Consider the following 141,773-nt stretch of genomic DNA (forward strand, 5'->3'; position numbering starts at 1 on the left):
CTGCTCTATCCACTCCTCTATCCCCTATCTTCTCTAACCACTCCCCTTCCAATCTTCTCTATCCCTTCCCCTTACTATCTTCTCTAACCACCCCTTCCTATCCCCTATCTTCTCTAACCACTCCCCTTCCAATCTTCTCTATCCCTTCCCCTTACTATCTTCTCTAACCCCCCCTTCCTATCCCCTATCTTCTCTAACCCCTCCCCTTCCTATCTTCACTGTCCCCTCCCCTTCCTATCTTCTCTGTCCCCTCCCCTTCCTATCTTCTCTGTCCCCTCCCCTTCCTATCTTCTCTAACCCCTCCCCTTCCTATCTTCTCTGTCCCCTCCACTTCCTATGTTCTCTATCCCCTCCCCTCCCTATGTTCTCTGTCCCCTGCCTATCTTCTCTAATCCCTCCCCTTCCTATCTTCTCTGTCCCCTCCCCTTCCTATTTTCTCTGTCCCCTTCCTATCTTCTCTATCCCCTCCCCTTCCTATCTTCTCTAGTCCCTCCCCTTCCTATCTTCTCTATCCCCTCCCCTTCCTATCTTCTCTATCCCCTCACCTTCCTTTCTCTTTTTCTCCTCCCTCCTTCTCGTCTTTCTCCTCCCTCCTTCTCTCTCAGAAGGGGGGCTTCGATGAGATCAACCGTCATTTCATCTCCTTCCATGGCTATAAGCCCCCAAGCTACAGCGAGGAGGAGGTCTGGGACCTTGTCAGCATGGACAACAACCAGTCTCTCCAGGCTCCCCTGGGGAGCCTAGCAGTCCGGAAGGAGGATTATGATATGGCCATCCACAGCCAACTACTGGTCCAGACCACCTCCAGCCACGCCCCTTATACCCCAGTCCCCGCCTCTTACACCCCAGTCCCCGCCCCTTACTGCCAGGCTCCAGTGGAAGCCTTCCCGACCCTGTGGGAATGGCCAACAGCAAACCCCGACCAGCCGGAGCTTCTGGTCTTCCCGGGCACTGACTACAGCATGATGGTGGATCCCACCCCTGTCCCGCCTCCGGACCAGCAGGCCCCGCCCCCATCATCCACCCAGGACTTCTACACGTGCGTGAACGTGCTGGGTGACAACGGACAAGTGCATCTGGTGCCCTGCCTGGCCAACCACCTGAAACGCAGCCCCTACGTACAGCTGGAGGAGGAGCTAGAGGAAGGAGGGCTGGAGAAGAGCAGCCAGTTAGATGACTACCTGGCTAAGAAGATGGAGGCAGTAGCCAACGGGAGTGCTCCGGGAGAGACAGTGGTAGAGACAGAGGTGGAGACAGAGAGTGTGGAACATAGTGAAGTGGCTGTGCCTTTACTGCCTGGAACCACTGGCACACAGGGCAACAGGGTGTGACCAGTTAGCACACACACACACACACACACACACACACACACACACACACACACCACACACACACACACACAGCAACAGGAATTACTCCAGGCTAAAATGAGGATGTTAACTCATGGATGGACCTTTGAATATACCTACTTAATATACCAACATAATATGTTTTTGTGAGTGCACCGGCCTGGGACATGAGTCCTCTGTGTCTATCCCCCCCCCCCCCCCCCCGCCCCTTGCCTGCCAAATGACAGTGACACTGCTGGACAGACACTGCTGCCACCTCTGTTCACTGCTGATATGGCAGTGACAACGTTCTGACTACATTCTCTCTGCGGGGAATCAGAGATGCAGCATTTGACTGTGAGGTTTTCTTTCAGAGCAGAGCCGAGATCGGGATACAAGATAGATTCCTTTTGACGCAGAAAATCTGACAAGATGAAAAAAACATAAACTTGCAAAGTGTCTTGAACAATAACAATAGATTCTCCGTAGAACTACAACTGTTGTTGTGTGGACTGAGTCACTGAAAGGTTAATATACTCACCTGTTCTTCGGTCCAGTCTTGTTAGAAAACAATGCCTGCGAACTCTCTTGTTGTTGGATGTAGAATTAATGACCAATCACTCTGTGAAAGACACTTCGATTTTTTAACAGTCATGTTTTAGGGCTCTGTGAACTGATTTAACTGGATTTAGGTGAAAAGTTTGACGAATGCAAGAATACCAGTTGTACCTCACAGACCAATCATAGCCGTTCTGAGGCCCTGGCAGAAGTTAGCATGCATTTAGAGAACAGTGGAGCACACCAAAGATCTGAACAGCCAGACCAAGAGAGCAGTACACTTCTTCAAATATAAATGCATTTTTAGAAATAAATTATTGTAATTATTAGAATGAATGAATTACAGAGGAAATAGTTTAATATATCAAATGCACTATTGACGAGAAATATAACGAGGCAATGTTCTAATAATAATAATGATAACAGTAAAGTACACTTATAAAGTGAACTGTCTGGGTTCAGTCCATGAACTAAATCACAGATTTAACTGTATGCTTCATACTCAGGAAGTCAACCAAGCATAGCACAGTAGTAGCACAGTAGGAAGTCAACCCAGTAAAGGTGCAATCTACTTTCACAAACACGCATACTTGTTTCAAGTATTGTTTTCCTTTTCTTGAATTTTTGGTCAGAAATGAAACTACAGATTGCACTGTATTCAAAACAAGTGATGGTCATTTTTGGTAACATTTATAATTTCCATTCTGTAAAACAGCCTTCGCTATGCAGTGCTACATGTGCTCTGACTATTAACTACATGCTGGATTTGAAAGCACTTATTTTACTAGAACATAACACATGCAGCTCTCTCAGGGGAGAACAGAGAGGAGGCTAAAGCAAAGAGCACTGTGATCATTTTATTGATTTTTACATAGAAAATGAGGCGACCAGACGAGTAGGGAGAAAACACATCTTCTGAAGGTGACCGATATTACAACAAGGACAAACAATGGTTAAAGCGTCTAATGATGTGTATAGGAACAAGACATTTTCACCACACCCACATACTTGAGTAGATGCGTTTTTCACAGTGATTTCTTCATAAAATCTTCTTTGACAAGATTTCCTGGTGAATAGGAGGGCATGTATGCTATTTAGAAAATGGAGGCTTTTTTAATGAGAAAAGTAAGACGCTCCCAGTTGCTAGGAAGATAACCTTGAAGGTGTGTGGATGGCAGTGTAATATCTACAGAGGATTTTTACACTAAATATATGCATTGTTTTTTGAAAGAAACATGGAGAAACAAATAATATGCATCGCCTGTGAAATAAACCTAAAGTCTCAGGGCATTTGAAATGTCGGGGTGCAGTTTAATGACATCGGAAGCAGTTCATTAGCCATTTAACAAAAAAGTTGGGAATTTTCTTGGTTAACAGCCATCACACTGGATAACAATGATAACACACACAGTAAGATATGATGCAACGAGTAGCTTAAATACTTTGTACTAAAACACTGTGTTCCTATTACACTGGCCCTATGGATGGACCTTGGTTAGTCTGTTACACTGGCCCTATGGATGGACCTTGGTTAGTCTGTTACACTGGCCCTATGGATGGACCTTGGTTAGTCTGTTACACTGGCCCTATGGATGGACCTTGGTTAGTCTGTTACACTGGCCCTATGGATGGACCTTGGTTAGTCTGTTACACTGGCCCTATGGATGGACCTTGGTTAGTCTGTTACACTGGCCCTATGGATGGACCTTGGTTAGTCTGTTACACTGGCCCTATGGATGGACCTTGGTTAGTCTGTTACACTGGCCCTATGGATGGACCTTGGTTAGTCTGTTACACTGGCCCTATGGATGGACCTTGGTTAGTCTGTTACACTGGCCCTATGGATGGACCTTGGTTAGTCTGTTACACTGGCCCTATGGATGGACCTTGGTTAGTCTGTTACACTGGCCCTATGGATGGACCTTGGTTAGTCTGTTACACTGGCCCTATGGATGGACCTTGGTCAGTCTGTTTTACGTGTTGGTACATTTTTAAGGTTTAAATGACTGATGTTCTTAATGTCTCTCTCTCTGTTTTTTCTCTCCCCCCCTCTCTATGAAGTCAGGTGGTTTCTCTGCCATCAGTAGTCCTGTGCAGTGCTTTTCTGTGTTGTCATACTGTTCTGTTCACTGTTGTACTCTGCTGTGCCGCTTCAATTTTGTGCCTTGACTTGACTGTGTAGAATTCTCCTTTCCTTATTAGTGCTCACACTGGTAGACTGAAATTATATATTTTTCTAACGAGATAGACACACACACGATAACGCAGACAACAGCGGTATTTGTAAAGGCCATATAGGACACGTAGAAACAGTCAGGTCAAATTGTTTCTGTTCTGTACATTGGATACGGTGTGGTGGGTGAGTTATGTTGTTTGTTTTGGAAGTTATGTCCCCTGCTGCAAGATATTTCCCATGCAGTGAATAAAGCCTACTGCTGATCTGTCTCTACTTCAGCCTCGTCCATTCTCCTGAACACTCTCACACACGGACACACCACTACCTCTGATCGACTCTGGCAGGAATTCCCTAGCAGCGAGTGTTGCACTTCAGTGAGTGCACTGAAAGCTAAAATAACCATCATCTATCACAGCTGGGATTCAAATATTTAAAGGGCAGATGCGATTCCACGTCATTATCCAATGAAAATGTCAGTGAAATGCCAACCTGTCGACAGAAAACTGTGTGTCTGTGTGTCTCTCTCTGTATTTGTATGTGTGTGTGTGTGTGTGTGTGTGTCTTTGTGTGTGTGTGTCTTTGTGTGTGTGTGTGTCTTTGTGTGTGTGTGTGTCTTTGTGTGTGTGTGTACTGTACCAGTCAAAAGTTTGGACACACCTACTCATTCAAGGGTTTTTCTTTATTTTTACTAATTTCTACATTGTAGAATAGTAGACATCAAAACTATGAAATAACACATATGGAATTATGTAGTAAGCAAAGTGTTAAACAAATCCAAATATATTTGAGATTCTACAAAGTAGCCACCCTTTGCCTTGATGACAGCTTTACACACTCTTGGCATTCTCTCAACCAGCTTCATGTGGTAGTCACCTGGAATGCATTTGGGCTCCGTGAGGTTGTGGCCCATCTGCGGTGGGCCTGGGATCCCTACTTGGGTATCGTCACAGATGGATCAAAGGATCCAGGCAGTGGGAGAGCAGGGTTTGGGATACCTGTTCCCCGGTTTGTTTCGGATATACTAGGGGAGGTGGCTGTCTGATGGAGTTTCAGTCTTTTCTGCTGAAATGCTAGCACTAGTGTGGACATTGGTATTGGTGGAAGAAGTGGGGCCTAAAAGGGTAATTTTGTGTTCAGACTCTGCTGCCAGCCTGGTTGCACTGAAAGAAGGGAAGTTAAAGGCACACCCAGACCTGATAATAGAGCTGTTGATGGTTCTTCATAGAGTGAGGCAGAAAGGATGTAAAGTACAGAACCAAAGTTTGGACTCACCTACACACCTCATTCCAGGGTTTTTCTCTATTTGTACTATTTTCTACGTTAGAATAATAGTGAAGACATCAAAACTATGAAATAACACATATGGAATCATGTAGTAACCGAAAAAGTGATAAACAACTCAAAATATATTTTCGATTCTTCAAAGTAGCCACCTGTAATGTGGGTCGTATAAAGGGGACCAAGGCGCAGCGTGTAGAGTGCTCATATTTACTTTTAATGAATATACTTAAACAAAACAACCGACAACAGTTCCATCAGGTGACATACACTAAACAGAAAACAACTACCCACAAAACCCAGGAAGAAAAACCCCTACTTAAATATGATCTCTAATCAGAGGCAACGATGATCACCCCCTCCTCCAATTAGAGATCAACCCAAACAATCCCAACATAGAAATAGAAAAACTAGAACTTAAACATAGAAATAGAAAACATAGAACAACCCAAAACACCCCCTGTCACGCCCTGAACTACTCTACTATAGAAAATGACATCTTACTAGGATCAGGACGTGACACTACCCTTTGCCTTGATGACAGCTTTGCACACTCTTGGCATTCTCTCAACCAGCTTCATGAGTTAGTCACCTGGAATGCATTTCAATTAACAGGTTTGCCTTGTTAAAAGTTAATTTGTGGAATTTCTTTCCTTCTTAAAGCATTTGAGCCAATCAGTTCTGTTGGGACAAGGTAGGGGTGGTATACAGAAGACATCCCTATTTGGTAAAAGACCAAGTCCATATTATGGCAAGATCAGCTCAAATAAGCCAAAAAAAACAACAGTCATCATTACTATAAGACATGAAGGTCAGTCAATACGGAAAATGTCAAGAACTTTTAAAGTTTCTTCAAATGCAGTCGCAAAATACATCAAGCGCTATGATGAAATTGGCTCTCATGAGGACTGCCACAGGAATGGAAGACCTGCTGCAGAGGATAAATTCATTAGAGTTATCAGCCTCAGAAAATGCAGCCCAAGTAAATGCTTCACAGAGTTCAAGTAACAGACACATCTCAACATCAACTGTTCAGAGGAGACTGTGTGAATCAGGCCTTCATGGTCAAATTGCTGCAAAGAAACCACTACTAAAGGGCACCAATAAGGCGAAGAGACTTGCTTGGGCCAAGAAACACGAACAATGGACATTAGACTGGTGGAAATCTGTCCTTTGGTCTGATGAGTCCAAATTTGCGATTTTTGGTTCCAACCGCTGTGTTTTTGTGAGACACAGAGTAGAGGAAGGGATGATCTCTACATGTGTGGTTCCCACCGTGAAGCATGGAGAAGGAGGTGTGGGGGTGCTTTGCTAGTGACACTGTCTGTGATTTATTTAGAATTCAAGGCACACTTAACCAGCATGGCTACCACTGCATTCTGCAGTGATACGCCATCACATCTGGTTTGCGCTTAGTGAGACTATAATTTGTTTTTCAACAGGACAATGACCCAAACACACCTCCAGGCTGTGTAAAAGCTATTTGGCCAAGACGGAGAGTGGAGTGCTGCATCAGATGACCTGGCCTCCACAATCACCCGACCACAACCCAATTGAGATGGTTTGAGATGAGTTGGACTGCAGAGTGAGGGAAAAGCAGCCAACAAGTGCTCAGCATATGTGGGAACTCCTTCAAGAATGTTGGAAAAGCATTCCAGGTGAAGCTGGTTGAGAGAATGCCAAGAATATGCAACGCTGTCATCAAGGCAAAGGGTGGCTACTTTGAAGAATCTCAAATATAGAATATATTTTGATTTGTTTAACACTTTTTTGGATACTACATGATTCCATATGTGTTATTTCATAGTTTTGATGTCTTCACTATTATTCTACAATGTAGAAAATAGTAAAAATAAAGAAAAACCCTTGAATGAGTAGGTGTGTCCAAACCTTTGACTGGTACTGTATGTGTGTGTCTTGGTGTGTGTTAGTGTCTCTGTGTGTGTATCTCTGTGTGTGTGTGTGTGTGTGTGTGTGTGTGTGTGTGTGTGTGTGTGTGTGTGTGTGTGTGTGTGTGTGTGTGTGTGTGTGTGTGTGTGTGTGTGCTCTGTGTGTGTGTCTCTGTGTGTGGCTGTGCGTGTCTCTGTGTGTGTGTTTCTGTGTGTGTGTCTCTCTCTCTGTGTGTGTGTGTGTGTGTGTGTGTGTGTGTGTGTGTGTGTGTGTGTGTGTGTGTGTGTGTGTGTGTGTGTGTGTCTCTGTGTGTGTGTCTCTGTGTGTGGCTGTGCGTGTCTCTGTGTGTGTGTTTCTGTGTGTGTGTCTCTCTCTCTCTGTGTGTGTGTGTGTGTATGTGTGTGTGTGTGTGTGAGTGTGTGTGTGTGTGTGTGTGTGTGTGTGTGTGTGTGTGTGTGTGTGTGTGTGTGTGTGTGTGTGTGTGTCTCTGTGTGTGTGGCTGTGCGTGTCTCTGTGTGTGTTTCTGTGTTTCTGTGTGTGTCTGTGTGTTTCTCTGTGTTTGTGTGTATGTCTCTGTGTGTGTGTCTCTGTGTGTGTCTTTGTGAGTGTCTATGTGTGTGTCTATGTGTGTGTCTATGTGTGTGTCTATGTGTGTCTCTGTGTGTGTGTCTCTGTGTGTGTGTCTCTGTGTGTGTCTCTGTGTGTCCTTAGGTAGGTGTGAGAGCCTGACCCAGTGACTAGTCTGCATTCTCTCTCTATATATATATATTTAGAGCCAGACACATTGTCAGCTGGAGATAACACAGACTGCAGACCCCCTAGACAGAATGACAATCACACACACACACATATATACACACACACACACACACACACACACACACACACACACACACACACACACACACACACACACACACACATATACACAGACAAATAAGAACAGGTTTATAAGACTAATCAGACGTGCATCCATTGTTCATCTAAATAAACAGATATTTGTGTGTCTGTGTGTGTGTAACCAATTGCTGCACCTTTGTATCTGGACTTGGCTGGACCCCAGGCTCACAGGGTTAATAATGTTCCTCTGAGAGAAGCTGTGGTGATGTCACAGGGGTGTAAGGTGTCAGGGGGAGTGCCCACAGAGGGGTAAGGGTGGGGGAGGGGGCGGCAGATAGGGTTGGGGACTCTTTTATAAGTTTGGTTTAGGTCCCTCGCTCGGCCCCCTACAATCCCACAGTCCCAACGTCCCGACAGTGAAAGGCGGACCACAGCTAAAACCAGCTCAGGTAAGAGACAACGTCTGGGGTTAGGGGTCGAGGTTTGGTACACCTTTGTGGGGGGAGGGGTGGTTACGGTACAGAACTGTGGTGTCTTCACCCTCTTTTCACTGCTCTGTCACACCGCTGGGCCTGAAGGCTCTGTGCAGCTGTCCTTGTTGCTAAAAATAAATACTCAGGCTGACATACACACACACACACACACACACACACACACACACACATACACACATTCATGCTTTCAGTATAATCTCAGATGATTGCAGTTTTTCAGTTGTGACAGTGAGTGACTACCTGTTGACTATCAGAAGGGTTAAGCGTGATGAAGCATACCTCATCATATTTACTGGGTTTATGTGATGAACAGTTGATACAGCCCTTTTCATCTTTCTAGTCTGTCATGATCCACAAATGGAGGCTGTGCGTCTTAGATGTTTATGTGGCTGTGAGGAAATAGCAATATGTTAGAATGATGCACTTCTTATGAGTTAAGGTTAGCACTTAATGTTATGGTAATGTCAGAGACATTCAGATTTCCTGGAATATCTTTCCAGGATCAAGAACTGTATTTTTTTTGAAAGCGTAATGTCTGCTTTCATAACACACATAATTGTGTTTGGGAATCCAGTGAAAACACAGTAAATATCAACCATATTCTGTGTGTATTTGTGTAGTTTGTGTTTTGTCCATTAGTACATTCCTTGAATTCTAATCTGAGCTTGTTTCACCAATGAATTTCCTCTGTGAATCAGAGGAATTTCTGTTTCCCACATTCTTGAAGACAAGAAAGGAAGGATTGCGTTGCCATGGCGTCACCGAGCGAGGGCGATCAGACGGTGCCTGATGGAGAGAGTGAAGAGGAGGCGACTAAGGTCAAATCTATTCAGTCCCAGTATCTCCGCTGTCCCTCCCCCAGCAGGTAAGCGTACGTGGAGACCCACTGTTCTTGTAGTTCTGTAATGGGAAATGACCCACCCAGGGCTCTAATAGTGTGTGAAATAAATGTATTGTTCAACTTCAATTCAGCTTCCAAGCACAATTTGGTAAATTTGTAGAGAGTATAGGCATGTCAATTTTATAGCATATAGAGCGTCATTCATCAGAAGTGCTCACAAGAACTGATTACTACTGTCACACACTATGATGCACACTAGACCTGGGTCAAATACATACAGTTGAAGTCAGAGGTTTACATACACCTTAACCAAAAACATTTAAACTCAGTTTTTCACAATTCCTGACATTTAATCCTAGTAAAAATTCCCTGTCGTAGGTCAGTTAGGATCACCACTTTATTTTAAGAATGTGGAATGTCAGAATAATAGTAAAGAGAATGATTTATTTCAGCTTTTATTTCTTTTATCACATTCCCAGTGGGTCAGTGATAAGAGAATTATCTAATAAAGGTAAATGAATCAATAAACCATTATAAATTATTAGTTATGTAGCATGGTTAATGAATAATCAATGTAATGATTAGTCCGATTAGTCCCAGAAAGTCTAGTAGAGGCTGAAGAAGGAGAGAAATGTGTGTGTATGTAGTGGGCCCAAGAGAGCAGAGGACATATGGTACAGGGAGTAAAAACTTCAAGGGGTTCCTAACCTTGAGGGAAAGGAACAGGCTGAGCTGGATAGTGATAAACAGTGTGGGAAGTCAAAGGGGGGATGTAGTTCACCAACAGTTTGTGTGTAAATGCATGTGTGTGAGTAAAGAGAGAAACTATATAATGACTGTTTTGTTATCTTGACCTCAGAACTTCTCGTGCGATGCCTGCGGCGGCTTGCCTAATTATTTAACCCATTGTCTTACAAACCTTGGGAATTAGTCAAGGTTTATTGATTGTTGATTATTATCATTAAGATATAAAATTCCTATATCAGTCAGAAGTGTACATACACTCAGTTAGTATTTGGTAGCATTGCCTTTAACTTGGGTCAAATGTTCGGGTAGCCTTCCACAAGCTTCCCACAATATGTTTGGTGAATTTTGGCCCATTCCTCCTGATAGAGCTTGTGTAATGGAGTCAGGTTTGTAGGCCTCCTTGCTCGCACACGCTTTTTCAGTTCTGCCTGCAAATATTCTATAGGATTGAGGTCAGGGCTTTGTGATGGCTACTCCAATACCTTGACTTTGTTGTCCTTAAGCCATTTTGCCAACTCTTTGGAAGTATGCTTGGGGTCATTGTCCATTTGGAAGACCCATTTGCGACCAAGCTTTAACTTCCTGACTGATGTCTTGAGATGCTGCTTCAATATATCCACATAATTTTCCTACCTCACGACGCCATCTATTTTGTGAAGTGCGCCAGTCCCCCCTGCAGCAAAGCACCCCCACAACATGATGCTGCCACCCCGTGCTTCACGGTTGGGATGATGTTCTTTGGCTTGCAAGCCTCCCCCTTTTTCCTCCTAAAATAACCGATGGTCATTATGGCCAAACAATTCTATTTTTGTTTCATCAGACCAGAGGATTTCTCTCCAAAAAGTACGATATTTGTCCCCATGTGCAGTTGCAAACCGTAATCTGGCTTTTTTTATGGCAGTTTTGGAGCAGTGGCTTCTACCTCGTTGAGCGGCCTTTCAGGTTATGTCGATATAGGCATCAATTTACTGTGGATATAGATATTTTTGTACCTGTTTCCTCCAGCATCTTCACAAGGTCCTTTGCTGTTGTTCTAGGATTGATTTGCACTTTTCGCACCAAAGTATGTTCATCTCTAGGAGACAGAACGCGTCTCCTTCCTGAGCGGTATGATGGCTGCGTGGTCCCATGGTGTTTATACTTGCGTACTATTGTTTGTACAGATGAATGTAGTGTACCTTCAGGTGTTTGGAAATTGCTCTCAAGGGTGAACCAGACTTGTGGAGGTCTAGAATTGTTTTTCTGGGGTCTTGGGTGATTTCTTTTGATTTTCCCATGATGTCAAGCAAAGAGGCACTGAGTTTGAAGGTAGACCTTGAAATACATCCACAGGTACACCTCCAATTGACTCAAATGATGTCAGTTAGCCTATCAGAAGCTTCTAAAGCCATGACATCATTTTCTGGTATTTTTCAAGCTGTTTAAAGGCACAGTCAACTTGGTGTATGTAAACTTCTGACCCACTGGAATTGTGATACAGTGAAATATAAGCTAAATAATCTGTCTGTAAACAATTGTTGGAAAAATTACTTGTGTCATACCAGTCCTAACCGACTTGTTTGTTAACAAGAAATTTGTGGAGTGGTTGAAAAACGAGGTTTAATGGCTCCAACCTAAGTGTATGCAAACTTCCCACTTCAACTATATGTCAAATACGTTCACATACCTGAGGTGAGATATAATAAGTTAAGGTTTCCTACTTCAAAGGAACCAATGGAATAGTCCCAAAAGTGCCAACTCCACCCACCCTGCATGTCACTGGTCAGGCTAAATCAATCACACCTCCAGTATTTGACATTACATATATTTGCACCCCCCCCCCCCCCCCCCCCCCCCCCCGGTCTGCTCAGTACTCCATAGTAATTATATTTATATGGTTATGACTATGTCTCTATACTTTTGCAGTTTCTCCGTGATCTCTGAGTCCAGATTCTCCATGATATCAGGGTCAGATGCCGAGAGCATCTATATGGAGCCCATTCACCTGTCCTCAGCTATAGCTGCCAAACAAATCATCAACGAGGGTGAGACAGATTCTTTCCACCAACCACACATAACTCACATGCTGTTTTTGTGGCTTCGTGAGTGGATCTGAACATTCTGATTTAAAATATCTAAATGAAAGCTTTCATATTGGTAGAACACAATTTTATAAATGCTGTTTACCTAGAGAAGCATGGCTGTCGACAAAGCGAACGCTTGGGACTGTAAAGTTCTATCTGGAAAAAGGTGATACTGAGATAATTGGCTTTAAAGTTCTGAACCCTCATTGGTTTGAATGGTGTCAACTACTTGTATCTTGTATTCTTTTGAACTTAATATGAATTGAGGTATTTAGAGTACTGTATAGGTAGAGAACACTGAACAGAACAAGGCCGTTTCAATAACGACATCTTGACTAAAATACAGATAGAACCTTATAGTCCCAAGCTCTCGAAAGGTTAAAGAAAGTTGAAGGGTGGAACCACAAAGAAAGCCGGGGAAAAACAGCCACCACTAGTCATGTTTGCAGGTTCACCTTATACAGAGAGCACCTTGGGACAGCAGGTAGCCTAGTGATAGCCTAGTGGTTAGAACGTTGGGCCAGTAACCGAAAGGTTGCTGGATCGAATCACAGAGCTGACAAGATAAAAATAACCCACTGGTCCCTGGTAGGCTGTCATTGTAAATAAGAATTTGCTCTTAACTGACTTGCCTAGTTAAAAAAAATACTGTACTGGTGCCAAGCACATTGGGAGTGTTTGGCTCCAGTACATATTGTATTTGTCCCATAGAGATAAAGTGGTTTAGCTCTGTGGTTTGTCCCCATTCAATTCAATAGAACTTTATTGTCCCCGAACGCCAATTTTGGTTGCATTGCATTACACAATGTCTGGGACAAAGCTACTTCTCTTCAGCCTGACAAAGATACTTATATAATTGTATTTTGCTTAAAAAGCAGTTCAATAATCAATCCAAGACACTCCATAGAGACCTTGAATACATACAGCGTGCACTGCAATGCTCTATTATCCTGGACCTATATAATAGGCGGTGTCAGAGGAAAGCCCATAAAATTGTCAGAGACTCCAGACACCCAAGTCATAGATTGTTTTCTCTGCTACCACACGGCAAGCGGTACCGGAGCGCCAAGTCTTAATAGCTTCTACCCCCAAGCCATAAGACTGCTGAACAATTAATCAAATGGCCACCGGACTATTTACATTGACCCCCCCCCCCCCCCCACCCTCCATTTGTTTTGTACACTGCTGCTACTGTCTGTTTATTATCTATGCATAGTCACTTCACCCCTACCTACATGTACAAATTACGTCAACTAACCTGTACCCCTGCACATTAACTCGGTACCCCCTGTATATAGCCTCATTATTGTTATTTTATTGTGTTACTTTAAAAAACATTTTTACTTTAGTTTATTTGGTAAATATTTCCTTAACTCTTCTTGAACTGCACTGTTGGATCAGTGGGTCCCACACGGACGTTTGAGCTAACGTAGGCTAATGCGATTAGCATGAGGTGGTAAGTAACAAGAAAATTTCTCAGGACGTAGACATATCTGATATTGGCAGAAAGCTTAGATTCTTGTTAATCTAACTGCACTGTCCAATTTACAGTAGCTATTACAGTGAAATAATACCATGCTATTGTTTGAGTAGAGTGCACAGTTTTGAACTTGAAAAGTTATTAATAAACAAATTAGGCACATTTGGGCAGTTTTCATACAACATTTTGAACAGAAATGCAATGGTTCATTGGATCAGTCTAAAACTTGCACATACACTGCTGTCATCTAGTGGCCAAAATCTAAATTGCACCTGCACTGGAATAATACATTATGGCCTTTCTCTTGCATTACCAGATCTAATGTGTTATATTCTCCTACGTTCCTTTCACATTTCCACAAACTTCAAAGTGTTTCCTTTCAAATGGTATCAAGAATATGCCTATCCTTGCTTCAGGGCCTCAGCTACAGGCAGTTAGATTTGGGTATGTCATTTTATGCAAAAATTTAAAAAAAGGGGTGGATCCTTATGAGGTTTTAATTAAGGGCTTGTAAGTAAGCATTTCATGGTAAGGTCTACACATTGTATTCGGCGCATGTGACAAATAAAGTTTGATTTGATTATACTGTAGCGTTAGAGTAATCACCTCTATCTCTTACCTGAGAATACAATGTGTTCATTATGGCAATATCCAGCTAGAGACATCCAAGCCATTATCGGTAGCTAGACTGTCTGATTGGGGTAATGCATTTGCCCACACACCACAATTATGCTCCTAGTTAACTTTGAATAGGTTAATTTTCTTTCTAACTGTGTGTCCCTGCAGCAGCTATCTATCCTTAATGCTGTCTGCAAATGTGACATACTCCTGGTATGGTTTGTGAAGACTGACACAGAGGGTGGGGATTTTTGCAGCACAAAGTTATTTCCTTCAATCTAGCCACTGTCTGTAGCCTACTTACACGTTTAGATGCAATGAATTATGTAATATTGTGGATTAGGCAGTAGGGTGTGTGGTGTGTGTGTGTGTGTGTGTGTGTGTGTGTGTGTGTGTGTGTGTGTGTGTGTGTGTGTGTGTGTGGTGTGTGTGTGTGTGTGTGTGTGTGTGTATCTGAATAGTCTGCTCTTTCCTTTCCTCAGAGTTCCCACAACGGGGTATCAGGGCAGAGAGTACCCCAGACAGCATGTTGGAGACAGCGGAACAGCTGATGGTGGAGGACCTGTACAACCGGGTGAAGGACATGATCGATGACCGCAGCCCCTACAACACCCCCTGTGTGATGGACATCCAGCGGGCCATGGTACAGGACCGCCTGGAGGCCCCCAACAACCCCGTGGACGAGGTGTGGAACAACATATTCATCGCTGAGAAGTGAGTCATTCACTGTGCCGTGGAAGTTACTGTATGCATTACATATCCCCACACACCCATCACACACACACACACACACACACACACACACACACACACACACACACACACACACACACACACACACACACACACACACACACACACACACACACACACACACACACACACACACACACATGCTCTGCCCTTCAAAATACAGTATTATATGCATAGCTCATGGAACATCATGCCAGCTAGATTTACCCCCACCTCACTTTCACCATACACTACCTCACTGAGTGTCAATAGAATAACAGGTAGATAGCTGTTCACCTCCTATGGTATAATTAAGCAACAAGGCCCGAGTGGGTGTGGTATATGGTCAATATACCATGGCTAGGGGCTGTTCTTACGCACGACACAACGCAGAGTGCCTGGATACAGCCCTTAGCCGTGGTATATTGGCTATATACCACAAATCCCCGAGGTGCCTTATTGCTATTATAAACTGGTTACCAACGTAATTAGAGCTGTAAAAAGACATGTTTTGTCGTACCCGTGTTGTACGGTCTGATATACCACGGCTGTCAACCAGTCAGCATTCATCCATCGAACCACCCAGTTTATAATACTTTGTAAAAGAGGCCTGTGTATTGCAGTCTGTTTCGGGTCAGTGTTCTTGTCATGGATACTCCATGTCCTTACCAGCCATTTCATAACCGTGACTATATGACCACAACAACAACAGCGTTGCTTGTTCCTTCCTCTGTTTTGCAGATCCGTGGCTGTCAATAAAGCTCGTCTGAAGCGCATGGGCATCACCCACATCCTGAACGCTGCCCACGGTACCGGGGTCTACACCGGGGAGGCATTCTATGCTGGCATGAACATCGGCTACATGGGTATCGAGGTAGATGACTTTGCAGAGTCTGACATCTCCCCTCACTTCAGAACCTGCGCTGAGTTCCTGGATGAGGCCCTGTTGACACACAAGGGTGAGTCAGTGTTCTTTTGTGTGTTCTTATTGGTGGATCAAGGCCCAATTCTTAATGGACCTGCCTTAGACCCTACGCCCTATGCATTTGTAGATCTACCAGGATTTGATTGATGAAAGTAATATGGTGAAACTTCCACCTAGCTTATCAGACAGCGAGGGAGAGCTATTACCAGGATATTTAATGGATACGATATAAACGTCTTCTTGTATGATCTCATGTTTTTCTCCCATTTCCATTGACGTTGAGTCTGGGCTGACCTGGACATAGTAGAACCAATCTCTGGATTGTTTTGCTTGGTTTAACTGGACCCAGTGATGATGAGGCTTGGAATTCCATCTCTAGACCAATCCAGAGACTGCTTGGAGTTCCATCTAGATTCTAGACTAATCTATAGACTACTCCTAATTACTCATCATAACCAGGGGTGGCTGTCAGTCTTATTTTAGGGAGGTCACTCAGAGCCAATGGACAGGGATAGCCTAGCTATATCTGGACTCTGTTTAGGCGGGTGAATCGTCTTCTAAAGCTTTTTACCCCCCTCCGCCTCAACTCTAATTAAACCCCAAATAGATTAGATCCACTGACCTCTTCTGAGTTAATTAAACACATAGCTGTTAAGAATCAGGTTAAATGTCAAGCAGTAGTGACTAGTATTCATGTCATTGGTTTGGGTCTGCGGGGCCTCGCGCTCCTTTCCGCTACAGGGAGGGAGTAGGCATCGTATCACATTTCAAACCTGGCACCTTGGGGGTTATCATATCATGGGTTATGATGTCAGAGTTTATAACTGGGGGAGTACAGTGCTTAGGAGTGACACAGTCACAACTGGAAGGGCATACAGCCCTCTGCTGGTTATAGAATGTCATTGCAGAGCAGACATCATGCTGACTCTACCTGCACATAAACTGTATTAGCCTCCAACAGCTACAGCTGTTATCATCAAACTGGTACCTAATGCTTTCAGATTCATGAAATCAGTATTGTCATTTGCTCATCGCTTATGTTGCAAATGTATCTTTAATTAACTACATATAAACCCTGAAAAATAGTTATTTCTTATATCAAGTGTAACCAATGGGAAGTGTGTTTTTGTCTTCTTCTCCTGCAGGTAAGGTCCTGGTGTCTTCTATGATGGGCGAGAGTCGCTCCGCGGTGCTGGTGGCCGCCTACCTCATGATTTTCCAACACATGACCATCATGGAGGCACTGACCACTCTGAGGAAGAAGCGACCCATCAACCCCAATGAGGGCTTCCTAAAGCAGCTGCGTCAGCTCAACGAGACGCTACTAGAGGAGCGTGATGACGATGATGACGACACCCTCAGCCAGTGCTCCGTCATCGACGCCCACACTCGCGCCCACCTGTTTGACGACGAAGAGAGCATGATGGGCGTGAAGGCCCACTCCATCATGATGGAGGAGGAGGAGGACAGCCAAAGCATGATGAGTAGCGTGGCCTCGTCTGCCGCAGCCGCCGCCCTCAGGGATGGGGTTTTTGGAGGGCAGCGGATGGGCCTGGAACGGGCAGAGACGACAGAGGGCCTGGCCCTGCCTGGAAAAGACCCTGGCGACGGTGGAGAGGATGCAGAGAATGGGGATGAAGATGGCATGAGCATGATCCGCGAGTGGCAGAGGAGGAACGAGAAGTACCAGAGCGAGGAGTGGTGGGAGCAACAGCTGATGAGCGAGGCTGGGGACGAGGAGTCTCTCCTGGGGGGCATGCGGGGTCCTGGAGCACCAGAAGACCTGGAGAGCGTGACCAGCGAGGACGTCCTGGCCATGAAAGAGCGCCTGAAGCGGCGCCCGCGGCGCTCCCCCTCAGAGACAGTGTCCACGGCCAGTTGCAGCAGCTACTCTGACCTGTGGAAGCAGCGTCTGAAGGAGATCGAGGAGCAGGCGGCGGCGCGCTACCGCAAGAAGGACGACGACAACAAGAGTGAGAGCACGGCGATGGAGGGGACAGAAAATAAGAAGCAGACAATCGAGGACGACGTGGAGAGTGTGCTCTCGGACAGCAGCTCCATGTACAACTTCTGCAAGAGGAACAAGGAGAACCTAACTCCCCTGGAGCGCTGGAGGGTGAAGAGGATCCAGTTTGGCTGGAATAAGAACGATGAAGGGAGGGATGGGGAGAAAAAAGCCGGGGGTGTATGGGGCAGTGGGGAGCAGGGAGAGGGCGATGCTGAGGCCCGCACTCCGGCACTGGAGGACGTCAACCTCACAGCCTACCAGACCTGGAAGATGAAACAGGCAAAGCGGCTTGGAGAGGACAACAAGGCAACAAAAGATGACATTGTGGAGATGAGCCGCGGCGATGACTCGGCCACAGCCAAGAGGAGACAGAGGCGGGAGGAGCTCCTGGAGCGCTCGCGGAAGACGCTGGAGGAGAGTCAGTCCATGTGCGGCTGGGAGACGGAGAGCTCCATGAGCGGAAGCACCCTGCCGCTCTCTGCCTTCTTCGCCCAGCCTGGTGGCTCACAAGCCGGAAGTGTTGCCAATGATGACAACATGTCCATGCTGAGTGGCAGGTCTTCTGTATCCCAAGCCCGCAGCACCAGATCTCAGGCCCCCATAGGCTCAGGAATTCCGCAGGGCATTCCCCAAGTCCCCATGATCCCTGTGCCCACAATGCAGGGACCTGGTGGGGAGCCCATGGTCGACCTGTCCAGCATTCAGAACTGGATCGCCAATGTGGTGTCCGAGACCCTCATCCAGAAGGAGCGTGAAATGAGCCTCCCCCCGTCCCAGGCTGGATCTGTGCTAAGTTTCGGTGGGGCATCGAGTGTGGTAGGGCCAGCAAGACATAGCTTGGACGATGACAAGGCTTCTATGCTGAGTGGAGCGTCCTATTCGAGCTCGCTGGCTCATCACGGTGTCAGTGCTGGCAGGGCCGAGTCTGTGCTCTCCGGTAGAAGTGCTGCTTCTTCTACCAGTAATCTCTCCAGCGTCTCCGGTCTGGGCTCCCGCAGGAGCAAAATCACCACAACCAGCGTGCCCCTCTACAGCCTTTTTGCGGACCAGGTCAATCTACAGAAGCTGGACTCCATGGACAAGCAGATGCAGTCGGAGATGAGGAACAAGATGGCCTGCTACGGGTTGAAGAAGATTGCCGAAGATAACAAGCGCAGCACACTCTACAAGAAGAAGAAGCCCAAGGACGAGGGCGTAGAGGAGGAAGAGAAGGAGGATGACTATTTAACGGGAAAGATAAAGACGTCTCTCCCACCTGTACCAGAGAAAAAGAAAGCACCTACGCGAAGCTATGGCCTTTCGGGCTGCCTAAATCTCTCCACCGCTCTGGAGAAAGAAAAGAACACCAGTGTTGATGAATGGCTAACCAACGTCATGCCTCCTTCGAGGAAACCAGCATCCTATAGTGCAGAAGACGAGACTGATCCAGGGCCATCTGCCTCCGTGTATAACTTCGGAGGCCGGAGGGACTCGTCTGAGGAGGAAGTAGAAGAGGAGGAGTATGAAGTCGCATCCAGATATCGCTCCAGATTCCAGGCAGACACAGAGTCACATGTACTTGGCAAATTCTCTTCCAACGGCGTGGATTCCAGCAGCTACAGGGCTAGAAGATCCTACGCAACCACTGAGGAAGAGGAGGAAGAAGAGGAAAGTTATACATCGAAGAGGAAGTTTACTCAACACTCACAATATGAGAGTGGAGGGGAGATGGAGGGGAGGATAGAAAGGAAGGAAGAAAAGGAGGAGGAAGAAGATGTCGACAGATTCCTCAGCCAGCTTAGGCAGAGGTCTCGGGCTCGGGCTGAGGCAGAAATGCAGGACGATGACATCGTAGCAGCTTGGAGGGCACAACAAGAATCAAAGTCAAATGGTTACAGAAGCAGTGAATCTTAACCAATCAAAGACAGTGTCACACCTACAGTATGAAAGAAACTCAATCCAATGTTAATATGTTTCTTCAGCTAATAAATTAAAATTGCACACTTACTACACATGCTTCCGCTAGTCAATGGGGATTTCTTAGAACATCGCTTGTGGTCTTTTTAGTCTCAAAAGTGGGGTGACCTTTATAATTCTACAGGTAGTTGTTATAGATTATTCTGACATGTAAATACTAATCTAAATCAAATATCTAAGCTTTATTATAATGGAAAAGGGAAAATGTGCACTTTGCTTTCTAAAATCAAATGAGTTTATTTCTCATAGTCAATTTTATAATCAAATGGACGCAAAATATTCATATTCACAATATTTAAATATTGCCTCAACCTAACTGCATTGCTTGTGCAGTGCAAGTAGAGTAACACACGTTTGCTGTTTGTTTTGTAGGTTAGTTGTTGCATTTTACAATCTAAACTAGATTACTGTTCAAGACATAAAATATTTATGCTGTACAATTTTTGGAGCACAAACGCAACCCATATCAAAGCATTTATAATTGCAATAAATGTTAAAGCAATTATCTGGTTGTTTTTATTTTTTAATCTCATTCCTCATGCCTAAGGACACTGACCTGGATTCTAGTTGATCACATCTTTATGGGAAACATGAGACAGAGTAGAAGAATAGAAGACAGAATAGAAGGAATTAGGATGAGCATAAACCAAATCGCATAGCACTTTACATTGTAAGGGGGAACTCAACATATTCATCACTACTGAACTGGGTGCTTTTTAATCACAATATTTTACCCCATACATACTATCTGCTTGTTATATTATGGGTAGAATACTACAGCAAGACACACTTTGACAAGGCAGTCAATATCCTATTGAGCATCTGTCTAGCCCTACAAGTATGGGCATGTACTGTATGCACTCGCACAGTTCAAGCCAGAAGACATACACGCGCGCAAATAACATAGTCAATGCTACTGTTCCACTTTGCGAAAGAAAAACATGTCATTACTACTCTCTGCCATGGTTTATTTGTAGTGGTGTTAATGTCTCTATTGATGTCAGGTGAGTGTTAGGCTAGTGACTAGATGAACATGCTAGACGGGCAAAGTAAAAAAGTATATGCAGAACTGAGCTACAACAGACGATACCTGTTCTAGAATTATGTTAGGGTTGGTCGGGTATAAGTGTTTAAAATCGTGTTTGAGGTTTCTGAAGCGCTGTAGGCCTACTTCCGTCGGTTCTAGCATGGTCAGATAGTGACGGGTGGGAGGGCTTCTATAGTTGACTGAATGCATTTGTTTTAAATATTCAATATGGCTGACGGAGGAGTAATGAGCCAATATGAAAGTTCAGGACCAGGTAATCATTACTACATTTTACATATTCATTTGCAGATTATATTTTATTAGGCCTGACTTCGTGACAAATAAACGAAAAGGCCAGCACCATATGGTTGGTCCAGTTTACAATCTTACCCGGCGCGTGTAGGAGGAAAAAAAAACTAGCCAGGATTGTTGTCGTTCGAGGAAAAGACATTCCCTCCTTTGTGTGGTGCGCGTTCCATATTCATACCCAAAAGTCACAGCAATTTAACATATTTTATCTGTAATCGGCAACGCTGTTGAGTTGTTTACTCTAGATATTTCACTTTTTTATTTGTAATGGAACATAGCCACAGAAAAAAGGCAATAGTTAACGAGCTAGCTTTGCTTGCATGGACACTAGCTAGCAAATAGCTAGTGTTACTTCGTGCTAACTAGCAGCTCGCTACATTTTGCATATTCATTTCTCAGAGGTATGCTTAGAATTAATTTTAAAGAATCTAGCGAGGACTTGATACAACAATTGCATTAACTCAGTAAATCTATTATTTGCAATGCAGTTGGGAGGAGGGGTTTACCGCTAGGAGGAGATCACTTATTTTCATTACTAGCCGGCTACAGTAACTTGATTGTAGCAATGAACATTCAACGTTTTGGGTGCTGTATCAATGAGATCGCACCAACGAAAAACTATGAAAATCCATGGAAACGTTGACATCCTTATAGTGTAGTTCTCCTAACTTCTCTTCGACATTTGAACTAAAACTTTTTGATAAAATGTTAAACAGCTTGGAGTGGAGTTTGCCACCACGTTTGTAACTCTGGTTACAGGCAAGTAAGTACCTGTACCAAGTTCCAGGCCGAGGTCACAGACTAGCTATCAGGTTGAATACTTTTTGGGCAAAGAGGGCTACTGTTCCCAACTGGTTTGTTCTGTTTGCTAGTGAAAGCAGACTGAAATTGAAATGGCCAAGTTTGTCATCGTTTGTGTCTTCCCCGCTAGGCCTACAGGCATGCCAGTGGAATAACTTTTAGAGTTGTACTAGCTCAGCCTGTGTTTTGTGAAAAGTAAATGTGACACAGTTGAGTAAGAGACCCCTCCCTAGCCACCCCACGGTGTACTAGAGGTTGATGTAAGAACAAGGTCTTCTGTGGATCTCATGTAGACTACTCATCATATAGGCTACCCATCAGTTAGTCTCTTCCAAAACAATCACATTTTTGACTTAGCCTATTCCTTCCCCATTTTTCCTTTTACTACCGTCTAGTCCTGTAGTTGTCTACCTGAAGTTAAACGACTTCTGATAGAATGTTACGGAGTGTCGTAAAGCCCTGAGTGTCAGGGCCTCCAATGGTCAGGAGGAATCTGATGCAGTGTTTTTCAGCTCAAATTTGACAGAATATGATCAATGTTTTGCATATTTTGGATGTCTGTTATTTGAATATGCTGAATTTTCATTTTCTCTGCCCCCTCTCTCCTGTGCGCTCTCTCTCCCTTATCTACTTTGCATTATGCATTTGGGCTTTCAATAACATGAAAGCATAATTCATTGCTAATCTGAAATTCTATTAATTGAATGATTTGCATAATGCATTGTGTGCCAATTAGGTTTATGTAACTCAAGGCTCTTATCCACAACTGTCTGCTGAAGCTCCAACATTTTCAATGTAGGCCTCCAGCCATCAGTCTCATATACAAATTCAATGTCATATATGTTTTGTTTTGGAGATTTGCCATTGAAGAGAAGGCCATGATAAGGGTTTGAGTAGTCATACACTCACTCACGCCTTCATGTCTTGGATTTGGAAACAAAGTTTACTATCAGTTTGCTATCAAATGGCAAAGTGGGGTCTACAGCTTGGAAGTAATTTATCCCCCTCGCCCTCACATTATAAGAGTTGCGAGGGAGAGAGTGCGCACAAAAGTGAACTTATTTGGCACATGCCACGTACTCCTTAAAAGCTATCCAATTAATATGTAAATTAGCTGATAAATATTTATAGAGATTTTTTGAATTATGCAGAAAGCTTTCGGAGCTCTGTGTGAAATGAATTGCTCGCCGCAACTTCAAAGCGGGCGCCTTGGCTTAATGAGAAACGGGGGGCTGAATTTGCATACGGCTCTAATCAGCTGAATACTGATTACGCTGCTTCGTTATGGGCGCTACGCTGCCAGCTGCACTCTTTGTTTCTGTTCCATTCCACAGGGATGGAGAGAGAAAATGAGGAGAAAAAGACAGGAGGACTGTTTGCCACACTCTTGTTGATTTGTTACAGTGAGAGAGGCGGTGTGCCGAGCAGCTAGTTGTTACAGTGAGAGAGGTGGTGTGCCGAGCAGCTAGTTGTTACAGTGAGAGAGGCGGTGTGCCGAGCAGCTAGTTGTTACAGTGAGAGGCGGTGTGCCGAGCAGCTAGTTGTTACAGTGAGAGAGGCGGTGTGCCGAGCAGCTAGTTGTTACAGTGAGAGAGGCGGTGTGCCGAGCAGCTAGTTGTTACAGTGAGAGGCGGTGTGCCGAGCAGCTAGTTGTTACAGTGAGAGAGGCGGTGTGCCGAGCAGCTAGTTGTTACAGTGAGAGGCGGTGTGCCGAGCAGCTAGTTGTTACAGTGAGAGAGGCGGTGTGCCGAGCAGCTAGTTGTTACAGTGAGAGAGGCGGTGTGCCGAGCAGCTAGTTGTTACAGTGAGAGGCGGTGTGCCGAGCAGCTAGTTGTTACAGTGAGAGAGGCGGTGTGCCGAGCAGCTAGTTGTTACAGTGAGAGAGGCGGTGTGCCGAGCAGCTAGTTGTTACAGTGAGAGAGGCGGTGTGCCGAGCAGCTAGTTGTTACAGTGAGAGAGGCGGTGTGCCGAGCAGCTAGTTGTTACAGTGAGAGAGGCGGTGTGCCGAGCAGCTAGTTGTTACAGTGAGAGAGGCGGTGTGCCGAGCAGCTAGTTGTTACAGTGAGAGAGGCGGTGTGCCGAGCAGCTAGTTGTTACAGTGAGAGGCGGTGTGCCGAGCAGCTAGTTGTTACAGTGAGAGGCGGTGTGCCGAGCAGCTAGTTGTTACAGTGAGAGAGGTGGTGTGCCGAGCAGCTAGTTGTTACAGTGAGAGAGGCGGTGTGCCGAGCAGCTAGTTGTTACAGTGAGAGAGGCGGTGTTGTTACAGTCAGCGAGAGAGAACACTAGACGGATCTCCTCCTGCTGTGTTGGGTTCTGTTTAACACATCTGGCTGTGCCAGTCTTCTGGGTTCTGATTGCTCCTGGTCAGTGGGCCCAACTGAACGGGGTCAGTGCCAGCTGGCCTGGATGGCACGCTGGTGATGCCACAGACTGGACTCTGCAATAGCTGGTGAGCAGAGCAGTGTGAGAGATCTGTTCCAATATCCACACTAACATACCACTTGAATGAAGCAATGTTTTGGGTATGTTAGTAGTATGGGTATTGGACCGTGTGTCATGACAATGGAGTATTCCAGAACACCTGTGGTTTGTGGAATTCTACACTTGTTGATCCTTTGAATTTGCCATTTTCTTTTGTTTTCTGAAGGCATAAATTGAATTGTCATGTGCTGTTTCCGAGCCGTTTGGTAAGCTAAGCTTCTATTTTTTCCTCTGTTTCAGACTCGATAATCAACCTGTCAGTATCCAGTAAAAGCAACATGGAGAACGGGGACATAGTCAAAGGTGAGTTCCTACAGCCTTTTTTTGATTACAGCTAGTGCCTTTAGTATGTCATGGAATGTGTTTCTTGGAATGAGCTTGGCCGTCTTTATATATTATGGCCTGTTTCATTTCCATCACAGAAAATGTAGTCCTGAACTGACTTGCGGTTCGATGGTGTTGTCCTCGGTGCTGTACTGTGGTAACAGAGTAGTAACAACTTTGTCTGTATATTTGGTCCAATGCGAAGATGTATGTTGGAGGATTTTGACTGTGTTGTGCTGACTGACCTCCCGTCTCTCTAGGCGTGCTGACCAATGGCCGGGACTCTCAGAAGCAGACTGTCATGTCCCTCACCAATGCACAGTCACAGGCTCTGCTGCAACAGGTAACACACACACTCCCACGCATTACTCATCTTCTTCTTTTCCCTTCTTTTTGACAAAAGCCAGAAATGCTCATTTGCATACTTTAGTCTCTAATACTCTACAAGCCAATATAGTCAGTTAGCTCCATAGCCAACATGATGCTAACACCAAGGCAAGACGGATATGATCCCGTCCCCATGGCTACTCAAGGGGTCCATTCATTGCGTCCAGCGTTGCCATGGTGACGCCTTTAGCCCGCTACTTTAGCCCGCCAGCTTGGAACTAGCCGTTAAAATGGAAGTACAGCAGCCTGCTGCCTGGCATGCCTCCTCTCGCTGAAACAAAAAACCAGCGCGCTGTCTGCTGCATGCTAATTAGCCCACTCCAACTGTCGCTTAGGAACAGGTGGGGGTGGATATGCAAATGTAGGCAATTTACATGTGCCTCATAACCAATCTTTGATTATAATACTCCCACCTCTCTCTCTCTCTCTCTCTCTCGCTCTCTCGCTCGCTCTCTCGCTCTCTCGCTCTCGCTCTCTCTCTGTGTGTGTGTGTGTGCGCAGTCATATCCCCATAGGTTGCACTGGCTTTTTACAATTTAAAAGTAGTAGGGTTTAAGCCACAGATTAAATCTCTGATACACACCCCCTTTTATCTCTCTTACTCACACACTCTCTCCCTCAATCTCTTCTCTCTGTGTGTGTGTTTGTTTGTGTAGTTGACCTTGTCTCCAGCGCAGCAGCAGCTGTTTCTCCAGCAGGCTCAGGCCCAGCTCCTTGCAGCAGCCGTTCAGCAGCACTCCGCCAGCCAGGCCCAGAACAGCAGCACCACAGGGGCCGCCATCTCTGCCTCCGCAGCCACCCCCATCACCACCCAACTCCCACTGTCCCAGCCTATACACATCACCCCTGTAAGAGATCTACTATAGTGTTATATACTCACTCACACACAGTGACTCATACTTGTCTAACACTGGCTCCTCTCTCTCTCTCCCTCTCAGCTTCAGCAGCAGGGCCTGCAGCAGTTTGTGTTGGTCCAGCCAGGTCATTCCATGGCCACCCAGCTACAGCCTCAGTTCTTCATCTCCCAGACTCCACAGGGACAGCCCAGTATGTTTCAGTATCATAGTAAGCTATACACCAGCACTGAAGTAGTTTCATGTTTCAGGACCTTTCACTAAACCGTCTCTCATTTGACAGATCTCCTACAAGCCCAAAATCTTCTCACTCAACTACCTCAGAGCCAAGCCAACCTCCTACAGACTCCAACTATCACAATCGCCTCACAGGTTAGGGGAAACACACACTTTTTCACAATAGCCGAATTGTTAGTGGCTGTGGGTTGTTTCAGGACAGGAACACAGACCATGCACATCTCTTATCTTCCTCCCTCTATCTTTCTCTCCTATCGTGCGCAGGCGGCCGCTCCCACGCGGACCATAACTGCCACCCCCGGCCAGCTCCTCATCCACAGCCAGACCCCGCCCCCTAAGGGTCTGGGCACGCCCACTCTGGAGGACGCCAGTGATCTGGAAGAGCTGGAGATTTTCTCCAAGGCCTTCAAACAGAGGAGGATCAGACTGGGCTTCACACAGGTATGGCCCAGGGACTCAGGACTGGCTTCCGCTGTAATACGCTCATAATAGATAGGGTTTTATTTTTTGTGTTTGTGATAAATTATTTATTTTTTCCCCTCATTATTTTACCATAGAAACAGGATATGAAAGAGTTCCATGGATTGCATTTATATTGTACTTGAGCTTTTTTTCCTAAATACTCAGTGCTTCAAACTACATTTTTAAGGAAGGGAACTCACCCTATATACTACCAACCTGGTTGATGTCAGTCTTACTTTGCCTGCGTCCTCTCCCCCTCTCTTCTCCCTCCAGGGTGACGTGGGGCTGGCCATGGGGAAGCTGTATGGTAATGACTTCAGCCAGACCACCATCTCCCGCTTTGAAGCACTCAACCTGAGCTTCAAGAACATGTGCAAGCTGAAACCGCTGCTGGAGAAGTGGCTCAACGACGCAGGTAGGTCCTCATAAGGAAGGTGTGTGTGTGTGTTTTATATATCTATTTTTTAATGCTGTCATTATGTACATTTTTATATTTGGATAGTGTATCTGAGAATTTTTCTCCCTCTGTGATTTCTGACCCACTCTCCTTGTCCCCCTGGCTGCAGAGAATGTGAGCTCAGAGTCCAGCCCCAGCCTCAGTCCCCTGGGCTCTGGTCACGGGTCACCCAGCCTGGCATCTGACCTCAATAACCGGCGCCGCAAGAAGAGGACCAGCATCGACACCAATATCCGCGTGGCCCTGGAGAAGAGCTTCCTCCAGGTGAGACCTGGTTCTAACAAAGAAGATTGTACCTGTTCAGGCGAGATTTAGATGCCTTTTAGAAGAGCTCGACCCAAATAAGGGATGTTTGACTGTACGCCGTGCATTTAGAAGTAGTCGGGGTGTCTACAGAACACTGCCAGCTCTAGCTGTCTACTTCCCCTCACTGAGTCTGGTGCTCTTTGTCCCCTTGCAGCAAAACCAGAAGCCGTCGTCAGACGAGATCTCCCTGATAGCAGACCAGCTGAACATGGAGAAGGAGGTGATCCGGGTGTGGTTCTGTAACCGCCGGCAGAAGGAGAAGAGGATCAATCCTCCCAGCAGCTCGGCTTTCCAGAAGTCCATCTTCTCGTCCCCTACTACTGCCAGCCTGGTGAACACTGTACCCCAGACCACTGTGACCGTCACCCCCTCTCTGCCTGTCACCAGCTTCAGCCTCACAGGTACGTGTATATTTTTCTAGTCTGGGGTGTACTCGTCTGATCTTTGCCATTGATAGTTTCTGTGATGGCAAAGCCCAAAGAGGGATTCACCGTCTAGTGGAAAGTGTGTCCTCTGTGCATCTCTATGGGTCCATATACATGCAGGCTATAACCACAACTGATAGCAGATGTTTGGTTTACATTATATATGGCTAATTAAGCAGCCCATATAGATAGATAGATAGATAGAGATATAGCGCAGCACTTGTAGACTGACACAGGAAGGCAACGCCACGGATGAAAGGAGAAATTAGTGATCAAAGCTGAGGTAGTAAGTAGAGCGAGCGGCCTGCCTTCCTCTCTCCCACAGTCAAACTGAGCTTTTGAGATATTTTTCATGAAAGTAACGCAAAGTAATACAAACCATTACTTTTTCAAGTAACTAATCCCAACACTGATGGGTAGTAGCAGTTCCGCATTAGTTTATCCAGACTAAGATCATGGGAATTGCCAGGGACCTCACGATACCATATCACCATACTTAGGTGCCGATTCTTCTATATGTATTGCGATTTGATACTATGATTTTTATTGCGATTTCGATGTTCCAAACATATTGCTCACCATATGTCTGCTGCAGAGGGATGAGGGAGAGCCATGAGAGAACTGGTTTTGATCAGTCAGTGAAATAAAAGTGCTGAAAACAAATTGGCTTCCTATTTTAAAAGATGGAGAACAAGCATTTCGCTACATCTGCTAGACACGTGTATGCGACAAACAACATTTGATTTGAAACTATGAAGGAAAAATAGTGCTGGTACAGAAAACTAGCGCAAAAAATATATTGTCAAAACGATACGATATGCCGTCAAAAATAATATCCAAACTAACTTTTGATCGTTTTTTTCCCTCATCGTTGAAGGTGATGCAGACTTGTCTTTTGTCCTGTAGTTATTTATTTGATGTTGATAGTATATTATTTATATGGTGTAATGTTGACCATCCTGTGTTCTAGACAGGACCCTGGCGTCAGCCACCGGCAACACAGCATCCGTCATCTCCAGCACCCCTACAGTCCCCTCTATGTCCCTCACACCCTCCTCCTCTGTGACAACCATGTCACAGCCAGCCGTTACCATGACGCAGGCGGGGCAGATGCTCTACAGCAACGGCGGGGGTCTGGCTGCAATGGCGGCTGCAGCGGCGGGAATCAGCCCGAGTCTCATGCCCTCATCGCAGTTCAACACAGGGTGAGGCTCACACAGACACAAAGTGCTGTGTCCACTCAGTATCTAAGTGAAAAATATGTATTGTGTCCATTATCACATAAGTGACTGATTACTCCTCCAGGGGGGCCTTACTGAACCTAACCACTGCAGGTTTTGGAGGAGCGCTAGCCACCATCCAAGGTGTGTTGAGTGGCAAGTACACCCCGCTACTATGCACCTTTATATACATACTTAAATATACATTTAATGTGTTCCCCTCTGGCTTGTTTAAAAGTCACTAGAGCTCTGAAATAGGGTTGTTTTGATTACAAGAAGGGATGTGGAACCTTTGCTTTCTCTTGTCTTATCAGGGAGAAATGATCCCCAGTCACTATACTAGTCTAACCTTCCCTCCTCCTCCTTCCTCGCAGCTCTGGCCTCCAGCGGGTCCTTCCCCATCACCACCCTAGACGGGAATGGGAACCTACTATTTGCCAACACCAGCATGTCTGGCTCTGCCCCCAGCATCGTGAACACGCCCCTCTTCCTGAACCCCCAGAGCCTGTCCTTATTGGGTAGTAACCCTGTCAGCTTCATCCCTGCCAGTGCCCTCAGCCTGCAACTCACTGCTGGCACCAACACCATCACCACGGCAACCACACCAGTCAACACCATCGTCAGAGCCTCTAAGGCCCAATGAATGAACTCGCGGGGCGGGTCGCTCCCCATTTCTTCCTCTTCATTGATCGTTATTTAATCTTTGTTCTTTTTGCTACCACCAAAAAGTTGTTGTTGGAAAAATATTCTTAAGATGTTTTCCTCCCTGTCTCTGCCACAAGGGGTCCTAACGGTCCTTTCAAAGATTGATTGAGATTTGGCAATAGAATCTCTTTTTCCTCAGAACTGCTTCTAAAACCAAAAATGTGCATTTGATTTTATTTTGCTGAGTATTGAATGAAACTGACACGGTTTAACTTTCTAGAGAGACTTCATGATGATCTGTGTGTTAGGTTCTCTAATTTTAAGTTTTACTTGAGGGCGTGTTGTACAGGCCTTGATCGTTGACGTCAGATTTACAACTAAAGATTAGATTTCTCTCTGCTTGATTTTCATGTTACCTAAAATGTTCTTTGCGGTTAGTTGTGTGCTCTCTGATATTTGCCGTTTGTACATTTTTGGACATTTTTCAAAACTTTTATTAAAAGTTTTGTTGCTTTAACATGTTTTTCAACATAGTTCCAACTCTTTAAAAATAATCACTAGACTGTGAGAGAGCCTGGATGTAGACTTGCTATGGAAGAGCTTTACTGCAGTCTCTGGGAAGAGTTAAAAACAGCGGACTTCAAGAGAACTTGGAATGTCCTTTATCCAACCCAAAAATATTAGTGTACTAGACTTAGCTCTATATTATCATCACACTAGTGTAATGTAGCATAGGGATTTATCTAATGGACCTCTCCAGAGTGGGAGAGATTAATGCAATATTTTGAAGGGGACTTTCCAAAGACTAACAAAGATGTTTCTCTCTGATATTCTCCTCCCTTATGCCGAGGTCTATAGAAGACAGAGGCAGGATACCAAAAAGATCGTCTGGAGAAGGTAGGGTAAGGTGTCAGTAGTATAGTGGGGTTGCATGGCCCATACTGAGTCTCTGCCTTGGATTACATGAGTTCAAGAAGGTATTTACAAGAGTAATGATCTTGAAGTAATACTCAGGATAGCCATTTCCCAGTGAGTCACTGCATGTTCAAGTTAAAGGAGATTGTCCAGGTCTGGCCTTCTCTGAGAAAGAATAAGCTCGTAAGACCAAATATGCTGCCACTAGAGCCCCGGGTACTGCAATCAGTACTGACTCAACATAATATATTGAAATACCTCAGCAGCAAAAAACCAATATATATAGTCAAGCAAAACTGAAACCATACATTTTAAGAATGTAGAAATGTTTACCTGTTTTTTTGTTGGAGCTTTGCTGTACATTTGAAATGGTGACTACAGCAGAGAATCATATCTTGATACACATGAGCTGACTCCACATGCACTGTAACTGCAGTCTCCAGTACTACTGCTATTATTATGTAATATATTCACGGAAATTGTAGTTTATTCTTGTCTGATCCTACATACCAAAGCATTAGCGTTTTCATTTTGTAGCTGGTTTGATGGGGAGATCTCTTCTTGGTGGTGTTTGTTTGTTCTGGGGGTTTCCTGCAAAGCCTTATGGGAAATGTAGTTGTATCTCTGCTTACTTGAGTCTTTTTGTTGTGGGTTTGCTCTGCTATATTGAGAAGTTTTTGAAATATGTATCCGAGGGCCATTTTTACTTTACGTCTAGCGCTCGATATTCACATGGAAGTAATATATATATATACACATTAAATATTCCTGTTTTCTATCTGAACTAGTAGGTTCCTGTAATTGAATGTAGTGCATTATCTTTAACATCCTCTGTAGGATAGAAATGTTTGTGTGACTCTGGACCAAAGTAAACCACAGGGTGTGGACTGATCCGTTTCTGGCCTTTTTGTCATTTTTGTTGACCTGGCAACAAATACACATACCAAACTGTTGAGGATATAAACACGAAGTCCAAATGCTTGTTTCCATTATGGTCCTCTTGTAACTAAGGAAATGTACTCAAGCTGTACTGCGTTTTGTTTTTTACTTTTTTGTGTGTGCTGTTTTATCAAAAAAATGTAAAGCCAGAAGTTTTCACAATTTGTACTTTTCATGCCTTTGTTTACATCACAAGGGAGAAAATGTTTTATTTTGTGGCCTTAATGGATGGGATATATGGTATCTCCAGACTACTACTTGTATGTTAATGCAGGTTAAAAAACCTGTTTGTAAAGCTTTACTGACATCCTTAACTGATGGTTCCAGTCTTGGGGAGGGACAGGCTGTCTAGTGCTGGGTTCATCTGGGACTGTTGGGCCTATTCAACACCAGGAGGCTGCATCTCAAAAGAAACCAAAGACATAACGCTCTACCACACACACACACACTTAGATCAGTGGTGCTGCTGTCCTTTGTAGTCGCTTTATCTGAATGTCATCACATCTCTTACACATTGTCTTAGTTTAATTTGTACACCAAGTAATGCAGGGGTCGGCAACATACGGTCAGAGGAAAAAAACACTCCAGGAAACTTTTGAACGTCTAAAACTGGAAAGTATTTAAATTATAATGGACCTTTTACGTTTTAAAATAACTGCCCTTTTTCTGGCCCACAAATTACTTTTGCCGAACAATTCGGTCCCCAAAAAAGTGCGGCCCTCCGCTGAATTTTGAAATCCCGATGTGGCCCTTGAGTCGAAATGAGACCCCTTAACATTTCTTTGTTTTGTTTCTACGTCAAGTAGAGGGCAGATCTTTTCCTCCAGCTGTATTCCAAAGCAAAAATCCTGTTAAATGGTTCATCTACACAAATACCAAAGAATACTCTGGCCGGGATTGAATCCGATCGCAGGGTTATAGGCGTTGCGGCTTTTAAAGGCAATTTCTGATTGAGCTGAACATATGCAGCATTTATCGTGAATGGGAACGCTGCCTTTAAAATAGGTAATACCTTTATAGCCTAGGACCGGATTGAATCCCGGCCTCTGACGGTCTTTCCCACTCTCTTCACGCTTCTCTTTCTACTCACGTCCCTAAAGCGTATTTATACTGTAGTAGACCGATACAAAACCAAGCACTGGCTTCCAAAGCGCAATGTATATTATGGTACATTTCAGGGAAGATATCATCAAGCAGAAAATGTGTTTTGAAAAGAGCTTGTTTTTTTTCTCATTCAGTATGGATGTCAATGCAGAATGATCTTACTGTTGGTAGATGGTCAAATGTAAGGTATTTTTGGATTCAGTGCCTCGATTCACTGCCTGTGTATCGTGATTTAATACTTTTTTTTACAAAAAAAATGAAAACGTGTAGGCCTGCATATCTTTTTCTAACACCCACACAGAGTTGGGTAGGTTACTTCTAAATGTAATCCGTTACGAGTTATCTGAAATTGTAAATAGTTAACTTTTAGATTACTCAGTAACGTAATCAGATTACTTTCCCCTTGAGGCATTAGAAGACAAAAATGATCCGTCAAACACATTTGTTGTGTCATAGTGGTCTCTGACTTGTGATCAGACTCGCTCAGGGGAAATAAACGTAAATGTTTTTCAATGCTGAATTTAATGTAATTGATAAAACAGAAAGGTGTCAATGTAACATTTTTGTAAACCAAGAAGTAATCTAGTTTTTCAAAAGTATCTAATCTGATTACAATATGTTTGATAACGTAACGGATTACAGTTTTTTGTAATCGTTCTGTACACCACTCCAAATCTGGTCCCTACTTCCTCCTGTCTCGTTTAGTGAGGTAGCAGTTGTCACACTAACACTAGGTGGTGACACCCATGGTTGTGGCAATGCAAGGTGTGATGTCACTACTTGGCAGACTACATAGATGATGAACACACCCACTCAACAGTATACTAGCTTACTACTGCTATATCAACTACTATCACGCCACACTGTTGTCACAGGAACAAGAACAACGTAGGGAGACTGTAGTCGTTTAACTATGTCCCATCTTGTCGACCTGTTTGTCTGCTGTATTGGGGGGGATGACGTTTTTTTTACTTACAAATGTATATGAAAAATCTCTTACTGTAACTTTGTTATAAACATCATTAAAAGTAGTAACATTGTTGCCATTGTGTCTCTCCTTTGCAGAAGAAGACTCAGTGGTAAAGGACAAACCTGATAATCAGATCTTTGTAATGAGATGGCTTTATTATAGTGCTGAGGCACATTATTTATTATAAACATGAGGGGAAAGGGAACACAATTACACTGTACACTGTATGCAAAATAACAACCTACATATTTATTCTTTAATTACATTACTCCAGGTATAAACTAGAGAAGCAGTAGCCAATGAGGAAGGGTCAGTAGGGTTGGTAGAATTAGTTTCAAGGTCAAAGGTTACAGACTGGGGGTGTATGGGGAGAAGAGACTGGAGCTAAAGTAATAAAATAGTGATAAAATATGATCAAGGTCATATATTAAGACAGTTATGAAATTGTCACTGGCGCAAAAGTCTCCAGATTTTCCAACAAAAGCCTGAAAGATAAAAAGGGAGTAACAACTGCAAACATACTTTTTACACAACAAGGACTGTTCTAGATATCAGTGATTATTAGATGTTGGTGGGTAAATAACTAACTCTTCACCAATTTAAAATGATTTGAGAAGAGGGATATGGAACTGTTGCATACAACAACACTAGCAGTATACTCGCTGCAGATAGAAAGGTAAACAGGAGTGACCGCTGGACGAGGCGTGATCCTCCATGATGTTTCTGTTAGCGAGGCGGAGGGAGAGGCTGCATCTGGAGAGAGTCATAGGTATCCTTGGTGGCGGCACTCAAACCCTGATAGAGAGATGGGGGGGGACACAGTCAACTAGGATTGATCCCAAATCTCTCACTAAACCCTTGCCTCATCCACTTTGCTCCAAACCTCTCACTGCACACTTCCCTCTCATCTACTTCCCTACCACTGTCCCCTCAGAGAGAAACTAACAGTGAAACAAGGGCTGTTATGTTTGTGTATTCGGGCCTTGTTAATTGGTTGGTTTCAGCGGTGGGGCGTGGTCAATAGGGAACGTGCAAGTGTTTTGTTGGACTGTGTGAGCCATGTGTATCCTGTGCATCCGACAAATAAACTTCAACTACACACCTGGTACACCTGGTCGTTCTTGTTCCTGCGGCGCTGCTTGTCCTTCACAGCGATCTCCCTGTACGTGTCGTCGGTTGGTTTTTTAAGGGACTGCAGAGGGAAACACTGAGTTATGAGAAACATATCCATATCTTTTATAATATTTCAACTAACATGAAATGATACTGTATGTTGGGTAATGCACTTACCGTGTAAGTGTCGTCATTATTCCTGCGATTCTGTGAATAATATAAGAAGGTACACAGAATCAGGCTGTTGATGCATGATTGGGGTAATACGAATCTCATTCTTCTACACGAGATATAGATCCACACACACTTACATCGCGTGCCGTTGCAGCACTCTCTGGATCCCTGTTTATTCGCCCATAACCACCTCCGTCCGTAGGTTTCAGATCCTAGAAAACACAGGGACAGTGTTCCAGGATCATCAACACACCCCCACCCCCCTCCACACACACACACACACACACACACACACACGACTACTCACAGTGTAGATATCATCATCCTCCAATATCTTGCCCTTGAAGAACTACAAGACAGAGAGATCAGCCAAATATGTTGAGACAATAACTGGTCCTAATAAAACTGGTACCTGTATATCCAATCAGAGGTTTATCTACGTCTACCCATATAGTGGTGTGTAAACTTGAACTCACTTTCTCTCTGAGCAACAGTCCAGTGATGATGAGACCGTAGAGCAGTAGGAAGCCGTCCAGAATGTAGCAGAGTTTAGGGTCGTACAGTGGGGTCATCGCCTCTGCAGGGGAGAGGTTGACATTAATGAGAACACACACACACACACCAAACACCCCCGGTAAACCCACCCCTCACTGGTAGAAAGAATATGTCAGGAAGGTGAATGGAAGTAGGTGTGTGTGCGCGAGTGAGTATGTGTCTATGTGCACTCACTTTCACACACACACACACACACACACACACACACACACACACACACACACACACACACACACACACACACACACACACACACACACACACACACACACACACACACACACACACACTCTCTCTCTCTCATGTACTGAACAGAAACAGTTTCTTAACTTTTTCACTTCTCTCTCTCTGTGCGTCTCAGGAAGACAGTCATATGACAGTCAGGCTCCGTGGGGTTGCTGTGACTCTAAGCCTTTTTGTGGTGGGGGTGAGTAGAGCTGTATCTAGCTCAGTGGTTTCCTCAGCTGCAACACGTTCTGAGTCTGAGGTGGTATAACTGCCTATGTGAGCCCCAGGTGTGTGTTTCTGTTACTTATATGGCATCAGCAAAGACCTATTTCCAACTTACTTTGTACCAGGACTGACTAAAGCTTAGAGACCAAATCAGCCACATTCAAACGATAGGTATCGGTCCATGGACTGCAAAATACACCCTCCCCCCTCCTTATCTGTCATTTCCACTTAGACATATCTGATCTAGAAACAGTTTGGCCTCCCTTCAAGAGAGAGACTGACGATAAGGATGCAGTCAGGATTACAGAAGCCGATGAAACCCTGTGGTCAGGCCTTAGGACGGCTGAGACACTGAAACCCTGTGGTCAGGCCTTAGGACGGCTGAGACACTGAAACCCTGTGGTCAGGCCTTAGGACGGCTGAGACACTGAAACCCTGTGGTCAGGCCTTAGGACGGCTGAGACACTGAAACCCTGTGGTCAGGCCTTAGGACGGCTGAGACACTGAAACCCTGTGGTCAGGCCTTAGGACGGCTGAGACACTGAAACCCTGTGGTCAGGCCTTAGGACTGCTGAGACACTGAAACCCTGTGGTCAGGCCTTAGGACGGCTGAGACACTGAAACCCTGTGGTCAGGCCTTAGGACGGCTGAGACACTGAAACCCTGTGGTCAGGCCTTAGGACGGCTGAGACACTGAAACCCTGTGGTCAGGCCTTAGGACGGCTGAGACACTGAAACCCTGTGGTCAGGCCTTAGGACGGCTGAGACACTGAAACCCTGTGGTCAGGCCTTAGGACGGCTGAGACACTGAAACACTGTGGTCAGGCCTTAGGACGGCTGAGACACTGAAACACTGTGGTCAGGCCTTAGGACGGCTGAGACACTGAAACACTGTGGTCAGGCCTTAGGACGGCTGAGACACTGAAACACTGTGGTCAGGCCTTAGGACGGCTGAGACACTGAAACAATGTGGTCAGGCCTTAGGACGGCTGAGACACTGAAACAATGTGGTCAGGCCTTAGGACGGCTGAGACACTGTGGTCAGGCCTTAGGACGGCTGAGACACTGAAACACTGTGGTCAGGCCTTAGGACGGCTGAGACACTGAAACACTGTGGTCAGGCCTTAGGACGGCTGAGACACTGAAACAATGTGGTCAGGCCTTAGGACGGCTGAGACACTGAAACAATGTGGTCAGGCCTTAGGACGGCTGAGACACTGTGGTCAGGCCTTAGGATGGCTGAGACACTGAAACAATGTGGTCAGGCCTTAGGATGGCTGAGACACTGTGGTCAGGCCTTAGGATGGCTGAGACACTGTGGTCAGGCCTTAGGATGGCTGAGACACTGTGGTCAGGCCTTAGGATGGCTGAGACACTGAAACACTGTGGTCAGTAAGCTCTTAAGAAGTATATACCAAACATTAGGAACACCTGGCCTTGAACTGAGTTTACCTGTATGTGGTGCTGCTCCATCTGTTCTCTCCCTTTCAGAGGGACAATAGGAGGAGACCTTCAGCATGGTGAATACAGAGGCAAGTGTGTGTGTGTGTGTGTGTGTGCTTCCATATACAGAAAAGTTCACAATTCTCCTTTTTTCCTGATCTGTGTGTCTGGATGATCATGTGACCTCCAGGTAACTGTCTACATGCACAGAGCCCTTGCTGTTTCATAATAACACATGTATTTGCAGATGTGGAGATGCATGTTTTCTACTGCAATCTGCTGTCCGCTTGCACCTGCAGTGAATGAGAGAGGAGGCTGTGCAGTAGTCTACATGTGTCAGTCAGTGAATGAGAGAGGAGGCTGTGCAGTAGTCTACATGTGTCAGTCAGTGAATGAGAGAGGAGGCTGTGCAGTAGTCTACATGTGTCAGTCAGTGAATGAGAGAGGAGGCTGTGCAGTAGCCTAGATGTGCCAGTCAGCGAATGAGAGAGGAGGCTGTGCAGTAGTCTATATGTACCAGTCAGTGAATGAGAGAGGAGGCTGTGCAGTAGTCTATATGTGCCAGTCAGTGAAGGAGAGAGGGAGGATATGCAGTAGTCTATATGTGCCAGTCAGTGAAGGAGAGAGGGAGGATATGTAGTAGTCTATGTGCCAGTCAGTGAAGGAGAGAGGGAGGATATGTAGTAGTCTATATGTGCCAGTCAGTGAATGAGAGAGGGAGGATATGCAGTAGTCTATATGTGCCAGTCAGTGAAGGAGAGAGGGAGGATATGCAGTAGTCTATATGTGCCAGTCAGTGAAGGAAAGAGGGAGGATATGTGGTCTACATTAGCAACACTGTACCACCAGGGTTGTTCAACCAGCCTAAAAGAAAATCGTCCTTTGCCTCATGTCACCTGCACTAAAAGCCATGACAGAACACAGCATGTGACTCATAGAGGACAGGGTCAGGGCTCCAGTAGCAGACTGGTGCTGGGTTGTATTCATTAGGTATCTGGACGGAAGAAAACGGACGGAAACAGGGAGGGGCAACCTGAAATTATCCAATAATAAACATTTGTTTTCGTTTCCTGTTGCAAAATGTTTTGCTAAGGTGTGCGCTAATGAAGACGACCCTGTAAGAGGGGCCTCATCGAAACACTACAACAGGAAATGCTTTCTTAGTCTAATCAAGTAATAATGTAGTCACTTGGTGAATGCGTTTATCCAAGGAGACTAAAAGATGTACTCAATTCAAAATGTTTGCAGCTTGATGATTGAGTTCAGAATTGAACATTCTGCTTGTTTTCCTTGCCTTTCAGAATCCAAATAATTGATTTAATTAATTGTGCAAATAATAAAACCTATGGCAACAGCTATAGAACACAGCTAGATTGTATGGTAATTTGTGAATTGTTTCATTGAGGTCTGCTCTGTGTAAAGACTACAGCATCACAATGCCAAAGTTATTTCCATTTAAATGTATTTCCTTCATCCTCCCTGACCCTTTGTCTGTTCTGTCATTTATCCTCAGAAAGTGGGACGGAGGCAGAGCTGTTGAAAGTGGGACGGAGGCAGAGCTGTTGAAAGTGGGACGGAGGCAGAGCTGTTGAAAGTGGGACGGAGGCAGAGCTATTGAAAGTGGGACGGAGGCAGAGCTGTTGAAAGTGGGACGGAGGCAGAGCTGTTGAAAGTGGGACGGAGGCAGAGCTGTTGAAAGTGGGACGGAGGCAGAGCTATTGAAAGTGGGACGGAGGCAGAGCTGTTGAAAGTGGGACGGAGGCAGAGCTATTGAAAGTGGGACGGAGGCAGAGCTATTGAAAGTGGGACGGAGGCAGAGCTGTTGAAAGTGGGACGGAGGCAGAGCTGTTGAAAGTGGGACGGAGGCAGAGCTGTTGAAAGTGGGACGGAGGCAGAGCTGTTGAAAGTGGGACGGAGGCAGAGCTGTTGAAAGTGGGACGGAGGCAGAGCTGTTGAAAGTGGGACGGAGGCAGAGCTATTGAAAGTGGGACGGAGGCAGAGCTATTGAAAGTGGGACGGAGGCAGAGCTAGAAGTTCAGAAGGAGAAAGTGTAGGCTGTATAGAAATAATGACGTTCACATTGAAAACCATTCAACCAAAAAGTTTCTATCATCATAATGGGGGTGTAGATCACATCTCACATTCCACTGTTCTGACTTAGAAACAAGGCTACATGGGATTTCTGTTCATGCAACTCCGTGCAGCCAATGGCAATGTCCACTTTAGGTATAATGCCAGGAGCTGCTTGTGGATTTGAGAGATTCTAACGCAGTTCCACGTCTGACACAGCCGAAACAACTGCTATGCGGATGTTGGCTAAAGCGGATCGGATTGAATAGAGCCGTTTGTGTAAATTCTGTTTCTCTCACTACATTGTTAATTGCTAGCAGCACCAAGTCATATTCTGGGCTTGTGTAGGAATAAAAGATTATTCTGATGTTTAACGACAGATAGCCTACAGTTTACTGAGCGGAATTGGACATTGACTAAATGAACAGTCTTTGTTCTGTGTTTGTAGCACCTTTTAATGTGTACATACTACAAAACAACATTTACAATGAGGTCATTCAGTAAACAATTGATTTGTTTTCAATAACTTTTTGTTTTTTGACCTAGTGTAACCGATGTGAAATGGCTAGTTAGTTAGCGGTGGTGCGCGCTAATAGCGTTTCAATCGGTGACGTCACTCGCTCTGAGACTTGAAGTAGGGTTGCCCCTTGCGTTGCAAGGGCCGCGGCTTTTGTGGCGCGATGGGTAACGATGCTTCGTGGGGTGTCAGTTGTTGATGTGTGCAAGGGTCCCTGGTTCGAGCCCAGGTTGGGGCGAAGAGAGGGACGGAACCTACACTGTTACATTGGTGCCGTGACCCGGATCATTGGTTGCTGCGGAAAAGGAGGAGGTCAAAGGGGGGGTGAGTGTAACCGATGTGAAATGGCTAGTTAGTTAGCGGTGGTGCGCGCTAATAGCGTTTCAATCGGTGATGTCACTCGCTCTGAGACTTGAAGTAGGGTTGCCCCTTGCGTTGCAAGGGCCGCGGCTTTTGTGGCGCGATGGGTAACGATGCTTCGTGGGGTGTCAGTTGTTGATGTGTGCAAGGGTCCCTGGTTCGAGCCCAGGTTGGGGCAAAGAGAGGGACGGAACCTACACTGTTACACTAGGAGGGAGAAGTTTCCACTATCACTGCCATGATTGTGGCTGTGGTCGCCTCACAGACACAGTCTCTTCCTTCCCACCACAGGTGAACCCTAGTGTGGTTAAAGCCTCCTCAGGGGCCTCTGCAGAAAGGGCCAAACACATGTGGCAGGAACAGCAATACTTTGTTCATCATTTGATGTAAAAATAAATAAAATAGATCTGTGTTCTTCATCACTTCATACTCAAATGTGAAGCTTTATAGCACCATATTGTGTAATACTTCCATTGTGCAACACATTTACATGTGAACAAGTTCTAGTGAAGGTTAACCCTGATTACATGTTGTGCACGTTAAGTTAGGGTCAACTACACCCACACTCCAAACTGAATTACGGGGCTATGGAGAAACCACCTGTCCTGTAAGAGGCCTACTGACAGGAAATTAAATGGAATGTGATTAACACCAGCACCATGAAACGTGAGGTATGATTACGGTCAAGTCCTAGATCGCAGATCATCGTGAAGTGATATTATCTGAAACAGGAAGCTTTCATTGTGAAGCTGCCGGTGAGAGGTGTGGGGGGGCATGGATAGAGGTGGTGGGGGGCGGGTGTATCAGACCTGACATGATGAACTCTGCAGGTTATTTCCTAATAACTATTTTTAAGAAACAGCTGCATCGCTACAAGAACATATCTCGGTCTCTCGCTCTCTCTCTCTGCATTGCGGTCAGAGTTCTTGTCTCAAACCCTGAGAACGCTACAGAGTCCAATTGTATAATATATTGCACAATTTTGAGTGTGTGAATGTATGCATGTGAATTTGCAAGAAAATATATTTTTAAACAGAAATATTGGAATTTGTCTACGTTGTGTGGGAACCTATCCTGTTTTTCACTGAGTATGTGAATCCAACATTGATTATTACAGCAAGGGGAGAGTTCATTTTGAAATAGCCCACCCCTAAAACTAGGATTGTGTGTCTGATTGAATAGTAGCCTCAGTTTAGTCCATCTCAGGCCTGACCAGTGCAGTGGCCACAGGTAAACGGCTACAATTTGAATGTAAAGGTCAAAGGTTACAATATTTTTAATTGTTGTTAAAGAGTTTGCTGCTGAGGTTTTTTATTGCTAACTTTAGCGTCTTGTACTGCCTGTGACCGTGTTGATGGAACATACCATCTATCTACTGGTCTCCTAAAAGGAAACTGACTGAAATCTTTGTTTTGATAGATTATTTTGCAGTGTGGTGACATCAACATCTGTCATTTCTCGGTAGAAGTTTGTTGGAAAGAGAGAAACAAGTAGGTGTGTTAAAATCCTTGTTTAAAAAGTGACACTCAGCAACTTTGACGTACCGTCATTGAGTGATGTGATTCCACCCACGGAAAATTCTGTTTGAAGACGTGAATACATTTCCATTCAGCTTTGCCTCTGAAGACAGACTTGTTTATGTTTCAATTGCATAATCAGATGATTTGAGTAGTAAAAAAAAAAATGTTATTTTTTTTCTTCTGAGATTGTTGATCAGTTTAGAGCGTGTTGAGCAATGACAGCATAGTTTAGTTTAACACGCAGGCCAAAATTAAGGGTGCAATTTAGCTGGATTATTGCATTAAAACATTTTGAATAGACTACTGCCTTTTTTAAATAAAAATTCTGCAAATCAACACATTAGTAATTTTACATAAACTGCATCTTAAACCCCAAAAGTTGCTCACTGTGATTGTAATATTCATATGTGTAAACATACTGAAATATAATTAGATGCATTTTACCGCCGTATCATACTGTGCTATGATTGGTTAAGACCACCCAGACGGTTAGGTCATGGTCAGTTGATCATGGTTGGAGATAAGTGAACATGCCAGTTGTAGCTAGATAATAAAGAGCTACGTTAAGAAATATCCTGTAGTACGGCATTTTATTATTTTGTACAAAGCGTGCAAAACAAGACATGGTGTCAGAGTAAAAGGTCTTAAAAGATGGATTTTTCTGGAGTTCCTTCACCTCGAATGGACTGGGAGTCTACAAACTGACCCGATGCATGGTGTAAGTACAAACAGCATGTGGAGCTGATGTTCACGGGTCCTCTGAAGGGAAGAGAAGAGGAAAAGTGTAGCTACCTGCTCCTCTGGATCGGTGAAAAAGGGAGAGATATTTACAACACATGGACACTTACCGAGGCTGAATCAAAGGTACTGAAAACATACTACGGTCGTTTTGAAGCATATGTTGTGCCGAAGACCAATAGGATTTTCGCTAGGTACAACTTCCATGAGAAAGTACAGGGAGCTAGCGAGTCTTTAACAGTTTGTGACTGAGCTGCGTCTGCTTGTGAAAGACTGTGATTATGCAAACAAGGATGAGATGTTCAGGGACCGTATTGTATTTGGAATACACTCACCGCGAGTGAGAGAGAAACTTATAAATGTTGGGTCTGAGCTAACGCTGGACAAAGCTATCGACATAGCCAGATCTCACGAGTTAGCACAGGCTCAGATGAAACGCGTCTCGCGCGGCATCACGTGAACAAGCAGTGCACGCGGTCAGGCAGACATCAAAGCACACCTCCGGTGCCCAGAGAGCGCGTTTCAGAACGGAGAGAGACAGAACTCCAAAAACACAGACTCAAAACATGTGGATATTGTGGATACAAAGTTCATGGCGAACAAGGAAATTTCCCAGCTAAAGGCAAACGGTGTACTAAATGTGGTAAATGGAATCACTTTGCAAAAGTGTGCAGAGCTTACCGTGGAAAAACAGTACACGCAGTGAGTGAAGATGAAATGTCAAAGAGTCAAACGCCGATGAACTGTTTGATTCAGTGACACAGAAAATTCAAATATCAGAGACAGAGCAAGCCTTTGCTGACATTGAGATAGGAACACAAGGCACAGAGCTAAAGTTCAAACTAGACACTGGTGCACAAGTAAACATTATTCCTCTGAATAAGTACCGCAGCTTGACATCTGAGTGCGAGCTACAGCCCACCATGCGCAGACTGGTTATGGTGGTGAACAGCTCCCAGTAAAAGGCACATGCACTTTCAAATGCAAATACAAGGAAAGTGACATGATGTTGGACTTTTACGTTGTCGACACTAGAGCACCTGCAGTGCTAGGTCTTAAAGCATGTTTAGACACGGACCTCATCAAGCTAGTTTTATCAGTGACAGCACCAGTAGAGACAGAAAATGTACTGGAGGAGTTTGCTGACGTTTTTACAGGAATAGGATTATTCCCAGGAGAATGTACCATTCACCTTGACCCAGACGCAACCCCTGTGTTCGACCCACCCAGAAAGATTCCCCTTGCTCTCAGTGCCTGTCTGAAGAAAGCGTTGGAGAGCATGGAGCAATCTGACATAGTCACCAAGGTTACAGAACCGACTGACTGGGTAAACGCGTTAGTGATGGTGGAGAAACCACGCACAGGCAAGCTCCGAGTATGTCTCGACCCAAGAGACTTGAACAAGGCTATCAAACGGCCCCATTACCCTTTACCGACGCTAGATAGCATCACACACAAGCTAGCGGGAGCACACTACTTCAGTGTCATGGACGCTAGATCAGGCTACTGGGCTATCAAGCTCACAGAAGAGTCATCGAAGCTCACAACATTCAACACACCGTTTGGACGCTACAGGTTCCGTCGCCTGCCTTTTGGGATTGTCTCAGCCCAAGACGAGTTTCAGCGAAAAATCGACGAAGTGTACGAAGGCCTCGACGGAGTTGTGGACGACATCCTTGTTTATGGTCGACCCAAAGAGGAGCACGACCGAAACCTCCGCGCGATGCTGCAAAGGTCCCGCGAGAGAGGAGTCCGGCTCAACCCCGAGAAGAGCACAGTCGGCGCTACAGAGACCAGATACTTCAGACATCTTCTCACTGAGAATGGAATCAAGCCAGATTCACAGAAGATCTCAGCCATAAAAGAAATGGAGCCATCAAAGAACCAGCAGCTGCAACCTGAGGTCGTCAGCTACAAGGAAATGCATGAAAAACGTGCACAGAGACAACTACAAAAGCGATAATACGACAGGTCAGCTAGACCACTGCCACCACTGATCGACGGAGAGTCAGTTAGAATCCAGGAGCATGGCCTCTGGAAACCAGCAGTCGTCATCCAGCCAGCTGACACTGAACGTTCATATCACGTCCGCACCGCAGAAGAAGCGGTTTACCGCCGCAATCGTCGTCACCTACTGAACACAAAAGAACAACACACTGATGAGATGAACTGTTCCCCTGAAAGAGAACGTGATGGACTAAACACACACACAGCACAACATACTTACCTGCAACACCACAAGAACTGTTGACTGACACAGAAGCATGCTCAGCATCATATCGCACAAGGTCAGGAAGAGGTCAAGCCCAGAGCTGTCCTCGACCTGTGAAATGTCAAAGGGTGTAGGCAGATCGCTGCCCTAAAAGAGTTCCAGACTGTAAACCTGTTATTGAAAGTTCACTTGACATGCTTTGGTATTGTATTTGTTTGAAATGTTAAGATGTCATTTCTACAGTGAAAGCTGAGTTGCTGAGAATCCCTTGTTTGAAAAGTAACAGTATGTTGGATCATTGGTTCAGAGTCTGTTGATTCAGTTGGTGTAGTATGCAATATATATGGTTACTTACCTTGAGTTCAAACTACAGAGCATGTATTCAAAAGAAACGCTTAGAATATGTAAAACATTTCTTTTGTTTTAAAAGAAGGGGGGGTGTAATATTCATGTGTAAACATACTGAATTATAATTGGATGCATTTTACCTCCGTATCATACTGTGTGCTATGATTGGTTAAGACCACCCAGATGGTTAGGTCGTGGTCAGTTGATCATGGTTGGAGATAAGTGAACATGCCAGTTGTAGCTAGCTAATAAAGAGCTACGTTAACAAATATCCTGTACTACTGCATTTTATTATTTTGTACAAAGCGTGCAAAACAAGACCGTGATGAAATAAATATCACTACATGTAACTTCAGATTTTATGGACCTGCCTTTGTCATTAGGATTTAATTAGTTAATAGTGTAACTGGTAGTATTAACTTTCAAACTCTAGTGTTGTTCAGAGCGGAAACAGAAGGCCCTCCTACATAGTTCTCTGTCACAGTGGGATATGAGTGAGAGAGAACCCCAACCCTGTCATGGTTACAGTAATGTATCTCACACCAGACACTTCGTGTTCTATGATGGGTACAAAAACAAAGCTTCCCCAAAATGACACAGCCAGCTGGCAGAAAGGAGCGAATCGCTAACTGAAAATTAAATGGAGAAGTTGATATACATTGATCGTTTCTCTAATGCGCAAACCGTAAAGTGGAGAAGCTATTGACAACACTGACACTTTCTTTAATAACCGTGTAAGAGGACTTGTCCAGTTAGGCAGTATATCGTAATCTATACATCTTTACCGTCCGAATAGGACACTTTTATACTGTCCAAAAGAACCCACCATTATTTAAACGCATAGTACAGTAACCATAACTTTCCCAGCATTTTAAATTGCTTATCTAAATAAAGAGTTGACCATTGACCGTCATTCACACACACACTACACACACACGTACATTGTAATATTGTTGTATTATATATTTTGTATTGTAGATATGTAGTGGTGTAATAATGATATGATGTACCGTTTTATCTTTTGTTTTATGTGTAATGTAAGCGCCTTAATGTGTTTGGACCCCAGGAAGAATAGCTAATGGCAGCAGCTAAAGGGGATCTCTAATCAATACAAATTGGTTGACAACGGGGCCGAGCGCTCACACGATCAGTTACACATACTGTAGACTAGCCTACGTCGCCGACACTGACTCTGCAAAATCAGAAAGTTAGAATTATGAAATATATATTTTTAAATGAAGTAATCATTAGCAATTTAGTTGTTAGCGTGAACCAATCCAAAATATGTTTCTGCATTAGATATTCTTCAAGCGACCCCTCATTCTCTGTCTTTGAGAAGAAAAATAAAGTTGAAAAAGTAAAATCATGATGCTCTCTCTCCTCCTTTTCTAAACCTTACCATAACCTTTATTTCACTGGTTGTGTTCTAGGATTACATTACCCTTTCTGGTAGAACATTACATTATGGCACGGAGCTAAGTGATAATGACAAGGTATATAGCTACTCACAATGAAAACAGTATTTGTCCAGATAGACTATCCCCAATTTCAATATAATACTATTATTGATTCAGAGTAACGCACCACATACTTTGCACTATATTATAAACTGGGTGGTTCGAGCCCTGAATACGGATTGGCTGAAAGCCGTGGTATATCAGACCGTATACCATGGGTATGACAAAACATTTATTTTGACTGTTCTAATTACATGTAACCAGTTTATACCAGCAATAAGGTACCTCAGGGGTTTGTGGTATATGGCCAATATACCACGGATAAAGGCTTTATTCAGGCACTCTGCGTTGCGTCGTGCGTACTACGAACAACACTTAGCCGTGGTATATTGGCCATACACTACACCCTCTTTGGGCCTTATTACTTAAATAGAACAATACAACAACAATACCGTAACTCACACTGACAGTGAGGGTTTGAGAATGACTGTTGGAACAGGAAACAAGAATATGATAATTTTACTGATATTAACAAATCTAGGTAGATGTTCTAAATTGGCGTGTTTAGATAATTTTACTGATATTAACAAATCTAGGTAGATGTTCTAAATTGGCGTGTTTAAAAAAAAATTACATCTGTCCCCTTTGAGAACACAACAATCGGAGTGGAAGGAGACAGAAGACACCTCTATTCTCCACATGATCAAAACCCAACTCAAAGTCAGAGCCGGGTCTCTGCCCGTCTGTTCACTTGTGTACAATACAGATCACACACACTTCACATGTAACGTAACATTTGAAAGCCAATCCAACCCAACGTGAGGGCATTGACACGATGGAGAGAGTAGTAAATGTGGTGCAAAAAAGTCCCTTCATTCAGGGCCAAGAAGTTAAATATGGGTCAAGTTATTATTTCCTCTAACAATATGCCCTGGTTCTAAACACCTGTGTGAGAATCTGGAACTCTTGTGTTTATTAAACCCTCTATATGACTACAGCGCTGTGTTTTGCTCTCCCTCGTTTGTCTTTTCCTGCTTCATCAAAGATGGCCGACTCTTGTTGAGAAACGGAGGACACCCCCGTGGGTGAGCTGTGTTTTACTCAGCGGGATTCAAAGCACCATGCAGGCATCATATGTAGTACGACTCCATTTGAGTGTGTGCCTGTACAGCTGTATAGTGGTCTATAATGAGTAAACTAGACTTTCAGCTAAATACTACAGAGTTACACCAGCTCTTTGATGATACCAGGTTGTTGGAGGCTTCGGATGGTTGAGCACCGATTGACAGGGGTCAGGGATGAGCCCAGGTGCAAAGAGAAACAGGGTTTGGAGGGGTCTTACCGACATAGGGTAGTGCAGTAGACAGGACCAGCAGGCCTCCCGTCCACTTCCGAGGGTCCATCGCTCCTCTCTGGATGGATGTGGTCGAGCCCCTTCTCTTAAACCGTCCCACACTCCTCTGCTGTCCTCTCTTCTGTCTTCCTGGGCCTTGGGGGATGATGGCCCTCCAAAGCTGGGTTTTGTGGGCAACCTCTCGTTCTCCTGTCTCTCTCTGTGTTGGGGTGGTGTTGTCCTCCTACAGCAGCTGCTTGAGGCTGAGTGATGCCTCGACTCGCTGGCGGCTCCTCGCCTTAGCGTACAGGAAGTGGCTTAGTGTTGCTCCACCTGGTTACACAAGACAGACACACATGCCTCTCTCAGCCTGGCCTATACTTCCCTTATCCTCAACTCTAAAGACATGGCTCCTTCTCATTACTCAGAGGAGGCACTTCCTGTCAATGTTGAGAGGAATATGTTTTTTACTGAAGAGCTGTGTGTTATACAATTGTATTGGACTCATCTACTTAGTAGCCCAGTGACTGAAGAGCTCTGTGCTATTAGTTCTATTGGACTCATCTACCTAATAGCCCAGTGACTGAAGAGCTCTGTGCTATTAGTTCTATTGGACTCATCTACCTAATAGCCCAGTGACTGAAGAGCTCTGTGCTATTAGTTCTATTGGACTCATCTACCTAATAGCCCAGTGACTGAAGAGCTCTGTGCTATTAGTTCTATTGGACTCATCTACCTAATAGCCCAGTGTGACCAGTCATGCTTACTTGTATCCTACATGGGATAACCAACCTGATTATTTAATAAGATAACAATTACATTTACAAGAACAAAGGAAAGTACTGCACATACAAAATATAGCTTTATTTATACAAATCATCAATTTGTTTACAAAAATATGTATCGTGTCAGCATCAAAACCTCAATCAGTTTGTTTTACAGGTGGTGATCAGAAAATGTTATGAAGCCATTTCAGGCACTGATGGTTTTTTTTTTAGAATAGAGTAGCATATATATATATATATATAAAATACTTATTTCACGTAGACAATATACAAAGAATGTATTTAAATTCCAGCAAAAATCAGAAGTGAAGTTGTAAAACTGAATACATTTTGCATGTCATATTTAGTTATATTTTGGCATGAAATTGAATTAGACCCAAACTGATTAAATGAAGACTAGACTAAAAAAGGTTTACTTGTAAAATGAGAAATGGATTTGTAGATGACAAGTGCAATGCTTCATAATCAACACATACCACTAACTATAACACACAATTTAATTCAACAAGAGCGTCATGTTTTTCCTTTGCTTTAAAGAAATGGTTCACCCAAATTACAACGTATTGTAATATGATGGATACCTACATTAAAAAGGTATTCTATGGAGCTAGCGTCTGCCACCCAGAATGTGGGTTTGATTACCTTGCTACAGCTTATTGGTGGCATTGTCCAAAAGCAATAGAGTGGTGGTACCCTTGTTGGCATACCCCAAATGGCATTACAAATAAAATCACCTCCATACTACAACAGATGTAATTTGGTCAAACTACCCTTCAAGCCAGTTGCTTCTGTCTGTACCAAGCCTCACACCTCCCCCTCTTGTGGTAAAAATACAACACTGCATATGACTGCTCACATGGGAGAGTGATGCCATCAATTCTTTCTTATAACTACAAAAGCCAAATGAACTCCCTAACAATGAAGGCAGTCCTTCTTAAAATAATTATATTGCACAACAAGAGAGCTTCCTAAAGGGTATAACCTGCTCACTCATGCAATTACACACAGAGATCCATCCCTATAGCCATACATTTCAATTGGAAGCATAAGAGAGAAACTGAATTCCAAACCATCCCCTTCCCCCACAGACACCCCAGTAGATATTACATTATTTGGAATTCAGCAAATGGCCATTATTGAGCAAATTTAGTTGGAATTAACAAAAAAAAATGGCTTCATCATTCCAAATATTGGGTCCATCATCCCCTGCCCTCTAGATCCCTACGGAAAACGTACGATTCCTCCGCATCAAACTGACTGTGGTGTCCTCCTACAAGAATCACAAGACAGAAATACAACAGTCAGCTGTTCTGAAGCCACTGTAAACTAAAACAGTGACTCAGTACATTTTTGTCACATGCACTTAGTGCTATTCGTTACTTTCATTCCTGACAATAAACCATATCGATGACACATTGATCAAACACCATGACATCTGACCAATCAGACTCTGTTTCAGAGGTGCACTCCACAACAGTGCATCCTGAGATGATTTGCACCAGGCAGTGAAACCCCTAGTCACTGATCCAGTGTCAGAGGCTGGGGGCCGTTTCTGGACAGGGCCTCAGAGGCAAGAGAAAAGCATCAATAGCTCACTCACTCCACCGTGGTGTAGCCTTGTAGGGCCTGTAGCCCTTGTAGGGGCCTGTAGCCCTTGTAGGCCGTGTAGCCTTGTAGGGTGTAGCCTTGTAGGGTGTAGCCTTGTAGGGCCGTGGTAGCCTTGAAGTAGTCTTCTGGGGTGACTGTCTTCACCCCTCCAAAGTAGTCCAGAACCCACACTTTGGTGATGTTCATCTTGGCAAAGAACCAGTTGTGGTCGGTGGGCCAGTCGACCATCTCAGGGTGGCGGCTGAACAGGGCTTTCTTGGCAAAGGTGGCCTCTGTACCGTTAATCTGTCAGAGACATACAGGTAAACAGAACAGTGAGGATTCATGAAGATAAACTCTGTGCAAGTGAGTGAGACTGATTGTGTGTATGTCATTAACCCTCACCTCCAGCACAGAGCCGGAGAAGATGATGTGGGCACAAAGGGGATCCTGAGGGTCGTATCCTTGGTTCTTACAGAAGTCTGTCTGGGCCAGGGACATGGACAAGGAAGCCTGGGGGTTCACCTGAAACACAGTCAGCCAGTATCTCCTTACTCTTCAGCACATCCCTTTTGAATGGCATCACACATATAGGCCTGTGTAGGTTATATATTAGAGAAAAGGTACAAAGTTTAGCCTATGGTTTGCTCGCTTTAGGTATATGCCAGGAGCCGCTTGTGGATTGGACAGCTCTAACACAGTTCAACATCTGACACGTCAAAACAACTGCAGATTGAATTGAGCCCAAAGAGTGTGTCGTAAACTGGCATACATGGTGCTGGCTGGGTCAGACTAGAAGCTGTCAATTCATTGCCACCATCAACATAAGACTGAAATGTGACGTCATTTACAAAAAATTGTGTCACTCCCCAAAAGCAGCTGACTCATGATGGGCCAATGAGTTGCATAATTTAACAACTTTCAGTCATGGCTCTAAATAGAAATGAAGTGTCATCTACAAATAGAACAAGGACTTTTTCTTGCAGTAGGCGACATAATGCAAATAATAACCTTATCTGTCATCGACTTTACGTCATTGTATTGTCTTTACATTGTTGGCAACAACAGTGATCCATACCTTTCCTACGTTGCAATTGACAGAAATATTGTCCTACCCACCATTAAATCCTGGACAGAGATCTCCATAGTGGTGAGGTACATGTAGGGCACCCCAGTCCCAGACCCAACTGGCCCGTCACTGGTAGAGAACGCATTGGAGAAGGGTTGTCCTTGCACTGGCTCATGGGTCGATATTGTGGCCATGGAAGCCCAGTTGCACTGGTTGGCGACGAATCTAGCCATCCTGGCGACTTCCTCGTGCGGAGGGATTCTGTAAAGTTCGCCGGGCATAGCGAAAAGCAGTAGAAGCCCTGCTGCCAGCAATGTGTTCATGTTGACTTCCATCTCCTCCACAAACCACTGAGGTATAAGAACGTTGTAAACACATGTAGAAAGAAAGGAACGAGGAGTGTTTTGTATGCTGCGGTCACGTGATCAGGGACCTGTGTCATGTGACTTTACAGCTGGGCGCGAGCCTAACTTTTTTTCTCAAATCCAGGCGCACTCAATTACCAGTAATTGTTCCCATTATAAAAAACAAGTTGCTTTTTACGAAAACGGTTAGAATAGTGCTAGCGTGAAAGACCATTTCAACATATTCAATATTTGGGGAGATTTGTATCCCTCCTGTTGACGGTAAACCTGACCATGTAATACACCTGTGAATCACTTCAACAGCCCACAAAACACTGATGGTTGGTTGTGGAAAGAAAGCTGTCACCAAAAAGAAGACCGACATGCCGCTTCGCTAGGTCGCCAGTTTATGTAGACCGATTTCGCCGTCTGAGGCCGGGAAACTGCGCAAATCGCATTTGCACACGCGCGACAAGTTACATCGCTGTCATCTGTTCATAAATTCTCGAGCTGTCGGGTAATGGTGCCCATGACACAACTGGCGCATTGCTCCCCGGCACATCCAATTGGCTGTGAGGAGCTGAACACAGGGTGGCGTCCACAATTCTGATGTGTGTGTGTTCTTCCAAACATCCAAGCCGTGCTGCTCCTCTAGAAGACTGACGAGGCGCCTAGAGATGACTGTACTGCCAAAGACAATAGTTTTAAATGTACAATGTTTTTACTGCAAGTGCACTTATTTTTGTGTTTCCTAATAAGTATTGTACTAAGACCCTAGTTGGCCTACATTTGCCTCTTGTATGTAAGTGTTCTAGGGTTTTGATGTGGAAAACATTTCCTTTAGAATTTCCAACTGGGTAAACTCTTAGACAGTTGAACCCCTTCAAGTGCTTTACATTTCTACAGGTCTTAGTTGACAACGCAGTCAACTGAACTGGTCCACTAAAAGCATTCAGTGACTACTTAATCTACACATCTTGATTTGGCTCAATGGTGGACCTCATACAATGATGGTCTCATTTCTAAAATATGCCATCTTGCAGATGCTTCTAGCCTAAGAGACTTAATCATGCATGTGCACATTTCACATATGGGTGGTCCTGGGAATTGAACCCTCTACCCTGGCGTTACAAGCCCCATGCTCTACAAACTGCTACACTGAACAAAAATGCGACATGTAAAGTGTTGGTTTCATGTGCTGAAATAAAAGATTCCATTAATGTTCCATACACACCAAGCTTTGTCATTTTCTGTACAGATTTGTTAATATCCTTGTTAATGAGCATTTCTCCTTTGCCAAAATAATCCATCCGCTTGACAAGTGTGGCATATTAAGAAGCTGATTAAACAACACAATCATTATACCGTTGCACCTTGTGTTGGGGACAAAGGGCCTCTCAAATGTGCAGTTTTGTCACAATGCCACATCTCAAGTTTTGAGGGAGCATGCAATTGGTATGCTGACTGCATGATTCATTTTTTTGTCATTTTGTAAATACTCTTATCCAGAGTAACTTATAGGAGCAATTAGGGTTATGTGCTTTGCACAAAGGCAAATCGACATATTTGTTTTGTTTTACCTAGTCAGCTTGGGGATTTAAACCAGCAACCTTTCAATTACTAGCCCAACGCTCTTAACTGCTAGGCTACCTGCCAACAGAGCTGTTGCAAGATAATTAAATGTCCATTGCTCTACCATAAGCTGCCTCCAACATCATTTTAGAGAATTTTGCAGTACGTCCAACCAGCCTCAACACCAGGCCACGTGTATGGCGTCATTTGGGCAAGCGGTTTGCTGATGTCAATGTTGTGAACAGAGTGCCCCATGGTGGCGGTGGGGTTATGGTATGGGCAGGCATAAGCTACAGACAACCACAATTGGATTTTATGGATGGCAATTTGAATGTACAAAAATACTGTGACGAGATCCTGAGGCCCAATGTGAGGCCCATTTTTTTCAAGGTATCTGTGACCAACAGATGTATATCTGTACTCCCAGTCATGTAAAATCCATAGATTAGGGCCTAATGAATTTATTTCAGTTGACTGATTTCCTCATATGAACTGGAACTCAGTCAAATCAATGAAATTGTTGCATGTTGCATTTATAAACTCAGCAAAAAAAGAAACATCCCTTTTTCAGGACCCTGTCTTTCAAAGACAATTCGTAAATATCCAAATAACTTCACAGATCTTCATTGTAAAGTGTTTACATACTGTTTCCCATGCTTGTTCAATGAACCATAAACAATGAATGAACATGCCCCTGTGGAACGGTCGATAAGACACTAACAGCTTAAAGACGGTAGGCAATTAAGGTCACAGTTATGAAAACTTAGGACACTAAAGAGGCCTTTCTACTGACTCTGAGAAACACCAAAATAAAGATGCCCAGGGTCCCTGCTCATCTGCGTGATTGTGCCTTAAGCATGCTGCAAGGAGGCATGAGGACTGCAGATGTGGCCAGGGAAATAAATTGCAATGTCCGTACTGTGAGACGCCTAAGACAGCGCTACAGGGAGACAGGACGGACAGCTGATCATCCTTGCAGTGGCAGACCACGTGTAACAACACCTGCACAGGATCGGTACATCCGAACATCACACCTGCGGGACAGGTACAGGATGGCAACAACAACTGCCCGAGTTACACCAGGAACGCATAATCCCTCCATCAGTGCTCAGACTGTCCTCAATAGGCTGAGAGGCTGGACTGAGGGCTTGTAGGCCTGTTGTAAGGCAGGTCCTCACCAGACATCACTGGCAACAACGTCGCCTATGGGCACAAACCCACCGTCGCTGGACCTGACAGGACTGGAAAAAAGTGCACTTCACTGACAAGTCACGGTTTTGTCTCACCAGGGGTGATGGTTGGATTCGTGTTTATCATCGAAGGAGTGAGCGTTACATCGAGGCCTGTACTCTGGAGCGGATCGATGTGGAGGTGGAGGGTCCATCATGGTCTGGGGCGGTGTGTCACAGCATCATCGGACTGAGCTTGTTGTCATTGCAGGCAATCTCAACGCTGTGCATTACAGGGACGACATCCTCCTCCCTCATGTGGTACCCTTCCTGCAGGCTCATCCTGATATGACCCTCCAGCATGACAATGCCACCAGCCATACTGCTCGTTCTGTGCGTGATTTTCTGCAAGACAGGAATGTCAGTGTTCTGCCATGGCCAGCGAAGAGCCTGCATCTCCATCCCATTGAGCACGTCTGGGACCTGTTGAATCGGAGGGTGAGAGCTAGGGCCATTCCCCCCAGAAATGTCCAGGAACTTGCAGGTGCCTTGGTGGAAGAGTGGGGTAACATCTCACAGCAGGAACTGGCAAATCTGGTGCAGTCCATTAGGAGATGCACTGCAGCACCTAATACAGCTGATGGCCACACCAGATACTGTTTCTTTTGATTTTGACCCCCCCTTTGTTCAGGGACACATTATTTCATTTATGTTAGTCACATGTCTGTGGAACTTGTTCAGTTTTGTCTCAGTTGTTGAATCTTATGTTCATACACATATTTACACATGTTAAATTTTCTGAAAATAAATGCAGTTGACAGTGAGAGGACATTTCTATTTTTGCTGAGTTTATTTTTGTTAAATATACAAAGGCTCATTTACAGGTTAATAGACAATTGTGATGAGGGCAAAGCATAACTGGTTGTCCACTATCATACACATCTTGGGGTCATTGTGGCCTGGTCTGAAGGCAGATTTGGTTACAGCACAAGCTGACTATGTAATGGGTCTGGAAGCAGGCTTTAATGGAGTATTTTGTTTCTGTGTTCATCTCAAGGTTCAGGCCAGCAGTCCCTGACAGCCTTCACTGCCACACTGACATGTCACTTCCTGTTCCGGGTCACAGTTAGGGCTGTGGGAGTAGTTCCAGGTCAACTCAGTCCCCACCTTCACCACTCTGCAAGAAAATATAGAAAAAGCACAATCTGCTGTTGGTACTGATATATCAACCCAATCGCGTAGTTTTATCACAAAATCATTACCCATTAAAAAGGGACTATTCCGGACACTTACTTGCTGGTGAAGAAGGCGATGACGGGGAAGTTTGGATCATGAGAGTCAGTGAAGACGTTCTGCACAAATAGGTTGGGGTCGCAGCTGTGCTGTAGAGACAAAATGTCAGAGGTTATGAGTGGGTGGGTTAAAGAATGGGAGTAGATAGTCACACCGTCATACACCTACATTTATGAACCTTCCCACGTTCCCCTCCTTCGTGGCATCTAGGTAATACCGGTGCTCCATAGGGTTCCGCTTTGGGCCCAGTTTTTTGGGGCTTGTGCTTGTGGACACAGACAGCTTCACATCCACTTCTTTCATGTCTGGTTGGGAATTCAGCTGTGGCTTCTGTACCCCATTCTCTTGCTCCAGACCCTCTTCAACCTCCATGCCTGAAGAAGGAAAAGTGTAACAGGAAAGAAAATAAGTTAGACTGCATATTATCTAAGCACCCACCATGCATCGTTTCTCAATGTTCATCATTGGGAACCATAGCCTGGTTAAACCAGTGGAACAATGCTGAGTGCAGCGTCAGTCTGGTGTAACCAGGCTAATGGAACCATGAAGCCCCCTGAAGCCCCCTGAAGCATCCGTTGGCCCAGTTTCCAGTACCTGTGAGAGGTTGGACTGGCAGGGAGCTCCCCACCAACACAGCTTGTATCTGTGGAGAAAGCTCCACCCCGGGCCTCTGGATAACAGGCACATGAAGCCCGTCAGGAGGTGAGGAGGGGGGCGAGGGCTCCAGGGTCTCTGCAGGCGCTCGTCCCTCCCCTGCCGGCGCCAGCCATTCATCTACCACCTCCACCTCGTCGTCGGAGGGAAGCTCCGCCTTCTGGCGCTTGGGTGGGAGGGGCTCGTCGGAGTCCAGTCCTGCCCTGAGAACTACACCTGAAAGGAAGGGAAGTTAATAACGTTTCAGATCCTTGATTTGGATCCACAGTTCAGCCTTTATTAAAGGGATGGTTCTTATGCAAATACAGTGGCTTGCAAAAGTATTCATCCCCCTTGGTGTTTTTCTTATTTTGTTGCGTTACAACCTGTACTTTAAATTGATTTTTATTTGGATTTCATGTAATGGACATACACAAAATAGTCCAAATTGGTGAAGTGAAATGAAAGAAAAAAAATTGTTTCAAAAAAATTCAATTATTAAACGGAAAAGTGGTGCGTGCATACGTATTCACCCCCTTTGCTATGAAGCCCCTAAATAAGATCTGGTGCAACCAATTACCTTCAGAAGTCACATAATTAGTTAAATAAAGTCCACCTGTGTGCAATCTAAGTGTCACATGATCTGTCACATGATCTCAGTATATATATACACCTGTTCTGAAAGGCCCCAGAGTCTCCAACACCACTAAGCAAGGGGCACCACCAAGCAAGTAGCACCATGAACACCAAGGAGCTCTCCAAACAGTTCAGGGACAAAGTGTGGAGAAGTACAGATCAACCAAAAAAATATCTGAAACTTTGAACAGCCCACGGAGCACCATTAAATCCATTATTAAAAAATTGAAAGAATATGGCACCACAACAAACCTGCCAAGAGAGGGCTGCCCACCAAAACTCACGGACCAGGCAAGGAGGGCATTAATCAGAGAGGTAACAAAGAGACCAAAGACAGCCCTGAAGGAGCTGCAAAGCTCCACCGCAGAGATTGGAGTATCTGTCTATAGGACCACGTTAAGCCGTACACTCCACAGAGCTGGGCTTTGTGGAAGAGTTGCCAGAAAAAAGCCATTGCTTAAATAAAAAATATGCAAACACGTTTGGTGTTCGCCAAAAGGCATGTGGGAGACTCCCCAAACATATGGAAGAAGGTACTCTGGTCAGATGAGACTAAAATTGAGCTTTTTGGCCATCATGGAAAACGCTGTGTCTGGCACAAACCCAACACCTCTCATCACTCCGAGAACACCATTTAATCGGCAGGGACCGGGAAACTCGTCAGAATTGAATGAATGATGGATGGCGCTAAATACTGGGAAATTCTTGAGGGAAACCTGTTTCAGTCTTCCAGAGATTTGGGACTGGGACAGAGGTTCACCACCTACTGCTAAAGCAACACTTGAGTGGTTTAAGGGGAAACATTTAAATGCCTTGGAATGGCCTAGTCAAAGCCCAGACCACAATCCAATTGAGAATCTGTGGTATGACTAAGACTGCTGTACTCCAGTGGAATCCATCCAACTTGAAGGAGCTGGAGCAGTTTTGCCTTGAGGAATGGACAAAAATGTCAGTGGCTAGATGTGCCAAGCTTATAGAGACATACCCCACGAGACTTGCAGCTGTAATTGCTGCAAAAGATGGCTCTACAAAGTATTGACTTTGGGGGGTGAATAGTTATGCACGCTCAAGTTCTTGTGTATTTCACAAAAAAATATATTTTGCATCTTCAAAGTGGTAGGCATGTTGTGTAAATCAAATGATACAATCCCCCTAAAAATACATTTTAATTCCAGGTTGTAAGGCAACAAAATAGGAAAAATGCCAAAGGGGTGAAATATTATCGCAAGCCACTGTATGTACATTTTCGCTGAACAATCATTTTAAGCGTACCTGTGTATGTGCACACGAACGTGCCTCTGTCTAGGTCGTCACGGCAACGCACCCCCCATCCTTTGTTTCCGGTGGGGAAGACCTGCAGCCGGACACGCAGACCCCGCTGAACCACACGGTTCTGGCACATTCCACGGTCACACCCACACCATGGACCGCATTCGTACAGCCTAGCAGACACACACAGATACATATCTCATGAGTAGTTGGTAATGGCATGCACTCACCAGGCACAATAGATACACAGCCAGACGCCCAGCCCAACTCACCCTTTGCGCACAGGCTCAGACAGCCTCTGGTGGGAGTAGTGTTTGCCGCCGGGGGTCAGACGAGCGCAGGCACAGCTCTCCGTGTCACCACAGCCGTCAGTGCAGTCGCAGCAGGTGGTGAACAGTGGGCCCGAACTGAGGAAACAGCCGTGAGGCCAACGCTCCTTCCTGTAGCGGAAGTCCTCCGGCCGCACTCCTTCCTCCCGCAGGCACAACTCCACCGGCGTTGGCTCTGACCCCCGGCTCAGGTCCCTCTCGGCCAGACTGGGTGGGCGCCACTGCGGTGGCCGCAGACACTCCAACTGCACCAGGGGGTCAAAGGTGAAGTCGTCCACCTGCAGAACACCGTGACTCTCCGTGGCAACCAGAAAACATAGCACCTCCCCTGGGGTGCAGAGACTCAGCCCACATGGAGCCTTGTAAACAACGCCCCGCTCCGTGACCTCAGAGTCCAACTCTGCACCCTCAGAATTCTCAGAGCCCTCCCCCTTAGAGTCTGGTTCAGTCCCATCACAATCGGTCTCAATCCCTGTAGTGAGAGGTGGGGTGGGAGCACACTGCCGCTGGAAGGAGCAGAGTAGGGGGATCCTGAGAGGGTTGTGGCCCCGGAAGTGGTGTGCGGACGGGGGCAGGTGGGGCACACAGGCCTGGCTGCAGGTATGGAGCTGGTAGGGGAGCTGGAGGGGCAGCAGGGGAGCCGTGAGGTCCTCTCTGTTGGGGTAGGGGGGCGATAAGGGGATGATGGAGCCATCGTAACGGAGGGGTGAGGGAGGGGAGACGGGCTCTGTCTGTTGGGGGGGCAGTGGAGTCTGGGGGTCGTCAATATCAGGGACTGTAACTGTGAGGATTTCTGTGTGGTGGAGACAGATGTTGGGAAGATGTTACGCTAGCAGCAAACTGAGATATTGGGATAGCTCAGAGACCACGTTTGGATCCAATCAATCCAATACTTTAATGATATACTGGGCGTGAAGTAGGCTGTGTACCTGCACCAATAACCACCTCCACAAAAGACTCATTCCCAGTGGCAGGGGCTGTATTTGTAGCTGGGGCTGTATTTGTAGCTGGGCCTGTAGTTGCCGGTGTCACAATCAGCCCGGAATCCAATAAGGTAATCATATTCATCCCCTGGACATATTCTAAATCAAAAACAGAACAATTATTGCATCAATGGCCAGTGTGTGTGTGTGTGTGTGTGTACTGTATATATGGTACCTCTGTCTGTAGCAGTGCAGGTCTTGATGGCATGCTTCAGGTGTGTCATATATTCATACAGCTCATCAAATGCTTGTTCCACATCCACCTGTACCCAGAATGACTTCGCCCTCGCTGAAATCAGAGAAAACAATGTCAGGAACAAATCATTTGCATGATGATCTCCAACAACAACTGGTTCCATCTTTCAATCTGGATGAGATGTATGTGAAACTGGAAACAATATAACGGTATAAGTGAAAATTCCTCACCAACTTCTGTTTTCTCTGACCCATCCATTTTCAATATTGATGGATGGTCAGCTGGTTATGAATTCCTCGGATACCTGCTAAGAAAATGTGCAATTGGCTAGGCACATAGTCAATATTATGCCGGATATACAGCCTACCAAAGACCAATCTAGCTACATCTATATTATTGGTATCCGACGTCGATGGCCTAGCTAGTACTACCAGCTAACGTACACCAGTAAGGATGTTGTAAGTAACAACGTTAGCTAGACCTCTAGCTATCTTTGCTATGCTGCATGCATTGATTTCAGGAAGTTGCTTGAAAAAATCATCATTATACAAGTGTCGACACCAATTTACAGTTCGTTCAAAACATAAGCTAATGTACCTACTGCCTTATCTATTTAACCCTGATGGTATCGAGACATTTTACTTTGTCTACTTCCATTGATGAAATTCGAATACCCACAATGCACTTCACTATTTTGTTCATATAGAAGACAAATCCAACATATTACCGATCTGCAAATCCACAGTAGCGTAACAAAGCAATGGGAATCAGATAAATTGACCAATTTTACATTCGCTTGAGTCAAACGTTTCAATATTTAATGTCTCCTTTTTAAAACTGAATATATATCTATTCTTCATTAGCTTTTCATGAATTGACCCCGTTGAAAAGTGAAACAGTTCAATTTCACTACGAATATGAAACATTCTTCAACTTTAATGTTCGTCATCTTGCATGTTGAGGGACTTATGTACAGTTGGCGAGAGTTGATTGTCTGACGGTTACAATATGTAAATTGGTAGTTATGTCAAACTCTGGTTATGCAGTCGGCTATTTTCTAGGTCTATTCATTAGAGCAAAACGTTTTGCAACGGAAACGTTCTGCAACGACAACGAGTTTCTTATTGGATAAGTTTAGGTAGTCCCTCCCCGTTTTGGTCCGTTTGGTGTCAAGTGAATACGACCCTGTGTAGTTTTGTAACACAGCAATAATGCATTTACGCAAGTTCTAAATCGAAATCATTATGCGCATTCTGATGTTCATACATGCAGCAGAAACTACACCTTCAAAAGGGTGAGGATCATTCTACAATTTGACATTTATACGGTAGGACCGCATATGTTTCTTAAACCACTCTAAACAATTTAAAGGAATTCTGTCCCGTCTATGTCCACGTTTGGACTCTTTATTACAGCTCGCATAACGTTACCTATATAGCCCCCTGGAGTACCAGTAGCCACGGGGTAACCCATCTGAACATAGACTACTATTATTATTGAAATATACATGTTTTTGTGTTTGATTTCTGAAGTAACACCACCAGTCTCTAGCCGAGATGACCCAGGTACGAAGGTCGGTGGGAGAGGCGCTGTGGGGAATGTGTGCCGCCGACGCCATGTCCATGCCCGTGCACTGGTACTACAACATCGACGACATCAAGAGAGATTTTGGAGGATGGATCACCGGCTTCAACGCACCCAACAACAGACACCCGTCCAGCATCCTCACCCTCTCCAACTCAGGTATGTTAACATCACCCTTTACTGAATTTGAAAATTAGTTGTTTATTGGTCATTATTATGACATGACATGACATGAGTGTTTGCTATATGCAGGAGCATTCATTCTTCACCTGATGTTCATCAAACTGGCAATAGGTACATTGAAACATTTTGAGTTAGTCCTTAATCTGTTGTCTCTTTCCCTCCGGTCCATAGCGGGGAGCGGTCGCACTGCATGGTCCTCTGGTGGGAACAGACCCCATGTTGTGGGTAGCATAATCCTCCATAACAAGCTCAAGTTCTGGAAGGCATCAGGCGGATCGGTCCACTATCACCAAGGTACTCACTTAATTTCAGTTCATCTCACGAATGAATGTAACTAAATGAAAAAAGTAACTGTCTCTGACCTTGGTCTGTATATATCTTTAAAAGCAGTTCTGTAAGGAAAATAATTATTGACAATACATATTATCAATTATTCATTAAAGTATATCTCTGTGCAGGTCTCCAGGCAGGTGAGAATACCCTGAATGCCATCTGCTCCCTGAGGGTGGCACAGGCCCTGACAGGGGGGAAGTTTGCCAGCGTGGCAGAACCAGCGGCGAGGGGGGCGGTGCTGGCTGATTACGTACACTTCATGACCACGCCAGGAACACATGGAGACACCTACGCAGAGTCCTTCCACAGAGCATTCTTCTCCGACTGGCAAGACCCCAGACCCACTTCCTCCAGCAAGGTAATGCACACGCACATGCATGCATAGATATGAAGTTACACACCTAACCAGACAGTGTCTCACAGTTTGTCTTGTCTATGTGTTCCAGGTGTTAGTCATGTCTTGTCTATGTGTTCCAAGTCTTGTGTTTGTGTCTTGTCTATGTGTTCAACTTGTTATGTCTATGTGTTCCAGGTGTTATGTTTGTGTGTCTTGTCTATGTGTTCCAGGTGTTATGTTTGTGTGTCTTGTCTATGTGTTCCAGGTGTTACGTTTGTGTGTCTTGTCTATGTGTTCCAGGTGTTACGTTTGTGTGTCTTGTCTATGTGTTCCAGGTGTTACGTTTGTGTGTCTTGTCTATGTGTTCCAGGTGTTGGAGTTTGCAGAGCAGCGCTACCAGCAGAAGATGAACGTGTCAGTCCCCGACAGCCAGCTAGACGCTATTGGCTGCCTCCCCATGGCCATCCCCTTTGTGCTTCTCTCTGCCACAGCCAATGAGGACCAAGCTGCAAGTGTTGCACCCACCCCTTTTTGGAATATTTGAATAGGAGAATCTCAATTGCATTTCCTTGATCCTTCTCTCCTTGCCTCATCTCAAAACCCATTGGATAAGAAGGTCAGAGGGGAGGGACCATTGAACTTCTCATCCAATGGGTTTTGAGAAGGAGACGAGAACACAAGAAATGAAGATTTTCCCAATGAAACTCACTCTCTCTCCCCCTCTTTTACTGTCCTTTCTCTCTTCCTCTCCCAGGTGTCTGCAGCGGTAGAGTTTGTCCGGCTCACCCACCCCCACCCCAAGGTGGAGAAATATGTGACGCTGTACGCCCGAGCCCTCCATGCCACTCTGAATGGGGAGTGTCTGAAGCAGCAAGCGGAGGCCGCCCTTAAGTCACCCGAGCTGGACGCATGGGACACTTGCAAGCCCTACATACAGAAAGCAGCCAGGTTTCCAACCTCTTCTGCAGAGGGGCTCAAGGTTCACCAGAGTGCAGTGGAAATGCTTGGCATGGCCTGCTACACCCGAGGTGTCTATCACTCTCTCTCTCTCTTCTCTTTGTCTACCTATCCACAGCAGTGTGATTTAGTTCCATTTAAATGTGTGATGCAAGTGTCCACTGAGTCTAATAGAAGTTTGTGTGTCCTTTATAGCTGCCCTCAGTAGTATGTTCTACCTAGCACACGAATTTCACAGTGACCCTCATGGAGGGATCCTGGCAAACACCAATTGTGGCGGTAAGTTTGTTTGTTTGCATGTGGTGCCAATTCATCTGTTTTAAGGTGTGTGTTTTGAGAATTGTCAGTCTAAAGTGTCGGTGTGTCTTTTTCAGGAGAGAACTGCAACAGGGGTTTTGCTTTGGGGGCTCTGCTGGGGGCGAGGGCAGGGTACACGGGTGGATCTGTACCCCAGGAGTGGAAGGATGGATTGAGGAACGCACAGGAACCCATCCATGAAATACTAAAGATGCTCTGAGACTGCCCCCTATAGGACATAAAGCGCGCATCATAGCACTGACACACATACCTTACCTCCGTTTGGTTGTTGTAACTCATAACAACATCTGTGTACCTTACAATGAAAAAGATTACTATGCACAAATAATTACCTTGTGTAAAAGTGCTTATTTTCCCAATTTTACTCTTAAGGCCTTAAGGCCTTCCAGGTTTGCCTTGGTTTACTCCCCAGCTGAAAGCTCAGCAATCTCTCTCGACCATACTAGTAACTGTTCTCAACTGTGTCTCCATTAAATATATTTTAGAGATCAGTTGGAGTTTACGCTCGCAAACTCCCTTAAAATACCTTCGCTTGAAAAATTTGAAAGAAGTGGAAATATTACTGTTTGTACCTCTTGAGACACCATAGTCAGTACACTTCCTCAAAATAGTCTCAATTAATTTAAGATAAATCTATAAATAATTTTGTGTTTTTGCTGAGGAGGTCTTAGTTGCTCAATTTTACATCTAAGATTTTTGGTACAGTATTTCTTAACATCTGCATGAAAACTAGTCGTCTCTCGTTGAATGACAACAAGCACTTCCTTGAAGATTCCCTATTGTTGACCAATCACCGATGAAGGGGCGTAGACTTCGGCTACGGAACTTTGACAAGCCTCAAGAAAAACGTGTGATGAACAGCCGGGGGAAAAACCCTGCCGAACAACCAAAACGTCACAGAATTTCATCAGAATATATGCGCGATCTGTTTCGACTTGGAATTATACCGTAAACTTTATACTCATATCGAGTTTGAGTTGAAGAATAAAAAGTTAAACTTTTTTAAAGTACATTTGATCATATACATTGATTGCAGAAGCAGGTAGACAGTACCCTGCAACATTTCTACATTCCTTGTTTCCAAGTTATGCAAAGGGAAACATTGTGATTTATGGCAGTTCAATGGTAACTTATTTTATCAGTCTTATTTTCATTTGGATAGAACCTAATGATGTTATTTGAAAGGTAATATGCCCTGCCAAATTGTGTTTTAAAGTTGAATAAAAGTATTTATGCTGGTCGATTATGCCCACATACAATAGTATTCACTGTTACAATCTCTAATTACCGTAATTTCCGGACTATTAAACGCACCTGAATATAAGCCACACCCACTGAATTAAAAAAATATATATATTTTGAACATAAATAAGCCGCACATGTCTATAAGCCGCAGGTGCCTACCGGTACATTGAAACAAATGAACTTTACACAGGCTTTAACGAAACACGGCTTGTAACAAAAATAAATAGGCTTTAACGAAACACGACTTGTAACAAAAATAAATAGGCTTTAACGAAACACGGCTTGTAACAAAAAATACAAAATTTGCAGTAAGCTTTAATTGTCTTTTTGCACTGAGTCAATTCCTCACGCTGCTGTTTCCAACGTCTTATCATCGACTCATTAAGACCAAGCTCCCGTGCAGCAGCTCTATTTCCTTTTCCAACAGCCAGATCAATCGCCTTCAACTTGAAAGCTGCATCATATGCATTTCTCTGTGTCTTTGCCATGATGAGGGTGACAAAATGACTACCGTAATCAGATTGATGGGAAGTTTGAGAGCGCTCGATTTAATCTAAACAGTAAACTAAAAAGTTGTTTGACCTTAACCCGTTCGGCAATTTCATTGGTCTAATGAAAGCTTCATGCCGCCAAAAAACTGAGCACGTCACAGAATGTGTTTTTTTGGAAAAAAAAAAATGAAAGCGGGAAAAATCCATATATTAGCCGCGTCATTGTTTAAGCCGCGAGGTTCAAAGCCTGGGAAAAAAGTTGCGGCTTATAGTCTGGAATTTACGGTATGTACTGTAATTAAGGTGTGAAAACCTTCATTATCTAACGTCTACAGTACATGCTGCTTTTCACGTGGATCATGTTTATTATATATTTTTTTTGTATCCTTCAGGCCCAATAAATGGTGTCTCATTACCAAATCTAACCACATGTCAACAACTGTTATTGTACTGTCTTCTTCATCATTACAGTGCCTTCAGAAAGTATTCACACCCCTTGACTTTTCCCTCCAAAGAATTGTGTTACATGGATTAAATTGAGAGTTTTTTGTCACTGACCTACCGGTATTAAAAAAAAAAAAATCACCTTTATTTAACCAGGCAGGCTAGTTGAGAACAAGTTCTCAATTACAACTGCGACCTGGCCAAGATAAAGCAAAGCAGTTCGACACATACAACAACACAGAGTTACACATGGAATAAACAAACATACAGTCAATAATACAGTAGAAAAAGTCTATATACAGTGTGCGCAAATGAGGTAAGATAAGGGAGGTAAGGCAATAAATAGGCCATGGTGGCGAAGTAATTACAATATAGTAATTAAACACTGGAGTGATGTGCAGAAGATGAATGTGCAAATAGAGATACTGGGGTGCAAAGGAGCAAGATAAATAAATATATACAGTATGGTAATGCGGTAGTTGGATGGGCTATTTACAGATGGGCTATGTACAGGTGCAGTGATCTGTGAGCTGCTCTGACAGTTGGTGCTTAAAGCTAGTGAGGGAGATATGAGTCTCCAGCTTCAGTGATTTTTGCAGTTCGTTCCAGTCATTGGCAGCAGGGAACTGGAAGGAAAGGCAGCCAAAGGAGGAATTGGCTTTGGGGGTGACCAGTGAGATATACCTGCTGGAGCACGTGCTACGGGTGGGTGCTGCTATGGTGACCAGTGAGCTGAGATAAGGTGGGGCTTTACCTAGCAAAGACTTGTAGATGACCTGGAGCCAGTTGGTTTGGCGACGAGTATGAAGCGATGGCCAGCCAACGAGAGCGTACAGGTTGCAGTGGTGGGTAGTATATGGGGCTTTGGTGACAAAACGGATGGCACTGTGGTAGACTGCATCCAATTTGTTGAGTAGAGTGTTGGAGGCTATTTTGTAAATTGCATCGCCGAAGTTGAGGATCGGTAGGATGGTCAGTTTTACGAGGGTATGTTTGGCAGCATGAGTGAAGGATGCTTTGTTGCGAAATAGGAAGCCGAATCTAGATTTAATTTTGGATTGGAGATGCTTAATGTGAGTCTGAGTCCAGAGTAGTGATGCTGGACGGGCGGGCAGGTGCAGGCAGCGATCGGTTGAAGAGCATGCATTTAGTTTTACTTGCATTTAAGAGCAGTTGGAGGCCGCGGAAGGAGAGTTGTATGGTATTGAAGCTCGTCTGGAGGTTAGTTAACACACTGTCCACAGAAGGGCCAGAAGTATACAGAATGGTGTCGTCTGCGTAGAGGTGGATCAGAGAATCACCAGCAGTAAGAGCGACATCATTGATGTATACAGAGAAGTGAGTCGGCCCGAGAATTGAACCCTGTGGCACCCCCATAGAGATTGCCAGAGGTCCGGACAACAGGCCCTCCGATTTGACATTGAACTCTATCAGAGAAGTAGTTGGTGAACCAGGTGAGGCAGTCATTTGAGAAACCAAGTGGGTTACACACAATGAAAGGTAATACCCTATAATACCTACACAATACCCTATAATGTGAAAGTTGAACTATGTTTTTAGAACATTTTGCAAATTAATACAAAATGAAAAGCTGAAATGTATTGAGTCAATAAGTATTCAAACCCTTTGTTATGGCAAGTCTAAAGTTCAGGATAAAATTTGCTTAAGTCACATAAAATGTTTCATGGACTCTGTTTGCAATAATAATGTTAAACATGATTTTCGATCATCTCTGTACCCCACACAGTTATCTGTAAGGTCCTTCAGTCAAGCAGTACATTTTTTTTTTTTACATTTTAGCAGACGCTCTTATCCAGAGCGAGTTACAGTAGTGAATGCATACATTTCATAATTTTCCCCCCCGTACTAGTCCCCTGTGGGAATTGAACCCACAACCCTGGTGTTGCAAAAACCATGCTCTACCAACTGAGCCACACGGGATTAAACCACAAAGACCAGGGAGGTTTTCCAATGCCTTGCAAAGAAGGGCACCTATTGGTAGGAAGAAAAGAAAAAACAGACACTGAATATCCATTTGAGCATGGTGAAGTTATTGATTACACTTTGGATGGTGTACACTACAAATATAGAGGCGTCCTTCCTAACTCAGTTGCCGGAGAGGAAGGAAGCCACTTAGGTATTTCACCATGAGGTCAATGTAGGTAGCCTAGTGGTTTAAGTGTTGGATCAATTACTGAAAGGTGCTCAGATTGAATCTCTGAGCTAACAAGATAAAAATCTGTCGTTCTGCCCCTGAACAAGGCAGTTAACCCACTGTTCCTAGGCTGTCATTGTCAATAAGAATTTGTTCTTAACTGACTTGCCTAGTTAAATAAAGGTAAAAATATTTTACTTTAAAACAGTTACAACGTTTAATGGCTGTGATGAGAGAAAACTGAGGATGGATCAACAACATTGTGGTTACTCCACAATACTAACCTAAATCACAGTGAAAAGAAGGAAGCATCTACAGAATACAAATATTTCAAAACACGCATCCTGTTTGCAACAAGGCACTAAAGTAATACTGCAAAAAATGTGGGAAAGGAATTAACTTTTTGTCCTGAATACAAAGTGTTATGTTTGGGACAAATCCAATACAACACATTATTGAGTATCACTCTCCATATTTTCAAGCATATTGGTGGCTGTATCATGTTATGGGCATGCTTGTAATTGTTAATGACTGTGGAGTTTTTTAGCATAAAAATAAACAGAATAGAGCTAAGCACAGGCAAAATCCTAGAGGAAAACCTGATTCAGTCTTATTTCCACCAGACACTGGGAGATGAATTCACCTTTCAGTGAATGTTCTTGAGTGGCCGAGTTACAGTTTTGAATTAAATCTACTTGAAAATCTATGGAAAATGGTTGTCTAGCAATGATCAACAACCAATTTGACAGAACTTGAAGAAATGTTAAAAGAATATATTTCTGTATTTCATTTTCAATACATTTGCAAACATTTCTAATAACATGTTTTCACTTTGTCATTATGGGGTATTATGTGTAGATGGGTAAATTTGATCAATTTTGAAATCAGGCTGTAATACAACGAACTGTGGAATAAGTGAAAGGGTACAAACACTTTCTGAAGGCACTGTATCTTCCTCAGTGACAGGTCTGTCTTCCCTCCCTCAATGTAAAGTGTTAGTTCTATAGTGGCAATAGACTACATTAATATTGAGGTGGGCAGTTATTTTAGGAAGTTGCATTGAGGATATGTTGCCTCAGAGCCATCATAGCTTTCTGCACTGTAAACTATACTGCCTTACAAAGCAAAAGAGCAGTAACTGCACATTCGATCAACAATGAGTTATTTACATTTTTGATACATTGAATACATGCTTTATCATGTGGAAAAATATCCTGCCTCCACTGTGTTGTCATACAACAGCACCTCCTGTTGGTGTGATACTAGTAATGCCTCCTTGGCTCCAGTCCAGTCACTGTATTTCACAATGTTAGTCTCCCAGCCAACTGCCTCGTGGGTTTACCCTGATACATGTTCTATCAGGGAGGGCAGAGAGAGAGACTGATTTGCTGTGTGTGGAGTATGTGTTTGTGGGAGGACTGAACTTGGGTCAAGCCCTGAGAGCTCAGTAATGGAGTCGTCTACGACCACGGACGCTCTGAAAGTGAAGCTCAGCCACCTTATCCTGCTGGCCCTCTGTATCCCAGCCTGCACCGGACTTCCTGGAGGTGAGTCTCAGATCTGAGGATGTAAATTACTTTGGTGGTTCTTGGTTCAGCCCTGTACCTTTCAAATACAGCACCACACGCTGCTGGCTATTCAATGCCCTGCTTGAGTTCCTGTCTGTCTGTCTATCTGTCTTTCTGTCAGTTTGACTGTATTTGCGTACAGAGACTGTTTACAGCCTTGTGTGTGCATTAATAGCAACTTTTCAACCACCCATGGTCTTCATTAGGATTCTTCTTCCTTTTACTACTATTTGTACTCTGTTCCTGTGGAAGTTTGTTAGATGTCTATCAATTTAAAGTCTATGTAGTGTGAGCAGTCATGTCCCGTCCTGGCAGCTCCAGTGTTCCTGAGTACACAGGAGGCCAGTGGGGTGCTCCATCATCAGCGCTCGCGGCGTGCTAACAGCCTGCTGGAGGAGCTGAGACTGGGAGACCTGGAGAGAGAGTGTCTGGAGGAGCGATGTGGCTACGAGGAGGCACGGGAGATCTTCACCCTCCCCGAACAATTGGTGAGTGTAAACTGAATGATCAGATGGAATCTGAGGAGGTAGGTTCTCCATATTTGTCCCAGAACATTAGAATACCCCTCTCTCTTGTTTTATGCAGGAGGAGTTCTGGAAGAGCTACTCAGGTAGGCTATCTTCAGGGGACTCAAAGCTACACTCAACTTTAACGTACAGTACCAGTCAAAAGTTTGGACACAGCTACTCATTCAAGGGGTTTTCTTTATTTTTACTATTTTCTACATTGTGGAATAATAGTGAAGACATCAAAACTATGAACTAACACATATGGAATCATTTAGTAACCAAAAAAAGTGTTAAAAGTGTTAAACAAATAAAAATATATGTTATATTTCAGATTCTTCAAAGTAGCCGCCCTTTGCCTTAATGACAGCTTTGCACACTCTTCGCACTCTCTCAACCAGCTTCATGAGGTAGTCATCTGGAAATCATTTCAATTAACAGGTGTGCCTTCTTAAAAGTGAATTTGTGGAATTTCTTTCCTTAATGCGTTTGAGCCAATTAGTTGTATTGTCAAGAACTTTGAAAGTTTCTTCAAGTGCAGTCACAAAAACCATCAAGCGCAATGATGAAACTGGCTCTCATGAGGACCGCCACAGGAAAGGAAGACCCAGAGTTACCTCTGCTGCGGAGGATAAGTTCATTAGAGTTGCCAGCCTCAGAAATTGCAGCCCAAATAAATTCTTCACAGAGTTCAAGTAACAGACACATCTCAACATCAACTGTTCAGAGACTGTGTGAATCAGGCCTTCATGGTCGAATTGCTGCAAAGAACACTACTGAAGGACACCAATAATGACCCATCACATCTCCAGGCTGTGTAAAGCTATTTGACCAAGAAGGAGAGTGATGGAGTGCTGCATCAGATGACCTGGCCTCCACAATCACTCGACCTCAACCCAGTTGAGATGGTTTGGGATGAGTTGGACCGCAAAGTGAAGTAAAAGCAGCCAACAAGTGCTCAGCATATGTGGGAACTCCTTCAAGACTGTTGGAAAAGCATTCCAGGTGAAGCTGGTTGAGAGAATTCCAAGAGTGTGCAAAGCTGTCATCAAGGCAAAGGGTGGCTACTTTGAAGAATCTAAAATATATTTTGATTTGTTTAACACTTTTTTGGATACTACATGATTCCATGTGTGTTATGTCATAGTTTGATGTCTTCACTATTATTCTACCATGTAGAAAATAGTAAAAATAAAGAAAAACCCTAGAATGAGTAGGTGTGTCCAACTCTTCGACTGGTACTGTACATTTAGCCAAATCTACATATATTTCTTGTTGCTCATTATAATGGTTCTAATAATAATCTAATATTGTCTCTGTCTGTAGTGGTGGATCAGTGTGAGTCTGGCCCCTGCTTGAATGGGTCTACCTGTGTAGGTCAGGTGAACACCTACATCTGCATATGTCTCCCTGGGTTTGAAGGACGGAACTGTGGCCAAAGTAGGTACAACACACCTGTATCTGTCTGTCGAATCACTGAAATTGGCTCTTGGATCTTCTTCAATAATGGTTTCCATTTCTCTTGTCTCTTGGTTCCTGTCTGTCTCTATCTCTACCTCCACAGCATTGATGAACTCTTATGATGGGTGTCTGTACAGAAATGGGGGATGTGAGCACTTCTGTACAGAGTTTCCAGACCTGTCTCACCATTGTCACTGTGCCCCTGGGTACAGCTTGGGCAATGACAGCAGTAGCTGCATACCCCAAGGTCTGTATCACACTGGGCCAAACCCTAACAACTACAACTCCCAACAGCCCTGTGCTTCTTGAGGCCATCTCCATACAAGCACTTAATCTTCTCCTTTTGTAGTCCTTCTCTTGCCTGTATTCTCTCTTTACCCTCAACTCCTAACCTCTCTCTCTCTCTCTCTCTCTCTCTCTCGCTCTCTCTCTCTCTTGCTCTCTCTCCTCTTAGTTGCTTTTCCCTGTGGAAGAATTGTGAAAACGTTCAGGCCCGGGCCCCGAATTGTGAAAGGCACAATTTGTCCTAAGGGAGAGTGCCCATGGCAGGTATAGCATTGCACTGTAGTTATTGACTGACCAACACGTGGCTAGATCCAGGTCTATGTCTGTCTCACACTCTCCTCTCCCTCTGTCACTGCAGGTTTTGCTGGAGTACATGAATGAATATAAATGTGGGGGGATCCTCTTGGCTCCACATTGGATCCTTACTGCTGCCCACTGTATGTGGCACACGACTGCCTCCCATTGGCAAGTCACAGTGGGTGAGTGGGCAAATGGTATTACAGTGTTCTCTCAACGCTCCCAGTATCTCAGCTGCCACAAACCCAATGCTAACTATCACCTCTGAGTGTTCACTGTCCACTGATCCTGAGTTCCTCCCCCTTAAAGGTGAACACAACCGTGCGAAGAAGGAGGGCACGGAGCAGGTTCGGCGGGTGACGAGGATGCTGATCCACCCCCAATACAACCACACCTCCACGGACCGGGACCTGTCTCTGCTCTACCTCAAGAGGGAAGTAGTGCTTGGACCCTTCGTGGTGCCTGTGTGCCTGCCCGCCTTGGATGGCTCCTTCGGGCGCACGCTGGGGGCCATGCGCACCTCCGTGGTGAGTGGCTGGGGCCGCCTGGCTCAGTCAGGACCCCCGTCCACTCTGCTCCAGAGGCTGGAGGTTCCTCGGGTCCCCCTACAGGAGTGTCGCACCACAGGCCTCAATGTGACCAGAAACATGCTGTGTGCTGGGTTCAGGGACGGGAAAAAGGATGCGTGCCAGGGGGACAGCGGAGGGCCCCTGGTCACCCGTTACAAGAACACCTGGTTTCTGACGGGCGTGGTGAGCTGGGGTAAAGGGTGCGCCCAAGAGGACGTCTACGGAATCTATACCCGCGTCTCTAACTTCCTGGACTGGATCAATCAGACCATGGCGACCGGCTGAGTGGGAGTGTCCACTTAAAAACACCCCTCCAAAAAACACTGACAGATCTCCTCAAGGATGATGCTGGATAATAGTCCAAGACACAATCCTGCACCAAACTAGAATCTGGATTAAGATATCAATTATAAATATAATGATGACATTAATCTTTATAGTTTCTTAGACAAACCTAAGATATATATTTTCTTTGATCCAAGTATTAACGTCTGTGTTTGATAAAAATTACAGTTTATTCAGCCAGAAAAAATAAATAGTTATTTGAAAATGAAGTTGGATTGTTTTCCTAACTGATAAGAAACATAACACAACTTAGCGTGCATGTAGCCATGAGATCAGTGATGTAACTGAAAGAGTGGGAGGGGCTGTGAAAGGGAGGGAGGAGCCTGCATAGGGTCAGTGACAGAGGAAGGTAAGCATGTGTTAGGGGAGGGTTAGCCCCCAAATCAGGATTTTGTTCAGACTCTGGACCTGTGGACTGAGAGGAACAGAGAGCAACAGTGTGCTTAGATATTCTGAGGGCAGTCATCATGTGGCTTCATGTTCTCTGTCTTACATTAAGTATCCGCTGCTGTCATCCCGCCTCAGGTAAGTTAACTTACCCCTACGTATGTGTTTGTGTGTGTGTGTGTTTCTAACTTTAGTTTGTAAATATGCATTCATTTATGTACAATACATATCTACCTCTGTCGTCTTCCTGTTTGCTTGTGTGTGTGCATGCAGTTTGTGCATATGCATGTGTATGTATGTGTGTGTGTGTGTGTGTGTTTTTATGTGTGTGTCTGTGTGTATTTGTGCATATGTGTCTATGTGTGTGTGTGTACAACTCCCCTCTCCTCCGGTCTTGCAGTGTTCTTGGCACGGGACCAGACCCATGGCCTCCTCATCCGGCCTAAGCGTGCCAACACCGGCTGGTTCGAGGAGCTCAAAAGGGGGGACCTGGAGCGAGAGTGCCTTGAGGAGAAGTGTTCCAAAGAGGAGGCGCGGGAAGTGTTTGAGCACGAACAGGCTACGGTCAGTGCCTGGTTGAACCACAATCTGACCATGAACAGACCATAGACTGCATGATAGGCAAAAAAAAAAACTATAATGACTCTGAACATGATTCCTGCCTGATATCCTCAGTGAATTGTACCCATTCTCTTCCCTTAGGAGGAGTTCTGGAGAAACTACAATGGTGAGCTTCCGTACAGTGTGTCATTTCATTCTCACTACTGAAAGCTACAGTCACAAATACCCAGACACCACCACCACTATCTTTTAATCTTTTAACGTCTTTGTTGATCATGAGATCCCAAATGTACACAAATGTATTCATCCTTACAGTTCAAGACAGCTGCCAATCGGACCCCTGCCAGAACAAAGGAAGCTGCTCGAGCATACCAGGATCTTCTTACACCTGCCTGTGCCTGCCAGGCTTCAGTGGACGGAACTGCGAGCTGGGTAATAGTTCTTGATGGGAGAAGTTTCTCTGGAAACTTTAGTTTCTAAGGTTTCTTTTCCCCGTTTACTTACATAAACACATTCTTTATTTCAGCATTCAAGGCCATTCCTGACTCCTGTTTGCATGAGAACGGGCGGTGTGAGCACTTCTGCGAGGAGGAGGGGGGCCGACGGAACTGTTCATGTGTGGACGGCTACTTCCTGGGGACTGATGGACAGCGTTGCCTGACACAAGGTTAGCAGTCACAGCCACAGGCCATGTCCCATGTCAACGTTGTATGACCAGTTGTATTGTCATCATATATGATGTTATCTATGGATGCATCCCGAATGGCATCCTATGTCCTATACACTGAGTGTACAAAACATTAGGAACACTTTCTTAATATTGAGTTGCACCCCCTTTTACCCTCATAACAGCCTCAATTCGCCAGGGCATGGATTCTACAAGGTATCGAAAACGTTCCACAGGGATACTGGCCCATGTTGATTCCAATACTTCCCACAGTTGTGTCAAGTTGGCTGGATGTCCTTTGGGTGGTGGACCATTCTTGATACACACAGGAAATTGTTGAGCGTGAAAAACCCAGCAGCGCTGCAGTTCTTGAGACACTCAAACCGGTGCACCTGGCACCTACTACCACCTACTACTACCTACTACCACCTACTACCATATATCGTTCAAAGGCATCTAAATCTTTTGTCTTGCCCATTCACCCTCTGAATGGCACACGAACACAATCCATGTCTCAATTGTCTCAAGGCTTAAAAATCCTTCTTTAACCTGTCTCCTTCCTTTCATCTACACGGAACCAATAAGGGATCATAACTTTCACCTGGTCAATCTACAGTATGTCATGGAAAGAGCAAGTGTTCCTAAAGTTTTGTACACCTAGTGTATAGTGTAGTACTTTTACAAAAGTAGTGCACTATATTGGGAAATAGGGTGCCATTTGGGACGTGCCCTCTGGTTGTAGTATATACAGCCTCTGGTTGTAGTATATACAGTGCATTCCCGAAAGTCCTCAGACCCCTTGACTTTTTCCAAATTTTGTTACGTTACAGCCTTTTTCCTCATCAATCTACACACAATACCCCATAATGACAAAGCAAAAACAGGTTTTTAGAAATGTTTGCTAATAATATATATATATTTTTTTACAAGTATTCAGACCCTTTACTCAGTATTATGTTGAAGCACCTTTGGCAGCGATTACAGCCTTGAGTCTTCTTGAGTATGACGCTACAAGCTTGGCACATCAAGGATCTCTCTGTACTTTGCTCCGTTAATCTTTGCCTTGATCCTGACTATTCTCTCAGTCCCTGTTGCTGAAAAACATCCCCATAGCATGATGCTGCCACCACCATGCTTCACTGTAGGGATGGTGCCAGGTTTCCTCCAGACATGATTCTTGTCATTCAGGCCAAAGAGTTCATTCTTGGTTTCATCAGACCAGAGAATCTTGTGTCTCATGGTCTGAGAGTCTTTAGGTGCCTTTTGGCAAACTCCAAGCGGGCTGTCATGTGCCTTTTACTGAGGAGTGGCTTCCGTCTGGCCACTCTATCATAAAGGCCTGATTGGTAGAGCGCTGCAGAGGTGGTTGTCCTTCTGGAATGTACTCCTATCTCCGCAGAGGAACTCTAGAGCTCTGTCAGAGTTACCATCAGGTTCTTGTTCACCTCCCTGACCAAGGCCATTCTCCCCCGATAGCTCAGTTTGGCCGGTCAGCCAGCTCTAGGAAGAGTCTTGGTGGCTTCAAACTTCTTCCATTTAAGAATAATGTGGGCCACTGTGTTCTTGGGGACCTTCAATGCTGCAGACATTTTTTGGTACCCTTCCCCAGATCTATCTCGGCGCTCTACGGACAATTCCTTCGACCTCATGGCTTGGTTTTTGCTCTGACATGCACTGTCAACTGTGGGACCTTAAATAGACAGGTTTGTGCCTTTCCAAATCATGTCCAATCAATTGAAGTTACCACAGGTGGACTTCAATCAAGTTGTAGAAACATCTCAAGGATGATCAATGGAAACAGGATGCACCTGAGCTCAATTTCGAGTCTCACAGTATAAGGTCTAAATACTTATGTAAATAGGTATTTCTGTTTTTTATTTGTAGTAAATGTGCAAAAATGTTAAAACCTGTTTTTGCTTTGTGATTATGGGGTATTGTGTGTAGATTGCTATGGATTTGTATTTATTTAATCCATTTTAGAATAAGGTTAACGTAACAAAATGTGGAAAAAGTCAAGGGGTCTGAATACCATCCGAAGGCACTGTATGACCTCTGGTCTCTTGTGGCTCCAGAAACAATGGCCTGTGGGAAGGTTCCTGTCCTGCACGGCAGCCCCTCCGAGAAGGTAGACGTCCCGTTGGACCCCCGTTCACGCATCGTGGGGGGAACAGAGTGCCCTAAGGGTCACTGCCCCTGGCAGGTACAGTATGAACCAGTGGCCTGAGCTCAGAGACAAAGCGGCGGACATGTTTCTGTATCTGACGTAGAGGTGAAGTCTCTTTGCCCACGGTGTGTGTTTCTACAGGTGTTGTTAGTGAGAAATAGAAGGGCTTCTGTGGAGGAGTCATCTACAAACCCACCTGGATCTTCACTGCCTCTCACTGCTTGGAGAATATCAAGGCCCAGCACCTGAAGGTGGTGGCAGGTATGGACTGTTTTTGCTTAGAAAAGAGTCAATGCAGCGGTTGTGTGTTGAAGTCTGAGTTGTTTCAACCTTTTCTGCATGTTGCCAGGTGAACACGACACAGAGAAAGACGAGGATACGGAACAGACCATAGATGTGGCAGAGATCATCATGCACAACAGCTACGTGTCAGACACGGCGGACAGCGACATCGCCCTGCGACGTCTGAAGACGGCCATCATTATCACGCCTTTTGCCATGCCCGTCTGCCTGCCCACCCGCTCGATGGCGGAGCGTGAGCTCTGGGCCATCAACCTCCACACGGTGAGTGGCTGGGGCCGGCGCAGCGAGAACGGCCCTACGTCACGTGTCCTCCGGCGGCTGGAGGTGCCACGTATACGTACCCAGGACTGCGTTGAGATGAGCGGCATCACGCTAACGGCTAACATGTTCTGCGCCGGCTACATCGAGGGCAAGCAGGACTCCTGTAAGGAGGACAGCGGCGGACCACTGGTCACCCGCTACAGAGACACCACATTCCTGTTGGGTATCGTCAGCTGGGGAAAGGGGTGCGCCTGGCCGGGGAACTACGGGATTTACACCCGCGTGTCCAACTACCTGGACTGGATCCACAACTACACGGCAGAGCAGCCGACAGCGCAGCCGACAACGCAGCCACAGAACACCACGGCCACAATGCAAAACCCCACAGTCAATCCAAATGCAGTCTTATAAGTGTCACAGAACAGGAGCAGTGCTGAGCCCAGTTCCTTATTGGGTTCAACTTGTAGTACATCACTGAAACCATATTTGGCTTTCTGATTATAGTATTTATATTTATCATGTTTCTCGTGCTTCGACTACACTTTCTAAAGTTTTTCTGTATGTTTGTTGATTTTATGGTTTGATTTCCCTCTGATTTTTGATTGATTGATGCCAAAGTAAACTGACCCTTCTGCGCTGTCATGATAACCATTAAGGCAAATTGACTCTTACGTAAGTTGGTGTTCAATTACAATGCATTTGCCATCTTAAAACAAAGCTGCTTGCATTCTGCTCAGACCTGGCAGGCTATTTTTGTATGTTATAAGAAAGAGGATAGTCACTGCATTATATGTTATGACCCCTATGCGGTTAGTTGGGCCAACAGGATTGAGGGTATAAAATGTAATTTTGTATTATCAGGGAACAATCTTCTCAAACTAAGGCAATTTGATATGTATTTAGCAAAATACAACCAGAATAGTGGTAAACATATGAACACACAAGCTGTCAGAATTGCTGAGTGTTGTAGCCGTTTCAAATATATTACATTAAAACACTGTTCTAGAAGCATTCACTGATATGCAATATGATTCTGTAAATTGTGTTAAAATGAAGAAATGTGATGTGAAACCTTCCCCGTATATTGCACCCTACTTGAAATCCCATTGGAATGTATTATGTCCAGCAAAGAGGTACAGGTTACCCATTTTGGTAAAATGTCTTCATAATGAGTGTGTTGCACATGGGTATGTGTGAAACTTACTCCTCAGCCTGAAGTGTCCCCACAAGCGCCAAAGAATAGCTGGCTTTTCGCGTGGCGCTGACTGGTAAGACGCTTAAGGAGGGCGGTCCCAAGTTTGCGCCAGGTGTGGGCAGAATCGGGAGGAAGTGGTACTCAAGCAAGCAGCATGACGTCCTTTACAGGTGTATCAACAAACTTTACATAAAGCAAGTCAAATTCCTAGCTATTAGTAATTTACCATAGGGTACACATTTTCCCAACCAGCTCCAATTAGCTTTAACTGGATTGGTCTGTCATTGCCACAACAATAATAGGTGTAATATGACTAATCCTAATAAAAAAAATATGATCGTTATGCAGATGAAACAACCAAATTAGGCAGGTTTGCAAAATAAATAATCTTTGTAAAATATTAGCAAAATTTTTCTACAAATTTGCAACAAACTGTATTCATATAACTGACTCTGGTTAACATTTGTATCCCTAATTTATGTATTTTATTTTCCAACAATAAATTATAATATTCCTAAAGGGTTATTTCATTGGTTTGTAGTGATTATAATGATATACAATATTATGCCATATTATTAAATGTAAAATCTAAGTATTGAATCCTGACATTCCAACATAACATTCTAACAAACCACCTGCTGATGAGGGCGTCAACTTCCATAGCTGGTGAAGTACTAAAGTCTTAGCTTCACAGCCTTTATAGATAGTGTCTAGTTACACAATTAATGGAAAAATAGTATATTGTAGTATATGGCCTACTGAAATATGTATTGGTCAGTGTTAAAAGGCTGGATTTTTTTCAATTGCCAATTTAATTGTTTCTATTAATTTTGTCAACCAGCAACTGAACTAATGGCTACAAAATGATAAGGCAACATATTTCATTAAATAACTTGTAAAGTTAGAGAGCATTATTTTAAGATCATGATGGTCAGGGACAGAAGACATGTTAATTTTTTGAGATCATTTGTGTTTACCTAAATATTTATGTTAACTTGCTGGGACAACTCAACAAATAGCAGATCACACCTTTCATCTTAGCATGCTGAGTAGTGCTATACAACAGACTATTACAGATGGCAATGATAAAACCTGTATACTACCAGATCTGGATCTCTTGAACTTGTATTATTTCCCAGTATGACCAATTTCCCTAAAACAAATATGTAGTTCGGCTATTTGTAACATTGTACTTTCAATGATGAGTCAGTCTAGGTAAATCATTAAATCAGATGGCAAACATTAACCAAATCCTATGGTTTTTAAGATGAGATCCACCCAACAGAATGTTCCATTGTTGTTCCACATAGTCATTTTCAATGAGCATGTGAACATTCCAACTTGTCTCAACATTCATTTATCAGCCTGTGAACATTGTATTGCTTAGACTCCCATACAACAAGAGGTAGGCTATCATATATCAATTTGATCAGGGGCTTGTGGGGAACAATTTAATACCATCAAACCTTTGCCACCCCAAAGTGGATTTTTTCCCCCGCTGGCCCATGGACTAGGACAGGCATTGAAACAAGCAAGCAATTCTATAAAGTTGGTTTAATCCTTTGTAGCCTAGCTACTTTCTCCTGTTGTGCATCAGTGGGTCTATTTACACTGGGGGTACCTTTGGACCATCCAAACAAGAGATAGGCCCTAGCTATAGTTGAAGTCGGAAGTTTACATACACTTAGGTTGGAGTCATTAAAACTCGTTTTTCAACCACTCCACAAATTTCTTGTTAACAAACTATAGTTTTTGGCAAGTTGGTTAGGGCATCTACTTTGTGCATGACACAAGTATTTTTTCCAACAATTGTTTACAGACAGATTATTTAACTTATAACTCAATGTATCACAATTCCAGTGGGTCAGAAATGTACATACACTAAATTGACTGTGCCTTTAAACAGCTTGGAAAATTCCAGAAAATGATGTCATAGCTTTAGAAGCTTCTGATAGGCTAATTAACATCATTTGAGACAATTGGAGGTGTACCTGTGGCTGTATTTCAAGGCCTACCTTCAAACTCAGTGCCTCTGCTTGACATCATCAGAAAATCAAAAGAAAACAGCCAAGACCTCAGAGAAGTCTGGTTCATCCTTGGGAGCAATTTCCAAATGCCTGAAAGTACCACGTTCATCTGTACAAACAATAGTACGCAAGTATAGACATCATGGGACCACGTAGCCGTCATACCGCTCACGAAGGAGACGCGTTCTGTCTCCTAGAGATGAACATACTTTGGTGCGAAAAGTGCAAATCAATCCCAGAACAACAGCAAAGGACCTTGTGAAGATGCTGGAGGAAACATGTACAAAAGTATCTATATCCACAGTAAAACAAGTCCTATATCAACATAACCTGAAAGGCCGCTCAGCAAGGAAGAAACCACTGCTCCAAAACCGCCATGAAAAAGCCAGACTACAGTTTGCAACTGCACATGGGGACAAAGATCGGACTTTTTGGAGAAATGTCCTCTGGTCTGATGAAACAAAAATAGAACTGTTTGGCCATAATGCCTATCGTTATGTTTGGAGGAAAAAGGGGGAGGCTTGCAAGCCAAATAACACCATCCCAACCGTGAAGCACGGGGTGGCAGCATCATGTTGTGGGGGTGCATTACTCTAGGAGGGACTGGTGCACTTCACAAAATAGATGGCATCATGAGGTAGGAAAATGATGTGGATATATTGAAGCAACATCTCAAGACATCAGTCAGGAAGTTAAAGCTTGGTCACAAATGGTTCTTCCAAATGGACAATGACCCCAAGCATACTTCCGAAGTTGTGGCAAAATGGCTTAAGGGCAATAAAGTCAAGGTATTGGAGTGGCCATCACAAAGCCCTGACCTCAATCCTATAGAAAATATGTGGGCAGAACTGAAAAAGCATGTGCGAGCAAGGAGGCCTACAAACCTGACTCAGTTACACCAGCTCTGTCAGAAGGAATGGGCCAAAATTCACCCAACTTATTGTGGGAAGGTTGTGGAAGGCTACCCGAAACATTTGGCCCAAGTTAAATAATTTAAAGGCAATGCTACTAAATACTAATTTAGTGTATGTAAACTTATGACCGACTGGGAATGTGATGAAAGAACTAAAAGCTGAAATAAATCATTCTCTCTACTATTATTCTGACATTTCACATTCTTAAAATTGCAACTCGCTGTTGGCTGGGCTCCCTGCCTGTGCCATTAAACCCCTACAACTCATCCAGAACGCCGCAGCCCGTCTGGTGTTCAACCTTCCCAAGTTCTCTCACGTCACCCCGCTCCTCCGCTCTCTCCACTGGCTTCCAGTTGAAGCTCGCATCCGCTACAAGACCATGGTGATTGCCTACGGAGCTGTGAAGGGAACGGCACCTCCATACCTTCAGGCTCTGATCAGGCCGTACACCCAAACAAGGGCACTGCGTTCATCCACCTCTGGCCTGCTGGCCCCCCTACCTCTGAGGAAGCACAGTTCCCGCTCAGCCCAGTCAAAACTGTTCGCTGCTCTGGCACCCCAATGGTGGAACAAGCTCCCTCACGACGCCAGGACAGCGGAGTCAATCACCACCTTCCGGAGACACCTGAAACCCCACCTCTTTAAGGAATACCTAGGATAGGATAAAGTAATCCTTCTAACCCCCCCCCCCCCCCCCCCCCCTTAAAAGATTTAGATGCACTATTGTAAAGTGGTTGTTCCACTGGATATCATAAGGTGAATGCATCAATTTGTAAGTCGCTCTGGATAAGAGCGTCTGCTAAATGACTTAAATGTAAATGTAAATGTAAAATAAAGTGGTGATCCTAACTGACCTAAAACAGGGAATCTTTACTTGGATTAAATGTCAGGAATTGTGAAACTGAGTTTAAATGTATTTGGCTAAGGTGTATGTAAACTTCCACCTTCAACTGTACATACATTCAATGATGCATATCATGAAATCAAATATGTGAACGATTATGATATTACAATAGATAGTGAAAAATGTATTATAACAGGTAAATATAGTGATCAAATGTCATATTTAAGATACACTACATGGCCAAAAGTATTTGGACAACTGCTTGTCGAAGATCTCATTCCAAAACTGTTGCCACAAAGTTGGAAACACATAATTGTCTAGAATGTCATTGTATGTTGTAGCGTTAAGATTTCCCTTCACTGGAACTAAGGGCCCTAGCCTGAACCATGAAAAAGAACCCCAGACCATTATTCCTCCTCCACCAAACTTTACAGTTGGAACTATGCATTGGGGCAGGTAGTGTTTTCCTGGCATCTGCCAAACCCAGATTCGTCTGTTGGACTGCCAGATGGTGAAGTGTGATTCATCACTCCAGAGAATGCATTTCCACTGCTCCAGAGTCCAATGGCGGCGAGCTTTACATCACTCCAGCAGACGCTTGGCATTGTGCATGGTGATCTTAGGCTTTTGTGCATCTTCTCGGCCATGGAAACCCATTTCATGAAGCTCTCGACAAACAGTTCTTGTGCTGATTTTGCTCCCAGAGGCAGTTTGGAACTCGGTAGTGAGTGTTGCACCCGAGGACAGAATTTTTTTTAAGCGCTAAGGACTTGGCGGTCCAGTTCTGTGAGCTTGTGTGGCCTACCACTTACTGGCTGAGACATTCTTATTCCTAGAAATTTCCACTTCACAATAACAGCACTTACAGATGACCGGGCCAGCTCTAGCAGAGCAGAAATTTGTGGAACTGAAGTCACTGAGCTCAGTACGGGCCATTCTACTGACATTGTTTCCATATGGAGATATAGCATGGCTGTGTGCTTGATTATATACAGGTCAGCAACTGGTGTGACTGAAATAGCTGAATCCACTCATTTGAAGGTGTCCACATCCTTTTGTCCATGTAGTGCAAGACATAGGCCTAATCCTCTGGTTCCGGTCTGGTCACCATCACCTAGATGTGGCAACTGTTTGCAGAGCAGTGGGAGTGAGCTGTTGGAGTGAGTGGGAGTCATATGAGCTGGCATTGTTGACCTCAAATCGCTTCAGTTTTGGGTGATTCAGGTCCGACACGATGCTGCTGAAAACATTTTGTGCACTTTGGGCCATTTCAACTGTTATTTCTGCCGCTGGTAAGTTTGTTTCGAAAATATATATTTTGAATCTAGCTTTACAGTTAGTTAAATGATAAAGTCATATTTTTGTTTAAAGATGGAGAGTTGTCTTTCTTTTATGGCTTGTCATTCGATGTTTAAGTCTTCTTGAAGAAGGACGATGCGCACCTGGTGCTTGACAGAGCCAGGCGCGCCAACAGCGGCTACTTCGAGGAGATGAAACAGGGCAACCTCGAGCGCGAGTGTGTGGAGGAAATTTGTAACTATGAAGAGGCTCGGGAAGTTTTCGAGGACGACGCCCAAACGGTGCAATTTTGTAGTAATTTCAGTTGGTGAAATATTTGCAATTACTTTGATTGAAGCACTATTTTAATTTAATTTAATGAAATATTTAGCAATGCATAGGAACATGTGAGAATTCCAGAGATAACTCTTAAAACTGACTATGTACGGTTTGTTTCCACAGAAAAAGTTTTGGTTGACATACACGGGTAAATCAGATTTTTCTATGTGGACTGTACACAAATATTTCCAACCAGCCTAAAAGATATGTTAGAGTATTGCTTTCAAATGTGCTTTCAGTCATTTTCATAAAATGCTAATTATATTGTTGTATAAAATCCAATATGGTACTACCATGTCTGTTATCACATTCCTAATTTATTTGCACAAGATAAGTCCAGCATGTCAAATAGCAAATGCCATAAACCTTTACCCTATTGATCCCTCTAAGGTCAGGACCCCTGCCTGGTCAACCCATGCAAAAACAACGGAACTTGTGTTTACATGGATGACTCTTACACATGTCAGTGTCTGGAAGGCTATGAAGGAAAATACTGTCAGATAGGTAGGAAGACAATTCCTAGCTGCCATTTTTATACCAATAGTTTACGCCAGTGTTTCTTAATCCTGGTCCTGGGGACCTAAAGGGGTGCACATTTCGGGTTTTGCCCTAGCACTGTACACCTGATTCCACTAATCAAATGTTAGATAATGAGTTGATTAGTTGAATCAAATCAAATTTTATTTGTCACATGCTCCGAATGCAACAGGTGTAGACCTTACAGTAAAATGCTTACAGACAAGCCCTTAAGCAACAATGCAGTTTTAATAAAAATAAGTGTTAAGAAAGTATGTGTGCTCAGATGTGTAGTGCTAGGGTGAAGACCAAAATGTGCACCCCTTTGGGTTCCCAGGACCAGGATTAAGAAACACCGGTTTTCACAATAGTTTCATACCAATAGATTATTGTAATTACGCAGTAGTAAGAGCACTGTAACGTGAAGTGTTGCCCACATTTGCTAGTGGGCTGATATTATATGTTGACCCCATTATGCTTATCCTACTAGCCTTTCCCCTTTCTCCCAACATACTACAGTATTTGAGGACACCCTGAAATGCCTCTCCCTTAACGGGGAGTGCGATCACTTCTGTAACAATTCTGGGTCAAGACGCAAGTGTTCCTGCGCTCCTGGTTACGCCCTGGGAGAGGACGGAAGACAGTGTGTTGCCCAAGGTACTGACTGTAACTGACAGTAGATGAGCCCAGATGTTTTGTTAAAGACTGGAAATCCCTGTTTGTTACAAACAGACTGTAATATTTACAGAACCAAAGGGAGTCAACGTGTATTTGTTGATGTATGAATAGAGTTAGAAACAACAACTTGTCTGTCTGTCTATTATCAGTTCAGTATCCGTGTGGTAGAATCCCAGGCTTGGAAGCTCCGATGAGCCAGGCACAAGTCAGACTAGTCGGTGGGAACCACTGTCCCAAAGGAGCCTGTCCATGGCAGGTAACACATCAACACCTGGCTGTAGAGCACAATGGATCCATCCACCTCTTTCACATTTCATTGGCCAATACTACCCTTCTACATTTTAGTAATTTAGCAGACACTCTTATCCAGAATGAGTTAGAGTAGTGAGTGCATTTTTTGTGCTTGTCCCCCATGAGAATTAAACCCACCACGCTGGAATTGCAAGCACCATGTTCTACCAACTGAGCCACACGGGGCATTGTGATACAATAACTAAACCACAGTCATTCTAATACAACCACTATCCTCAAAGTCAAAGGGTGTAATATTAACTAGGTTAGTATCTATTACCACCTCTTCCATTAGGCATTATATAATTCCACAGTATTATTTTGGTTTATGTGCAATGAGATGTGATGGATAAGAGTGGCCAATTTGTCTTTGTGATGGGACTGGTGGTTGCAGGTCCTATTGAAACATAAAGGCACTAGTCTGTGTGGTGGGGTCATAGTTCATCCTGACTGGGTCATCACTGCTGCCCACTGTGTCGTGGATAGAGACACCAAGGACCTGATGGTGGTCGCAGGTAGGTTAGGGTGTGGGTGTGGGTTGTGTGCCTTTCATAGAGCTTCTAGAAACATAGAGTGAGAACATTGTTTGTGTCCCTATGTCACATAACAAAACACTGTCCTAATGAACAACACTGTTTCCAGGGGAATACAACATTGACGTAGAAGAGGGCAGCGAGCAGAGGATCCCCGTGGCCAGAGCCATACCCTACAACCTGTACGACCCAGCAACAGGTGACAGTGACATCGCCCTGGTGCGTCTGAGAGAGCCTGTAACTCTGGGCCCTGACGCTGTACCCATCTGCCTGCCTCAGCAACACTTCGCCAAGAGCGAGCTGGCGGCCGTCCGCTTTCACACCCTTAGCGGCTGGGGGAAGCGCACCAACGGGGGCAACGATCCCCAACCTGGCACCCCGCCAGCCCCCTCCTCGCCCTTCCTCCGCAGGCTAGCCGTGCCCATCCTGCCCAACTCTGAGTGCACCTTCAAGAGCGGCTTCAACTTCACCCAGAACATGCTGTGTGCCGGATACATGGAGGGGAACCAGGAGGCCTGTAGGGGGGATGACGGGAGCCCCCTGGTCACTTACTACAAGACCACCCACTTCCTGATGGGCGTGGTGGGCTGGGGGAAGGGCTGCCCCAAACAGGGTTACTATGGCGTCTACACTACCGTAGCCAACTACCTGGACTGGGTTGAGGAGGTGATGAATGCTCCTTCAGTCAGTGCCTCGGTGATGCCATTCCTGCTAGAGATGGCATTAGATGAGGTTCAGATTCAGCAGGCTACGGAGAAGTTAGTGACACCACCTCCCAATAAACATGTGCATAGCATTGGCTAACTCCCATTAAATTTGTCACCAGTCACCACACAACACCAATTGTCATTACAGTGAATCTATTGTCATATAACATTAATAAATATTTTTATAGTACATGGAAGCTACACTATATCATGCTAATGGTGTAGAATATCGTCCTGTTTCATCGCTTTGTATGCAGACATCTTTTCACTCTGCTATTCTTTTCATTTGACTCTTAATGTGAAGTGTAGATTTCAAGTGGTGATTTGGATGACCTGATGCCATACAGAATGTTTGACCTGATGCCATACAGAATGTTTGACCTGATGCCATAGAGAATGTTTGACCTGATGCCAGACATAAAGTTTGACCTGATGCCATAGAGAATGTTTGACCTGATGCCAGACAGAATGTTTGACCTGATGCCATACAGAATGTTAGTCCTGATGCCATACATAATGTTTGACCTGATGCCATAGAGAATGTTTGACCTGATGCCATAGAGAATGTTTGACCTGATGCCAGACATAATGTTTGACCTGATGCCAGACATAAAGTTTGACCTGATGCCATAGAGAATGTTTGACCTGATGCCAGACAGAATGTTTGACCTGATGCCATACAGAATGTTTGACCTGATGCCATACAGTATGTTTGACCTGATGCCATACAGAATGTTAGTCCTGATGCCATACATAATGTTTGACCTGATGCCAAAGAGAATGTTTGACCTGATGCCAGACATAATGTTTGACCTGATGCCATACATAATGTTTGACCTGATGCCGTACAGAATGTTTGACCTGATGCCATACAGAATGTTAGTCCTGATGCCATACATAATGTTTGACCTGATGCCAAAGAGAATGTTTGACCTGATGCCAGACATAATGTTTGACCTGATGCCGTACAGAATGTTTGACCTGATGCCATACAGAATGTTAGTCCTGATGCCATACATAATGTTTGACCTGATGCCATAGAGAATGTTTGACCTGATGCCAGACATAATGTTTGACCTGATGCCATACAGTATGTTTGACTCTGATGCCAGACATAATGTTTGACCTGATGCCATACAGAATGTTTGACCTGATGCCATAGAGAATGTTTGACCTGATGCCATACAGAATGTTTGACCTGATGCCATACAGAATGTTAGTCCTGATGCCATACATAATGTTAGTCCTGATGCCATACATAATGTTTGACCTGATGCCAGACAGAATGTTTGACCTGATGCCATACAGAATGTTAGTCCTGATGCCATACAGAATGTTTGACCTGATGCCATACAGAATGTTAGTCCTGATGCCATACATAATGTTAGTCCTGATGCCATACATAATGTTTGACCTGATGCCAGACAGAATGTTTGACCTGATGCCATACAGAATGTTAGTCCTGATGCCATACAGAATGTTTGACCTGATGCCATAGAGAATGTTTGACCTGATGCCATACAGAATGTTTGACCTGATGCCATACAGTATGTTTGACCTGATGCCATAGAGAATGTTTGACCTGATGCCATACAGAATGTTTGACCTGATGCCATACAGAATGTTTGACCTGATGCCATACAGAATGTTTGACCTGATGCCATACAGTATGTTTGACCTGATGCCATACAGAATGTTAGTCCTGATGCCATACATAATGTTTGACCTGATGCCAAAGAGAATGTTTGACCTGATGCCAGACATAATGTTTGACCTGATGCCATACATAATGTTTGACCTGATGCCGTACAGAATGTTTGACCTGATGCCATACAGAATGTTAGTCCTGATGCCATACATAATGTTTGACCTGATGCCAAAGAGAATGTTTGACCTGATGCCAGACATAATGTTTCACCTGATGCCGTACAGAATGTTTGACCTGATGCCATACAGAATGTTAGTCCTGATGCCATACATAATGTTTGACCTGATGCCATAGAGAATGTTTGACCTGATGCCAGACATAATGTTTGACCTGATGCCATACAGTATGTTTGACTCTGATGCCAGACATAATGTTTGACCTGATGCCATACAGAATGTTTGACCTGATGCCATAGAGAATGTTTGACCTGATGCCATACAGAATGTTTGACCTGATGCCATACAGAATGTTAGTCCTGATGCCATACATAATGTTAGTCCTGATGCCATACATAATGTTTGACCTGATGCCAGACAGAATGTTTGACCTGATGCCATACAGAATGTTAGTCCTGATGCCATACAGAATGTTTGACCTGATGCCATACAGAATGTTAGTCCTGATGCCATACATAATGTTAGTCCTGATGCCATACATAATGTTTGACCTGATGCCATACAGAATGTTTGACCTGATGCCATAGAGAATGTTTGACCTGATGCCATACAGAATGTTTGACCTGATGCCATACAGAATGTTAGTCCTGATGCCATACATAATGTTAGTCCTGATGCCATACATAATGTTTGACCTGATGCCAGACAGAATGTTTGACCTGATGCCATACAGAATGTTAGTCCTGATGCCATACAGAATGTTTGACCTGATGCCATACAGAATGTTAGTCCTGATGCCATACATAATGTTAGTCCTGATGCCATACATAATGTTTGACCTGATGCCAGACAGAATGTTTGACCTGATGCCATACAGAATGTTAGTCCTGATGCCATACAGAATGTTTGACCTGATGCCATAGAGAATGTTTGACCTGATGCCATACAGAATGTTTGACCTGATGCCATACAGTATGTTTGACCTGATGCCATAGAGAATGTTTGACCTGATGCCATACAGAATGTTTGACCTGATGCCATACAGAATGTTTGACCTGATGCCATACAGAATGTTTGACCTGATGCCATACAGAATGTTTGCTTCCCAATACGTACATTTACTTCCAAAGTTTCCTCTCTGATAGCTGAAGAATAAATATTACTCGCTGACAAACTAAATCTCTCTGTGTGTGTGTGTGTGTGTGTGTGTGTGTGTGTGTGTGTGTGTGTGTGTGTGTGTGTGTGTGTGTGTGTGTGTGTGTGTGTGTGTGTGTGTGTGTGTGTGTGTGTGTGTGTGTGTGTGTGTGTGTGTGTGTGTGTGTGTGTGTGTGTGTGTGTGTGTGTGTGTGTGAATGAAAAGTCCAAATGTATCCATAGCCACACTTCAGCAGTAGCTTATCTACATGGTATTTTCTCTGAAATGCATATTATCTGAATCATACGCATTTCTTTAGTTTTGCCATTTAAGGCACCACAACACAGCAGGCTTAACCATTGGAATATATCCTTTAGTGTCAATATTAGCTCAGTGATTTGGACCGCAGAACACTGATCACATGATCACTGAGGATTTTCTGCCCCTTCCTGAGAGCTGACCTGATTGGCTCAAATAAGGGCTGTCTGTCATGCTGAAGAGTGCAGAGCTAAATGGTGGTGTGGACAAGGCCTTGCCTCTCTGAGTGGTGAAGACTGGATTTGAAGTGAGTCCTCCCTCTCTCTCTCTCTCTCTCTCTCTCTCTCTCTCTCTCTCGCTCTCTCTCTCTCCCCTTCTCTCTCCAATCTTTCTCTCTCAAACATCCCTAATCCCTCTTTTTTTTACCCTCTATTGTCCTCCCCCTTTCTTTCTCTCTTCCCCTTTTTATTTTCTAACCCCCCCACACACACAAACACACACACACACATTCCTTCCTCTCCCTCTCTCTTCAGCATGTTCTCTCTCTTCCTGTCTCTCAGGTCATTGCCCTCCCTCTCTGCCTGTTCTCTCCAGAGTTGTGCTCCACAGAGCAGCCAGGAGTAGAGAGGTGCCTCACCCAGAGATCAGGCCATGTTTCGGCTGTCCCAGACCTGATTCCTTCTCCTGCTGCTGCACGGCGTGGCCTCCGAGGGTACGTTCAAACACCCCACCGTCTCAAACGGTTGACAAATAGTTACATAGAGAGAAAGTGAGGGAGACTCTGGGGTTTAGTCAGTGTCAGTGATTGCGGTCAGTGTGTGAGTTCGTGTGAGGGTGGGTGACTGGGATGTGTGTGTTGATATATTTTATGGTGTGTCTGTATCTCTGATTGCTTTGATGATTGTGATGACTGTGTGCTAGACAAGCATGTTGTGATGATGACAATAGCCTATGATGACAACAGCCAGGGGTCAGATTGGGGTCAACCTAGTCAGTTCAGGAAGTAAAGGACTCACGACCACACACCAAAACAATGGGCTATTTTCAATTCATGAATTGATTGTTTGCAGTGTGTTTGGTGTTGCTGTGCTGGTAGGTCCATGGCAAGAAATAAACTGTGTTTCACAGATGGAGATGCCTGTGTGTCTAAGCCATGTGTCCACAATGGGGTCTGCAAGGACGGGATTGGGATGTACACCTGCTTCTGTCTCGCTGGATTCCAGGGGTACAACTGTGAGATTGGTATGTCTTCTTCTCCCTTTCCTCTTGAACTTTGACAAACAATCTCATTCTCGACTCCCACATAGACGCTAGAAATATCTTGACTCCAGGTTACTCCATAGTCAGGAACAACACCTGGCTCTAATCATGACTGTGATCTGTTTCTAATCTGGATCCTTGATATGATGCTGTTCTGCAGCCATTCCTGAGCTGTGTGAGAATAAGAATGGAGACTGTGATCACTTCTGCCACGTGAAGAAGGACAGTGTGCAATGATCCTGTGCCGATGGCTACTATCTGGACACAGACGACAAGTCCTGCCTTTCCAACGGTGAGAGGAGAGAGAGAGAGAGACAGCCAGACAGACAGCCAGCCAGCCAGCCAGCCAGCCAGACAGACAGACAGACAGACAGACAGACAGACAGACAGACAGACAGACAGACAGACAGAACAACAGAGCGACAGAGAGAGGGAGAGAAACAGAACAGACAGACAGACAGACAGACAGACAGACAGACAGACAGACAGACAGACAGACAGACAGACAGACAGACAGACAGACAGACAGACAGACAGACAGACAGACAGACAGACAGACAGACAGACAGACAGATCGAGAGAAAAGTGATCTATGATCCATTCTCCAACATGGACTGGTAGTAAGTTGAAGGTTGGGCTTAGTTAGTACCTAATAACATTGTTGCCCTTTTGTCATTGAAGAGGCCTTTAAGTGTGGCTTTGTGGTATCCAAGAACACCCGCACTATCTTCATCTACCAGCCTAACACCACTGCCACCAACACCACTGAAAAGACCAACATGATGGAGGACCCTATCAGGGAAACGGCCTGGAACGTAACCACACAGAGAGAAATCCAATTTGCATTTGAGGAGGACGTTCTCGACATGGTGAAGGAGAAGCCAGTCTTTGCCGAGGCGAGAGGCAACACCCGTATTGTCAATGGGGAGGAGTGTCCTCCAGGAGAATGTCCCTGGCAGGTATTGTAGAGTAGAGAAACCTCTAGTGGGGTTCCCTCTAAATAGTGTTCAGGGTTGTTTGTTTCTGCAACTCTGTCTCTCTTTCTTTCTCTCTCCCTCTCTTTCTTTCTTTCTTTCTTTCTTTCTTTCTTTCTTTCTTTCTTTCTTTCTTTCTTTCTTTCTCTCTCTCTCTCTATATATATATATCTCTCTCTTTCATTCTTTCTCTCTCTTTCTTTTTTTCTTTCTCTCTCTTTCATTCTTTCTCTCTCTCTGTTTGTTTCTTTCTCTCTTTTTCTCTGTCTATTTTTCTCTCTCTATCTTTCATTCTTTCTCTCTCTTTATCTCCCTCTCTCCACAGGCTTTCCTGGTAAACCACGAGGACAGGGGCTTCTGTGGAGGAACCATCCTGAATAAGTACTTCATCTTAACGGCAGCCCATTGCATGAACCAGACACACTCATTTTACGTTGTCCTGGGTAGGTCCCGTTAGCCAATCACCTTTAACTGTGGTCTCTACATCTAGAAACTGTTTTTAAGTTAATCATATCCTATATAATATAATTGTGCCATAATCACAATACTTTATCATTAGTATATTGCTGTGTACAGCATAGTTGTTTACTGGGTGAAATAACAACAGTCAATAACCATACCACACATACATAGCCTAAGTTGTAGCAGCCTATCAAATGAATTGAATTGATTGAAATCAAACGTCCCCATCGGTCCGTCTGTCCGTCTGCCTTCAGGAGAGTTTGACACGGAGGTGAAGGATGGGCGGGAGGCCATACAGCAGGTGGAACAGGTGTTCATCCACAGGTCCTACATCTCCACCACCTATCACAACGACATCTCCCTCGTCATGCTGAAGGACCCTATCAAGTTCACCCAGTTCATCCTCCCCGCCTGCCTGCCCCAACACGACTTTGCAGAGCAGGTCTGTAGCATGATGTACTACCCATAATTCTCTGTGTGACATATCCGGTTTTATCCAGTGACGCATATAAACATACAGTATGTAATGAATCTGTCTATGGTTTATATCTTAGTTCAGATGTTCCTGAACCTAACATAATGGTGTCCTGTCTACTTATCAATACAAGGTGTTAATGAAACGGCCCGACGGACTGGTGAGTGGGTTCGGCCGTGTGGGGGAGGCCAAGCAGCCGTCCACCATCCTGCTGCGTCTGACTGTGCCCTACGTACCACGGGCCACCTGCCTTCAGTCCAGCCAGCACAAGATCTCCAACCGCATGTTCTACACCGGCTACGATAAGGAGAAGAAGGACGCGTGCCAGGGGGACAGCGGCGGTCCCCACGTCACCCGTTACGGGGACACTTGGTTCGTGACGGGCGTGGTGAGCTGGGGCGAAGGGTGCGCCCGTGAGGGCAAGTACGGCATCTACACGCAGGTGTCCAAGTACATCGACTGGATCCGGGCAGTCATGGGGAAGTTTCTCCCCAAGGAGGGAGGGAAGAGGAAGACAAGGGGGGCAGGTAGAATGCACTCAATGATGTGGGTTTGAGGGAGACAAAGGAGAGAGGAGAACCAATCAATAAAGAGGCTTGGGGAATTATGGGCAATAAACATTGTTGTGTGGTTTATCATTGTTTTTCACAAAATGTATCCAAGACCAAGTAACTTATGGTAAAGAAAAAAAACATGTTTTGTTTGAATGTCCAGTCATCACATACCAACATTAAACTACATTACACACTATACAGTTGAGTCAGGAGTGCCATTAGACAGAAATGTTCCTACTGTTACTGTTTTTTTAAAGTACAAACTGAATCGATCGTATCAGAAAAACAGCAGGGTTCAAAGGTCACCATTGACTTGAATCATTGCTGGTGTAAGTACCGAGCACACAAGGACAGGTGGGTTTGCTGTTTGCTCTACTGTGTGTACAGTCTAGAGTCCATCAGTGTGTTTGTGAAGACCTAATGTGATACAATGAGTTTTACTTAACGTTTAATCTCAGTTTATCTTCATAACATATTAGCATATTAGTAGCATGTTTGGTAGCTATTATATTACATACAATTGCTAATGAGGCACCATCTTTAAAATGTCTAGAGCTGGCACCAGCTACCTTTATTACGTCAGGTGACAGGGAGGTCCACATAAATTACACTATCCAGGAGAAATTCACACAACATAAGCGCAACTTTGTTGGCGTGTACAGCAATGACTAAAAAACTGACATTTGGGCTGGCAAGCGGGTGGGGGTTTACTTGGCAATGTTAACCCGGCAGCATGGTTGTGTGTGTCAGACAGAAAGGTAGAGAGAGAGCGCAAGAGAGAGAGATAGACAGGACTACAGACAGGACCTTGGCACAGGCAGAGAGGCTTGTGGGTACAGTGTGGATGTGGATTGTAATGGGCTCGTGGAGGCGATGGTGGTTTCTGTCTCTCTCTCTTCTGAGCAGTGTCCACCTGGTCTGCAGCTATGGGAGAGGTAAGCCACTGCACTGTGAAAGCGACAGGACCAAGTAGACATTTTGTTAATCATACGTTCAGGCTGACAATGACTTTGCTAGCATAGTTTTCCAGTCTACATATGACCAGCATAGTGTCGGGTATACAGCAGTGGAGGCTGCTGAGGGGAGAACGGCTCATAATAATGGCTGGAATGAAGTTTAATAGATGGAATGGAGTGAATGGAACGGTATCAAACCCATGAAAACCATGTTTTGTCCCCTTAGCAGCCTCCACAGGTATACATTAAGCAAACTGTTCTGTATTTAATTCAATGGCATGAAACTCAATGATGGGACCACATAAAGTGGATAATCTTCACCAAAATCCCATTGCTCCATGTTTAACTTTTCACCATTTAACATATTATCCTCAACCTGGAAGGAGAAAAATGAATAATGAGTCACTTCTGGTTTGTCTCACTTTTCAGTTGTTGTTGTTCCCTATGTCTTCTCCCTCCTCCTCCTATTCCTCCTCCTTCCCCTCCTCTCCTCCCGTTCATCCACCTCCCCCTCATCCTCCTACCCCTCCTCCTTCCCTTCCTCTCCTCCTCTTCGTCCACCTCCCCCTTCCCCTCCTCTTCATCAACCTGCCCCTCCCCCTCCTCTTCATTCACCTCCCCTCCCCCTCCTCCTTTTCATCCACCTTACCTCCTCCTCCTTCCACTCCTCCTCTACATCCACCTCCCCTCCTCTTCATCTGCCTCCTACTCCTACCCCTCCTCCTTCCCCTCCTCTCCATCCACTTCCCCTCCATCTACATCCTCCTCCTATCCCTCCTGGTTTTCATCCACCTCCACCTCCTCTTCCCTGACCCTCAGTGTTCAGACCCCCTGCGCACGCCAGCACGGTCTTCCTACGGTCGAAGCGAGCGAACGCGTTCTTCTTGGAGGAGATGCTTCAGGGGAACCTGGAGAGAGAGTGTTATGAGGAGACCTGCAACTACGAGGAGGCCAGGGAGTACTTTGAAGACACACTCAAAACTGTGAGAAGTTTAGGCCTACAGGGTGCATCTCAATAGTCTAAAATGTATTCCTTTCCTTCAACTGCACTGATCTGACAACATAGGCAATCCCATTATCCACAACTAATGCAGTAGTTTTCTGATTTAAACCGTGTCCATTGTCTCTCTCTCTCTCATACCTCAATAGGACACTTTCTGGAATGTCTACGTGGGTAAGTCTCATTCTTTTGAATCGTGGCAGAGGGGTGTTGGGTTTTCTCCCCACTCCAGATATTGAATCCCCCCCCCCTCTCCTTCCTCCCCAGATGGGGACCAGTGCAAACCCAATCCCTGTCTCCATGGTGGCAGCTGCAAGGACAGCATTGGAGGTTACACCTGTAGCTGCACAGAGCTGTACCACGGGAAGAACTGTGAAATAGGTCAACAGAACACCTACCTTAGAACTCTTTATGAGTGTGTGTGAATGTGTGTGTGTGAGAGTGTGTTAGTGTGAGAGTGTGTTCATAGTTATGTGAGTAGGCTAAGAGATATGTTTGTGTGTCATAACAGATATCTCTCAGTGCCCCACCAAGGGGCCCTTCTCCTGTGACCACTTCTGCAGTCCCAACTTTGTTGCATACCAGTGCTCCTGCACCACAGGGTACAAGATTCACAGTGATAAGAGGAGCTGCATTCCTGCAGGTTAACGTCTACCTATTCTTTTGAATTAGACATCTGTAACACTCTCTCTCTCTGACACACTTTAAATAGAGACGTCTCTGTTTCCTTAGTTAAGCACCCCTGTGGAAGACTCCAGCCAACAAACCAAATCAACACAGCTTATCACGTCTGTCCACACAACCGCTGTCCATGGCAAGTAAGTCCCTCCCCTACCAGCACAATGTACAGCAAGGTGAGTTAAAGGGGAAGTCTGTTTCTCCTGGCCTATAGACTACTTTCAAGGTGAGGAACATTATTTTGTGAAATACTGGACTTCCCCTTTAACCTGTGACTTTGTGATTGGCAGGTGGTGTTTGTGGATGAGGCTGGTGCGGAGCTGTGTAGCGGGGTGATCCTGGGGCCTCAGGCAGTCCTGACCTCAGCTAGCTGCCTGTACATGGGGAAGAAAGTCCACAGCATGCAGACAGGTGAGTCCCACAGCGATAAAAACACTGACGTTTGATCTGTTAGTGTATAAACCTCCAGCTCAGGCAGATTCAAATCTTTCTGAAATCTAACGGTTTCCATTCATCCCCTAAGGTGCCTCAAATAATAGTGTGAGGATCCCTCTATCGACCCAATTGTACATTCACAACCGCCACGAGAGAGGCAGTCTGGAGGACGACCTGGCCGTGGTGAGACTGAATGAGCCCCTTCCCTTTGGCCCCTCTGTCTCCCACCTGTGCCTTCCCACTAAGGATTTCAGTGAGAACGTGTTGATGAGTCCAGGAAGGGAGGGGGTGGCCAGGGGTCCGGACAAGCTCCGGGGGGAATTCCACGGTCCCCCTGTTCTCTCCTACCTGAAAGCGGAGGGCTGTCGAAACCAGGTGAACGTCTCCCAGCCCCTCACCAACAAAATGTTCTGTATGGGGAGCCAGAAGGGCTTCTGTGGGACTGAGTTGACTAGGTTTAATGAGACAGACCTCAAACCAGGACTAACGAGGAACCTCTTGTCCGGGACCCCCGTTGTGACTGTGGAGAGGGGTACAGCGTTCCTAACAGGCCTGCTCCTTTCGCCACCCACGTCACATGGCTGTAGACAAACCCCGTTGTTCACCAAGCTGTCTCGCTACTTGCAATGGATCCAGCAGCGCCTGGAGATGACAGAGATGAGGATGACACCACAAATGACCCACGACCCACCTGGACCTTATGTGTAACCCCAACTAAGGGTTAGCCTGATCCCTACCTACACTGGACTTACAGCCAACAAGGTTGCGTTCAAGATTGAAGTTGTTTTTTCCAAGGTTAACAATGTAAATGAATGCGAGTGGTTATATTGTAACGTGTACTATAATTATAGAAATAATTCATCTTCCACTCTTCTTTAATAAACAAAAATGTGGTACAAGGAGTACAAAAAAAATAAACAAAAATACTAAATTTAAAAAATATGACAAAATAAAATGCAACCTAAACAATAAGGAAATATATTTCTGGGAACAGTTTCTGGGTGAAGGGGATTCTGGGATACGTAGATTAGGAAGATGATGACAGCAGGGGGAATGGATTGGCCTTGCTGACGACCAGTTTCTGGTGCTGGTGAGAGATGTAGCCCTTGATGTGACCCTAGAAGAGAGGAAGAGAGTTCATCTGCTGCTTCATGTTTTTCTACTGTCTGAAATATCAGGTGGAAGCACTTAGTATGGTCAGAGGAAAAGGTGTGTGTGGTGGGATCTCACCTCACAGATTAGGTTGGCCAGGATACACTGCACCTCGTCAATGTCCACCTCTTCCACCTGCATCATTTTCAGAGCTACCAGGAAGGCATCTAGGGGTAACTGGTGAGTCTTCAGCAGCTGGTACCTAACCCACATTAAGTCCATACCACAAACATGTTAACAGAAAGTCAATATCACTCATAGGTTAACACACACACACACACTAGTTCCTACTCCACAAATGCCAATTCACACTATAGGGCTGACCTGAATCGTACTGTGCTGCCTCAGATCATTTATTTTCACATTGTCCTTTCAGTGCGGTTCCAGCAACTATGATGGCTGTGTAACCAGGCCAGCCCAGTACCGTTGGACTTGGCTCAGTAGTGTTAAAAGTGTAACCAGGCCAGCCCAGTACCGTTGGACTTGGCTGAGTAGACTCACACTTTCTTGAAGAGGTTCCGGTAGGTGATGATCTTGAGCTTCTCGAGGATGAGGAAGATGCCACAGCGGATGAAGAAGGTCTCGTGCTTGGCCAAGGCCTCGTTCAACAGCAGCAGGTTGCCCTCACTGTGAGAGTGAGTGAGTGAGTGAGTGAGTGAGTGAGTGAGTGAGTGAGTGAGTGAGTGAGAGATAAATCAGAAAAAGAGAGGGGGAAGGAGGGAGTAGGGAGAGAGAGGAGAAAGAGAGATGGCGAGGAGCGGGCGGGTGGTGACACTCACCTCACAGCTTTCGTGACGTCGGCAAACTGCATGAGGTCGTACTTCCTGAGCAGCTGGTGATTAGGCATGTGACCCTGAATCAACATGAGCGACACCAGTCTTAGTCTCTGATTGACAGTCAAGCTTTTTGAATTTGATTTGAATTCAGACGTGTGTGGCTAGATGAGTGTATGTTTGAGCTCTCTCAGTGAGGTGCTCTGTCTCACCAGCAACATCTTGACAGGAAGTAGGTAGATGAGAATCATGCGTTTGTTCTTCTGGCTGGAGCGGTGGCAGTGCTGGAAGGAGAAGGACAGGTACTCCTCGGCTGGTTTGTAGTCGCTGTCGAACATGGCCTTGCGGCCTACATAGTATTTGTAGGTGACTCTCTGGGCCATACTGTAATCATCCTTCAGGTTGGAGCTGTCGATGGCCCGGATCAGTGGCTTACACAGGTGTAGCTTGTTGATCTGGACACACACATACATACACACACACAACCGTTTAGACACACAGAGATGTCCCCCACACCACACACACACACACACACACACACACACACACACACACAAAGTAGGGCCTATTCATGTAAACAAAACTTCACCCAATCACACTACTGCCTTACCTTGAAGTAGATCTTGAAGAGCTGATTGATGAGAAACAACATTCCCCACTTCTTGGAGTCGTCAATCCCAGCCCGACTGTAAACGATAACAGTCAAGACACAATGAGCAAGGGGCTATGGTTGCTACGGTAAAGGTTGTAAGATATATAGTTTAATATGCTGTAAGATATATAGTTTAATATGCTGTCAATAGTGTTGAATGCTGTAAGATATATAGTTTAATATGCTGTCTGCTGTAAGATATAGTTTAATATGCTTAAGATAAATAGTTTAATATGCTGTAAGATATAGTTTAATATGCTGTCTGCTGTAAGATATAGTTTAATATGCTGTAAGATAAATAGTTTAATATGCTGTAAGATATATAGTTTAATATGCTGTCAATAGTGTTCAATGCTGCACCTTGAGGGATACCTTCAAGCAAACTTCTTCATGAACTCCAATCTGGCTTTAGAACACTGATACTTGCCTTTTTGGCCACATTAATCAGGAATGTGAGAAAGTGAACTATACAGGTATGGTCATGTTAGACTTGCAGAAAGCTTCTTTTTCGTGGTATCCAATTGGTAGTTACAGTCTTGTCTCGTCGCTGCAACTCCCGTATGGACTCGGGAGAGGCGAAGGTCGAGAGCCGAGTGTCCTTCGAAACACAACCCAACCAAGCCGCACTGCTACTTCACACAATGCCCACTTAACCCGGAAGCTATCCGCACCAATGTGTCGGAGGAAACACCGTACACATGGCGACCGTGTCAGCGTGCACTGCGCCCGGCCCGTCACAGGAGTCGCTAGTGCGCGACAAGGACATCCCTGCTGGCCAAACCCTCCCCTAACCCGGACGACGTTGGGCCAAATGGGTCACCTGGTCGCGACAAAGCCTGGACTCGAACCCAGAAACTCTAGTGGCACAGCGAGCACTGCGATGCAGTGCATTAGACCACTGCGCCACTCGGGAGGCCCCCCAGAAAGCTTTTGACCATGATATTCTCCTGATGAAACTGAAATGCATGGGTCTAAATGATGTAGCAGTGAATTGGTTTTGGTCTTATCTGACCAACGGAACACATGTAATGTTGGTGATGTTCTGTCAGAAACCAAAGAAATATCCTGTGGAGTACCGCAGGGATCCATTTTAGGGCCTCTCTTATTTCTTATATACGTTAATGATATTCCAGATACAGTAAAGTACAAACACCTGCTTTATGCTGATGATTCAGCCATACTGGTATCAGGGAAGGATACAGTTTACATAGAGACCCTGAGTAAGGAATTGCATTTTGTTAGAGATTGGTTGACTGACAACAAATTGTCACTACATTTGGGAAAAACTGAATCGATTTTGTTTGGAACAAAATGTAGATTGCTTAGGGCTGACAAGATAAAGGTAAACTGTGCAGGCAAGGAGATTGAATCTAAAACAAGTATCTTATCTTTGTGTGTCCCTAGATCAATCCCTTTCTGGAGACCTGATTGGTGCTAAAATTCTTTTGCGAACAAATTTACATTTTTATATCGTGTCTCAACCTTGATTCAGTGTCATTTTGATTATGCCTGCTCTGCTTGGTATAGTGGGCTATCAAAAAAGCTGAAAGAGAGAATGCAGGTCATGCAAAATAATGTTATCAGGTATATGCTGAATGTCCACCCTGGGGGTACAGGAGTTCTGGGAGGTGGGCTTGTTGCCTTTGGAGTCCAGAGTGGACCAACTTAAACTTAATCATATGTTTGACATCTTAAATAATTGTGCCCCAGGTTATATGAAAAACCACATTGATATGGTCTATACCCAACACAGTTACAATACCAGAGCTAGTGTTATGTCTTGTAAAATCCCAAGAGTAAACAGTACTGCTAGGAGCACGTTTTTCTATACAGGCATTTATCTATGGAATAGCCTCCCCTTGGCAATCAAGCAAAGAAAATATAAAAATAGCTTTAAAAAGCAGGCAAAGGTTTTCATTTGGACAAGGTTGTCTAAGTAAGAGAAACCACTCCACTGACCCTTGTGGCCCCTACTGCTGGTCAGGTGTATTTATTTGAAGGATCGGTATGATGTGCAATTGTAATAGATTGTGAAAAGAATATGGTTAATTTTTAAGGTTAGGGAAAAGTGCAATGAATAGTGCCACTTTTTAGGATGTCAATCTAAATGAATGCATTTATGGTTGTTTGTAATTTTGTGTTTCCTTTTAATCATAATATGCGTTATTTTTTTTTACCACTGAGGACCACTTTGGAAACAAGCGTTTTAATTAATACTTTCAAGTGATATCCTCTGGGTCCACATAGTACATTTTGTTGTACATGTCTGTTACCCAAAATAAATTAAATTCAATATATAGTTTAATATGCTGTCAATAATGTCCAATGCTGTAAGCTATATAGTTTAATATGCTGTCAATAGTGTTCAATGTTGTAAGATAGATAGTTTAATATGCTGTCCGCTGTTAGATATATAGTGTAATATGCTGTTAATAGTGTCCATGTCCTGTGAGACTCACTTGTCGCTGGCACACACTCTGAAACAGCCCATCAGTTGTTCAGCAGCTTTCTCCAGCATGTCTCCCAGTTTGCCTTTTCCCTTCCTCAGGAGCTGCTGCTCTGCCTGGACAATAATACTACAATCATCAAACCCCTCCTATAGGACAATAATACTACAATCATCAAACCCCTCCTATAGGACCATAATACTACAATCATCAAACCCCTCCTATAGGACAATAATACTACAATCATCAAACCCTTCCTATAGGACAATAATACTACAATCATCACACCCTCCTATAGGACAATAATACTACAATCATCAAACCCCTCCTATAGGACAATAATACTACAATCATCAAACCCCTCCTATAGGACAATAATACTACAATCATCAAACCCCTCCTATAGGACAATAATACTACAATCATCAAACCCCTCCTATAGGACAATAATACTACAATCATCAAACCCCTCCTATAGGACAATAATACTACAATCATCAAACCCCTCCTATAGGACAATAATACTACAATCATCAAACCCCTCCTATAGGACAATAATACTACAATCATCAAACCCCTCCTATAGGACAATAATACTACAATCATCAAACCCCTCCTATAGGACAATAATACTACAATCATCAAACCCTTCCTATAGGACAATAATACTACAATCATCAAACCCCTCCTATAGGACCATAATACTACAATCATCAAACCCTTCCTATAGGACAATAATACTACAATCATCAAACCCCTCCTATAGGACAATAATACTACAATCATCAAACCCCTCCTATAGGACAATAATACTACAATCATCAAACCCCTCCTATAGGACAATAATACTACAATCATCAAACCCCTCCTATAGGACAATAATACTACAATCATCAAACCCCTCCTATAGGACAATAATACTACAATCATCAAACCCCTCCTATAGGACATTACTTTTCCATAACTGGATCAGAAGCATTTTAGAGCACAATAGTTTATGTTCACTTACATTGTTGGCAAATATCCGCAGGTCCAACGTAACAGCGAACATCACTGGCAAGGCCCTAAACAGCACATAGAGCAGTCATCCCACAGACGTGTATATGTAGAATAGAAAAACACTAGGGCCAAATGTATCAAAAATGTCATTTTTTTGCATGCAATCGATATTGGGCTTTACAATCATTTACAAAAAAACGTAGAAATCTATTTCAAATTACAAAAAATAAAATGACAGTAAGGATCTTTACCAGTTCTCCTCTTTGTGAGATTGGAAGGCCCTCAAGAATGACGTAGAAAGTCAAGGAGGAACCGCAGAGAAACCATGACAGAACAGTTTGGAAATGGACCAGTCTATAGCACAAATCCTGTGTGTATGTATATATTTGTCAGGCAGGGATGGGGAGTGATGAGAATATGTATGCAAAGTAATCTCCAGAAATGCCAAAAGGATATTGGACCACCAATGTCTGACATTTGTACGCCTCAACAAAGTCGTGGTTGGACACTGCATAGGTGCACCTCAAGTGTGCTGCAACCATCTCATCGTACGGGACTTCCAGCACCTGTTGGCACTTCTCCTCTGGACTGGCGAGCTGCAGGTAAACATACAGTCATGTTTTTAGAGAAAAACACAGAGGGTGTTATCTGAAGAGATACAAGTGTAACAACAGGTCAGCAGGACTTGAAGGCATGGAAGGTTCAGGCAGCCTGAATAGCCTCACCTGGAGACGTGGGTTAGCCACATGTGGGTGTTTGAATGACAGCAGTTCTGCACAAAAGCTCCCCTCATGATTATCAATGGCCTCATACACCTGGGAACAGGTAAGCAACATGGTGTGAACTGAGCATGCGCGACTAGTGGTGAACATTGTGAACACAAAGAATAGCTAAATGAAAGTCTGTGCTAAGGAAGAAGACTGCTAGCTATATGGGCTCACTTGATAACCGGTAAGATAAAATAGAAAAATGTCTACCTGTTGGAGATACTGGTTGATTGTTATGTGCGCCATTGTGGCCAGGGATGTGAACCTACGAAAAAGTTTAAATAATAAAACAGTTGTTTAAGCAAATCCGCTAAGCAGCAAGAGCTCTGAATCTGACAACATCATAACTACTGTGCCATGGCTATTGGCAATTTATCTAGCTAGCTAACGTTACTAGTAGATTAGCTAAGAGTTTAATTCAGTATCACAACGAGTGTGATGATGATTAAATTGTGATCAATATAATGTAACTTTTTTGTATCGCTTTAACTAACGCTAGCTAGGTAGCATGCATTCATTCATAACTGTCAAGGACGGCTAGATTGTGGCTGATAAGATACATCAACGTGTAACTAACGTTAGCTAGCTAGTTTACAAAGCCAGTGGTTCCCAATTCTTTTCGGTTATTGTACCACCAACAAAATGTTGCTCTGCCCAGAGTACTGTACTCCTGAAGTACCCCCTCATGCGCATTTTACCAGTAAAAGCCTATGGTCTCATGAGTCTTCTCAAGTACCCCCTGTAGGTAAGCCAAGTCTCCTAGTACCCCTGGTTGGTTGGGAACCACTGAACTAACCTAATGGCATATTTCCAATGTATCCGTCTATAGCTACCTGTTGTGGTTAAATTTCTGTTTAAAATGTATTCATGTTGTTGAGCTGTAGCAACACGAATCACTTCCGGGTCAATGTATTCCTTGAGCCTTCAAAATAAAAGTCTCCCACGTACTACAATAGTCTAGATATAACTTTGTCGCCTCCATGTGCTTATTAGAAGCTATGCGCAATGAAGACTGCTCTCGCAATCTCTCGCTCTCAAACACACACACACACACACACACACACACACACACACACACACACACACACACACACACAGCGCCTCTGTGATCTACGATGTGTCTGGCCCTGTGAGAGGGAGTGTTTCACGCTACACTGTGTGATTAATGGAGGAGTGAGAATGGGCTCTTAAAATAGAACCTGCAGAGTGCCACTAGCCTTGTGTGCCTGTGTGTTCCTGTGTGTCCTGCAAACCTGTTCACAATGTTATTATATCACAGTGATTCTACCTTCCTCAGCTCAGCATGTGACCCACTCCCTCTAACCCCCTCCACTCCCTCTAACCCCCTCCACTGTCTCTAACCCTCCACTCCCTCTAACTCCCTCTAACCCCCTCCACTCCCTCTAACCCCCTCCACTCCCTCTAACCCCCTCCACTGTCTCTAACCCTCCACTCCCTCTAACTCCCTCTAACCCCCTCCACTCCCTCTAACCCCCTCCACTCCCTCTAACCCCCTCCACTCCCTCTAACCCCATCCACTCCCTCTAACCCCATCCACTCCCTCTAACCCCCTCCACTGTCTCTAACCCCTCCACTCCCTCTAACCCCCTCCACTCTCTCCATTCTCTATCCTTCCGCAGCTCCTCTTCTCAGGTTGCTGAGGTATCACAGCAGCATATTGGATCCCAGCCGGGGTATGGATTGCCGGCATGCCCTCTAAAGTGACTTTGGTATAGGCCAGTGTGTGTGTGTGTGTGTGTGTGTGTGTGTGTGTGTGTCGGAGGGAGAGAGGCTTCCCTATGGGAGCCTTGCAGCATCCAGAGCTGTCGACACAGCACAGCTAGAACAAGGACACTGCAGTAACTTAAATTCTCTGAAAGACCTGTCAAAATCATACATTCTAAATCTCTTTGGCCTCATAAAACAACAGCGTTGTCATTACATCCAAGAACATCTGCTTACTGTAGATTTAGCAGCTGTCCCCTCTGTTGCCTAGCAACCTTCTGCCCCTGTTTTGATGATGTCAAACTCAGGAGTCACATCAGTAACAGCCAGGCGTCTATTTGGGGTCGCTGCTGGGCACAATTGTGACATGGTTTCAGAAGATTTTCAATTTCGTCGCACCAAAAGCTCTTCACCCCTCATTCATCCCACTCTGTGTCTTTGTACAGACGCAACAGAAATGCCATCAATGTACGTACACTGACTGCAAATGACTCTCCTTACTAGGACTCTTTCGAATTGCTGTCTCAATCCGTGTTCAGGGGATCTGTATGAGAAAGCTCCCTTTTTGTCCCCACAACACCTCAGAGAGCATCTTTTTTTCCCAGGTACCTCTGATGGGAAAGACAGGGTAAAGTATCACATTGAACGCTGCTACCCAGAGCCAAAAATGAGGACAAACTGTACTCTGTACTCTGTACTGTAAAACCTGTTTGGCATAGCAACATATAGGGCGCCTATAAACTCTTAATATAGCTTTGTGTTTACAGGGAGCCATACAGTCTGTATACTGTAAATAAAACCCCTATTTGATCTTCCTACATTTTGCTGTGCTGGCATGAGTGTCATTGTGCTAGAGCTCGCCTGATGGGCGTTTCATGTCGTGGCTGACACTAGTTGGCTCTCGTGTGAAATCCTAATCCACTCAGTTTGAATAATCTTCCAAAATGACATTCTCTTTTTTAAAGGGCAATTCCGCCACTTTTCAACCTCATAATCATTATCTCCAGCACCATACCAGTGTCTACGTACTGTATGTGAAATGTCACGTTTCTATGATCTGTGGTTAAAAAGATCAGAAGAAAGGTCCTAAAAACAATGCTTCTCTGTGACATCACAGGGTTGGATTAAAATGAAGGGAAAACTGTGATTTTCAAAACCTGAAACAAGTTTCTAGCCAGAGGGAGGGTATTTTCTTGCTACCCACACAACCGCAAATTTAATTGTGTTTTAAAATCACTGTTTTTAAAATGTTTTTACTTTTGATGATGTCATCGGGTATAACTTTTGAACTTTATATATTTTTACAAAACAAAAAGAAATGGTCGGTTTTCGAATATGTATACACTGGTATTGTGCTGGAGATAATAAATGAGGTTGAAAAGTGGTGGAATTACCCTTTAAGTGGGGGCTTAATAGAATCTGCGTGCTCATCATAAGGACATTTTGCCTGCTAAAAAAACCCTTCTGTGCCTTAGTTATACTATCTGTGCCCTTCTTTAGTGTTGAAGCGTTGAAGCTTTGTCCTTGGCCTCGGCATAGATAGTAGAAATCTTTACGAGTACCCATCACTATTGTGTGACAGCATATCAGTCGGTGATGTGAATGGAGCAAACCACAGTACAGCCAATCCCCAAGCCCTGTTATTGTTAGCTTTACTATACTGATGTAGTATTGATTAAACCATGTCTGCTCTCACAGGTTCGTCTTCTCGCCATCTGATGAACATGTCGGAAGGGGTAGTAGTTCATAGAGTTTGTATGAGGGTTTTGGTGTGGATGGTGGTCGGAGAGGCCAGCCCCTAGTCGTGGCCCGAGGTTGAGCTGCCCCCTGTTGGGACGGCCAATCCCTGGCCGTAAGCCAAGGTTGTGCTAGCCCCCCTGCTGATGGGGCCAGCCCCTGGTCATGGAAGGGGGTAGGGCTGGCCCACCATTGTGCCAGAAGCCTAGGGGGTGAGTTGATGGGGAGGCCAGACCCTGGTCGTGGACTGAGGCTGGTAGGTGGCCTCCCGGCAGGGTGTTCATAAAAAGGACTGGATGCAGGTGAGCAATTGGCATGGTCACGGCTCTATGTCCATATTTGGAGTTCTTTGCTAATAGGCCGCATTCCAATTTGGGTGTGTGGGCCCATACATGGAGTTCCTCCTCCGGGCAACTTCCAATATGAAAGTCTGTACCCATATGTGGAGTTCCTGCTCTAAGGCTGAATTTCAATACCGGAGACAATGCCCATATGTGGAAGTTCCTGCTGTGGATTAGCTGTGTTGTCTGAAGCTTAAAGCTCTCCTCACGAAACTGCGTTATAAACCACACTTATGAGGTCGGCTGTCAGATTAGTTTGTATGATGATGAGACATACAGTAACTGCACACATGCATAATTTACAATAGGCCCAGTCCAGCCGATGAGGGCAGAGGAACCTTATGTTGACCTCAGTCTGACCTTCCTGTCACATAACTTGTAATTACTAATGAATTAAATCGAAAGACAAGTAGATTAAATACTTATGTTTGTGAATTGACATGAATCAAAGTTTTCTGCTGGCAACCCTCTGACAGATGCACTGTAATACTGCAGACTGGGCAACACTAATCAGAAAACCTCCTTCGAGTCACATTAGCGTTGACCTTAGTTAATTGCCTTGTAACGTCAGCTTTAGCTGACTCATTTAGTTTTGCTATTCTACTTTTCCTACCTCTTTAATGAGGTAAATTTAAATAAAAAAATCCCAGGAAGCCAATAAATAAAAAATAGTTAGATAAATATCTTAGAATATATGACAACAGGTATTAAATACATTTGCTCTCACAGGTGACAATGCTGCTTTTGCATTGCATATTCTGTGGATATTGGGTTAACAAAGCCACCTGAAAAAGTGGCAGCCAGTAAGAAACATCATAGAATTAGAATACTAGAATGGAGATGAACCTTCTTATGATGGGCCAAAGGTCAGCCATGTTGGTCGACCATGGTTTGGCAGTGCTGTGATAAGATATTTAGTAAAACAATTCATGTGAAGAATTTATCTGCACTGTATGTTTTTTAGCTAGCTAGCCAGCCAATTTTAGAAGAATGATTCCATACATTTTTATAATTAATTCAGTGATAATGCCCGAGAAGCCGGTGTTTGGAGGATATATTGGCACAGGTGTTGCTAGGCCCGAGACAAAGTCAATATATTCTCCAAACTCCGTCTTCGAGGGCATTATCACTTTTATACAACGGGTTACCAACATATTCAAATAGTGATTGACATATTTTCATTCAAAACTTTATTTTAATGAATTTATTCATACTATTTCATCCTTCCACAATATGTAGTCCCGACACAGATCTAGGGTTGCTACCCAAGCCAGCTGGTCGCTCGTTTTATTCGTTCGGTTGCCAGAGACACGACCCAGTCGATCAGTCTTTTTGTTCTGTATCTATGGACAGAACCCTGTCGTTTGTTCTAAATGTTCCATTGCCATACTGGCTGGAAACGTTCTTATCCCTTGCTTGAAAGCTAGTCAACTACGGCTAACTGTTGTTCAGAGGAGCTAGCCGACAACGCAGCTAACATAATCACTTCAAGCTGTAAACACTGCTAACTAGCTGCACGTTTTACCTTTTTTCAATTGACAGTTCTTTGTATATATCCATAAAAATTATGCCAGCTGATTCATGATTTCGATTGGCAGAGAAACGCTGCCTGCCTGCCTGTCTGTTTCGTCCCGACTCCCGGCACGTTCATTACTATGGGACAGCTGGAGATCTAATTTGAATATTGAAACAATGTTGCAAATGTCGAAGAGACAGACAGGAAGATTTATACAAAGCTCCACTGTTGAAAACTAAATGTTAGTCTACAGCAGGTATTCCCTAACTGGGGTACCACCAGGGGTACGCACAATGCCGTCGGGGGTACACCAAATAAAAATGTGCTAAACAAATTCCAATGGGGCTATGCATTTAGGAGAGGTTCTTTTCTCTCCTGAGTAGCCTTGCTTCACTGCCAAAAATCTAAGTAACCATCTAGTGTTCAGCGAAATAACAACACAATGTCAAATACAGGTAGCCTAGTCAAATAATTAACATCCAATCACATTAACTGTTACTCTCTCATGGGAATTCCACTAACGGTCCGTATGTAGCCAAACGTAGCTGCTGCTCATGTTGGTATCTGTACTGATGGTGCAAAAGCCATGACAGGGACACATAGTGGAGTGCTAACGCGTGTGCAAGCAGTTGCTCCCGATGCTACTTGGGTACACTGCAGCATCCACCGAGAGGCTCTTGCTGCCAAGGGAATGCCTGACAGCTTGAAAAACAATTTGGACTCTACAGTGAAAATTGTAAACTTTTTTAAAGCAAGGCCCCTGAACTCTCGTATTGTCTGCACTATGCAATGATATGGGCAGCGACCATGTAACGCTTTTACAACATACAGAAGTGCACTGGTTATCAAGGGGCAAAGTATTGACAGGTTTTTTTTAAATTGAGAGACGAGCTTAAAGTTTTCTTTACTGACCATAATTTTCACTTGTCTGACCGCTTGCATGATGACGAGTTTGTCACACGACTAGCCTATCTGGGTGATGTTTTTTCTCGCCTGAATAATCTGAATCTAGGATTACAGGGACTCTCCGCAACTATATTCAATGTGCAGGACAAAATTGAGGCTATGATTAAGAAGTTGGAGCTCTTCTCTGTCTGCATTAACAAGGACAACACACAGGTCTTTACATCATTGTATGATTTTTTTGTGTGCAAATGAACTCAAGCTTCCGGACAATGTCAAATAGCGAAGTACCTGAGTGAGCTGGGTGCACAATTACGCAGGTACTTTCCCGAAACGGATGACACAAACTGGATTGGTTATCCCTTTCATGCCCTGCCTCCAGTCCACTTAACGATATCTGAACAAGAGAGTCTCATCGAAATTGCAACAAGCGGTTCTGTGAAAATTGAATTCAATCAGAAGCCACCGCCAGATTTCTGGATTGGGCTGTGCTCAGAGTATCTTGCCTTGGTAAATCACACTGTTAAGACTCTGATGCCCTTAGCAACCACGTACCTATGTGAGAGTGGATTCTCGGTCCACACTAGTATGAAAACTAAATACAGGCACAGACTGTGTGTGGAAAATGATTTAAGACTGAGACCAGGGGCGAAAATCTGATATAAACTTTGGAGGGGACAATTACATGACATTTTCTCAAGAGCAATTCCTGAGGGGGACACCAAAAGTAGTGCTGTAACACATAGCCTACGTTTAATATGGTAAATGTATATTGAGGAACCAAAGAAATAAGGTGTTTGCCGTACTCCTAACTACCGGTACCCAAAACTACACAACTACTCACAACAGCAATACCATTGCCTTTAACAAATCTTAGTTCAGTCACCAGTTTAAGTTGAGAGTGGGGGTATCCATGGCATTTTCCAATTATGTTCCTATTTTACAAGTCCAAAAAATTGAGAACCTTTCATAATGTTGCCAAACAAAGACTCAACAAACTTACCTGAGACTCCCTGTCTCTGCCAGTCTGTCCCTGCATATCTGTCCCCAACTCTGCTGTCTGTGTGCCATCTGTTGCCTGCTCTGCCTAATGACATCATTGTGAAACATTTCCATTAGAATTTCATTTCTTTCTTATGAACATTTTATCAACTAGTCTTTGAGATATTAGGCTACTAGGGTTCTTACTTTGCGTTTTGGTGTACTGAAAAATACTCTGATGTCCGTCTTTTTTCTGCCATTTTTCTGCCATTTTTCTACCTGGCTGGCTACACACACACAGTATGTAGGTTATTTACAGTAGGAGATGGGCTTCTATCATCTTATCTTCTATCATTCTATATGGGCTTCGATCTAAAAGGTAGCTAGCAAATGTGAAACGAATTGCAGTGACAAGAGTTGACAGCTGTATGAGTTCACCATTTACACAACATATGCTGCAACCTTTTGTAATTTTAATCGTTTGTTTCATATTGGCTGGCTTCTAACAATAGATGAATTTGCAAAGCTAGTGAGCACCAATTCAGTGGTGTTTGCTATAATCTTTGCTACCCGGGTTAAATAAAGGTGAAATAAAATATATAAATAAAAGTTCCCTTGCGACAATTTAGCTTTTGCAATGAGACCATTAAATATATTTAAAACAATGGTAGAAGAGAGTGTAGTTCTGTTCAGTTTATCGCTAACCTTATCACAGGGACTTTGAAGCACTAACTTACATGCATGCTGATCTTGGAATAAATTGACGATAGCAAAGATTCCATCTTTGATGACGCCACATAAATGGAATAGGTACTAGCTAGCTTAATAGTTAATATTTGCGCGCTAGCTCTGCATATTCAGCTTGTGTGTGTGCGCGATTGACTGGATTAACCTCACGTCAGTTACGTGCATTGAGTGCCTTTCAGACAGTAGATACGACCTCTACGTTACCTTGCAAGCTAAGGAACTGGCAGTGGATCAAACCATTGTGAGGCAAAGGGTGGGGGGGTCGCAATCTTTTGAAACTTAAAAACGAGCTATTAAGTGTCTATAATCAGCACAATTGCTTTCATTGCGTATTATTATTATTATTATTTAAATTACATAGTTATGTTTCAGTGATTATATTGGGGGGGACAAATCATATTTTTCCCAGGATGGGGGGGTCGTGTTCCCCCCGTCCCCCCCGGGATTTCCGCCCCTGACTGAGACGCTCTCCAGTACAACCCAACATTGCAGAGTTATGTGCATCTTTTCAAGCACACCCTTCTCATTAACCTGTGGTGAATTATTCACAATTTTTGATGAACAAATAAGGTTTAACAATTTAATAGGATCTCTATGAGAGTTATCAGCAATAACAAAAACTAGTACACTCTTAGAAAAAAGGGTTTTACATGGAACCCAAAAGGGTTCTACCTTTTGTTACTGAGCTCCAGAGCCTGAGCATTCTGCAGCTGAGGTCTACTGTTTCAGCCCGTGACGTGTACTATCTGCATATGTGGCACGTTCTATAGGGCCGCAGAGTCCTGAGTCTAAGTCTAGTCAGCAATAAGGACCAATGCACACTCATCTTCCTATACTGTGGATTGTTGTCCCTGTAAGAGAGAAAGCTAAGATTTCAGCCAAACTTGTGCTGCAGTGAAAGCGGCAGATATGGAAACTCATGTTGTTTCTGATTAGTAGTTCTGTAGCTGCTGAAAGTGGTTCATTTCTCAGGTGTAGTGACACGTCAAGTGAGTGATCTCCTTTGTGACTGAAGGCGGTGTCTAGTAACCTTGATGCGAGTCACTTTCTCATTGGATGGAGTGTCGCAGAGTTCACCTACTGCATGGCAGTAATATGGAGAGGCACGGTGCAGGCTTTGTCTCTATTTATCATCCTGCCATGACGCAGAGCAGGTGAGGCGAGACGCAGGAGGGAGGGAGGGAGGGAGGGAGGGAGGGAGGGAGGGAGGGATGGATGGATGGATGGATGGAGGGAGGGAGATAAAGGATGATAAGTCATAGGAATCTAAAACCGTCCATAGTTTGCGGAGAAATAAAGTCTACAGTTTGCATAATAGATCAGATATGGATCAAATAGAAATATACTCCTAGACACAATGGGTACAGTAATATATTATGAGGAGTTATGGGTGTGGTGGTTGCTAGGCGCTTATTTCCCAGTTGTGATCTTGTGTGTGTTTAGTGTGTACTGTAAGCACTGTCTGCAGGGCGGTGCACATTCTCACATCCTCTGTTGAAAGTCAGCAGTGTTCAGGATCTAGTGTTCAGGAACAGTGTTCAGGATCTAGTGCACTAGACCAGTGTTTCCCAACTCCAGTCCTCAAGTACCCCCAACAGTAAACATTTTGTTACCCTGGACCTAAAGCTAATTCAGTTTTAATACTGTAATTTTCACCTGACTTTGTTTCACTTGGTGGTCTTTTGTCATTGTCAGAGCTTAGAGCACTCTCTGTGGTGCTACAGGTGTAGGATGTTAATTTGATCACTCTTTTGTGGCTGAGAATTTTTCTGCAGCTTTGTGATTTACATAAATGCACTGAAAACCCACACTGACACACAGTTCTATTAACAGTATGGCACTTTTCAGGTTGCTTACTTTTGACCAATTATTAGCCTTACCAAAGATCAAGCAATTAAACATTCAAATCCTGTTGCTGCAGGATTATTTTGTGTGCCAATATAGGTCAAATTAAGATCCAACATCTGTACTGTATTAAGGTAAATATAGCTTGCAGAACAAGGGAATTACTATTTCTAACTGGGGCAAAGCGCATAGAAGTTGTATACTACACCAAAGCCTTTGCTCAATTAGATACAGTGAACATCCCGAGGGAACCAGAAAGAGGCAAATTGTTGTTTTGATTTGGAAGAAAAGCTTATGTCAGCCATAATGACAACCCTGACTGTTGCCCTGGTAATCAAACCATTCAGCAGGAAAATGACACCATTGAGATGGGTTTCAAGTGACCTGGCTCTGGTTACGAGCTCCGCAAAGACCATGTTTATCTAATACGGTGTTGGTGTGTCTCTGCTTTCACCATGGGGAAAAACAACACTGTACACACACACACACACACACACACACACATTTTTCTCTCATGCTGGCATCTTTTGTTACCGACTGATTGGCATGGGTTTCGTTCTGCCCGATGCCACTGACGCGCTTAGTGTGGGGTAATCCAAACGTAAGCCGCAAAGATAGATGAGTTTTTTGAGCTCTGGGTTCATTTATTTCTCTCTCTTCTTAGCCTAGTCCCTATAGAGTCTGGGTAGCTAGGGAGCACAGAGTCTGGAGATGGACAGTCAAGGACAGGTTCCCTGCCTCCAGCATATTAGGGCCTTTGATTAGGCCTAGTGTGTGGGTATTGGGCGCTAATGGGCTGACAACATGCCTGGAGTGGCAGTAAGTAGCTAGAAGTTAACTCTAATAACCACTGACAGTGTTATAATGGCTCTGAAAACGTAATGAGCTGAAAGGGATTCTTCACCCTAAAATCAAAGTTTCCATACTTCAAAAGAGGTACGGTGGATTCATATGCCATGCTATCTGATGTATCTGACCCTACAGCTTTACAAGAACATCTGCCAGCCTCCTAATTCCTAAATTAAGGGGAACGATTGGCACCGTTTAATAGGATGATTAGCAATGTAATCTTAGTTAACCCAAATCGTGTGTAATTTGGTGAGATGCTCAATGTCCACTAGAGATGACTAGCCATGTAAAACTCTTCTATAATTGTGTATTGTGGCCTTGTTTGACTTTGCTCAGCCTGCAATGGAGGCTGTCTGTCAGTAGGGGGCCACGTCCAATATCTGTGACATCAAACTAGAACTCAAATCAAATCAAATTGTATTGGTCACATACACATGTTTAGCAGATGTTATTGCGGGTGTAGTGAAATGCTTGTGTTTCTAGCTCCAAGAGTGCAGTAATAGCTAACAATTTCACAACAAGACACACAATACACATAAATCTAAAGTAAAGGAATGGAATTAAGAATATATAAATATTTGGATGAGCAATGTCTGAGCGGCATAGACTAAAATACAGTATATAAATATAAGATGAGTAATGCAAAATATGTAAACGTTATTAAAGTGATTACGGGGTAGTCTACAGTCTGAGAAAAGGCTAATATCGGTGCATAGCTCTAGTCTTTAATCAGTAAAATGAACTGAACCTAATCATTTCAAGTAAAATGGAATGACCTTTAGAGTTTCTCTTTATACTTTAAAACCACACATTCCTATAAGTGTTCGTATTCTGCTTCATCCTAATTAAACATGCTCAGATGTTGATCTAAACTGAAGCCAGAACATGCTATTCACACTAAGATGCACTGAGATGCATGTTGACACTTTACAATGGTGTTGACTAACTTACTCATGTTGTACAACCCAATTTACAGCATATGGAAGATGAAGGTGATTGTAGTGACAAGTAAAGGAATGCTTCTTTCATAGAAAGACAAAGCTCCCTGTCTGCTGGGCTCTGAGACGGGAGATAAATGAGAGTGAAGATTGATGATCTCTCAATCCCAATGTGCTCCTGAGGGGTGCAGACAGAGAGAAGCAGCGCTCTGTCTGTTGGTCAACTGTGGTACTTTTCCATCACTCCGAGTGACGTCTGTGGAGGACACAACCTCGATTTAGAAACACTGCACTTATAGGACAACTCCCTGCAATCTGACTCTCTCTCTTACTCTCTCTCTTATCTCTCTCTACTCTCTGTCTCTCTATCTCTACCATCTCTCTCTCTATTTATACCTCTCTCTCTCTCTCTCACACTCTCTTTCTCTGAGCTCCAAATGCATTGTTGCTATTAATAACACAGCTTCCCGGGCTGGGCAAAGGGATCTTTCCCTCCTGGCTGTGTGTGTGTGTGTGTGTGTGTGTGTGTGGCGGAGCATGTGGGAGTAGGACACACACTGAAGGCTCCTCTCAACTATAATTGCAGTAACAAGACTGTGTGACCTTCATGGCTGTGTGGGGCGGTGTGGGGCTTCATGGGTATCTCTCTCCCAACGTTACTTAGAATAGGACTGACAGGGCAGTCATCTATGAAATACATGGAGCAGTATGCATCACAATACATTTCACATACTGTATATTTCAGTTTTAAATATTTTGCTGCATTATGGGCATTATCTGATGATGGAACAGTGCGTCTATGATGGGAATAGGAGCAGGCAGTAGTCTATAGGTTTGGTGTGGGAGTGAGAGCCTGGGAAGTTGAAGGTTAGCATGCAGGAAGGACACTCCAATCCACAGTAACTGCAGCAGTCTTCACTTTCTTCCTGTTCCTGATCCCCTAGCCCATGTGATCTGCTGGGGGCGGGGCCTCTTCTCCCAGCCCTCCACTCACAGGAGGAGGATTCAGAAGGAGGAGGAGCCTGCTGCAAGGGAAAGGGCCCCTGTAAGTCAGTGCAGGTGATTGATTTGCTTTTCACGCACGTAGAATAGTTCTCGTGCCAATAATCTAGAGATCAGCACGGTCGGTCACCACAGTCACAGTCCTCTACTCTCACTCCTGCAGGAGTCCTCATACACCTACCTGCAGGACGGGTTTGCCCACTCTGTCTGTCACTGACCAGCATGGAGGAGATGCAGTCATCCATCCATCCCTGTAAACTGGGTGGCTCACCTTACTAAACCACTACTGTCAGCACTCAGGAGGAACTTAAACCTATGCAGGTAGCATGAACCTAATGGGACTGTGATTACAGATAGAGGTAGAGGAGAAAGTAGCCAGGGTTGGCTAGGTTACTTTCTACTTGTAATCCGTTAGGGTTACAAGCTACCAGTCAAAAATTGTAATCATTAATGTAACTTTTGGGTTACCCAAACTCAGTCTCTGACATCATAGTGGTCTCTGACATCATAGTGGTCAGACTCCCTCAGGTGGAACCAAATTGAACCAACTTTTTTCAATGCTGAATTTAATGTCATTGAGAAAACAGAATGGTGTCAATGTATTTATTTTCGCAATCATCCTTTCTGAATTGAAAAGTAAACCAAGAAGTAATCATGTAGTTAAAAAAAAAAAAAAAGTATCTTTAATTTGATTGCAATTTTTTTTCTGTAATGTACCTGATTAGACCGTTTTTTGGGGGGGTAATCAGATTACATGTAATCAGTTACTGCCCAATCCTGGAAGTAGCAGAGAGGAGGGGGGAGAGAGAGAAGAGTAGCTGAGGGCCTTCTCTGCAGTGTGTTGCTGCTACTGCAGGGACAAGGTGACTTTAGAGCAGAACAATTGTTCTAATGGGTGAAATATGAGACTGTCTTTGTCCTTCAGGAGAGGTCCTGCATGCGGACAGAAGGCCATGTTCACATGCGGTGTAAAGACAGACACTTGTTCAGATCATATGTTCACATTGTTCACATTTGTAATACATCCAAAGTCAGCCAAGCAGCAGAACATATCAATATTGCTAAATACACAGTACTAACCGCTGAGAGGAATGGTACATTATTGCATTAATATACGCTTGTGTACCAAGTATTTACCTAGATATTTCATGTAGACACTTAAAACAAAAGGAAATGTAATATAAAACAAAACATTTTAGCAACCATGTTGTTATGCCATCTTGGCTTCACTCAGCTCCCCAGCAGATGACAGTCCTCCTGTCAGGTCACTTGTCAATTTCCTGTTTCCCATCATGCTTTTGGCTCTCCACCAGGAAGTTGGGGATAATCCTGCTGCCCACATGTCACTGGCATGGTGCTTGTGCAAATGGCACGCTGCTGGGCCAAGCGGTGTGGAGGAGGGTTAGTGACTAATTATACTACATTATGAAACAGCAGCACATTACTGTCAGGGACAGATGCTGGAGACAGGTGTAGTGGTGTCTGCTAAGGAGGAGAGGGGGAAGGGATCATGCTATTTCACCATTTCACTTAGATTAAGAGTTTCTTGATCTGGTCCTTGGGGACCTACAGGGGTGCACATTTTTGTTCTTGCCCTGCACTAACATACCTGATCTGATTCAATGAATCAACAATCCCTTGATTAGCTCACGCACCTGCCTCAAGTATGCTATTTAGGTGTGTCTCCCTCAGGCCTCCCACTATGTTTTCAGGATTCTTTCATTGAAGTCAATGAAAGCCAAAGCTAATATGACTGAGAAACCTAATCTACAACTTGTCCAAGCCTATCAGGAATGTCACCAATCCATCTCCACAATCCCACACAGTGTGAAGGACAGGGCCGTGTACAGACCTTTGGTGGGGCAGGTGCTCAAAGTTACACACACACGTTTACTTACATTTCTTACATTCATAGCTAATTATCTAATGCTCAACATATATTATTAAGCATAGGCCTCATTGACCTTCTGCAAATCATCTCACTTATCCCACTGTAAGCAAACCTACAGGCTACTGCTCAAAGAGAGGGCAAGGAGGGGTCGGTTATCAGCTGATCATAATGAAAATATATTATGTAAATCAGCTAGTTAGTAAATCAGCTGTTGAAACAATCTAACTAGTCTTTACCTGTGATTGGAGTTTGTTCTGCTGCTGACATCTGCCTCTTAGGACTCCTAACAAACAGTCGATTTGAAATCTTCCCTGTTCCTGACCGTGACATCACACATGCTACTCACAAGGGAGCTCTTCTACACTACCGTTCGGTGCGGGTAGCGCAGTGCGCATGCTCATGTGGGGCATAAAAGCAGGGTAGGGGAATTTTTCCAAGATCCAAAAAGGAGAAAATACCTAGTTTGATGGGCAATTCATTTAAGTAACGAGAGAAAATTCTATTAAATTAAAATGTAAGAATTCAAAACCGCCACCAATCTGAAAGGGCACTTCTCTCATAGGAGGGAAAAGGTTAGGTGCTCAGGCACCCTTAGACTATCTGTGCATGTGCCCGGTGAAGGGTCAGCGTTGTGGGAACAATTGACCCAGGTTTACTGTATACACATTATCAGTGTTCCAAGGCATGAGTCTTTATTTTGTTTTGAAAGCAGAGGGATAATTACTTAGGCTTACGGTAGAACAAGTTGGGAGACGTTTACCAGTGTGGGTTTAAGTCTATAACATTTTACATTTTACATTTTAGTCATTTAGCAGACGCTCTTATCCAGAGCGACTTACAAATTGGTAGATGTATGCCCCAAAAAGTTTGTGAGGTGGAAAGGTGAGGTGCTGTCTAACGGAAAGGGAACTTCCTCACCCGTAAAAAGGCATATACCGTAGTGCTAAAATGTTTGGTAGTGTATATATAGTGAGGGACTGTATACGTCTACTGTCATCACTAACAGTTGCTGCATGGTGGACATGATGCAATGGAATAGTTTACATTTTCCAGGGATCCTGGAGGCTTTCTGAGTAACGTGTGTGTGTGTGTGTGTGTGTGTGTGTGTGTGTGTGTGTGTGTGTGTCTCTGGGTGGTCTGAGGTATGTGTCCTCTGTGGGGGTCACAGGGGCCATTCTGGCCACTGTTGCGTTTTCTCAGCTGTCTGGATCAGTGGGTTCAAGTTATTCATGCCTACCAGACCCACCACCAGCCTCCGGCCTAGTTCTTCATCCTTCGTTGATCAGGTTGAATTTGAAGACACAAGTCATGTTCTTGCTTCATGTACGTATATACTGTAAGTGGTAGCTACAATCATCAAACTAAGACAGGACTGTGTCTTCAAATTATTTTGATTACGTCACTGATTAGGAAGTAGACACTGCTTTTGATGGAATGGAACATAGTGTTTCTCTCATACTATACCCCTACCTTTACCCCTACCCCCACCCCTACCTCTACCTCTACCCTTACATCTACCTCTAACTCTACACATACCTCTGCCCATACCTCTATCCCTACCTCTATCCCTACCTCTATTTATACCTCTATTTATACCTCTAACCCTACCTCTATTTATATCTCTAATCCTACCTCTAACCCTACCTCTATTTATACCTCTAATCATACCTCTATCCCTACATATATTTATACCTCTACCTACCCCTACCTCTACCCCCACCTCAAACCCTACTTCTACCTCTACCCTATCTCTACCCCTACAATCACGCCTACCCCTACCCTTACATCTAACTCTACCCATGCCTCTGCCCCTACCTCTAACCCTACCTCTATTTATACCTCTACTCCTACATCTAACCCTGCACATACCTCTACCTCTACCCCTACCTCTACCTCTACCTCTACCCCTACCTTCAGCCCTACCTATACCCTCACCTCTACCCCTACATCTACTTCTACCTCTACTCCTTCCCTACCTCTACCCCACCTCCATTTATACCTTTACCCCTACCTCTACCCCTAACTCTACCTTGATCTCTACCTCTACCCCTTCCTCCATTTATACCTTTACCCCTACACCTATCGCTACCTCTACCCCACTGCTATATCTACATCTATGTATACCTCTCCCCCTACCTCTACCCCTACTTCCATTTATACCTTTACCTTTTTCCCCTACACCTATCTCTACCTCTACCCCACTGCTATCCCTACCTCTATGTATACCCCTACCTCCACTCCTACCCCTACCTCTACTCCTACCTCTACCCGTAACCCTACCTCTACCCATAACCCTACCTCTACCCCTACCTCTACTCCTACCTTTACTCCTACCTCTACTCCTACCTCTACCTCCACTCATAACCTTACCTCTACCCATAACCCTACCTCTACCTCTATCTCTACCTCTTCTCCTACCTCTACCGCTACCTCTACTCCTACCTCTATCTCTACCCATAACCCTACCTCTACCCCTTCCTTTACTCCTACCTCTACCCCTACCCCTACCTCTATGTCTACCCGTAACCCTACCTCTACCCCTACCTCTACACCTACCTCTACACCTACCTCTACCTACTGTATACCCTGTCTATCTGGTAACATCAAGCATGATGTTTTTCTCCCTACCAGAGACAGCTGTTTAATTGAATGTCATGAGGCTCAAACACAATCCGCATTGCTCTGTGTCCCATCTTTCCTCGCAAAGAAGTCGTGACTTGGTCCTGCTCCAGTTTCATCATCCATGCAGCGTCCTGCCTCCCGGAGCTGCTCGGTAGTGAATTTAATTCCCAGCCGGTACTCTCGCAGTACAGACAGATGGACGCCCCCATGCTACAGTACTACCAGCCGTTACCATGGTAACGTAGGCAGATGACTCAGCAGAGATTGCAGCTGTGTGTGAAAGGATGAAAGGTGTAATCCTCTCGACCGACCGACTGACTGTCCCTCGCTGTCAGTCCCAGAGATGGGGACACAAGCACACACACGCACATGTGCACGCATACAGACACATTAAAGGACATTTGTTACCCAGAATCCACCAGGTTTTCTGCCAGCTGCAGCTTTTCCTACTGCGGAGTTATATATAGTACATAGACAGCTGATAACCCTTTATATGAGCCAGCTGTAAATAACACCTTATAAATGAATGTATTTGGATTTATGTATTGATATTAGCTGCTATAAGAAGCCATGAACTGTTATGAATGCTTATACCCACTGGGTAAAAACTGGTTCAATCAACGTTGTTTCCACGTCATTGTTTGTTGATTTCACATTAGTTGACAACTCAACCAAATGTAAATCAAAACTAACATCTGTGCCCAGTGGGTATGGTCTTATAATATACTGTTGGTTGATAGAGGGCACTATGAATGCATTCGATTAGGGACTATGAATAGATCTGCCTAACTCCAGGCTGACACTAAGACACTTGTGTTGTGCCTCATCACAAGCAGGCCTGACTCAGTGTTACAGTGTTGACAGCTAGACCCATGGGAACAGATAGTTAACATTGTGATGTTTGGCCAAGTAGTCGCCATGAATAGATAGAAAGTGTAATGCTGAGAGCCACCAAGCTTATGGGCCAGATGACACACATACACACACACATATACACACACACACACAGACACACAGACACACAGACGAGCAGAGTGAGTGCCAAGTGGACTAGACCATAGCCGTGGGAAGTAGGGGTGCTGAGGGTGCTGCACCCCCTGATAAATCGAAATAAAAAAAAAATTATTTTTTTATTGTAATAATAATATTTTTCACAAACTGTGTGAACTAGGCATTTTATTAGTGTAGTATTTAAAACACTCGTCAGCACCCCCCAACCCCCCCCCCTGCCCGTCGACAGCACCCCAAATCCAAAACATCTTCCTGCGGCCGTGGACTAGACTAGCCAAACAGAACCTGGTAGTAAGTGGCTTGTACAGTGTTGCACTCTAGCAAGGAAAGAATCCAGAGATTACTATGTTTGTCCAGACACGGACCGATGGGATTTTCCAGTGAGAATCAAATCAAATCAAATGTATTTATATAGCCCTTCTTACATCAGCTGATATCTCAAAGTGCTGTACAGAAACCCAGCCTAAAACCCCAAACAGCAAGCAATGCAGGTGTAGAAGCACGGTGGCTAGGAAAAACTCCCTAGAAAGGCCAAAACCTAGGAAGAAACCTAGAGAGGAACCAGGCTATGAGGGGTGGCCAGTCCTCTTCTGGCTGTGCCGGGTGGAGATTATAACAGAACATGTCCAAGATGTTCAAATGTTCATAAATGACCAGCATGGTCAAATAATAATAATCATAGTAGTTGTCGAGGGTGCAAAAAGTCAGCAACTCAAGAGTAAGTGTCAGTTGGCTTTTTCATAGCCGATCTTTGAGAGTATCTCTACCGCTCCTGCTGTCTCTAGAGAGTTGAAAACAGCAGGTCTGGGACAGGTAGCACGTCCGGTGAAGAGGTCAGGGTTCCAGCAGGTCTGGGACAGAGAAGTTAACTATGTTTGTCTAGACACGGACCGATGGGATTTTTCAGTGAGAAGTTTACTATGTTTGTCTAGACAGGGACCGATGAGATTTTCCAGTGAGATGTTGATTATGTTCGTCTAGACATGGACCGATGGGATTTTCCAGTAAGATGTTGATTATGTTCGTCTAGACATGGACCGATGGGATTTTCCAGTAAGATGTTGATTATGTTCGTCTAGACATGGACCGATGGGATTTTCCAGTGAGGTGTTGACTATGGCATCTTTCCACATATGTCATTGTTTTCCACAGTGTTCAGAGTGTCACTACTGATAATGCCACTGTGACACCGTTGTCGTGGAAATGTGTTTCTGGCTCGCTGCAGTGGAAGACAAATGATATGTTTGACTTTTTACCCTGGAAACCTGGTGACAGGGCTTGATTGAATGGTGCCCTAGATATTCCTGAGGGCTAATGCAATTCATTTTAAAACATCAAAAGAATTGTAGGCAGAATAAAGGACTTTATGGCAGAATGATATTATAAAATAATAATTCATTATGATCCAGATATAGCCTAGCATTATTGTACAAACATTTCAAATTAAATGCCTATAGGGATGCTGGGTAATATGCTGAAACAGCCACTGCAGTGACACCATGACACCATCTTCTAAAGGCCAGGGAGTCATAATGATCATGACTCTTCTAAAGGCCAGGGAGTCATAATGATCATGACTCTTCTAAAGGCCAGGGCGTCATAATGATCATGACTCTTCTAAAGGCCAGGGAGTCATAATGATCATGACGCCATTTGCTTTTGTAGGTGAAATAAGTGAAGGAAAAGGTTGGTTGATTGGAAGTCAGACCCTTGATTGGAAGTCAGACCCTTGATTGGAAGTCAGACCCTTGATTGGAAGTCAGACCCTTGATTGGAAGTCAGACCCTTGATTGGAAGTCAGACTCTTGATTGGAAGTTAGACGTCAGACCATTGTGCAGATCCTCTCACAGCCACCTCCACCTTTTAGTGCCAGTCAGACCTGCATCACCCTGTGTTACCATGGCAATTCATGTTGGCGGACAAATGGGATGGAAAAGGGAGATGTAGTATTAAATGTTTGCACATTCTTGTTGTGAGTGGGTTATACCTTTGTGAGGAAACGGTCTCTTGGGTGGAATAATTACAGGCTTTGGTTGTAGAAAATTCCAAACCATCTCAGTTTAAGGCGAAACATGTGAATGAGGCTTGTACTATACTGCATATAGCTGGACATACAGGATGTGTCCATTCTACCATGAAGCCGTGAGAGAACTGTTGACTAGTTTCAGAGTAACAAAATTAGAACTAGAATTGCTGCACGCCGCATGTGCGCACACACACACACACTGAGAAGCGATGGCAAGTGTTAGGACACATGATTTGGAACAAACTGGCGGTCAAATTACACTCTGTTACCTGCTGATTCACTCTCTTTCTTCCTCTCTAGCTCTCTCTTCTCTCTCTAGCTCTCTCTTCTCTCTCTAGCTCTCTCTTCTCTCTCTAGCTCTCTCTTCTCTCTCTCTTGCTCATGGTGTGGTTGCTTGGAAATACCCTGTCAAAGCTTAGGAAAACATTTAGAAAACGATGCATTAATTATTTCACACCTGTTTAATAGGAAAACCACCAGTGGCTCATTTGTGTTTGTTTTTCTGTAGATGAGAATGTGTGAATTCATGAACTGAGAGAACACCTGATGACTCCATAGGACACTGGGAGGGAGGGAGGGAGGGAGGGAGGGAGGGAGACTATAAAGGCCCTAACATCAGAGATAGGATCAAGGCGCATTAGAATTCTATTAGTCCCCTGTTGCTCAGCAGCAGGGTTCACTAAACACTCCACTGTCCCAGTAACAAAGATTCTGAGTTTGCTGCTCCCATACCATAGGATTTTAGGACAAAATTGCAATGTACAAGATTTAGAAATGTAATTAATTTGAGTTCATTTTCTGTTCAAATTGTGTGGTTTAATTCATATGACTAATAACACAGCAAATGTCAATGGCTGATGTGAAGATACTAATCTGACCTGCAGTGCCAACATTATAGTCCAGTCTCTTCCTGTTTGCATCACGATAATGACCTAGGATTCTCTTTAGTCCCAGGGTTTGTTCAATGTCAATGTCTAGAGCTCCTTAGCCAGCCTGTTAGGGGGCAATGTGATGATGCAGTTCCCTATTGTTCTACTGTGTTCTGTGACGTCCTGTAGAGAGACTGGCCGTCCGGCCGGCTCTTAGTGTTGCTGAGTCGTTACATGAACACTACTTCCTGACTGATATTTCCTGTTTGTCTTGGCACGGAACTCCAATGAATGTCAACCTCCTTTCCTTGTTTCCTGAGCCTTTCAGAGATCTCTTCATGTTTCACCCCATTCTCCTCTTTTGCAACAGTGGCTTTTCCTATTGTTGACGTTGATGAGTTTTCTCAAAGAGCACGGGAGCTGGTGTTTCGTCTCTTTTTCTCTGCACGGTCTCAGGCCCCCGGACACCGATAGGTAGACGCAAGTATAACACAACGTTCCAAAACAAATAGCGTATGCATCGCTAATGTGTACTGGCTGAGGTTGTCAGCACCACATGTAGCCAGATTCATAGTAAACACATTCATATCCAGAGTTGTATTAGTTTATGGGTTTATGGAGCTGGTTTAGGGCAGAGAGCCACTGTGTGTAGAATCAGAGGAAGCTCCCATAAAACCAATGGTGGAAAAAGTACCCAATTGTCATACTTCAGTAAAAGTATAGATACCTTAATAGAAAGTTACTCAAGTAAAAGTGAAAGTCACCCAGTAAAATACTACATGAGTAAAAGTATTTGGTTTTAAATATACTTAAGTATCAAAAGTAAATGTAATTTCTAAAATATACTTAAGTATCACATGTAAAAGTATAAATCATTTCAAATTTCTTATATTAAGTAAAGCAGACAGCACCATTTTCTTGTTTAAAAAATGTTTGGATAGCCAGGGGAACACTCCAACACTCAGACTTTATTAACAAAAGATGCATGTGTTTAGTGAGTCCGCCAGAACATAGGCAGTAGGGATGACTACGTGTTCTCTTGATTAGTGTGTGAATTTCACAATTTTCTTGTTCTGCTAAGCATTCAAAATGTAACGAGTACTTTGGGTTGTCAGGGAAAATGCAATATTTTCTTTAGGAATGTAGTGAAGTAAAAGTAAAAGTTGTCAAAAATATAAATAGTAAAGTACAGATACCCCCCAAAACTACTTGTAGCATTTTAAAGTATTTTTACTTAAGTACTTTACACCACTGCATAAAACCCAGTGATATGGTCCATTGTCTTCTGTCTGTAGTTGGGACTCCTCCATTCCAATCGTGGGATTTTCCATAGGGTGAATGGAGCTCCCTATAGATTTCCCCTATATTGAGATGAACATCCTTCCCTCAATGAGCTGTTTCCCTGAACCATCCCATCTACCCTGACTACGTCCCAAATGGCTCGCTAGTTCCTATAGTGTCCTGGTCAAAAGTAGTGCACTAAATAGGGAATAGGGTTCCTTTGGGATGCAGAACCACCCTTATTCTCTTCTCTGTGTTTGACCATGAACCCCTTGAACCGTGAACTTCTTAGACTCTTCGGATCGCTGTTTGAGATCTCTGTGCTACATACTTGTCCCTGCTCAGAGGTGCCCTCTACATATCCCTTACTGAGTCACTCTCTGATAGAGAAATGCAAAGTACCAAGGTCTGAGCCAGAATTAGCAAGTGTTGAAAGGTAAAACAAAGTCTCCGGACAACGTTTACCCTCAACACGCCAGTGCATAAAGGACATCTGAAAATGGGACTGACTGTACAGTTTACAGCTCGTCCTTGACATGGCACAAGGTGAAGGAAAATGCTCGATGGGCTTAGTACTTTATCTACATAAATCAGGACTAAGTCTCCTTCATGGCAAGAATATCCAATATCCTCTGGTCAAAAGAAATGATCAGGATCCTGTCATCAATGTCATGAGCTTCTTACATTATAACTGATGCTAAGGATGGACCTGTAGTAGTTGTTAGGGATTCTGTCTAGACACTGTTACCATGTGTGGTGGCTAATTTCCGCATTACCAAATGAGGAGTTACAAACACACCAGTCCGAGTTAAACGACATCTTTAATACTTAAGATACTTTTGCAAAAGTTCTTGACCCCCAATAATGCACTCTCTCGAATGAATCATTGAATGAGGTGATTACAGAATGGCTACAGGGATCTTTTATAGCAACGATACAGCCCCTTCAACGTTCATTGACAAACCACAGATACTTAGTAACAGTTCACAAAGGTTAAGTTTTGTATGACAGATATCAATAAAACACATCAGACAGTAACTGCTATGTCAACAGGGTTCATTATATAGACCAGTATCTGGTCTCCTTAGAACCGTCCCTCCCTGGTACGGTATTGAACAGAACTATTTCATCCAATGGCATATATCAATTGTCAACTCTAGATACTCCCATCTCAAGCAAACCCCCTCTTGACCCCACTCCTGGACAGGCTCACTGGAGGGAGTGAGCCTCTAGGCCATATATTATCACAGGATAAGTGTGAGATCTAAGAGAGGACATATAAGGGTCCATTTACTGCCATAATCCTCCCCACAATAAAGAAAAGGAGGGAGTGACTTGCTCACAGACATTGTGGAGACAAGTCATTGGTTCCCCATTAATCACGCCATCCCTTCACATGGTTTAAGAAATAGGTAAAGACACATTCCCATGACGACAAGTCTGACCTCTCCCCTCTCTGGGCCCCAAGTGTCTGAGCCCCAGCTAAGGTAGACGTGCAACTGAAAAGACACCAGAGTCCAATGGACACTTTCTAATGACAAGTACCTCAAATAAGCATATTATACTAATAAAACATCTTAATTATCTATGTTACCCAACTAATTCTGATTCGTCCACGACACATAACAGAGGGTTGTAGATGGTAAGAGGTTGATTACACCCGGCTGGACGTCGCTAGGTCTATTGTGCCGACAACCACCTTTACGGATCACAACCCAGAGAGCTACACCGTCAACAAACATGGTTTCACTCTGAGCTGAAGGAGCAGGGGCGTTTCCAGGAAGGTTTTAATGGCAGGGCAAAGGGGGGACCAAGAACCAGTCAGGGGTGGCCGTAAGAAATCAGCAAAATTATATCACAAATAGTGTTGAAAATTGGCTAAAACTACGATGCATTGTATTTAATAACTGTTTCAAATGTTAATTTGTATATGCTCCTAATCTATTCAAATAAATACATTTAAAAATGAACATAGGGAAAATATTAAAGTTAGATACATGTTCAATGGTAACTCACTGGCACTGAATAATGATCAACCATCAAGGGAGGGGGGTGCCACCCCTCTGACAACTCCCCTGTGGTGGAGAGGAGGGGAGAGTGTTACACGTTCGAGTGCTGCTTCTTGATGGACATGTTGTTCACAGACTGTAATTGAATCTGGACCAGCTGAAATGTCAGAGCTTCATCTAATGTAACGGCTTGAATCAATCTCCCCAGCATTTAATTATCTGGGAATATTGAACAAGGTCATCAATTGAGCCGAACCTCCCATGAGTCTGACAGCTGAGAGAGTGAATGCAAGGAGAACGCTGCATGTAGGCCAATGGATGGTGTGTGTCCCAAATGACACCCTATTCCCTATATAGTGCACTACAACACCATATTCCCTATATAGTGCACTACATAAGGAACACCATTTGGGACACAGTGATAGGGAATAATGAAACAGCCTAAGGTCTCAGACTAGCAGGATGGGTTGGAGGCTACTAGTGTCTGGCACACTGTAGAAAAAATAACTCCCCCACACACATTACCTCTGAACAGGTTAGTGGTTCATCAGAAAACTAGTGTGGATATTGGAACATAGCATGGGATGATTCTCTATCCTACATGAATTCCATTGTTAGCTAGCTGGCTTAAATATGAATTAACTACATATACACTGTAAAAGGGGTTCTGTGAATTTGACATTAACTTAGTGGCATTCATAAATTCATAAAATAAAACTGCAAGGGCACTTTTGTCATAGGAGGGCAAAGGGGCAGGTTATCAGGCACCCCTAGACTAGGTCCCTATCTGGCACCCCTAGACTAGGCCCCTATCTGGCACCCCTAGACTAGGCCCCTATCTGGCACCCCTAGACTAGGCCCCTATTTGGCACCCCTAGACCCCTATTTGGCACCCTAGAGCCTTATCTGGCACCCCTAGACTAGGCCCCTGTCTGGCAACCCTAGACCCCTGTCTGGCACCCATAGAGCCTTGTCTGGCACCCCTAGACTAGGCCCCTGTCTGGCAACCCTAGACCCCTGTCTGGCACCCATAGAGCCTTGTCTGGCACCCCTAGAGCCTTATCTGGCACCCCTAGACTAGGCCCCCTATCAGGCACCCCTAGACCCACATTCAGTACCCCTAGACCCCCATCTGGCACCCCTAGACTAGACAGCCTAAAGCTTACTACTGATTTATTAAATGCAGAATCAATATTGTTTCGTCTGAGGCAGTAGTCGTCTGAGGCTTTTTATAGTCCCGTACCCCTTCAAATATTCAACCTCTAGCTGCGTACCCTCTCTAGCACTAGGGTCAGTGCACTCTCAAATGTTGTTTTTTGCCATCATTGTAAACCTGCCACACACACGCTATACCATACATTTATTAAACATAAGAATGAGTGTGAGTTTTGTCACAACCCGGCTCATGGGAAGTGACAAAGAGCTCTTATAGGACCAGGGCACAAATAATAATCAATAATTTTGCTCTTTGTTTAGTCATCTTACATATAACACCTTATTTGTTCATCACAAATTGTGAATAACTCACCACAGGTTAATGAGAAGGGTGTGCTTGAAAGGATGCACATAACTCTGCAATGTTGGGTTGTACTGGAGAGAGTCTCAGTCTTAAATCATTTTCCACACACAGTCTGTGCCTGTATTTAGTTTTCATGCCAGTGAGGGCCGAGAATCCACTCTCACATAGGTACGTGGTTGCAAAGGGCATCAGTAACTTAACAGCGTGATTTGCCAAGGCAAGAAACTCTGAGCGCAGCCCTATCCAGAAATCTGGCAGTAGCTTCTGATTAAATTCAATTTTCACAGAACCGCTTGGTGCAATTTCGATGAGGCTCTCTTGTTCAGATATCGATAAGTAGACTGGAGGCAGGGCATGAAAGAGATAACGAATCCAGTTGTTTGTGTCGTCCGTTTCAGGAAAGTACCTGCGTAATTGCGCACCCAGCTTGTGTAGCAAGATGGTGCCGACAGAGATGGTCGCCTCTGTAAGGGGTGCGTAGCTGGTGTCAGGGAAGTCAGACGCAGGAGAGCAGAACTAGGTAATAGCCGGAACAGTTTAATTGCAAAACCAATGGCATAAAGAATAACAAACATGGGTACAAAACCCGTCGCGCACCAGTAAACATGTGCACAAGCCCTTACAACAAACAATTCCACACAAAGACATGGGGGGAACAGAGGGTTTAATACACAACACTTAATGAGGGAAATGAAAACCAGGTGTGTAGGAAAACAAGACAAAACAAATGGAAAATTAAAAGTGGATCGGCGATGGCTAGAAGACCGGCGACACCGACCGCCGAACGCCGCCCGAACAAGGAGAGGAACCGACTTCGGTGGAAGTCGTGACAGCCTCTCTTCAAGTCCTTAGGATACTATGCAATAATTCGTTTTTTATGTATTATTTCTTACAGTGTTAGCCCAGAAAATCTTAAGTTTTATTACATACAGCTGGGAAGAACTATTGGATATAAGAGTGACGTCAACTTACCAACATTACGACCAGGAATACGACTTTCCCAAAGCGGGTCCTTTGTTCGGACCTCCACCCTGGACATTGGATCTAATCCCAGAGGCCGACCCAAAACAACGTTGTCGTCGCAGGAGAGGCAGACGGAGCGGCCTCCTGGTCAGATTTAGAAGGCGAGCACACCACCCACCGCTTCCGAGTATATTACTCGCCAATGTCCAGTTTCTAGACAACAAGGTGGACGAATTAGGGCACGAGTTGCCTTCCAGAGAGACAGAGATTGTAACTTTCTCTGAAACATGGCTCACTCGGGATATGTTGTTAGAGTCGGGACAGCCAGCAGGTTTCTTCATGCGTCGCGCCGACAGAAACAAACATCTCTCTGGTAAGAAGAAGGGCGGGGGTGTATGCCGCATGATTAACAACTCATGGTGTAATCATAACAACATTCAGGAACTCAAGTCCTTTTGTTCACCTGACCTAGAATTCCTTACAAGAATTCTCTTCAATTATAATCACAGCCGTGTATACCCCCCCCCCCCCCCCCCCCCTCCCTCCCCAAGCAGATACCTCGACGGCCCTGAAAGAACTTCACTGGACTCTATGTAAACTGGAAACCATATATCCTGAGGCTGCATTTATTGTAGCTGGGGATTTTAACAAAGCTAATTTGAGAACAATGCTACCTAAATTCTACCAGCACATTGATTGTAGTACCCACTCGAGCAAAACACTGGACCACTGCTACTCTAACTTCCGCGATGCGTACAAGGCCCTCCCTTCGGCAAATCTGACCATGGCTCCATCTTGTTGCTCCCCTCCTATAGGCAGAAACTAAAACAGGAAGCGCACATGCTTAGGTCTATCCAACGCTGGTCTGACCAATCAGATTCCATGCTTCAAGATTGCTTCAATCACATGGACTGGGATATGTTCCAGGTAGCCTCAGACAATAACATCGACGTATACGCTGATTCTGTGAATGAGTTTATTAGGAAGTGGATTGGAGATGTTGTACCCATTGTGACTATTAAAATCTTCCCTAACCAGAAACCGTGGACTGATGGCAGCATTCATGCAAAACTGAAAGCGCGAACCACCACACTTAATCATGGCAAGGCGACTGGAAACATGACCGAATACATACAGTGTAGTTTTTCCCTCCGCAAGGCAATCAAACAAGCAAAGCGTCAGTATAGAGACAAAGTAGAGTTGCAATTCAACAGCTCAAACACAAGACGTATGTGGCAGGGTCTACAGACAATCACGCATTACAAAACGAAAACCAGCCCCGTCTTGGTCCCAGACAAATTAAACAACCTGGTCCCTTTTGGATATCAATTACATAACATGAATCTGTACAGGAATTGTTATAGGTCCTTTCCCGTGACCAGTGGAGGAGCTTTCAAACAGGCTCTGAGGCACGTGGATGTTACTATAATCATTTCTTCAAACATTCTACACATTAACCAGTGCAATCAATTTAAGACATTTCAACTTTCCATAATGAGCTTCTGTCAATCATTGAACTTTGTAATATGGTTTGGCCTTTGGTTAGGAAGGATAAGGAACTTGCGACATGAGGTTTAAGAAAGAAGAATGTCAAAGGTGGGACATCAAGTAATGGGGACATTGACATTCCTCCCTCCCTATAGAGTGCTCCCTGCAAAGGGCAGAGGCAGCAGGGTATGGACAAGGACCAACCAGGCACAAGAAGTTGGTGGCACCTTAATTGGGGAGGATGGGCTCATGGTAATGGCTGGAACGGAATCAGTGGAATTGTATTAAAAACATCAAACACATGGAAACCATGGTTTCATTTGCTCCGTTCCAGACATTATTATGAGCCGTCCTCCCCTCAGCAGCCTCCACTGCAAACAGGGCCTTATATTTAGAGGCCAACTTTAAGAATTTTAAATATTGTTCTAATTTTAGACATTCATAGCATGGTTTAAATATTCCCAATGCAGTGTTAATGGGGAGCTAACATGGCTGCCATAGAATGTTGAAGTGTCATGTAAATGTATCATAATCCTATTATAGACCAGGGATGGTCAACTGGCGGTGGAGGTGCCAATCCCTGGTCTATAATGAGCATTATGATACATTTACAAGACACTAGAATGAGAGTTAGAATAGTAGAATTCACTAGGTGCAATTTGGAAATGTTGTTGTGCATCAGCAGTTCAGAATTGCAGGAAATTAGCTGTAAAACTGAATTATTTTTTTTCTCTCCGCCCCATGAAAAAATGTGTTGAATTGCATGAAATTAGTTGTAAAATGGCAAAATCTTCTCTCTGCCCCATGGCAAAATGTGTAGAATTTCAGCAAACTTGCTTTAAAACTACAAAATGTTATCTACGCCCCATGGCAAAATGTGTAGAATTGCAGGAAATTAACTCTAAAACCTTTTCTCTCCACTGTCAAGAGGGGAGACACTTAAAGGTGGGGGGCGAGGGGTAATGCTGTAAATGTAGTAATGCTATAAATAATATGCTTAACAATTATCAAATTTAAGCAAATATGGAATGGAATAATTTAGCTTATGCTGATACTTTTGGTAGTGACATTCCTATCTGCCTATACCTACTTGCGGTGTGTGGCAGGCATGCCAGAGTAGACTCCTACTCCTGATTCACCTGTAAACATTGTGACTGCAGACTTTGTCTACCGGCTTGGTTCATGATGTGGTCACACACTCACACTCACTCCTCTCTCTTTCTCTCTTTCCCTGTAAGAGTTTCTGCAGCCCAGTGGTGGCAAAAAAACACACTCCACCCCTGTAGGAGATTAATATAATTTTTCAGACACCTCGGGGCAGAGTGACAGTAAGGCAGTGAAACACAACGGGTCCTTTGTGAAAACAGACGAATTTACAAATATAGGATCGTAATTTGATCACCCTTTTGCAGGAGAACTTGTAAAATGTGTAGTGTATTTGAGATTTAAAAGTTTGTCATTTCCACTTTGAAATTTCAATCTTGATTTTCCCTTATAAAAAGTGTATCAAACCCCCCCCCCAAAAAACATCAGTTATAATCCACATAATAATTCAAATTTCCTGTTGCTGCAGGATTATTTTCCTGCGGTAGCAAACTGGCTCAAATTAAGATCCTACGTCTGTGTCCAGGAAGTTTGCTAATGCCTTTGACTTAATACATGAAAGATGAGATCATAATAAGACATTTAAAGTGACATGGAGTTTTCTTAGGGATAGAGTCCCTTAACCTTTTGCTTGATACACAGGGCCATAATAGCATATCCAAGACAACTCATTGACATGAAGGTTTATTGGGGGTGGGGAAAAGGCTGTTCTGTAGCCTGGCCACATCTAATCTTGCAGAACCAGATGTGTGCAACTTCGACCACCTACTATAAGCTTTAGCTGTACAATCTGGCATGCGAGATTAGGTTCCATCTATCCGCTAAAGCCTACATGTATGGCATGACAATGATGATGTTGAAATGAGTTGGATGAAGTACATACTGCATCATGGTCCCTTGGAGGTGTGTGCATGAGACCAGAGCTGACAATGACGGAATACACACATGAGAATGGGATTTAATTATGCACCATTTTCAGTCTTCTCTCTCCTCCATCACTCAATCACACTTTCCTTTTTTAATCAACACTCCATCTTGTGAATCCCAGGACAGGCTGATCATACTGCCTCCTAATGTGAAGATGAAAATGTCCTCCTCATGTAATATTGACTGTAGCCACCATCTGTTCATCGGGTAATAGGCTCAGCTGGGAGACAGAGATCACAGTTGGAAACTGCAAATTATGAAAAATGCCGTCTGTAAATGACACGAAGAGAGCACACATGAATAGGGCCAGGCCCTTCTTCTCACCACTGTAGTTTTTCCTGGTCATTTACAGGTTAGGACACATCTGGCCCTACATATGACCTATCAGATTACATTATTCTTAATAAGTAGTTGATGTAAACATCTGATTAATTTATTATTTATTTGCATTAGTGCCTGTTTGTATGAACGTTGATAAACTGCTACTCTACAATCTTAATTTCCCTTTAGATAAGGGGAATGAATTGATAGGGCAGTGAGCAAGATAATCTGCTGGCTACCAGCAGATTATCTTATCTCTATAATCATAGACTTCCAGTCATTGCGCTAGTTAGCAATTGCGCTAGCTAGCAACACTAGTTAGCAATTGCGCTAACGCTAGTCAAAGCATCAGTGCTTTGACTTAACCAACCAATGATGTATATAATCTCTTGATTGCTGATGCTATGTATTGGCCAGCGAAAGGCTTTGAAGCCACCAGTCAGCCATATTGGCCCTCCCCAGAAGATGTCCTCCATAGGAATGAATGGAATTCTGCAGTATATTCATTAAATTACTGTATTTAAGTATTTTTTGTTGTTGTAGTGGGGACAGTAATTGAACTTTCAAAAATTATATTTTTAGGACAAAAAAAAAAAATATATATATATATATTGTTTGATTTCTGATTTTTATGTTTAGCTCACAACATATCATTTAAAATGATGCATTAAGGTGTCTGCTTTGAAAGGCTGGTAATGGCTCACATCAACACCATTATCCCTGAAACCCTAGACCCACTCCAATTTGCATACTGACCAAACAGATCCACAGATGATGTAATCTCTATTGCACTCCACACTGCCCTTTCCCACCTGGACAAAAGGAACACCTACGTGAAAATGTTATTCATTGACTACAGCTCAGCGGTCAACACCGTAGTACCCTCAAAGCTCATCACTAAGCTAAGGATCCTGGGACTAAACACCTCCCTCTGCAACTGGATCCTGGACTTCCTGACGGGCCGCCCCCCAAGTGGTGAGGGTAGGTAGTAACACATCTGCCACGCTGATCCTTAACACTGGAGCCCCTCAGGGGTGCATGCTCAGTCCCCTCCTGTACTCCCTGTTCACCCATGACTGCATGGCCAGGCACGACTCCAACACCATCATCAAGTTTGCAGACGACACAACAATCACCGACAATGACGAGACAGCCTATAGGGAGGAGGTCAGAGACCTGGCCGGGTGGTGCCAGGACAACAACCTATCCCTCAACGTTTTTTATTTCTTTACTTATCTTTTGTTCACCTAATACCTATTTTTTTTTACTTAAAAATTGCACTGTTGGGTCGACATGTATTCGGCACACGTGACAAATTAACTTTGATTTGTAATAGAATTAACGAGGCAAAAACAAATGTAGACATTAATAAATGCATTTCTATAGCTTATATAGTTTATACAGCTTCAATAGCTTCCATAGCTTCTATAGTTTGTATAGCCTCCATAGCCTCCATAGCTTTCATAGCTTATATAGTTTATATAGCTTCTATAGCTTCCATAGCTTCCATAACTTCTATAGCTTCTATAGTTTATATAGCTTCCATGGCTTCCATAGTTTCCATAGTGTCCATAGCTTCTATAGTTAGCTTCCATAGCTTCTATAGCTTACATCATTTATATAGCTTCCATAGCTTCCATAGATTCAATAGCTTATATAGCTTATATAGTTTCTATAGCTTCTACAGTTTATATAGCTTCCATAGCTTCCACAACTTCTATAGTTTATATAGCTTCCTTAGCTTCTATAGTTTATATAGCTTCTGTAGTTTCCATAGTTTATAAAGCTTCCATAGCTTCTATAGTTTATAAAGCTTCCATAGCTTCTATAGTTTATATAGCTTCTATAGTTTCCAGCTTCCATAGCTTCCATAGTTTATATAGCTTCCATAGTTTATCTAGCTGCTATAGCTTATATAGTTTATATAGCTTCCATAATTTATATAGTTTCTATAGTTTATATAGCGTCTGTAGTTTATATAGCTTCTATAATTTATATAGTTTCTATAGTTTATATAGCGTCTGTAGTTTATATAGCGTCTATAGTTATATAGCTTCTATAGTTATATAGCTTCTATAAGTTATATAGTTTCTATAGTTTATATAGCGTCTGTAGTTTATATAGCGTCTATAGTTTATATAGCTTCTATAATTTATATAGTTTATATAGCGTCTGTAGTTTATATAGCTTCTATAGTTTATGTAGCTTCTGTAGCTTCTATAGTTTATATAGCTTCTATAGTTTATATAGCTTCTATAGTTTATGTAGCTTCTGTAGCTTCTATAGTTTATATAGCTTCCATAGTTTATATAGCTGCTATAGCTTATATAGTTTATATAGCTTCTATAATTTATATAGTTTCTATAGTTTATATAGCATCTGTAGTTTATATAGCTTCTATAATTTATATAGTTTCTATAGTTTATATAGCGTCTGTAGTTTATATAGCTTCTATAGTTTATGTAGCTTCTGTAGCTTCTATAGCTTCTATAGTTTATATAGCTTCTATAGTTTATATAGCTTCTATAGTTTATATAGCTTCTATAGTTTATATAGCTTCTATAGCTTCTATAGTTTATGTAGCTTCTATAGTTTATATAGCTTCTATAGTTTATGTAGCTTCTATAGCTTCTGTAGCTTCTATAGTTTTATATAGCTTCTATAGTTTTATATAGCTTCTATAGTTTATATAGCTTCAGTAGCTTCTATAGTTTATATAGCTTCTGTAGCTTCTATAGTTTATATAGCTTCTATAGTTTATATAGCTTCTATAGTTTATGTAGCTTCTATAGTTTATGTAGCTTCTATAGTTTATGTAGCTTCTATAGTTTATGTAGCTTCTATAGTTTATGTAGCTTCTATAGTTTATATAGCTTCTATAGTTTATATAGCTTCTGTAGTTTATATAGCTTCTGTAGCTTCTATAGTTTATCATAGCTTCTATAGTTTATGTAGCTTCTATAGTTTTATATAGCTTCTATAGCTTGTATAGTTTATATAGCTTCTATAGCTTCTATAGTTTATATAGCTTCTGTAGCTTCTATAGTTTATATAGCTTCTATAGCTTCTATAGTTTATATAGCTTCTATAGTTTATATAGCTTCTGTAGCTTCTATAGTTTATATAGCTTCTATAGTTTATGTAGCTTCTATAGTTTATATAGCTTCTATAGTTTATATAGCTTCTATAGCTTGTATAGTTTATATAGCTTCTATAGCTTCTATAGTTTATATAGCTTCTATAGTTTATATAGCTTCTATAGCTTCTATATTTTATGTAGCTTCCAAACTATTTTTTTTACACCGGTGAGGGAGTGCCAAGATGGAGGTGCGATGTCTTCAAAGCAGCGCCCCCTGTAAGTCATCTAGTGTATATGTAAATCATTAATTTGTCTTCTCCCTATCATCGCTTGTGGCTTTAAACCTTTGTGCTGATTAATCTGGAGCAGCGCATTGCTATTAGAAGCAAAAAAAGTTAACCATTTCTCAAATCAGGCTCCGATCACAACAAGCTGGTGACGTATAGCTCAACACTCATGGCCTAGTTCCATCTTGTATGAGAGGTCACAAAGCAGTAAACACCATTATCCTTAGTCAATGGGGTCCTCCAGTGTTTACTTGGGTTTAAAATGGTTGCTTGGCTTTGATGTTTGACTTCATGAATATTTCACAATACACACCACACTAAAAACAAACACTAGAAGCTAGAGGCGTGTGGTTCAGGGGCATCCACCAATGAGGAGCCTCTCCTCTCAAGAGGACACAGTTGACATTGGCGAGAGCCGTCCTTGAAGCTGAACCATTGTGTGTGTGTGTGTGTGTGTGTGTGTCTGTGTGTGTGTGTGTGTGTGTGTGTGTCTGTGTGTGTGTGTGTAACATATATTGTTTGTTTCTTCTTGTCAAATTGCATTGCTGAGTGTTTGCATGATTACTATGCCCCCTTGGATTCTGGGTGATCAGAGCTGCCTAGCAGGGAGGTAGTGGCTGCTGGCTCCAATCAGCATGGTACTCTACTGATAACAACGCTATAAAGAGGAATTCATGAAAACCAGTGGCCTGAACATATTGGGTGCGCTGGATTAATTAACCTTACTAAATCTAGCATCAAACTCTTTCAAATTAATCCTTCACACTCCTGAAGGCCTGTTTATGGAAGCCAGTTGTGGAAGCCTGTTTGTGGAGGCCTAGTTGTTAAGCCATGTTTGTGGAAAATGCAGCAATGACTATCGCCTACATAACCATTGCTTTATTGCATAGTAATAAGTGATAATACATCTCTCTGCCTCCCCATCTGTCCCGGGCACAGTAGAATCGTCTCGTGGTGTATATGTTAAGACAGTAAAGGACAGGTGGATTTAATAATTCCCTTTAGGATAATATCTAACCTATTACATTAGCGGGACTGCTTTACCAACGATTCCGTTTGGTCCTCTCAGTATTGCTTTAGACTGAGCCTTGGGTGGACATGGTCGGGTTCAACCCAATGATTCTGGTTTGGGAATAAGAATTACTTTGACTTTGGCTTTATTACTGCCGACCTTGAGTTAAGTGGTATTTAAAAGCCAATGCCGCCGGTGCTGCTGGGTAAGTTAACATAACTGACTTGACATTTCGCCTGACCCTGTTACAATTCACTACTGCCAGACACACTCCACAACTTAGACATCCAGGTGATAACGGCCGTGGGGAATCACACACACTCTTAATGCACACACACACACACACACACACACTGTGCACACGCACACACACCCTCCAACCTATACATGTCATAGGGTGGACTTTAGCTTTCTTATTTAACAGAATTTTCACTGATCTTTGCCTGCTTTTACCAACGCTTAACCTGAATTGATTGCTTTTTGACCTTAATGGATTGCATGTGTGTGCTGTGACTTCAAGATTTGCTTAACTGAGGGAGTTTAATCAACCTGAGCCACGTGACGTGACGTGAACGGGCAAAAGCCGTGAGGAAGGGAGCGACCTTCTCAAACAGAACAGTAATCTGCGCGGCTCGGTCATGTTGTCAACAAGGTGTCATGATACGTCGTTCAGAAACATACAACATAGATGTTCCATAGAATATACACTACCAGTCAGAAGTTTTTACACAATTACTCATTCAAGGGTTTTTCTTTATTTTTACTATTTTCTACATTGTAGAATAATAGTGAAGACATCAAAACTATGAAATAACACATATGGAATCATGTAGTAAGCAAAAAAGTGTTAAACAAATCAAAATATATTTTAGATTATAGATTCTTCAAAGTAGCCAGCCTTTGCCTTGATGACAGCTTTGCACACTCTTGGCATTCTCTCAACCAGCTTCACCTGGAATGCTTTTCCAACAGTCTTGAAGGAGTTCCCATATATGCTGAGCACTTGTTGGCTGCTTTTCCTTCACTCTGTGGTCCAACTCATCCCAAACCATCTCAATTGGGTTGAGTTCGAGTGATTGTGGAGGTCAAGTCATTTGATGCAGCACTCCATCACTCTCCTTCATGGTCAAATAGCCCTTAAACAGCCTGGAGGTGTGTTGGGTCATTGTCCTGTTGAAAAACAAATGATAGTCCCACTAAGCGCAAACCAAATGGGATGGCGTATCGCTACAGAATGCTGTGGTCGCCATGCTGGTTAAGTGTGCCTTGAATTCTAAATAAATCACGACAGTATCACCAGCAAAGCACCCCCACACCATCACACCTCCTCCTCCATGCTTCACGGTGGGAACCACACATGTGGAGATCAACCGTTCATCTACTCTGCGTCTCACAAAGACGCTGCGGTTGGACCCAAAAATCTCAAATTTGGACTCGGACCAAAGGACAGATTTCCAACGGTCTAATGACCATTGTTTGTGTTTCTTGGCCCAAGCAAGTCTCTTCTTCTTATTGGTGTCCTTTAGTAGTGGTTTCTTTGTAGCAATTCGACCATGAAAGCCTGCTTTTACACAGTCTCCTCTGAACAGTTGATGTTGAGATGTGTCTGTTATTTGAACTCTGTGAAGCATTACTTTGGGCTGCAATATGGCCTATTTATTGCCTTACCTCCCTAATCTTACTACATCTGCACACACTGTATATAGATTTTTTCTACTGTGTTATTGACTGTACGTTTGTTTATCCCATGTGTAACTCTGTGTTATTTGTGTCACACTGCTTTGCTTTATCTTGGTCAGGTCGCAGTTGTAAATGAGAACTTGTTCTCAACTGGCCTACCTAGTTAAATAAAGGTGAAATAAAATAAATAAAAAATCTGAGGTGCAGTTAACTCTAATGAACATATCATCTGCAGCAGAGGTAACTCTGGGTCTTCCTTTCCTGTTGTGGTCCTCATGAGAGCCAGTTTCATCATAGCGCTTGATGGTTTTTGCGACTGCACTTGAAGAAACTTTAAAACTTCTTGAAATTTTCCACATTGACTGACCTTTTTGTCTTGCTTATTTGAGCTGTTCTTGCCATAATATGGACTTGGTCTTTTACCAAATAGGGCTATGCTTTGTATACCACCCCTACCTTGTCACAACACAACTGATTGGCTCAAATGCATTAAGAAGGAACGAAATTCCACAAATAAACTTTTAACAAGGGAAACCTGTTAATTGACATGCATTCCAGGTGACTACCTCATGAAGCTGGTTGAGAGAATGCCAAGAGTGTGCAAAGCTGTCATCAAGGCAAAAGGTGGCTACTTTGAAGAATCTCAAATATAAAATATATTTAGATTTGTTTCACAGTTTTTTGGTTACTACAGGATTCCATATGTGTTATTTCTTAGTTTTGATGTCTTCACTATTATTCTACAATGTAGAAAATAGTATAAATAAAGAAAATCCCTTGAATGAGTAGGTGTGAACACATTTTTGACTGGTACTGTATGTATGAATTTTCAAACTAGTTTTCATTTGAATGTAGATAAAGTGTTTATCAAAAGCAATCCCTTTTGCATGTGAAAACACAGAATCCTACTCATTACTCCACGTGCTTAACCTACTTCATTTTTATTTTGAGCCGACTTCGCCGTCAGCCAAATCTCATGGTCTGGAGGTAGCCCGGTTCCACAACGATAGAACCCCCTCCATTAAATAAACTTTTTAACCACCCTCTTCCTGTAATTGGAGAGTTCCCTAAACTACTGTCTCGCTCTAATTGCAGTTCAGGCCCTCTGCCTCTTTATAACCTGTGGTCGAGGTCGAGCACCTCTGTTAGGGCAGAGCGGGGAGCAGAAGCGGGTCTGTGGCTCTGGAGTCCAAGAAACAAGCTGCCGGTCCAAACTGCAAAGGTCTGAGCTGCAGAGCTCTGGTTGGACCTAGCTCGTAGTGGCATCCGTCCTAAACATAGTTCGCCATAAGTTCAGGTTTTCGGCTATTGTCTGTTGGCCCCCCCTCCCCCCTCCCTCGTTAGGTATTTGTAATGATCCTCAGTGACAATATGATATGTGACCGACATAATTCATTTAAAGTGACTGTTCATGATTTGAAGGTCTAGGTATTTATTGTCTTGAGTAGTGTGCAAGCCACCATCCGGATATGCATTGATTGACTATTATTTATACTGAAAAAGCGGAAAGATCAATTGTAATAAAATGTCATATTTTTTATTAAGCGTTGTCTGGTCCATTACATTGATCATGATCCAACTCAAAGGTGGCCTGTCACAA

General features: G+C 43.8%; 10 protein-coding genes and 2 pseudogenes across 26 annotated transcripts in view; 8 read left to right on the top strand and 4 right to left on the bottom strand.

Moving 5' to 3' along the window:
• The window catches only part of LOC106574656 (prolactin receptor), a 46,149-nt gene extending 41,814 nt beyond the window's left edge, over positions 1-4,335 (top strand). For 6 of the 7 annotated variants that reach the window (XM_045698000.2, XM_045697997.2, XM_045697995.2 and 3 more), the window contains one exon: positions 606-4,335. In XM_045698000.2, coding sequence (XP_045553956.1) covers positions 606-1,331 — 726 coding nt within the window. In that variant the 3' untranslated portion in view covers positions 1,332-4,335. The remainder of the gene's footprint in view (positions 1-605) is intronic. The other variant, XM_045697996.2, reaches the window with a different exon arrangement.
• Positions 4,336-8,364: 4,029 nt separating this feature from the next.
• Positions 8,365-20,439, top strand: LOC106574644 (dual specificity phosphatase 27, atypical). The gene is made up of 6 exons (XM_045698001.2): positions 8,365-8,519; positions 9,263-9,429; positions 12,058-12,176; positions 14,796-15,027; positions 15,787-16,004; positions 17,116-20,439. The coding sequence occupies exons 2-6, from the start codon at positions 9,317-9,319 to the stop codon at positions 19,869-19,871; spliced, it is 3,438 nt and encodes a 1,145-aa protein (XP_045553957.2). The 5' UTR covers positions 8,365-8,519; positions 9,263-9,316; the 3' UTR covers positions 19,872-20,439.
• A 671-nt stretch (positions 20,440-21,110) lies between these two features.
• On the top strand, positions 21,111-33,869 carry LOC106574713 (POU domain, class 2, transcription factor 1). Of its 5 annotated transcripts, none has more exons than XM_014150726.3 (13): positions 21,111-21,235; positions 24,793-24,855; positions 25,137-25,219; positions 25,920-26,111; positions 26,202-26,328; positions 26,401-26,489; positions 26,619-26,795; positions 27,090-27,231; positions 27,383-27,537; positions 27,734-27,980; positions 28,975-29,209; positions 29,310-29,380; positions 29,599-33,869. In XM_014150726.3, the coding sequence occupies exons 1-13, from the start codon at positions 21,190-21,192 to the stop codon at positions 29,865-29,867; spliced, it is 1,896 nt and encodes a 631-aa protein (XP_014006201.1). In that variant the 5' UTR covers positions 21,111-21,189; the 3' UTR covers positions 29,868-33,869. The 5 variants fall into 5 exon arrangements, with proteins under 5 accessions (XP_014006201.1, XP_014006202.1, XP_014006203.1 ...); XM_014150727.3 differs by having other exon boundaries at positions 29,310-29,368; XM_014150728.3 differs by having other exon boundaries at positions 26,202-26,310.
• Positions 33,870-34,002: 133 nt separating this feature from the next.
• LOC100136549 (CD3zeta-1) lies at positions 34,003-48,332 on the bottom strand. Its single transcript, NM_001123646.1, has 7 exons — positions 48,100-48,332; positions 35,561-35,661; positions 35,392-35,433; positions 35,222-35,296; positions 35,088-35,117; positions 34,900-34,989; positions 34,003-34,592 (listed from the first exon to the last, which is right to left on the bottom strand). Exons 1-7 carry the CDS (start codon positions 48,158-48,160, stop codon positions 34,524-34,526), a joined length of 468 nt encoding a protein of 155 aa, NP_001117118.1. The 5' UTR covers positions 48,161-48,332; the 3' UTR covers positions 34,003-34,523.
• A 1,742-nt stretch (positions 48,333-50,074) lies between these two features.
• LOC106574649 (protein CREG1) lies at positions 50,075-51,986 on the bottom strand. The gene is made up of 5 exons (XM_082962420.1): positions 51,582-51,986; positions 50,868-50,987; positions 50,595-50,768; positions 50,476-50,560; positions 50,075-50,145 (listed from the first exon to the last, which is right to left on the bottom strand). Exons 1-5 carry the CDS (start codon positions 51,864-51,866, stop codon positions 50,075-50,077), a joined length of 735 nt encoding a protein of 244 aa, XP_082818546.1. The 5' UTR covers positions 51,867-51,986.
• Positions 51,987-55,443: 3,457 nt separating this feature from the next.
• LOC106574650 (histone-lysine N-methyltransferase SETDB2) lies at positions 55,444-60,655 on the bottom strand. 2 transcript variants are annotated; one of them, XM_014150643.2, is made up of 10 exons: positions 60,557-60,655; positions 60,186-60,262; positions 59,935-60,048; positions 59,706-59,858; positions 58,720-59,569; positions 58,451-58,620; positions 56,504-56,779; positions 56,078-56,283; positions 55,910-55,998; positions 55,444-55,793 (listed from the first exon to the last, which is right to left on the bottom strand). In XM_014150643.2, exons 2-10 carry the CDS (start codon positions 60,211-60,213, stop codon positions 55,676-55,678), a joined length of 2,004 nt encoding a protein of 667 aa, XP_014006118.1. In that variant the 5' UTR covers positions 60,214-60,262; positions 60,557-60,655; the 3' UTR covers positions 55,444-55,675. The 2 variants fall into 2 exon arrangements, with proteins under 2 accessions (XP_014006118.1, XP_014006117.1); XM_014150642.3 differs by having other exon boundaries at positions 60,186-60,641.
• A 442-nt stretch (positions 60,656-61,097) lies between these two features.
• LOC106574652 (uncharacterized) lies at positions 61,098-65,828 on the top strand. Of its 4 annotated transcripts, none has more exons than XM_014150645.3 (8): positions 61,098-61,282; positions 61,488-61,698; positions 61,894-62,016; positions 62,181-62,413; positions 62,763-62,900; positions 63,147-63,420; positions 63,545-63,628; positions 63,724-65,828. In XM_014150645.3, the coding sequence occupies exons 2-8, from the start codon at positions 61,512-61,514 to the stop codon at positions 63,864-63,866; spliced, it is 1,182 nt and encodes a 393-aa protein (XP_014006120.2). In that variant the 5' UTR covers positions 61,098-61,282; positions 61,488-61,511; the 3' UTR covers positions 63,867-65,828. The 4 variants fall into 4 exon arrangements, with proteins under 4 accessions (XP_014006120.2, XP_014006121.2, XP_014006122.2 ...); XM_014150646.3 differs by having other exon boundaries at positions 61,098-61,249; XM_014150647.3 differs by having other exon boundaries at positions 61,103-61,282; positions 61,500-61,698.
• Positions 65,829-69,351: 3,523 nt separating this feature from the next.
• On the top strand, positions 69,352-73,242 carry LOC106574661 (coagulation factor VII). Its single transcript, XM_014150656.3, has 8 exons — positions 69,352-69,549; positions 69,886-70,058; positions 70,156-70,180; positions 71,403-71,516; positions 71,641-71,784; positions 71,992-72,086; positions 72,181-72,301; positions 72,429-73,242. Exons 1-8 carry the CDS (start codon positions 69,453-69,455, stop codon positions 72,971-72,973), a joined length of 1,314 nt encoding a protein of 437 aa, XP_014006131.1. The 5' UTR covers positions 69,352-69,452; the 3' UTR covers positions 72,974-73,242.
• A 174-nt stretch (positions 73,243-73,416) lies between these two features.
• On the top strand, positions 73,417-79,096 carry LOC106574653 (coagulation factor VII-like; annotated as a pseudogene). Its single transcript, XR_014380986.1, has 8 exons — positions 73,417-73,558; positions 73,694-73,984; positions 74,123-74,147; positions 74,297-74,413; positions 74,508-74,648; positions 76,721-76,863; positions 76,968-77,073; positions 77,162-79,096. The product of XR_014380986.1 is annotated as a coagulation factor VII-like (transcript).
• A 4,384-nt stretch (positions 79,097-83,480) lies between these two features.
• On the top strand, positions 83,481-93,704 carry LOC106574657 (uncharacterized; annotated as a pseudogene). The gene is made up of 15 exons (XR_014380809.1): positions 83,481-83,648; positions 83,773-83,936; positions 84,097-84,121; positions 84,364-84,477; positions 85,009-85,146; positions 85,317-85,423; positions 85,853-85,973; positions 86,101-86,793; positions 90,396-90,627; positions 91,012-91,157; positions 91,336-91,467; positions 91,857-92,134; positions 92,475-92,592; positions 92,866-93,053; positions 93,220-93,704. The product of XR_014380809.1 is annotated as an uncharacterized LOC106574657 (transcript).
• Positions 93,705-93,978: 274 nt separating this feature from the next.
• On the top strand, positions 93,979-97,429 carry LOC106574654 (vitamin K-dependent protein Z). The gene is made up of 8 exons (XM_014150651.3): positions 93,979-94,575; positions 95,416-95,579; positions 95,746-95,770; positions 95,864-95,977; positions 96,108-96,239; positions 96,329-96,414; positions 96,565-96,685; positions 96,798-97,429. Exons 1-8 carry the CDS (start codon positions 94,374-94,376, stop codon positions 97,415-97,417), a joined length of 1,464 nt encoding a protein of 487 aa, XP_014006126.1. The 5' UTR covers positions 93,979-94,373; the 3' UTR covers positions 97,418-97,429.
• A 137-nt stretch (positions 97,430-97,566) lies between these two features.
• On the bottom strand, positions 97,567-104,445 carry LOC106574655 (PCI domain-containing protein 2). The gene is made up of 13 exons (XM_045698005.2): positions 104,333-104,445; positions 103,710-103,764; positions 103,458-103,547; positions 103,189-103,328; positions 102,984-103,025; positions 102,743-102,797; positions 101,746-101,849; positions 99,245-99,320; positions 98,847-99,089; positions 98,641-98,714; positions 98,363-98,488; positions 97,940-98,063; positions 97,567-97,826 (listed from the first exon to the last, which is right to left on the bottom strand). Exons 2-13 carry the CDS (start codon positions 103,743-103,745, stop codon positions 97,737-97,739), a joined length of 1,200 nt encoding a protein of 399 aa, XP_045553961.1. The 5' UTR covers positions 103,746-103,764; positions 104,333-104,445; the 3' UTR covers positions 97,567-97,736.
• Positions 104,446-141,773: the final 37,328 nt, after the last annotated feature.

This window comes from Salmo salar, chromosome 16, assembly GCF_965601325.2.
Source record: "Salmo salar chromosome 16, fSalSal1, whole genome shotgun sequence".
Taxonomy (NCBI): Eukaryota; Metazoa; Chordata; class Actinopteri; order Salmoniformes; family Salmonidae; genus Salmo; species Salmo salar.

Bases quoted from the DNA above. Each gene is read 5' to 3' on its own strand.
- LOC106574713 (XM_014150726.3), top strand. From the start codon at position 21,190: ATGGCTGACGGAGGAGTAATGAGCCAATATGAAAGTTCAGGACCAG. The intron at 26,490-26,618 runs GTTAGGGGAAAC...TATCGTGCGCAG, and splicing joins CTATCACAATCGCCTCACAG to GCGGCCGCTCCCACGCGGAC. The intron at 29,210-29,309 runs GTGAGGCTCACA...TTACTCCTCCAG, and splicing joins TCATCGCAGTTCAACACAGG to GGGGGCCTTACTGAACCTAA.
- LOC106574649 (XM_082962420.1), bottom strand. From the start codon at position 51,866: ATGGAAGTCAACATGAACACATTGCTGGCAGCAGGGCTTCTACTGCTT. The intron at 50,988-51,581 runs GTGGGTAGGACA...ACTGTGTTTCAG, and splicing joins TCTCTGTCCAGGATTTAATG to GTGAACCCCCAGGCTTCCTT. The intron at 50,561-50,594 runs GCTACCACGGCC...ACACCCTACAAG, and splicing joins CCCCAGAAGACTACTTCAAG to GCTACACCCTACAAGGCTAC.
- LOC100136549 (NM_001123646.1), bottom strand. From the start codon at position 48,160: ATGGACCCTCGGAAGTGGACGGGAGGCCTGCTGGTCCTGTCTACTGCA. The intron at 35,662-48,099 runs GTAAGACCCCTC...TCTCCCCTGCAG, and splicing joins TACTGCACTACCCTATGTCG to AGGCGATGACCCCACTGTAC. The intron at 35,118-35,221 runs GTAAGTGTGTGT...TATTATTCACAG, and splicing joins GTGCTGCAACGGCACGCGAT to AATCGCAGGAATAATGACGA.
- LOC106574661 (XM_014150656.3), top strand. From the start codon at position 69,453: ATGGAGTCGTCTACGACCACGGACGCTCTGAAAGTGAAGCTCAGCCAC. The intron at 71,785-71,991 runs GTCTGTATCACA...CTCTCCTCTTAG, and splicing joins CAGTAGCTGCATACCCCAAG to TTGCTTTTCCCTGTGGAAGA. The intron at 72,302-72,428 runs GTGAGTGGGCAA...TCCCCCTTAAAG, and splicing joins CCATTGGCAAGTCACAGTGG to GTGAACACAACCGTGCGAAG.
- LOC106574654 (XM_014150651.3), top strand. From the start codon at position 94,374: ATGGTTGTGTGTGTCAGACAGAAAGGTAGAGAGAGAGCGCAAGAGAGA. The intron at 95,580-95,745 runs GTGAGAAGTTTA...ATACCTCAATAG, and splicing joins TTGAAGACACACTCAAAACT to GACACTTTCTGGAATGTCTA. The intron at 95,978-96,107 runs GTCAACAGAACA...GTGTCATAACAG, and splicing joins CGGGAAGAACTGTGAAATAG to ATATCTCTCAGTGCCCCACC.
- LOC106574655 (XM_045698005.2), bottom strand. From the start codon at position 103,745: ATGGCGCACATAACAATCAACCAGTATCTCCAACAG. The intron at 103,026-103,188 runs ATATCCTTTTGG...TTGACTTTCTAC, and splicing joins TGTCAGACATTGGTGGTCCA to GTCATTCTTGAGGGCCTTCC. The intron at 98,715-98,846 runs GTGAGACAGAGC...ATGTTGATTCAG, and splicing joins TTCCTGTCAAGATGTTGCTG to GGTCACATGCCTAATCACCA.
- LOC106574650 (XM_014150643.2), bottom strand. From the start codon at position 60,213: ATGGATGGGTCAGAGAAAACAGAAGTTG. The intron at 59,570-59,705 runs GTACACAGCCTA...TCCACCACACAG, and splicing joins GGAGGTGGTTATTGGTGCAG to AAATCCTCACAGTTACAGTC. The intron at 56,780-58,450 runs GTACGCTTAAAA...CCTTCCTTTCAG, and splicing joins GTTCGTGTGCACATACACAG to GTGTAGTTCTCAGGGCAGGA.
- LOC106574644 (XM_045698001.2), top strand. From the start codon at position 9,317: ATGGCGTCACCGAGCGAGGGCGATCAGACGGTGCCTGATGGAGAGAGT. The intron at 9,430-12,057 runs GTAAGCGTACGT...ATACTTTTGCAG, and splicing joins CGCTGTCCCTCCCCCAGCAG to TTTCTCCGTGATCTCTGAGT. The intron at 12,177-14,795 runs GTGAGACAGATT...TCCTTTCCTCAG, and splicing joins CAAACAAATCATCAACGAGG to AGTTCCCACAACGGGGTATC.
- LOC106574652 (XM_014150645.3), top strand. From the start codon at position 61,512: ATGACCCAGGTACGAAGGTCGGTGGGAGAGGCGCTGTGGGGAATGTGT. The intron at 63,421-63,544 runs GTGTCTATCACT...TGTCCTTTATAG, and splicing joins CATGGCCTGCTACACCCGAG to CTGCCCTCAGTAGTATGTTC. The intron at 63,629-63,723 runs GTAAGTTTGTTT...TGTCTTTTTCAG, and splicing joins GGCAAACACCAATTGTGGCG to GAGAGAACTGCAACAGGGGT.